Raw genomic sequence first — 125,590 nt, 5'->3', positions numbered from 1 at the left:
TGAAATCGGGTCTAGTGCTTACTGGGAACACTAACCTAGTTCAACCTCTCTTTCATGCTTTAGTCCTCTCTCCACCAGCAGATGTCAGTGTCCACTGCCCAGTAAATGATGTCTGCTGAGATGATGCATGTAGAATTAATCTCCATTATCGGTCTATTTTCACCTTGCTCGAGAGCAGGGGTTAACTATGGGCTGGGACCAAAAATGGTTTCCCTCACATTTAGGTTAGGGTACTGTTTACCAGGACAGGACACAGACTGAATTTCCCGACTTCAGATCCCAGGATGAAAAAAATTCTGTAGAATTTCACACTTACTGCTAGGCTAATTTATTTTATTTTATTAATGGGACATTTTCATGTAAATATGCCAGATTATAGCCAGAGGCTCATTTCCATCTGTAGTCCCTTTGTGGGTTGATTGTTAACAGATACAGAATAACAGAACAGACACATTATAATTTATAAATGTACACAAACTTCATAATCACAAGAACAGACAGCAGTACATGTACAGTACAAGTTACTAAACTACACAAACTTCACAACCATAAAAAAGAAAACTGACAATAAACAAAACAGACTATGACAACACAATAATGTGTGACGTGGCGAGACAAACCAAAGACATAGGAAGAGAGACTACCGTATATGAAGTGAAAAGTGCTTTAGGTACCAAGTGTTAAAGTGACTGGCGCTTGTGCCAAAGTGCTCATGGGTTCAAGCCAAGGCACATTACCCATGTAATTGAAATGTTATGATGAATTGAAAATGGGGGACCCTGATGTAAACAAGACAAAAGTCTTTCTCTGGTCTGCATCGCCTTAACAATTGTGTGTATTGAGCTGTACTGTATTGTACCCATTCTGCAATCTGTTAATAAAATGTTCAATCAATCAAACCCGTTACAGATAGGCCTAAAATTGAGAAGCATGCAGCTGCAGAGCTGCAGAGCCAGCGGCGCTCTCAGGGCCGCGCTCTGACGGCCGCGCTGTGAGGGCCGCTCAGCAGCGCCACCCACCCAATGGCTGAATTGGAGTATTGCACTGTGCAGGCACAGCTGTGAGATGAATGAATGAATGAATGAAAACTTTATTAACAGATTGCAGAATGGGTACAGGAGTGGGGGGGAGTGGGGGGGGTAGGAGGGGTGGGTGGGGGACACTGTACAACTGTACAAACAAACACTGTACATTGGATTATTGACAAGACCATACTTGGTAATTTACTGTACATTGGAGGGGGTTGTGTTCGGACATTTACAGGGGCCAGTTTCGAGTTGCAGTCTCCCTTAGGTGTTTTTTGAGAGTGTTTTTGAAAGTGGGTAGTGATTCACATTCCTTTACAGCTTTGGGTAGGGCGTTCCACATTGATGTGGCATAATTGCGAAACGTGTTTAGTCCCTTGTTTGAGCCGAATCTGGGTTTAACATGATTTGTGGAGCTCCCTCTGGTGTTGTGATCGTGGTATTCACTGACCTTTGGGAAGTATTTTGTCATGTACATGGGTACCTTGGTCGTGTAGTGTATCTTGTAGACCAGGCCCATTGCAAGTTGCTGTACTCTGTCGTCTACTCTAAGCCATCCTAGGTTGTCAAAGTGGGCAGGGGTGAGGTGGGTTCTAGGAGTAAGGTCAAGCAGTAGTCTGACCAGTTTGTTTTGAGATGTTTGTAATTTTGTTTTTAGCGCCTTTGAGGTGCTTTGGTACCATGAGGTGCAAGCATAGTCGTAGTACCCTTGAATGAGTGCTCCTGCTAGAGTCTTCAGGGTATTCTTGTTTACCAGTGAGGAGATCCGGTACAAGAATCGTGTTCGTTGGTTGACTTTTTTTATTACATTGGATGCCATTTTGTCACAGGAAAGATTTGCCTCTAGGATGGAACCCAGGTAGGTAATATCTTCTTTCCTTGTGACAATATTGTCACCCACTGTAACTGAGAAGCCGTCGGTCTTGCTGAGTTTGTTATTTGAACCGAAGAGAATGGACTCTGTTTTGCCCATGTGTAATGATAGTTTGTTATCAGCGAGCCATATGCAGATTTTGCCTAGTTCTGAGCTGAGGGTTTTTTCAACCTGTAACTTGTTCTTGTCAGAGACCAGCAGGGCTGAGTCGTCCGCAAACAGGAACAAGTTGCAGTCACAAGGCCAGAGGATGTACATACTGTATGAGTAAATTAACTATATTTTTGCTCACACAATATCTTGAATGAAAGTGTTTATTTATTTCGAATATAAATTGAAAATAAATAATAATAAAAAACAAGTAATAAACAGATTAAAAAACAAACAAACAGGAGTAGGAGGATGAAGTGTAAACGTATGTATTCCTACCCCCTTGATTGATTGATTGATTGATTGATTGATTGATTGATTGATTGATTGATTGATTGATTGAAAACTTTATTAACAGATTGCAGAATGGGTACAATATACAGTACGGCTCAATACACACAATTGTTAAGGGGATGCAGACCAGAGAAAGACTTTCGTCTTGTTTACATCAGGGTCCCCCATTTTCAATTCATCATAATGACATGATACATGACACAGATAGACAGTATTCAGTATACCTTCACACTCTATTATCTTATGCAACTCATATTCACTCCACAAACTGAAATATGAATGAACAGCCTGTTTCTTGAAGTTAGACTCTCCTCTAAATTGTAACGCCCCTCTCTATAACAGAATTTTTGGATGTTACCCGGGAGTGAATTGTTTCGTGCTTTAAACATGATTTGTGCAGTCTTAAATTCAGCCAGGTCCCTGAGTTTCATGGCATGTGATTTAAAAAATAGTGTGTTTGTGTGTTCCAGATATCCTATTGATAATCAAATCAAAATCAAATGTATTTGTAAGGCCCGACAACACACAGTAATGTCCCCATGGGCCAGGTAACGGTATACTTTTGCTATGCTATATACACTAAGCAGTGGTCACAACATAATAGTTCTACTTTGACGTTTTAATGTTGGACCAAAACATTGCATGTAATTAGAATACAGGCAAATAAAAGTCATTTAGTTTTTTTTTTTTGATCAAATTTTTTTTTTATTATTAATGACATGAAACAGGACAACACAATAACCACAGTAACAAAAAACATAACTTCACAGGAGAATAACAAACAATAATAATACAGAATAATAAATTATAAGACAAAAAGAAAAAGAAACAGCGTCCAACCTATCAAATATAGGTGGCTACTTCAATAACAAAAAGGGGTCTTCAAGACATGGCAACCTTTCCCCACCTTTACAAAGTGGAGTGACTTAAAAGATTGTTTATGAGAGTGTTGTCGCAGATTTACTGTAGATAGCCTAGGTCCCTTACACATGTTCAAGACTGCCAAACTCGCAGACGGTAAAGTGTAAGAAGAAAGAAATTCCTCTTCCAAGTTGGTTGACAGGTCAATCAGTCTGCCAATATTAGTCCCTTGGGGAGATGGCATGTGAATTGACATATAGCGCAGAATAGCTAAATACCAACCCCCCCTAAAATCCCCCCAGCCAAAGTTAAGAAGGACAAGACAAAAACCAAGACAGACAAGACATTTCCTCCTCCCCCTCCCCAGAGACCGCCGGACCCCCCCGATCAAGCGCCCCAACCCCGCTCAGCCGCACACGGCGGTCTTTACCTTCTCAGCTGCTGCGAACCACAGGTCAATGCCAGCCTGCCCCACCCCAATCACCCGAGCCGTGGATATCTCAAGATAAATCACATCCAATAGAGTTAGGGACCAGTTGATCATTGTCAGCTTCTCAGGCTCCTTCCATCTCATTGCTATAAGCTTCTTCGCTGCTGTGACACCCGCTAGGACAACCCTTTTCAGTTGTACGGACGCGGGTAGTGTCGTTATATCGTTCAGGAGTAGCGTAACAGCTGTGAATGGGATAGTTAAGCCACACAGATCTGAAAGTTTGTCCGTTATTGACCTCCAGAAACGGGCCACTGGTGGGCAATCCCAATACATATGCATATAAGTGCCAGTGGCCTTTTGAGAGCACAAAGTGCACCGAGAGTCGGTTATCAGTCCCATAGCAAATAGCTTCCTAGGTGTAAGATAGGTCCTATGAATGTAATTAAAATTAATTTGCTGGTGATTGGGGTTGCGGGAAGATAATGCCACATTTGCCCAAACATCATCCCAGTCAAACTCGGGGTCCAACTCCGGGATATCCACACGCCAGATTGTATCCAATGATAAATTTTTATACGTGGATTGAATTAAGAGCGTATAAAAGTCTGAGACAAACCCTCTGGATGTCGTTCTGTCCACTATGAGCCTGAGGAAGGGGTGTGGTTGCAAAGCTTGAGCCCACGGTACGCCATGCGCCCTCAGTGCTGACCTTAGTTGAAGGTAAAGAAAGAAGGACTCGCCGGGAAGATCATAAAATTCTCTTAAGTCCTGAAACGCACGGAGGCCGTTCTTATCATAAATATCCTCCAGAGTATGCACTCCCCTCCTTTGCCATTGAGGAATATTAACCGGCTTGTGTCCAACAAGTAATTGCTGGTTATTAAAAATTGGAGAGTCCAGGTGCCAAGGGCATTTAACCCCACACGACCTCTGTACATTACGCCACGTTTGGATCACGTGAGTTATGATCGGTCCATACCTCAGCCGGCATTTCGCAATAGAGACAGTGGAGTACACTACATCCTGCAATCTTAGCGGAGACACCGCCGCCGCTTCTAAGGAGCGCCACGATACAGCCTCTACAGGGTCTAGCCAGCACATCAGAGGTCTCAGTGAAAAGGACCAGAAATAAAGTTTAAAATCAGGGATTGCGAGGCCCCCATCTTGTTTCCTACGTTGAGTAGTAGCCCTTTTGATTCTCGGGCGTTTGTTATTCCAGACAAACTTAGATACCATCGATTGTACCTTGCGCCAGTGGTCTATTGGAGGGGGCAGGGGGAGCATTGAGCTAATAAAATTTATCCTAGGCAGGATGTTCATTTTGATTATGGAAGCCCGGGCTTGTAAGGAGTTAGGAAGGGACGACCACCTGTCTAGATCCTGGCGTATTTTATCATAAGTACCCGTGAAGTTGTACTTAGTAGTTTGGTTCAGCGTGGGGAATATCTCTATGCCCAGGTATTTAAAATGTTCTACTATGGGGATATCAGCTGGTAGTCGTACCGCCTTGGCCAGTTCATTAAGAGGTAGGCAGGCTGATTTGTTCCAGTTAATCTTAAAACCTGACAATTTACCAAAGTCGTCGATTATCCTCAATAATTTTGTGGCCGACCGGGAGGGGTCGTCCATGAAAATCAGCAGGTCATCTGCATAGAGAGCAATTTTGTGTGGAGTATTGTTGACCATTATGGGGACGATGTCCTCCGATTGCCTAATAAATTGAGCCAAAGGTTCGAGGGAAAGCGCGAACAGTCCCGGGCTCAGAGGGCAACCCTGTCTAGAAGATCTGGAGACTGGAAAGAGTGTGGAACAGTTTTTGCCTGTCAGTATCATCGCAGACGGCGAGGCATACAGGACTTTAATCATATGAATAAAACTCTTTCCAAGACCCATGACCTCCAGTACCTTCCACAGGTATGACCACTCAAGTCTGTCAAACGCCTTCATGGCATCCAAAGACAGAACTGTGGATGGAGTTGTATTGTCTTTACTGTTATCGATTACATGCAACAGCCTCCTAAGATTATCTGCAGCCAGACGCCCCTGGATAAAACCAGTTTGATCGCAGTGTACCAATACAGACATAAATCTCTGCAGGCGACGGGCCAGCACCTTGGCAAACACCTTTAAATCGGCCCCGAGAAGACTCAAGGGTCTATAGCTACCACAATCATTGGGATCTTTGTCCTTTTTGAGAAGTAAAGAAATCAACGCCATATTGACATCTCTTGAGAACTCCCCTTGTTCGATAGCGTAATTGATCATATCGAGCATCAATGGACCCAGTTGGTCCCAGAAAGCTAAATACACTTCGGGTGGAATACCATCCCAGCCTGGCGCCTTACCCCTCTGCATTTCAACAATAGTCTCCCTCAATTCTACGAGAGTAATCGGTCTCCCCAGTTCCTTGGCCTCTTCCTCAGAAATGTGGGGTATCTCAAGCCCGCCAATGAACGATTCAAATCTAGAGTCATCCAGATTACCCTCTGAGCTATATAACTGTGAGTAAAACTCTTTAAAAGTGTCATTGATCTTTTTCGAATCAGTAGTGACTGCACCCTGGCTCGTCCTAATCGAGGGGATATCTGAGAAATGATCATTTGAGCGTATTTTCATTGCCAATAGATGGCTAGGTCTGGAGCCGTGAAAATAGTAATTTTGTCTTGTCCTATGTATTAAGAACTCAGACTGTTGTTTAAGTATGGAGTTTATTTCTTTTTTGACTATCTTACGTTGTGTGTTTAGTCGTTCATTATAGTCAGTTTGCAAGGATGCGTATAGGTCCGCATATAATGATTCCAGTCCTTCTAGCTTTTTTGACCGGGATTTTCGCAAATTGGAGGCAAATAGTGTGACATGACCCCTGATGAATCCTTTCAATGCGTTCCACAGGACCCTAGGGTCTTCTACCGTGCCAACGTTGATCTGCAAAAATTCAGCTAGTTTACTCCTGAACTCAGAACAGAAGTCATCGTTCTTTAGCAAGGTCGAATTAAAACGCCATCTGGGAGCTCTTGCGGAGAGCCTGCCAAAGGTTGCCGTAAGGAAAATCCCCTTGTGGTCTGAGAGAGCCAAGGGAACCAATGAGACATCGAAACTATCAAACATATTAGGGGACGCGAATGCATAGTCAATTCGAGAGAAGCTTTTGTGTCTGGCTGACAGGTGAGAGTAATCTCTGAGGGTGGGGTTGCATAAGCGCCAGAGGTCTGAGAGCCCCGTGTCTTTGGCCCACATCCTGAGGGCCTTAGAGGCCCGTTTCTGGTCGCTCGTTTCAGAGGGCCCAGACCTATCCATCTCCGCATCCCAGCACGCATTAAAATCGCCACCCACAATGAGAGCGTATCCATTAAGTTCCAACATATTCTTCGTGATTGTATTATAGAACGCTGAATCAAATGTGTTAGGAGCATACAATGCTATTATAGCCATCTTCCTATGCAAGAATTCAACTTTTGCTATAGTAATCCTTCCCTCCGTGTCCGACCATACATCCAAGATTTTGATATCAAGGTTACGTCTTGTAACTATGACTACTCCTTTCGTCTTATCATCGGCTGAGGATGCGGAGATAACGTGATATTGCCGATTTGCCAGTCTTGACACGTCACCTACCATTAAATGCGTCTCACTAAGGAGAGCAAGGTCAATATTTCTCCTCTTCAATAGCCAAAGGACACTGGCACGCTTGTGTGGGGCGTTAAGCCCTCCTGCGTTCCAAATTAAAATATTCAATTTAGCCATGGTCGAGCTTGTATAAGTGCGTAGAGAACATACCCGTGCAGCCAGGCTGAGTACAGAGGTGCCGATCCCGGCGGGCCCGGACGGTCAATCCCAGGAGTTCAGAGGAGGAACACTTACACATATATAAGACAACAGTACATAGAACACATAAAAATACCACCCCAGCTACAGCCCCCCCCCCTTCTACTCTAAACCCTAACCCACCCGTCCTACTATAGGTTCCTCTATACCCACTCTCCAATCCCCACCCTATGCCCCACCCACTGAGGATGGTCATCTTCCTATCACTTCCCACTAGAGACATGGATCAATAAGACGCTTCCCACTCCCACCCCCCTCTAGTTAAACCCCTGAGTAAACCCCCACTAGTCCAATAAACACAAATAATAATAAAAATTAAATTCAATAAAGATATCGGTCGAAAACCACCTGAGCACTGGCCCTAACATAAGACAACCATAATGGTAAAAATAGCCATTATTAAATAATAACTCACATCAACCTGCAACCATCTATTTCCGAATCTGCGCTTCAACGTCGCAATGTTATGGCCCAAATGGGTACAGGAAAATTCAAAACAAAATTAAATTAAAGCATCCCAGCCGATAGTTTAAGGCAGGATCGGGTCACAGGTTAATTGTGCAAAATTGTGTGAACAATGTCAATTAAACAATGACAAAAATAAGAAAGGGAAAAAAGGGGTTATGGTTAAAGTGCACCCCTGAAGCAGTCCCTCTGATCAGGCACAACGGCTGACATGACATAACCTATGTAAGAATCGACAATAATAGGAAAAGGAAAAAGAGGGTTATGGCTAAAGTGCAAGCAAAGTTAAACTTGACCCAGCCTGTTATCACATATTTATGTATATTCGTTCGAGAGCCAACATGAACCTTGGCCCTAACATGACAGCTATAATGGAAAAATTAGCCATTATTATATAATTACTCAGCATCAACCCTGTGACCAACTACCTCGTAGTCTGCATATTAATGTTGCAACATTATAGTATAAATGGAAAAAGGAAAATTCAAAACAAAATCAAAGCATATCAGCAGTTAGTCTAAGGTAGGATCGAATCACAGTTAAATTGCTCATTCAAATGCCATTAAAACAGCGACAATAATAGAAAAAGGAAAAAGAGGGTTATGGCTAAAGTGCAAGCAAAGCTAAACCTAAGCCAGCCTGTTATCACATATTTTATGTATATTCGGTCGAGAGCCAACGTGAGCCTTGGCCCTAACATGACAGCTATAATGGAAAAATTAGCCATTAATATATAATTACTCAGCATCAACCTGTAACCATCTACCCTGGAGTCTGCATATTAATGTATCAACGTTATAGCATAAGTGCCTCACGGAAAATTCAAAACAAAATTAAGGCGAGTCAGTAGTTAGTCCAAGGTAGAACCGGATCACATTTAAATTGCTCATTCAAATGCCATTAAAACATATAGGAAAATTCAATACAAAATTAAATTAAAGCATCCCAGCCGATAGTCCAAGGCAGGTTCGGGTCACAGGTTAATTGCTCATTCAATTGCCCTTAAAACAGCGACACTAATTATTATATAATTACTCAGCATCAACCTGTAACCATCTACCCTGGAGTCTGCATATTAATGTATCAACGTTATAGCATAAGTGCCTCACGGAAAATTCAAAACAAAATTAAGGCGAGTCAGTAGTTAGTCCAAGGTAGAACCGGATCACATTTAAATCGCGCATATAGATGACATAAAAACAGCGACAATAGGAAAGAAAAAAAAAAAGGAAGAGAGGGTAATGGTTAGAGTGCAAGCCATATAACCATATAGCCATTAAGTGCAAGCCATACCCGACCCAACCTGTTATCAAATATTGTTTATGCATATTCAACCGACCTTGGCATCTACTTTGGATCACCAAAGCTCAAAACAACCTGGATATAAAAATAAAAAGCATACCAGAAGTTAGTTAGGGACTCGGTCACTCTTGAACTGTGCAAACCAATGTCCCTTTGAACAGCAACAGCAACCAAAATACGTAACCATTAACGAATGTCTCAGCGCAGACCATAGTCGAAGCCCGCTGGCTAGCCCGAGGCTAGCGCGTAAGCTAGTGACGAATCCGGATAGCACGTTAGCCTACTATGTACATTGTTCAGCTAGCTCGTTAGCTTCCAAAGAGGCGATACACAAGTACGACCATGAGGTCAGCTTTAGCAAGTAACAGAAGTCATTGGGAAGCCCCGCTAGTTGGATGGGCAGAGGACAGTTAGCATGTCTGGGCATGACAGCAAGTGTTTGTGAATAGTCGACCTAATCAATGTATATAGGCCCAAACCGCCAAGTCACTCACCCTCCATAGATATCAAGCAACAGACTCGGGTGTCTTCGCGAGATATTCCTTCGCTTTAGCCAACGACCAAAACAAACGCTGACCACCGACCTTCTCCAACACAGATAGTTTCGCGGGAGCGAATAACGTGGGCCTCAGGCCTAGTCTCCATAGCTTAGTCAGGACCACCTTGTACTCGGCTCTCTGAGCTTGAACCTCCGGTGTAAAGTCCTCGAAAATGGCCACTTTGTGATCGCCAAACCTCAGAGTACCCCTTCTGGTACGAGCCGACCGCATGATGATTTCTCTCTGTTGGAGTCTGTTCAGCTTGACTATGATGGGCCTCGGTTCTTTGTTCACGCCGGGAGAAAACCTGCCCGCTCTATAGGCCGACTCACAGATAGGAGGCGAGGGGAGGACGTCCGTCCCTAGTATCTTCTGCAGCAGTTCGGGCATGGTCTCAGAGAGACGGCCTTCACCGCTGGTCTCCGGTACTCCAACAATCCTGACGTTGTGGCGTCTATCCCGGGACTGCATCTCCTCCATCGCCGACTGTAGTTTGTTGACTTCAGCCTGCCTAGCCAGCAGGGCGGATTCAAGACCCGCCATCTTCTCACATTGTGATGATACCTCCGTCGTTAGCATGGCTAGTTCGTTAGCATTAGCCGATGAGGCAGCGTGAATCGTCTCCATCTTGTCTGTCAGCGGGACTACCGCCAGCCGTATTTCTTCTGATATCTCACGACGGAGGCTGATACAGAAATCCGCCAACAATTTCTTCTGTGCTTCAGCGATGCGTGCCTCAGAGTCTGCGTGTACTTTCTTCTGTGCTTCAGCGATGCGTGTCTCAGAGTCTGCGTGTAGCTTGGTCATGACCAAGAGCACAGCTTCGCTTAACTCCCCGACAGCGGGAGACGGTACGGCCATGCTCGGCGGTGTCGGTGTCGTGCCTAATTCTTTCATGGCTCTGGTTTCCACCCCCGCCATCGTAGAAAGTCGAAAAAAGTTGACGAATGTATACTAAACACGACGACCTAGTAAACAAATAAAAAACAAATAAAAATAAAATAAAGACTAATGGGGAGAAACGTATATTCAGCACGGTAGAAGGGAGCTCATGTGAAAACACGTCTACTCCATGATCGCTCAGCTCCGCCCCTCATAAAAGTCATTTAGTTTAAAGTACAATCTTGGCTGTCTTTTTCTCTCAACGCTTCAATAGGTAGATCTTGCCTTCACAAAAAAAAAAGTGATCTTGGGCTTAAAAAGGTTGGTGACCACTGCACTACAGTCTACTACTCTATGTGATGTGGGTATGATGTAATTAAGGAATGGTGAATATTATGTTTAATGTAAATATGTGTATACTGGATATGAACAGCAGTATTATAGGCATACAGCAGTATTGTACAGCAGTATTGTACAGCCAGCAATATTATACATTATTATACATGACTATGCAAGTAGGCTATGTCTAAGCTATTTTACAATATTATACATGAACTATGTGCAATTATGCATAAGACTACATAAGACACTATATGTGGGTATGTCAGGTGGTCTTGTGGTCAAAGTTATGTCTGTGGAATCATATATTTATTTTAAATTTTTTGGACTTTATGGTGTTCTTGTTTTGTTCTTGACTATTTACTTGTCATAATAGAACATTCTAGAAGGTAGGTAGGTAGGTAGGTAGGTAGGTATTTATTTAGACAACAAAACATATACAGATCATTACATCACATATTTGCTTTTGTCAAGGAGAGGAACGAAAAAGCCAATGGGTCTCATTCCCGAACGGATTTACAACCAAACTTTTCCTCTTAGGCAAATTTCTGCCCATTTAAGACATATTAGGGCTGGTAGCGCGATTCCCCAAACATTGAAGGACCTGAGTCTCCTCAGGAAGAACAGCCTGCTCTGTCCCTTCCTGTAGAGGGCCTCTGTGTTGTCCGACCAGTCCAGTTTATTGTTCAGGTGTACCCCAAGGAACTTGTATGAGTCCACCATCTCCCCATCCACCCCTCGGATGGAGATGGGAATCGGGGGGGGCCTCTTCTTGCCCCTCCGGAAGTCCACCACCAGCTCCTTGGTCTTACTGGTGTTGAGTTGGAGGTGGTTGCTGTCGCTCCACCCCACGAAGCTCTCCACCAGGGCTCTGTACTCCTCCTCATCATCGTCGGTGATGTAGCTTACGATGGAGGAGTCGTCTGAGAACTTCTGCAGGTGGCACCCGCTTGAGTTGCGGCAGAAGTCTGAGGTGTAGAGGGTGAAGAGGAAGGGTGACAGCACAGTTCCTTGGGGGGCGCCGGTGTTGCTCACCAGTACGTCAGACTGACTGTCCTTTAGTCTGACGTACTGTGGCCTCTCAGTGAGATAGTCCTTGATCCAGGCCACCAAGCCGTGCTCCAGCTGCATCGCAGAGAGCTTCTCCGCTAGCAGTGACGGCTGGATGGTGTTGAAGGCGCTGGAGAAATCAAAGAACATAATCCTCACTGAGCTGCGCGGCTTCTCCAGGTGCGTGTACGCTCTGTGGAGCATGTAGATGATGGCATCCTCCACCCCGATGTTTGCCTGGTATGCAAACTGCAGGGGGTCGAGGGAGTCACGCACCAGGGGCTTGAGGTGTTGCAGGACCAGTCTCTCAAACGTCTTCATGACATGTGACGTCAGAGCGACTGGCCTGTAGTCGTTGAGGGTGCTGGGACGTCCCTTCTTGGGCACCGGGACAATGCAGGAGGTCTTCCAGAGCTGGGGCACCCTCTCCAGCCTCAGGGAGAGGTTGAAAAGATGCTGTAGCGGTGCTGCCAGCTGCTCTGCACATACCTTGAGCACCCTGGGATTGGTGTTGTCCGGTCCTCTGGCCTTGTTTACATTAATTCTGGAGAGCTGCCTACTGACCTGACTGGTTGTGATCGTCAGGGTTGGGGGTGGTGGGCAGTCTGCTGGTGTTGGCGGTGGGGTGCCGTTGCTGATGGGTTACTTGTTTCATTAGGATTTAGTAGATACTATATATATGCTCTGCCTCTGCCCTATGTACAGTATAAGTACAGACTGTACCTATACTGTACGTAGGGCAGAGCATATAGTATCTACTAAATCCTAATGCAACAAGTCATTAATGGAATAATAAGCCTATAGTGCATTCATTCATTACGCCGTAGGCATTAATGGAATAATAAGCCTATACTGCGTTCATTCATTACGCCGTAGGCTACAGTATACTGCACGCTTGTGTGAGTGTGTGTGTGTGTGCGCGCGCTGTACTATATATGATGACAATACATTAATCTAATCTCATTTCGATGAGTCGCGCAAGACTTGCAAGGCACTTCCGCATCCATTTCCACACATGCATACAAATCCATGTTTTGTATGCAAATGACCTGAACGGGGACACACGTTCGAGTTTAAGACATAATGCCATTCCCCAAGCAGATATCAGATCATATCACAGGTGCGACCATTTGAGCCACTTAAGACATATTACCAGCACGTTGGGGACTCAGAGTGAACTTGTCATTGATTCTGTCTCAGTCGGTTCCAAGATAAGTCTTCCAAGAGAAATCTTTGGAACATTTTGGGGAATGAGACCCAATGACTTATTTACATCGTTGTCCCTGGAAGTCAAGGATGCTTGATACATACACATACAACTCATTACAGAAAATCATTCACAATTATTACATTTGAATAGCAATAATGGCACAATCCTTAATTAATACAAACATGTGCATTTGTTGAGACATGTTAAACTAGCCGTGAGTCTGTGTCTCAGAGCACCCCAAGGGGAGGGGGTGGTGGGGGGAGGGGGGACGAAGTGAAATTCCGGACTTGACTCTGACTACATTTGCCGTCAGCTAGGACCGGAGGGGGAGGAGCTGGGAGATGACTACCATTGCCGTCATAGGGGGTGATTTTTGGCGATGAGACAGTCACTTTGGCACCCCTCCAGCACTTGCGTGGGAGAGGGTATTGAGTGTAGGGATGGGGGGGGGGGGACCGCTACTAATCTTATCTTCTCCAGACAGCCCTGCTTTTCTCCGGGAGGATTCGTCCCTGGTACGCCATGTACAGCCCTTACTCCCGACTTGACCTTGATGCTTTCACTTTCTGCAGCAGACGGAGATGGGGGGGGGGGGGGGGGGGTGGGGGGCAGCAGTGACCAATTTGCTGCTCAAATGCGGCTCCAATTTTGTTTAATCACGATATATCACAACCTTAATTTCCTGCGCGATGTCCAGAATGGCCTTTGACCTCGATTGTTCATCTGAGTGGTAGGCAACGAGTCTCTCCAGAATGGCTTTTGAGCTCGATTGTTTGTCAGAGTGGTAGACCGCAATGCTCTCCAGCATGGCCTTTGAGCTCGATTGTTCTTCAGATTGATAGACAGCGAGCTTTTTATAAAGTTCCACCTGGTTGGTTTCGATCCTGGCTATTGTCACAGCCAAAGGATCTACGCCTCTCCGAATTAGGCTAAGGCAGTACCAGATCCATATGCTGATCGCGCCCATTCCGATCATCATGAATATTAGTAGATACACATCTTCAACATCTTCAATCTCCAAAGAACATTTGTGATGTCACAGTATGATGTCATAATAGAACATTCTAGAACATTTGTGATGTCACAGTATGATGTCATCATAATCAAACATTCTAGAACATTTGTGATGTCACAGTATGATGTCATAATCAAACATTCTAGAACATTTGTGTATCTATTCAACAATTCTCTCAGAAGATCTCATTGTGCAGAAACAGTACTGAACAGTACTGAACAGATAGACTAAACAACATAGATTGAAGCCTGCATTTCTCAACCAAGGTTGAGAACCGTTTTGCTGTGGAAAGAGACAATACAGAGACAATACAGGAGTTGCCCTGTACGTGGACAACAACCTCAAATATAAGGTGGTAGAAAATATGTCTATTGTTATTGATAATGTGCTAGAATGTATTACTGTTGAGATATGTAGAGAAAAACATAAAAATATAATTGTCAGCTACATTTACAGAGCTCCTGGGCCTGATATTGACATATTCACAAAAACTATGGAAAATTTGTTCTCCAAATCCCAACAGAAAGTAATTTTTGTTTGTGGCGACTATAATTTAAATTTATTCAATCCATACAAGCATAAATCTATAGATACATTTATTGATAATATGTATAGCTTTAATCTATATCCTCTAATAACCAGACCTACTAGAATCACTACAAACTCAGCAACTCTAATTGATAACATATATACAAATGAATTTGGAAATAACATAGAGAGGGGGGTATTAGTGACAGATATTGCAGATCATCTGCCAATATTTGCAATATATAAGTGTGAATATGAGAATAAAAAGATAGCAGCTATACCTACAAATGACTAATAACAGAGGAGACCACTGCATCCCTAAGGCAGGATCTGTTGGCTCAAAACTGGAACATATACAATGAAGAGGATACTAATATAGCATATAATAGATTTATTAGTATATTTGGGGAACTATATGACAAAAACTGCCCTATTCAGAGATTTAAAGAAAAGAAAACTGAGACAAAGAAACCGTGGATTACGCATAAATAAAAAAATGCCTGTAACAAAAAGAACACACTATACAAGGAATACCTAAGACATAGATTATATAAATACTGAAAGTAAATATAAAAGATATAAAAACTAATTAATTCACATGATTAGAGCTAGTAAAAAAGATTATTATAATAACTTATTAGAAAACCATAAAAAGAATATAAAGGGATTATGGAGCATTTTTAACAGAATTATAAAAAAAATGATCATTGTCCACAGATTACCCACAATGCTTCATTGACAACGGCAAAACAATAACCAATCTAAATGAAATAGCTAATGGTTCCAATGACTTCTTTGTTAATATAGGACCCACACTGGCAAATGAAATTATAACAGCAGATACAGAGGAAAATGTGCCAGCCGATGAGTGGGGTTTCTGTAACCCAAACTCTATGTTCTTGAGAGCTGTGGAGGAACAGGAAGTTATGGAAACTGTTAGCAAATGCAAAAACAAGACATCTACTGACTGTAATGACCTAAGCATGTCACATGACACCGGACACGTACACGATCCTCCGTGCCAACTGATCTGGTCTCATTGTCTTTTACATCTTCATCCAAATATTTCTGACAATAGGCTTCATCAATACACTACATATGATATAACATATTTCTCATCCCGTTAATTTAAACAAATATATATACTAATTGCATTCGATGACACTGTCCGACTGTGTCGATTGAAATATTGAAAAATTCTGGCACTGCCGCATTCTATTGCCGTTCTCTGCGACAAACTATAACCTTAACCAACTCCGAAACAGCGCCTAAACTTAACCCTTCTAACCTTAACCAACTCCGAAACAATGCCTAACCTTAACCCTAACCTTAACCAACTCCGAAACAATGCCTAAATTTAACCATAACCTTAACCAACTCCGAAAGAATATTGCCATGCTCTAAGACAAACTCTAACCTTAACCAACTCCGAAACAGCGCCTAAACGTAACCCTTCTAACCTTAACCAACTCCGAAACAATGCCTAACCTTAACCCTAACCTTAACCAACTCCGAAACAATGCCTAAACTTAACATGCCTAAACTTAACCGGCGAAAGAATGCACGTTAAAAAAAAAAAAAAAACTTGTCACCAACGCACCGCAGGATCCATAGCAAGGCGCGAACCAGTTGAGCTAGTCATCGATGTTAAAAGAGGGGGAATTACCGCTGCATAAAGGCCCTCCCATAGTCGAGCAGACTGTACACAGACCAACTCCGGGAGGTCCGCGCGGACTCAAAGCAGACCCACAGCAGAGTGCAAAGTGCGAAGCGCCTATTTTCTGACGCGTGGACGTCCGCTGAGATCAAAAGCTCAAAGAGTCCACGCGGACCTCCGCGGAGTCTGCTCTGTGTACAGTCTGCTCGACTATGGGAGGGCCTTAATGCTGCCGGGGCGTGGCTAGACGCAAGTTGGTTGCCGTTAAAATTCACGCACCCCGTCCCATGACCAACGCATGCCTCTTCGCTCACAGAGGCTACGCCCGGAGGCGTGTTGCTTAATGACAAGCATAGAGTGCAAGAATGTGACAATTTGACCATGTGACCGCGGCAACGCGGGAGAGCGGCAGTGCGGAAATAGGCTGTCTCTAAGACAAACTCTAACCTTAACCAGCTCCTTAACAGCGCCTAAACTTAACCGTTCTAACCTTAACCAACTCCGAAACAATGCCTAACCTTAACCTTAACCATGCCTAACCTTAACCTTAACCATGCCTAACCTTAACCATAGAAAGAATATTGCCATTCTCTTTGACAAACTCTAACCTTAACCAGCTCCTTAACAGCGCCTAAACTTAACCGTTCTAACCTTAACCAACTCCGAAACAATGCCTAACCTTAACCTTAACCTTAACCATGCCTAACCTTAACCGGCGAAAGAATACATGTTAAAAAAAAAATCACGTTAAAAAAAAAAAATTCATGGGATTCGAACTCGTCAACAACGAACCGCAGGACCGCTGCTCTGCCAGGTGAGCTGAAGCACCGAATGAAAATCTTGGCTGATTACTGCGGCGGTTACCTAATTCCGCTCGCGCTCTGCCGCTCCGCTCGCTCTGCCGCTCCGCTCGCTCTGCTCTGCGGTTGCCGCGCCTGCCGCGGGGCATGGCGCAGCCAATCAGGGAAAACGCGGAAGCAAAAGCAGCACTCTATGCTTGTCATTAAGCAATAGGCCGCCCGGAGAGCGCCGCTGGCTCTGCGGCTCTGCAGCTGCATACTATTGCTAAAATTGAGCAGACAGCCAAGCTCTGACTGAGCGTCTCCTATTCTATAGTGTACCTGCCTAGATTACGCATGCGTATCAGATTAAAGGGATTTAATTCTGGCACTGGCTGAATGTGAATCCGAACCCAGAGTTCAACTACAGTTTTGCACGAGTTTGGAAGGACAGTTCTACTAAGTGCCAGTTTTCGAACACGCATTTATTTCCCGTGTGCATAATACTGTAAGAACAGATTCGGCTCGGACGACACATGGGAGTCGGGACTACTACTAGATTAGGAGTTAGGACCAGTAACCAGGAGGCGCGCACAGCGAGCCGGGGGACATTGGTGACAAAAGCGCGACAGTGGCCGTGAAGCTGCTGACTCGGTATCTTCAGTTGATCATCGCGTCAGAAACCAGTGATAACTTTCAAACAAGTTCGGATGTGGCAAGCAAACTGCAGATGGATGCATAATTTAGCAGACTGGGTTTCCGGTAGGCATGATGAGGAGTGGACCTTTTTTCTTTATTTATTTAAATGTTCTACAGCATCTCAATATTTCAATCGACACAGTCGGACGGTGTCATCATCGAATGCAATTAGTATATATATTTGTTTAAATTAACGGGATAAGAAATATGTTATATCATATGTAGTGTATTGATGAAGCCTTTTGTCAGAAATATTTGGATGAAGATGTAAAAGACAATGAGACCAGATCAGTTGACACGGAGGATCGTGTACGTGTCCGGTGTCAGCTGGCCCTACACGTGACGTACAGGTTGCCTGACCATCCAGAAATGGAGAGTGCTGAGCTGTCACAATTGAACTCCTTAGATCATACATTTTATAGCATGTAGAAGACGTAATGTATAGCCTATCAGTATCACCATCACATTCATGTTGTGCAATACAATTGATAATTGTATGTGTTTGTGATTTATAATTGAATATAATTGAAATTATAAATGTGATTGTAATTGCATCGCTAATGACTTTTTTGTTGTGGTATTCAGGAGCCATCATGGGAGGCTGTGTGGGGAGGAATCGTATGGATTCACAAGCGACCACCCGGGGCTCTATGAGGGGCAGGAAGCCTGGAGGTAAGAGATGCTGGAACCTAGGGATCAGCTTTTATCCACAGGAACAAATCTCAGCCTTCCTCTTTATGGGAACCACACACACACACAAGTGTCTGAATGCATGGAGCGACTCAGAATAGCAGTGTTCATCCGAAACCAGTCAACGGGGCCTTGACCAGTGATCCTAGTGCAAGCAATCAGTGTTTCCCCATATGGGAAATATAATACCTTTTTCCATGGCAGACAGAGTTCTCATGTGTGGTGCAGACAGAGTTCTCATGTGTGGTGCAGACAGAGTTCTCATGTGTGGTGCAGACAGAGTTCTCATGTGTGGTGAGTTCTCATGTGTGGTGCAGACAGAGTTCTCATGTGTGGTGCAGACATAGTTCTCATGTGTGGTGTCTCATGTGTGGTGAGTTCTCATGTGTGGTGCAGACATAGTTCTCGCATGTGGTGGCAGACAAGGCCGGACAAGGGTCACAGAGTTCAGTATAGCAGGAGTGTGTGGATGCAATACAATAAGCACTTTTATGTTACTTGATTGGTTTGGAGAATCTATTCATGGTGGGGTCTATCTGATATTCTGGTGGGATGCCACAAAATGTATTCGATTAGATTCAAATGTATTGTCATTATACAGCACAAGTACAGTACAATGAAAATAAGTTTGGCATCCAACCAGAGTGCAAATGTAACAGTAAAGTGCAATAGTAATATACAATGTACAGGTGATTAAACTGGGTATAAAATATATTCATTAGTACTACTGGGTGTAGTGCTCAGATGTAATAATAATTTCTTGGAGTTATATAGCGCCTTTCATGAGACCCAAGGCGCTTAACCAGTGAAGGGGGCAAATTAAGGGGAAGGAGATCAGAGGAACAGAGTTGTGGTATTAATATGTACAGTGATACAGGTGTAAAGACACTATGGTAGTAAGTCATAATGGCCGGCAGCGTAACTAGTAAGTAGGTAAGGGATATGTACATAATAGATAAGAGATAGATAATTAAGTCCATGTATGTGAAACCCAATGGTCCTAGATTAGCACTAGCAAATTTACAGTATATTACAGTATATACAGTATAGTATCCCAATACTTTGCATGGCGATACTGTATCGATACAAGGACGCCAAGTATCGATATTTTATTATGCACATTTTTCTTTTGTATAAGGAAGTTGCATTGTTAATTTCAATACCTGTAATAGTGCATTCAGTTAAGTTGGAATATGACTGTAATCAGGGATGTGTTCTCCATGGGACGGGGACGGGGTTGCACTCTGTGCACCCAAAGATTTGAGCAGAAGCGCGTGCACCGGCAGGGGGCGAAATTTAAGCCCGCCACCCGCTAGGGGCGCTCAGTTTTTACCTTTGGCGCTTGCCACTGAGAGGTCTGCCCGCCGTGTGGCGTGTAGACGTGTAGTTCACAACGATACTCTTATTTTGAAAATCTGTGCGGGTCTCATTTCCGCCCTAAGCGCAGCTAGAGTCATAATATCGATGTCTCCGGCAGTTAGCAACATTCAGTTCGTATGATACTCTTATTTAAAAAAAAAAAAAAAAAACGTGGCAACGAGTCATATCCGCCCCGGCCCTGCAGCGGGATACTATTGGCTTCTGCTCGTATCAACACAGAGGCAGTCTGCTCTAGTCTAGATCGGACCTCCATGAGCTACCGTTACTGTTTAAACAATGACCCAGTCAACTATTCACTTTTAGTTTAATACATGACGAGGCATTGTCTAACGGTATCTAGCTGGCTAGCTACTGATAGCTGCTGATATCAACAAATGCTCCAGCAATAGTCGACTCGAGTGCATAATACCTCCGTTCCCTCGTTAGCTAGCTCACGTTAGCTAGCTCACGTTAGCTCTATATGTCCCAGTAAACTAAATTGTCTTAATGTTATCTAGCGGGCTAGCAGTAGCTACAGATAGCTCCTGATATCAATGTCTTATAACATTGATTCAATGCGTATTCTAGCTGAGGGCTTGATGAATGTGATTTGACCAAAGAACCGTAACATTATACACCAATAGGGTCCAGCTGGAGCGCCGGAGAATCCTTGCATGCTGAATGTAGAGTATTAGTATAGGGTCTAGCTGCATCGCCGGAGAATCCTTGCTGGAGCTGGAGGCTACTCAAGTATACACACAGACAGTGGAGCTGTTTGCAGATAGCGAGCATTTTGACTTATTGCGTGGTGGCGATGTCTCGCAGATAATACAACTACAAGTATGATTATATAATATATATTTTATTTAAAAAAATGTTTTTTATATAAAATATATATATATATTTTTTGTAATCAAAAAAAAATTTGGCAGGTAAGAAATATGCTTGGCGGGTAGATTCTTCCCATCTACCCGCCACTGGCCGGTGAGTCAAAAAGTTAATTTCGCTCCCTGCGTGCACGCACATGCACGGATGTGCACGCCACGCGCGTGCACACAGGAATGCGCTGCACTCGCCAACTCGCTATAAGTACCCACCTGGGCTATTTTGCATATCAATAGCGCCGGTCGTCAGGTGTGTTAAATACGTTCTCAGATACATTCACACCTAACTTGTGAATGAAATGTGTTACATTCCATTCGTAGAGGCAATTAGGCACTGTCTTTAGTCTGTGCTTAAGCGAGGGAACATTTATGCGCATGCGCGGGGCGTCATTAGCGTGCGTGCAATCAGAGTTGATATGAGGAACGCACCTCTGACTGTAATACAAACAGTTCAGTTTGTCAGGTACATGCAACACAGATTACAGTGTTGACATCTGTCTGCTTGAGAAAATCCCATTTGCTGCAATACAAATTATTGAAGTGAGATGGACAGACTGAAAACTTTATTTTATTAGATAAAACATGTTGATAAAGTTTTACTTTGCAGTTGAAAAAAGGTAATAAATCGCAATATATCGCAATATTAATATCGCAATATTAATATTGCAATATTAATATCGCAATATTAATATCGCAATACTCAGCATATCGCAATATATTTTGAATCGCAATACTATCGTATCATGACTGAAGTATCGTGATAATATCGTATCGTGAGGCCTCTGGTGATTCCCACCCCTAACTGTTACATGTCAGTTTCCATCTGAAAGCCTGTCGCCCGAGGTGTTGGATGTTTCAGACGGCTCAGCTTAGCCTTGCCTCTAATCCCCGCCTCACAGGGACGAGAGGATTCTGCCCTGTACAGAGTTTCATGTCAACAAGGTTACGGCATTGTCGCGTGGTGTCTTTTGTTTTCATATCCTGCTTGGCGTCACATGGACCCAAGCTGCAACGCTGGACTCTAACCCTGACCTCAGTGGCAACACGGCATTGTCAGAAAACTTACAGTAAAAAGTACTAATCCACCACAGGAAAAAAGGTACATAGTATGTATGTTGTGTTATAGCCATAAGTAATACATATATTTACATTTTGTATCAGCAAAAGTCCAATGAGTGCTCTCACCACTAGACTAAGCCACCCTGAAACAAATTCAGCAATACTATGTTAATGGTTTGTTTGAACGTTTAACAGTTATGGTTAACACTTTCTATGCCACTCACGAGTTTTCTCGGAATTATTAATATCACGTTGAAAGCCACTCACGAGATTTCTCGGATTTTTTTTCTTTTTTAGCGATCTGAAATCATATTGCATCACGCGAGCCTACCCTAGTCTACCCGAGAGCCGCCGGCGATCAGATGTGGAAAAAAGCGCCCCCTATCGTCTCCCAGATGACATAAGGGATTTTGGAATGGACTCAATGAAAATGGATGGGGGAAAAAATCCTGTACTCCACATTTTCCAGTCCACTGATGCAGCCGGGGTTACCACAGTTCATTCTGGAGCCTCTGAGCCCAGCGGAATCATGTGTTCTATAGACTGTACACACGTTGGATCTATACACTTATCGATTTTTTAGAATGGTGATCAGGAATTGGAATATACCAGTTGGATACCATCTGATGTCAGGTAAGGAATCTATGTTATCAGTGTTAGGATAATCAGACTCATTTTGATGAAGATATAAGCTGTTTTGTGAAATGTCCTCTATCGGTTTCACTGTAAAAATCCAAGAGGAAATGAACAAGGCTATTATCCGCGCGCGGCTCGAATGGGCGTGCGTGTACGTATAATATAGTCACTGTGTGTTGTTCACCAACAACCAAGTTGACGAGCGAAAACCAGAAGTGAATCACACTTCAGAATGAACGGCCGTGGATGAGGAAATGGATTTTGGAGAGCTTTTCTTTTTGTCGCCGGTTATACTCGGACGTCTCTCAAAGACCCATTTCTGAACGGATTTTTATAAAATCTTGACCTGTACTACATAAGACTTCAGGCTATGGAACCGCAGTGTTTGCCAGCTTATACCTCTATGCTGGAATATTGGAATATGGAATCTTGCAACCACTACAGAAAAATGTGAGTACACAAGTTCAAGTTCAACTCAAGTTCAGACCTCTGTTACTCTATTTCATTAGCACTAAAAGTGATTTTCCTTTTTTGCATTAGTAACTTCAGAATGTTATCTTTCAAAAGAGACCAGGCTCATGCATGTGCTATAAGTATAAAGAATAAAGCTAAGCTTTGCAAAAAAAGTATGCAGTCCTCAAATTCAAGTAAAAAAATTTACACTTTTCTGGGTGCCTGTTAACACGTTGAATGCCACTCACGGCTTTTCTCGGGTTTACCCCCCGCGGGTTGAATGCCCATCACGAGAATACTCTGTTTTTTTTAAAATTTTTTATTAGCGATCTGAAATCAAGCGAGCCTACCGTTGGAGATCCACTCACCCCAGGCGCTCAGATGTGAAAAAAGCGCCCCCTATCGTCTCCCAGATGGTAAATCACCCTTTTGGATTGGACTCAATGAAAGTGAATGGGAGAAAGGATTTCTGACTCCACATTTTACTTCTCACTGATGTAACCGGGGTCTACCAGAGTTCATTCTGGAGCCTTGGTGCCGCGGCGAATATGTGTTTTACTGTATACACGATTGATCAATCAAATGCGCGATTTTTTTTAATGGCGATCGGAAATTGGAATAAACCATTTGGATACCATCTGACCTCAGGTAAGGAATCTATGTTATCAGTCTTAGGATAATCAGACTCGTTTGGGCATTCAAGGGGGTAAAAAGGAAAACACGGACTGGCTCTCAAAGTGTTAAGAGGTTAACACAAACGTTTCTAAAGATATTAATGTTTCTCTGCATATTTTCACACCACCAACAAAGAGCAGTATCGAGAGTGCAGTAAACCCTGTTTCAGACCGAGTGTTACGTTTAAACCGCTCCGGGTGCAGTCTTTTAGTACAGGGAAGCCTAGAGATTCACTCAGTCGCATTGAAACGGGTCCGGGCCCCTCGATGCATGTGTTGTGCCGTATTATGTCGTGGACCAGATGGACATCAGATGGACCAGATGGCAATCAAACAATTGGAATATTCTTTTTGGATGACCCCCGACCTCAGGTAAGGACTATCTGACGTCAATTCCAGCTTGATCCTGCAATGTTTTCAGTGAATTATAGCCCCAGTCAGGCCACTTTCTAAGTGGGGGTCCCCCACCAGGAATTAGACTTAATTTAGACTTAATTTCCTGCATTCTGGTGCAGGAATTTTTTTAAATGTACCTTTTAAATGCCAGTGTTTGTGATGGGCATCACAAATTATTGTAAAAAAAAAAAAAGAAAAACACATATTCAATACATTTTTGAATTGTAACCCTTTAAATGCCAGTTTGTGTGATGGCATCACAAATTATTGTTAAAAAAACACACAAAAAGTACATTCTCGGGGGGATTATTACAGGCTATGTGTCAATGATTAGCAACAACACAGATTTTGATGGATTTTTAGTTTTTTGTAATGTCAGATTTAACAACAACTCTTTTCAGAATATTTCAGAGTATTTCGTTTTTTATCTGACATTACAAAAAAATCTAAAAATAAAAATGGTTATGATCAGGGCTGAAGTTGAATAAAAGATTGACTGTTTAGACTGCATTACTCTCTGTCACAGTGATCTCCTGGTTGTTCCCCACTTACCGGTAGGTTATCTAATTATCGCGCCACCGCAACTAGAAACACTGGCCTGGCCTGCTTCTAAGTTCAGTGGCCTGACTGCACAAAAAATAAATAAAAATTATTATAATTTTTTTTTATAAATCTTTTCAAGTACCACCAGCAGTACCACCAAGTACCACTAGTGGTACGCGTACCACAGGTTGAGAACCACTGAGTTACGCAATACATTAAGTGTGGGGTTCCCAAAAAAATTCCTAAATAAAATGGGGTCACGGGGTATGAAAAAGTTTGAGAACCCCTGGTCTAGTGTGTTCATTAGACGGGTGAAATCCTCTTTCAGTGGCTCTGTGCCCATTTTCTTAGGGAGTTAGCCTCGCTGGTATGCGCGCCATTAGCGTTAGCCACGCTTCTAGGCCTCTTTGCTTTTGGAAAGAATGGGGATTTTCTTTTATATATAATTAAAAAAATATATAAAAAAAAAAAAAATTGCATTTGACTAAAAGGTTGGCAGTCGACTACGGCTCCTTTCAATCGATTAGTCGACTATTCGACTAGTCGAGGTCAGCCTAACTATCTACACTGGCTCCGTCATGGAAGTGAGCAACAGCTGCCACTGAGATGTTGAGTCGAAGTGTCCCAGAAGCAGCACTGCAGGCCGGAGCACGCGCTGACCTTTGCAGCACGCTCTGACCTTTGCAGCGCAAGCCTTGCCTCGCAAACCAGAGGGCATAGATTAAGGCTGGGCGATTCATCGAGTTTCAACTTTACGATTTAGGCTTCCCACGCTCATGAAAACAAGGTAATCGAGATAAACCGATTATTATGCTGCATGCCGTGTTGCTTTCATTTAGTCTTGTGTTAATGCAGCGCACCCTTCCTTCACTGCAGTACGCTTCACTCCACCCCCCCCCCCCCACCCCCCCACCAAGCCCAAACAGTTTCAGCTCTTGTTGAGAGGGAGCCACGGCACATTTCTCCAGTTATTTTGAAATGTCTTTGGTAACTTATAGAAGATGACAGAAATCCTTTGGTCAATGAGTAATCGTGTTTAATAATCATGATTTCAATATCAATCAAAATAATCGTGATTATGATTTTCGCTGTATTCGAGCAGCCCTAGTATAGATGACAGCTGGGAGCTCTGTTCAAAATGCGAGCGCTCGACAGAACCAGCGCAGTCTCCCCTGAACCAGAGCAGTCTCCCCTGAACCAGCGCAGTCTCCCCTGAACCAGCGCAGTCTCCCCTGAACCAGAGCAGTCTCCCCTGAACCAGAGAAGTCTCCCCTGAACCAGAGCAGTCTCCCCTGAACCAGTGCAGTCTCCCCTGAAGCAGAGCAGTCTCCCCTGAACCAGCGCAGTCTCCCCTGAACCAGCGCAGTCTCCCCTGAACCAGAGCAGTCTCCCCTGAACCAGAGCAGTCTCCCCTGAACCAGAGCAGTCTCCCCTGAAGCAGCGCAGTCTCCCCTGAACCAGAGCAGTCTGCCCTGAACCAGAGCAGTCTCCCCTGAACCAGAGCAGTCTCCCCTGAACCAGAGCAGTCTCCCCTGAACCAGTGCAGTCTCCCCTGAAGCAGAGCAGTCTCCCCTGAACCAGCGCAGTCTCCCCTGAACCAGCGCAGTCTCCCCTGAACCAGAGCAGTCTCCCCTGAACCAGAGCAGTCTCCCCTGAACCAGAGCAGTCTCCCCTGAACCAGTGCAGTCTCCCCTGAAGCAGAGCAGTCTCCCCTGAAGCAGAGCAGTCTCCCCTGAACCAGAGCAGTCTCCCCTGAACCAGTGCAGTCTCCCCTGAACCAGTGCAGTCTCCCCTGAAGCAGAGCAGTCTCCCCTGAACCAGAGCAGTCTCCCCTGAACCAGAGCAGTCTCCCCTGAACCAGAGCAGTCTCCCCTGAACCAGAGCAGTCTCCCCTGAAGCAGAGCAGTCTCCCCTGAACCAGCGCAGTCTCCCCTGAACCAGCGCAGTCTCCCCTGAAGCAGAGCAGTCCCCTGAACCAGCGCAGTCTCCCCTGAAGCAGTGCAGTCTCCCCTGAACCAGAGCAGTCTCCCCTGAAGCAGTGCAGTCTCCCCTGAACCAGAGCAGTCTCCCTGAACCAGTGCAGTCTCCCCTGAAGCAGCACAGTCTCCCCTGAAGCAGAGCAGTCTCCCCTGAACCAGAGCAGTCTCCCCTGAACCAGAGCAGTCTCCCTGAACCAGTGCAGTCTCCCCTGAAGCAGCACAGTCTCCCCTGAACCAGAGCAGTCTCCCCTGAACCAGAGCAGTCTCCCCTGAAGCAGCACAGTCTCCCCTGAACCAGAGCAGTCTCCCCTGAAGCAGCACAGTCTCCCCTGAACCAGAGCAGTCTCCCCTGAACCAGCACAGTCTCCCCTGAAGCAGCACAGTCTCCCCTGAAGCAGAGCAGTCTCCCCTGAACCAGAGCAGTCTCCCCTGAACCAGAGCAGTCTCCCCTGAACTAGAGCAGTCTCCCCTGAAGCAGCACAGTCTCACCTGAAGCAGCACAGTCTCCCCTGAACCAGAGCAGTCTCCCCTGAAGCAGCACAGTCTCCCCTGAAGCAGCACAGTCTCCCTTGCAAAACTCTGGTGGAATTAAAACATGCTGCTTTCATCACGTTTTCAGTCAAGTGTCAGGGTTAATCTTAATCTCAAAAAACATTAAGATTAAAAAAGATATATATGTTGTGTCAGTGTCCTCCAAGTATGTCATAGATGTCAATCCTCTATAATCTTCTTAATTGGGCTCGTCTTACTTATATTATTGCTATAATGATGACTTATCTGTAACATGCCTCATGTCATCTATGGCTGCATGATATTGACAAGAAATCATATTATTATTATATACATTATATATATATTTATTCAACAAACATGACCATGTTCACGTCTTAAACTCATACTGAGGCCTTAGTTTTGGTTTTAAATTACATATCATCATTCATTTATTTATTGTCGCACAGAGCAGAAGAATTTGCCAAAACAAACGGCTGCTTTCACTTTATTTTTAGCGCTGTAACGTAACGTAGTGCTGTCATCAGATCAGAGAGTGAGAGCCTCGTGTCTGAGTCAAGATGGATAAGCTAACAGACAGATAAAATAGTAAAGGGAGAGCTTTTGAAAAGTTCCCAATGTGTCTGGGAAAGCTGCATTTCTTTAAGCATTTTGACCGCAGGGAGAACGCTCGAGGAGAGGGGAACAGCGCTGAAGCCACCAATGGTGGATGCAATTATTTTCATCCACAGCGCCCGCAAATGAACACCGGACCGGAGTGGTTAATTTGTTGTTTGTTCTTTGATTTAGCCGGTTGGCGAAAGTTTTTGTTTGTTCTTGGATTTAGCCGGTTGGCGAAGTTTTGTTAACGTTGTTCAACGCAAGAGGTTTTTGTTGCTGACGTGACGTTTATCAACAGCGAAGTGGTGTGTCCTGATTTACTCAAATTAATTGGCTGCTGGTTTATGAGTGTTTTCGGTATGCTTTTGTGTCATGATGACATTCATGTTTTAGTCTGTGTCGGCAGTGTGGGGGCATTTAATTGTTGCTGTTCAGCTGTTGTTAACCGCGGAGCTATGTCGTTATTCGCTTTGTGAGGATTATCGTTGGCGTGCAAATCATTACGTAAGCCGAACACTGAATGTATACTAATGTGCAAACAGGGGCTCAGGGTGAATGTGAGCCGCAGCGCTCGACTGGGGCTATTGAGCCAACAGAGGGGCTTGTCTCGCTTCGCCAGTTTCTGACAAAAATTCGTCAAATTGGTTACTAATGTGAAAGATCAGATCGGGAAAGATCGGTATCGGCAGATACTCAAAATCACATGATCGGGATCGGATCGGGAGCAAAGAAATGCGATCGGGACATCCCTATTATTTATATATATATACATACATCAGATATTTCTTTCCTCTGAATGTGGTTCTGCCAACAGGGTGACATGACAATGGCGCCCGTGGTACTACTGCGCGTGGAGAGGGTTCAGTCTTTAAATAGAGCTGAAAGGATTAGGCTTGTTGTGTAGAGAGAGAGAGAGAGAAGCAGAGGGTTGTTTTGACACAGCAGGGACTGCGCTGTCGAATAACTACCGGACTTGTGTACTTGTACTTGTACTAATGTACAAGTAACAAATCCTTTTTTATTCTTCTTTTTTTTCTGATGCTGACTTTGTAACTCTGACTCACATCAAATCTTAAGAAAGCGAAAAGCTATGGGAGTAACGACTTCAAGAGACTGCAGCTGTTATCATGCCCCAGACTCGCCTCATATCAAGGTGTTCTTTAAAAGTGAGTATGGATTGAGATAGAAAGGGGAGTGCTTCTGTTTTTGTCTCCCAGAATGTTTTCTTTATACTTGGTTTTATTATTTTGGTATTATTTTCTTTTGGCATGGGGCCTTTAATAATGCTAACATACAATTAAAGGAGCTGTGAGTGCTATTTCTTTTGTTAAAATAAGTAGCTCTGCATTCAGCCATCACTGAGTATCATGGGTCTCCCAGTCCCTCCACTCGGCAGTAAACAGCAAATACATCTTCTGGTATCCTGTTCCCACTTTATCCAATCAGGAGAGAGAACTCCGCAAAGTGGGGCATGGGGAGAAGGACATTTTTTTAAACTCTTTTTCCACCAAAATGGTTAAAAAAAATCGCCCAAAAAAACACTTTTGGCGAGAAATAGGATATGCAGTTGCTGGACCTTTGATCTGCAACACCTAGTTTGACAGGAAGTTAGTCAAAATGCTGATGTCACTTCAGTGGGGTCCGGGGACCGCCAGGGGTCCTTGATGAGGTTCCAGGGGGTCCCCAGCAAAGTTGGGAACAGTTGAATATATTATATTATAATATTTTATTCTTTTATATACTGTATATATAAGAGGTAGTAGGTTAACAGAGGAGAGAGCAGTATAGTCACTCTTATACATTCTCGATGTACTAAAAAGAATAATACACAGTATATACATATTTAAATATTTTCCACAAATTATTTTTAGTACATCGAGAGAATGTATAAGAGTGATATACTGCTCTCTCCTCTGTTAACCTATACCTCTCCATCTCTACAGTATAGACAGTTACAGAGTTCTGTAACAAGTTAACAACAAATATCCTCTCAGATGGGGGGGATAACAAAATGTTATCTAATGGGGATCCTAGGCCAGTTACAATAGTATCAATTTGGGGGTCCTTGACGTAAACGTTTGAGAACCAGTGACAGCACCTTTAAGATCATGAATACCCATGGAGATAATCATTAGTCTACAGTCAAGAGTTCAAATAGATTAGAGCGTGCGTTGTAACCAAGTTGGAGAGTGTCCAATTTAAATGGCATTCATTCATACAGTATGTTATAAGCTTTGTTTGAATAACAGCGGCTAATAACGGCTTAAAATAATTGTTTTCCCATCCTGATTGATAACTTGCTGTAGTTTTAGTCAGATTTACCATAATTCACAAGTATGTTTTAACACTTTGATCCATTGCATTAAAGGGAAAATCCACTTTGAAACAGAATTTATATCCAATGATCTTGGACAGTTAAATCAATATTGATAAACATGCACTAACTATCTCTCTAAGGTGGAAATCAGAGCAACAACACTTGAATTTATGATATCATCAAGTAATTTTTTGGAGTTGACAATGAACGTTTTTGCCTTTTTGGGTGCATACATTAAAAAAAAATTATATTAATTATTAAACCTTTTTTATTTTTTTATTTTACAGCTACTGTTTTATATATACTGTTTTTTAGTAATAACTATAAAGTAATGGTATTTATTCAACAACAGTATTAGTATTAGTATCATTAAATTACAACTATCTCAATGAGTTCACCCACTGAATGGTTGTTGGGACATTGATTCCGCACGGACGTTATATGTTGTTGCACTCCAGAAGGCTCCGGTAACTTCAGTTAGTAGTAGATTTTTGCACAATAAATATTCAACATTCTCTTTTGAGACTCCGCCTCAGACTCTTATCATTTGGCACTAAAAGCTAAACATTGTCACCGATATGGCTGTCCACAACATGTCATTAATTGTGTGCGAGAGGTAGATCAGTGACCACGTTAGCGTGAGCTAGGTTGGCATGAGCTAACGTTAGATGGAAACAAGACAATATAACGTTACTGGTGAAAAAGTGATTTACCTTGGAATACTCCTGTGCCAACTTGCTGTACTTTGCTTGCAGGTCTGCAACCATTATTGCTGGATTATGAATAGCCCCAACTTTAGCCAAGGTATACGTTAAAGCTAAAACTAGCTTTTCGGTTAGCTCTTCAGCTAATGAACACCAGCAAGCGAACCCATCAGAGCTCCCCGTCAACACCCCTCTCTCGGGTCGATGGCATTTAAGAAAGTGTCTGCTGTTAAAATGACAAACAGCATTGACACTTTAATTCACGGTTGATTAAAAACATGTTTGTTTTATAATGCTCACTCAGCAGATCGCACGTGTTGTTGATAAATTACGTCATATGGTATCGGAGCGCAGAATTAAGGCCTCTGCATGCTACAGAAACTTCAAAGCAACTGCAACACAACATCGACAAAGCAACAGTGTTGCAGACACTCTGCCTTTATGCTTCTGCAACATCGACGCGCAAAGTTAGTTTAATTAAAGTTAGTTTAGGTTCGTGTTAACGTTAGATAATGTACAAAATAAACGTATTTCCGGTGCTTTTAGACGTCGCTCTTTTATTTTGAAATCCCCCGACCGGAAGTGTTATAGTGTCTGTTGCTAGCAGCTTAACTTCTGTCGCCCGTTTCTGTGCTTTTAGCTAACGTAACCTCATTAGTTTCCAATGGAGAGGAGAGAAAGACCTCGGCTCACATGCAGCTCAAACTACCTGTTGGAATAAATTAATTGATTGATGTTTAACTTGTCCCTGTGTGTGTCCAGTCATTTCGACTAGCAAACGTTGTATTTAACGTTACCTCAGGATACCATTGTATTTAGTTGGTTAGCTATGTAGCTAATGTGGATAGCAATTTGAATATCACCAATGCTAGCTGGCTGGCTACAGCTTTATTTACTAAATTATGGAGGCTTTTTAATCGTCAAAGTAAGAGAGGATTTGTCATGATCAACTGAAGGCGTATGCTATGGAACAATATGTGCTTGGGTTTTCAGAAAAAGGCCAGCTATGTGACGCTAATTATTTAGCATCAACGCTGGCTGGCTACAACAATGGAGGATGGTATTCTCTGCGGGACCAATATTATTCTATGACAGCCCCGCCCCCATTTTGGAGACAGGTACGCAACATCCTCGCAACACAGTCTACAAGACCCTCTGCAACAACCGCGTTGAAATCGCGCTGATGTTGTGTTGAAGTTGCTTTGAAGTTGCTGTAGCATGTAGAGGCCTTTAGAGGGTACTCGCCGATACCGATACCATCATTTTTGGCAGTATCGGAGACATTTCCGATACTGGTATCGGTATCGGAACAACTCTATCGAATGGTCAACTAATTGATCGAAAGGAGCCGTAGTCGACTGCCAACCTCTTAGTCGAATGCAAAGATTTAAAAAAAGTATAATATATATTGTGACAAGCCTGGTGTTGTTCAAGCTCGACACGGACCAAAACAAACTATTTCTATAAATAAATGATATTTATTGTTTATCAGCACAAGTCCAATGGGCAATAGGGTCATCCAAAAACAGTCCAGGGTCAAAACACGTATCAGGCTCTCGTACAAAAGAAAGGATTGTTCATACTGAGGGTTGTCTTCCGGTCCAGGGTCAGTACACAAGTTTTTTTTTTAGCCAGTCTAGGGTCCAGTACACAATGAACACCTTCTCGCCTTCACCTCTCTCATTACCTCTCACCTCGCACAACTCCGTCAACAACAATCTCTCTCTCTATACCTCGCTCCTACCTCACCTCCTCTCCACTCAACTCTCTCTATCCTAGTGTATTTGTAGTGTGTGTCTGGGGTGTGCATGTGGGATGTGGGCGATCTAATGATGCACAGGTGTGTTCTATCAGTACTAATCAGCTACCTAATTGCTTCCACTCCTCCCATGGCAGTAATATCTCCCGTCCCGTTATCATTCTTTCCAAAAGCAAAGAGGCCCAGAAGCGTGGCTAACTGCCTAAGAAAACAGGCACAGAGGCACTGAAAGAGGATTTCACCTGTATAATGAACACACTAGACTAGACCAGTGGTTCTCAAACTACGAGTCGTGACCCAAAGTGGGGTCGTGGATAGGTGACAGTGGGGCATTGGCAAGTAAAAAAATAAATCTATATTTTATGTTCTGGCAACATTTTGGCTAAATATGCCTTGTTTTATAAATTTGTATTGATAACATAGTGCTGTAATAAAATGTTCTAATAAATATACATGATCAAGTTTAACAATGTGTGCTTTTATTTTGATATTCCTTAATTCCACGTTGAAATTACGTGATACATTAACACATTGACTGCCAAAAAACCCATGCGTTGAACGCCAAAAACGAGTATACTCGTTTTATGTTTTTATTTTTAATTATGATACTAGACAGTCCCGTTGACCTTCTGTATGGATTTTTTTTTTTATCAAATCCTTTTTATTTTCCTTTTTTCAACAACATGAATCAAGACAACACAATACAGTAACAACACCAGCAAACAAGACATCAAGGGACACAATAGCAATAAATAATAACAACAATAACGACAATGACAAGACCTTCAATCATATTAGACCACCTGAGCACCCATCATCTCCAGCACCGACCACCAAGGTCCCCAACCCGTGAGGACCCCGAACCCGGAGCCCCAGCGACCCAGAGCATCATGCCTCTGACCCTCCGACTCACCGAGACCCCACCGGTCTGGGCCGCAACCACAAAAAACACCTCAAGGGGCCCAAACAGCCCTCCCCAATTGAACATAGATTAGAAATAAAAGTAATAAAAATAAAATTTAAATAAAATTATACTACAAAAGACATTTACAAACCCCCCGCTGCCCGCCCCCCAAAAGTATCCCACCCCAGCCTTCAGAGCTGCTCTTGTTTGTAAATAAAATAAAAAGGAGGTTCCGGGGAGATCATATCCGTTGAAAGAACGGAGACCAGAGTTATCGAAGATATCCCCCAACGTGTGGATGCCTTTCTTTTCCCATCTAGGGTACCTAATAGGTTGTTGTCCAATAAGGAGTAAATTGTTATTAAATAGAGGGGAACGCGTGTGCCATTGATGGCGGTTAGTACACACTTTCTGGGTGTCACGCCAAGTCTGGATCACATGTGTGATAAGAGGGCCAAATCGTAATTTGCATTGCTTAATTGAAATGTTGGTATACACAATATCCTGAAGTCTATATGGGGACACCATCTTCTCCAATGGTCGCCAGGACACGGCTGCTTGAGCGTCAAACCAATGATCAGAGGTCTCAAAGAGAAAGCTTGAAAATAATATTTGAAGTCTGGAAATGCTAAGCCCCCATCGAGTTTACTCCTCTGGGCAGTGGATCTCTTTAAGCGCGGGCGTTTGTTGTTCCAGACAAATTTATATGAGGCAGAGTGCAATTTCTGCCAGTAACCAATAGGAGGAGGTAACGGGAGCATGGAACTGATCAAGTTAATTCTGGGTAAAATATTCATTTTAATTATTGACGCACGGGCCTGTAATGAATTTTTTTATTTGGACCATCTGTTGAAGTCATTCGTAATCATGTCACCCAAGCTGGAGTAATTATATCTTACCGTCTGGCTAATAGTGGGGAATATTTCAATCCCGAGACATTTAAAGTGCTCCACCATAAGTATGTTTGCAGGTAGGATGGTAGCCTTCGCAGGCTCATTAAGTGGAAGAAAAGCAGATTTTGGCCAGTTCATCTTAAAGCCGGATAGGCTGCCAAACTCATCTATCACGCTGAGAAGATGAGGTAGAGAGACGGCGGGATTCTGCATAAATAGGAGTACATCATCTTAGGGGTGGGCGATATATCGAGTATACTCGATGTATCGCGGATTGTTCTACCCGAGATGTAGTACTATACTATATCGCGAACATCGAGTATTAGTTTATATGGCGCCGCCCGCGGCCGAGAGACACTCGCAGTGCTTTCCTCGAGAAGGGACGGCGGAGCTATAGGCTAACGTTAGTGTACTGGTCCCGACTGTAGCAGGGACGGCGGAGCTAATAGGCTAACGTTAGTGTACTGGTCCCGACTGTAGCAGGGACGGCGGAGCTAATAGGCTAACGTTAGTGTATTGGTCCCGACTAGCAGGGACGGCGGAGCTAATAGGCTAACGTTAGTGTACTGGTCCCGACTGTAGAAGGGACGGCGGAGCTATAGGCTAACGTTAGTGTACTGGTCCCGACTGTAGCAGGGACGGCGGAGCTAATAGGCTAACGTTAGTGTAGTGGTCCCGACTGTAGCAGGGACGGCGGAGCTAATAGGCTAACGTTAGTGTACTGGTCCCGACTGTAGCAAGGACGGCATAGCTAATAGGCTAACGTTAGTGTAGTGGTCCCGACTCTAGCAGGGACGGCGGAGCTAATAGGCTAACGTTAGTGTAGTGGTCCCGACTGTAGCAGGGACGGCGGAGCTAATAGGCTAACGTTAGTGTACTGGTCTCGACTGTAGCAGGGACGGCGGAGCTAATAGGCTAACGTTAGTGTACTGGTCCCGACTGTAGCAGGGACGGCGGAGCTAATAGGCTAACGTTAGTGTACTGGTCTCGACTGTAGCAGGGACGGCGGAGATAATAGGCTAACGTTAGTGTACTGGTCCCGACTGTAGAATGGACGGCGGACCTATAGGCTAACGTTAGTGTACTGGTCCCGACTGTAGCAGGGACGGCGGAGCTAATAGGCTAACGTTAGTGTAGTGGTCCCGACTGTAGCAGGGACGGCGGAGCTAACAGGCTAACGTTAGTGTACTGGTCCCGACTGTAGCAGGGACGGCAGAGCTAATAGGCTAATGTTAGTGTAGTGGTCCCGACTGTAGCAGGGACGGCGGAGCTAATAGGCTAACGTTAGTGTAGTGGTCCCGACTGTAGCAGGGACGGCGGAGCTAATAAGCTAACGTTAGTGTAGTGGTCCCGACTGTAGCAGGGACGGCGGAGCTAATAGGCTAACGTTAGTGTACTGGTCCCGACTGTAGCAGGGACGGCAGAGCTAATAGGCTAACGTTAGTGTAGTGGTCCCGACTGTAGCAGGGACGGCGGAGCTAATAGGCTAACGTCAGTGTACTGGTCTCGACTGTAGCAGGGACGGCGGAGCTAATAGGCTAACGTTAGTGTACTGGTCCCGACTGTAGAATGGACGGCGGACCTATAGGCTAACGTTAGTGTACTGGTCCCGACTGTAGCAGGGACGGCGGAGCTAATAGGCTAACGTTAGTGTAGTGGTCCCGACTGTAGCAGGGACGGCGGAGCTAACAGGCTAACGTTAGTGTACTGGTCCCGACTGTAGCAGGGACGGCAGAGCTAATAGGCTAACGTTAGTGTAGTGGTCCCGACTGTAGCAGGGACGGCGGAGCTAATAGGCTAACGTTAGTGTAGTGGTCCCGACTGTAGCAGGGACGGCGGAGCTAATAAGCTAACGTTAGTGTAGTGGTCCCGACTGTAGCAGGGACGGCGGAGCTAATAGGCTAACGTTAGTGTACTGGTCCCGACTGTAGCAGGGACGGCAGAGCTAATAGGCTAACGTTAGTGTAGTGGTCCCGACTGTAGCAGGGACGGCAGAGCTAATAGGCTAACGTTAGTGTAGTGGTCCCGACTGTAGCAGGGACGGCGGAGCTAATAGGCTAACGTTAGTGTAGTGGTCCCGACTCTAGCAGGGACGGCGGAGCTAATAAGCTAACGTTAGTGTAGTGGTCCCGACTGTAGCAGGGACGGCGGAGCTAATAGGCTAACGTTAGTGTACTGGTCCCGACTGTAGCAGGGACGGCGGAGCTAATAGGCTAACGTTAGTGTACTGGTCCCGACTGTAGCAGGGACGGCGGAGCTAATAGGCTAACGTTAGTGTACTGGTCTCGACTGTAGCAGGGACGGCGGAGATAATAGGCTAACGTTAGTGTACTGGTCCCGACTGTAGAATGGACGGCGGACCTATAGGCTAACGTTAGTGTACTGGTCCCGACTGTAGCAGGGACGGCGGAGCTAATAGGCTAACGTTAGTGTAGTGGTCCCGACTGTAGCAGGGACGGCGGAGCTAACAGGCTAACGTTAGTGTACTGGTCCCGACTGTAGCAGGGACGGCAGAGCTAATAGGCTAATGTTAGTGTAGTGGTCCCGACTGTAGCAGGGACGGCGGAGCTAATAGGCTAACGTTAGTGTAGTGGTCCCGACTGTAGCAGGGACGGCGGAGCTAATAAGCTAACGTTAGTGTAGTGGTCCCGACTGTAGCAGGGACGGCGGAGCTAATAGGCTAACGTTAGTGTACTGGTCCCGACTGTAGCAGGGACGGCAGAGCTAATAGGCTAACGTTAGTGTAGTGGTCCCGACTGTAGCAGGGACGGCGGAGCTAATAGGCTAACGGCAGTGTACTGGTCTCGACTGTAGCAGGGACGGCGGAGCTAATAGGCTAACGTTAGTGTACTGGTCCCGACTGTAGAATGGACGGCGGACCTATAGGCTAACGTTAGTGTACTGGTCCCGACTGTAGCAGGGACGGCGGAGCTAATAGGCTAACGTTAGTGTAGTGGTCCCGACTGTAGCAGGGACGGCGGAGCTAACAGGCTAACGTTAGTGTACTGGTCCCGACTGTAGCAGGGACGGCAGAGCTAATAGGCTAACGTTAGTGTAGTGGTCCCGACTGTAGCAGGGACGGCGGAGCTAATAGGCTAACGTTAGTGTAGTGGTCCCGACTGTAGCAGGGACGGCGGAGCTAATAAGCTAACGTTAGTGTAGTGGTCCCGACTGTAGCAGGGACGGCGGAGCTAATAGGCTAACGTTAGTGTACTGGTCCCGACTGTAGCAGGGACGGCAGAGCTAATAGGCTAACGTTAGTGTAGTGGTCCCGACTGTAGCAGGGACGGCAGAGCTAATAGGCTAACGTTAGTGTAGTGGTCCCGACTGTAGCAGGGACGGCGGAGCTAATAGGCTAACGTTAGTGTAGTGGTCCCGACTCTAGCAGGGACGGCGGAGCTAATAAGCTAACGTTAGTGTAGTGGTCCCGACTGTAGCAGGGACGGCGGAGCTAATAGGCTAACGTTAGTGTACTGGTCCCGACTGTAGCAGGGACGGCGGAGCTAATAGGCTAACGTTAGTGTACTGGTCCCGACTGTAGCAGGGACGGTGGAGCTAATAGGCTAACGTTAGTGTACTGGTCCTGACTGTAGCAGGGACGGCAGAGCTAATAGGCTAACGTTAGTGTACTGGTCCCGACTGTAGAAGGGACGGCGGAGCTATAGGCTAATGTTAGTGTACTGGTCCCGACTGTAGCAAGGACGGCGGAGCTAATAGGCTAACGTTAGTGTACTGGTCCCGACTGTAGCAGGGACGGCGGAGCTAATAGGCTAACGTTAGTGTACTGGTCCCGACTGTAGCAGGGACGGCGGAGCTAATAGGCTAACGTTAGTGTACTGGTCCCGACTGTAGCAGGGACGGCGGAGCTAATAGGCTAACGTTAGTGTACTGGTCCCGACTATAGCAGGGACGGCGGAGCTATAGGCTAACGTTAGTGTAGTGGTCCCGACTGTAGCAGGGACGGCGGAAAAGTGGTCAAAGCGGACTAACGGGTTAAATCAAGCATTTTTAAGTGCTTTAGAGGAAATGTCAAAATATCGCGATATATATTGTGTATCGCGATATGGCCAAAAAATATCGCGATATCATTTAAAGGCCATATCGCTCAGCCCTACATCATCTGCGTATAAGCTGATATGGTGATGTGTGCCCTGAATTGAAACAGGAGATATAATTTGGGATTGTCTTATGTATTGAGCTAGAGGTTCGAGGGATAAGGCGAAAAGTCCGGGACTAAGAGGACAACCCTGTCTAGGAGAGCGCAAGACAGAGAAGAGTGGCGAGCAGAACTTTCCTGTTAAGATCATGGCCGAAGGGATATCCGCAAATTGCTCACTGGCACGTATCTTCATAGCTAGTAGGTGACTCGGCCTGGAGCCATGAAAGTAGTAGTGCTGTCTTGTTCTGTGCATTTGAAATTCAGATTGTTGTCTTAAAATGGAGTTAATCTCTTTTTTCACCACCTTAATTTGAAGCTCCAGTCGACTAGAGTAGTTGTGCTGCAAAGAAGAGATCAACGTGGCATGAAGCTTTTCCAATTCCACCAGCTTGGAGAGACGTCCCTTGCGAAGATTAGATGCAAAGAGAGTAGTTGTAACTGAGGGGTTACAAAACCCTGACTGTATTAAAGATTGTGATAGATTAAACCACTACTACATATTATTATTACTTGCCAGACAGTACAGTTAAATATGGCAGACACTCAATAGACGGCACGGTGACAAAGAGATAACGTTTACAGTATTTTATTATCAATAGCAAATATACAACTGAGAATTACTTGGTCGCTCTTTTATGGCGAATGATATTAGAATGTCAGAGTATCAAAGTCAGTGGGAATGAATAATTCCTAGGCTAAGGATACTAGACCGGAACGCTGCATGGCGTGAGATGGCGATATAGGGGGGGCAAACGAGGGTATAGCTGGAGACTGGTGATTTCCCCCACGGAGTGGTAAGCTCCAGAGGATTGAAGAATAGGCGGATACTCCGGCTGGTCACTGGAGAAAGGGGGTCTCATACGGATCCGGTCCTTGTAATCCAAGTGCTCGTTAGCAGGGTAATAGCTCTTAATCCAAAGCCCGACGGCAGTGATGATAGCTAGCCAGCTTCGTCCTCGAAGCTAGCCCGATGCAGATCTTCAGGGTAGTTAAATCCAAACGACAATGGTATTAACGATGCTCTTCTCCACGGTACTACGTTTCCACAACTCACTATAATCCACCAACAATGGTTCTACAATATCAAGGTCGTATCTAAGGAGCTACTAGTTATCCGTAACGATACACCGCGGGTAGGTTCCACTGCTCACATGTCCAATAGTTCTGCTGCTAGGTTCACCTCGTGTTCTGATACTAATTACGTTAAGTCCACACACACTTGCTAAGGTTCACACTTCACTCTGCTACTAGACGAACTTACTGCTGCATTAGATTAGGTCGAACGAACTGCACGTTACTGCTGCACACCGAACTGGGTTAACTGCTTTAGGTTGAACTGCTGCTGTTTGCGCCTTCCACAATATGCTTTCTAGGGGCGCAACCGAATCTCTTGTCCGGAATCAATGCGCTGGCCAAGGGCATGTCTCAACTTGTCCGAACTCGTCTTTGAACTTGTCTGGGGGGCGTGATTGTTGGCGCCGCCAGTGTCAAGGGCGTTGTCCAATGAGGAAAGCGAATAATGCTATGATTCAAACGGAGGCTTAAAGGGATATAGCTTATATATATAAATAATATACAAGTTATATAAAATAATAAAACGTAGATTCTCAGTGTTAATCTGGCCCTTCACAACAGTAGTGTTACTTCTAATAAAACCTTTAACTGAATCCCATAGAATTCTGGGATCCTGTACCGAGCCAGCATTAAACTGCAGGAATTCAGTGAGCTTCTCTTTAAATTGTAGGTTAAACTCTTCATTTTTCAACAGCGTTGAATTAAAGCGCCATCTAGGGGCGCGGGATGTTATTTTACTGAGAGAACCTTTGAGAAGGATACCTTTGTGGTCTGAAAGTGCAATGGGCAATAAGTCAACATCAAAGCTATCAAAGAGACGCGGGGAAGAGAAAACATAATCAATTCTGGAAAAGGTCTTATGTCTCGAGGAGAAAAAAGAGTAATCTCTCGCGGATGGGTTGAGCGAACGCCACATATCAATTACCCCATGTCCTTAGACCAGGGCCCTCATTTATCAACGTTGCGTACGCACAGATATGTGCGTAACCCGTGCGTACGATCGGTTCTAAGCAAAGTGTGGGACTTATCAATTTGAACGTGTGCTTGACTTTGTGCGTATATTTACGCACAGCGCCGGCCGTGCGTACCTGGCCCGGTGGTAGAATATGAAGACTGCAGTCTGCAACGCGGAAATAAGCTTCCGTGCATTAGTTTCAACACTGGCGTGTTCAACTTCTGTATGACCCGTAATTCATTATAGTTCATTGTAAAATAGCGACAGTAGTGTAATTATAACGTGCTCACGCGCGAACAAGAGGTTGGCCTGCTTGTTTGGCACGGGGGGCAGACGCAGAACACCCACCTCCAAACGTGATTAAATATTGTTTCAAATAAAAAGCGAAATACTATTATTTTGTGTCATGTTTCCAAATAAGATTGGTCACAACGAAATGCTTTCTACTTCAATTTGTTGGTTAGAATAGATGACCTCCGTTGAAACTTCACTGAGACTAACAGTCTATTTGTGAGCTCCCGCACAGACGTGATAATAATAATAATAACAATAATAATAGCTTCATTTTATATAGCGCCTTTCAAGAGACCCAAGGTCGCTTTACATAGATAGGGGGGGAAATAACAAAGTAACAAACATAGTGGACAGACACAACATATAAATATGATGATGGAATTCATTCAAGTCCTCTCCACCCTCGGGTCTTTGCCACCGGCACGGTCCATCATGATATTGGAGATGGATCGAGCAATAGACTTACTGTAGCTGTCAAAGCTCCATCACAAATGCAGTTATGTGAATAGAAAGGGATTCCACTCAGTCAATGTTGCGATGCGCATTTGCCTGATACATGTCGTTGCTGCATGCCGGGAGGAAAGGCATGCTGCATGTTTTCAATTCATTAAATAAAACGGATACTTTTTGCAAGGGTTTACTGACTGTCATACAAATAATCAACCAACTACATACTGTAACTTTTCAGTGCACGTTCTTATTTACATTGTGACAACAGCCTTGTGAGCTCCCGCAGTGACCCGCACACAGACATGATGGAATTCAAGTTCAAGTTTGTATTGATCACATAATAGGCAGGCTACACATGGCGTATAGGCTACATCATACATGGCACTGAGATTCATTGTTCTTGTATGCTCTCGTATTATTGTTTATATAGGCTACCCAATACCGACATCAAAATAGATTGTATGCCTCTACAAATCATATGCAGGTAGAACATTTACGGAAAATCCGTCGCGATTTGGAATAAAATTGAGGAGAACTTTAATCCCTGGGTATTAATCGAACGAAATAGAAAAAGGCAGTCATTTTCCAGCACGGTCTTTATTAGTTAATATGGTCTTTAAGTGAATAGATATCATATCCGACATCACCGTACGTGTACACGTCTCTGTCAGCCTGTCACGTATTTCTTCCATAACACGCTTCGCTCGGCTTAGTCCATTTTTCCACATTTCATGGGGGTGTTCCATTACCGTATTTGGTTAATTACGGGCGGTGCTATATGCAAATACTTACAATCGTGCACGAGCGTGGAGCATAGAACTTAATGGTATTTATCAACACGGAGTGTGCGTACAACCCGTGTACGCACGTGTGATAAATCCCGATTTTTCTGTGCGTACACACATTCTAAATTCTGTGCTTAAGAATGGAAATAGAACACTTTCTAAGAATTGTTGATAAATGAGGGCCCAGGCCTGTAGGGCTGTGGTAGCTTGTTTCTGATCAAAGGTTTCAGCGTGTTTGGATCTATCAATCAATTGATCCCATACTGCATTAAAATCAGCTCCTACTATAAACGAGTAATCAGGTAGATTCAACATAGCTGCAGTGAGTACAGCATACAAGTTAGCGTCATACAAATTAGGGGCATATGCAGAGATTAGCGCAATTTTCCGGTTAGAGTATTCTATTTTAGCAATAGTAATTCGACCATCTGCATCAGACCACACATCTAACAGTTTAATATTCAAATTTCGCTTCGCTATTATGGCTACCCCTCGGGACTTGGTGCTAAAAGAAGAAGAACTTCTGTTACGGTAAAATCTATTTGCCAGTCTTGCGTTATCAGCCAATAAAAGGTGCGTTTCACTCAGTAAAGCAAGGTCCACTTCCTTCCTTTTTAGCCACGTTAGTACACTTGTGCGTTTATGCGGTAGATTAAGACCCCCTGTATTCCAGATCAAGATATTTAAATTAGTCATAGTCTAAAAGGGCTGCCGTATGGTTGAATGTAATTCGTTTGGAGTAAAGCATTAGAACAGATACATATCCACTTGTTTTTTTATTATCTTTTCCCCCCCTCCTCTTTCCGATTTTTCTCCCATCCCACTGTTAGTCGTTATGCCAATTCCCAACCCCCTTCCTGGTTGTTGCGCACTCCTCCCTACTGTTGGTCCGGGAGGCCGGAGACTGTCACATGCTTTCCTCCGACGCATGTGCAGCCAGCCGGCAGCCAGCTTGGCAGCGCAGATTCTCATCGGGAGAGTGTAACGTGTGGAAGGTCACACTACCTCCCTCCAGATCCTACCCTCGCTGTGCAGGCGCCCCGACCGAACTGTAGGGGTCGCTGTCCACAACGCCCAGGACCCACCCATCAGCTTTCCCACCCCTAACACTGCCAATTGTGTTAGTATGAACGACCAGCCAAGCTGATAGCAACGCAGAGAGCTGGATTCGAACCCAGCGTCTCCAGCGTTGATGGCGAGCGCCTTGCCCACTACACCACCTAGCCGCCCACATATCCACTTGTTAAGGTCCTATTGAGTTCCGAGCGTGAGCGTGAAAACAAAAATAAAATAGAGCGAGTCGACTGGAAAGAAAAACTAAAAACAACGCAACCACCCATTCCCTCCCCCCCCCCTCATCAGAATACCTGTCCGATATCGATCAAACATCAGTTGGTCGGGAGCTCCAGTAGCTCACCACGTACCGCGAGTGCTATTCCAGCGCCGTGGACAACCGCGCTCGCGCGGATCTGGGGCTGAGCGCGTTCGAATCCCGGACGCGTGTAACTGTTCCGCAACAGTAAGTGACTTCCGGGGTAGGCCTGATTGGCCCAGACAGGCACGTGACGCGCAACTTTCTCTGCCGCGCGGCACGCTCCGCGGAGCCGAGCGGCAGAGCTTACGGAATTACGTAACCGTCCAAATACGCCATGACTCTCATTCGGCGCTATAGCTCACCTGGCAGAGCAGCGGTCCTGCGATCCTGCGGTCCGTTGTTGGTGAGTTCGAATCCCATCAAATCTTTTTTTTTTAACGTGATTTTTTTTTTAACGTGTATTCTTTCGCCGGTTAAGGTTAGGCATGGTTAAGGTTAAGGTTAAGGTTAAGGTTAGGCATTGTTTCGGAGTTGGTTAAGGTTAGAACGGTTAAGTTTAGGCGCTGTTAAGGAGCTGGTTAAGGTTAGAGTTTGTCTTAGAGAATGGCAATATTCTTTCTATGGTTAAGGTTAGGCATGGTTAAGGTTAAGGTTAGGCATTGTTTCGGAGTTGGTTAAGGTTAGAACGGTTAAGTTTAGGCGCTGTTAAGGAGCTGGTTAAGGTTAGAGTTTGTGTTAGAGAATGGCAATAGACAGCCTATTTCCGCGCGACAGCTCTCAGCAGCCTCGTTGCGCGTCCTGAGTTTGCCGCGTCACGTGCCTGTCGGGGCCAATCAGGCCTACCCCGGAAGTCACTTACTGTTGCGGAACAGGTACACGCATCCCGGACGGCAGCCGTGCCTTTCCCAGAGTGTCTTTCCCCCCATCTGAACCCTTTCAGCCTGCTTCTGTCGGTCGAACTTGACCAAGTATGAATGCGACGAAAAAGCGATAAACGCTAAAAAGAACCAGCTGACTGGTCAAAGTTAAAAAAAAAAAAAAAAACATCAGTTGGTCACTATGACGAGCATAGCAACCACAACAACATTATGTAACTTAACCATACCAAAAACTTGTAAGGTATATTGTAACAATTTAGAAAAAGGAACCCACTTCGCTCAACAGAGAGAAGAAATCTATGCAGAGTTCAATGCGAAGTTGAAAGTGCAGACGATAAAAAGCAGGTGCATTAAAACACAGCTCATCTGAGTTAAACTTGAAAAAAGGCAACATGTGTACCCGTCGTCGAGATAATACAGCGGAGACAAACCTTGAGCGTTATCGTTCAGCTGGAGCAAAAAGTCATGGTAGGCGCGTGGTAACGGTATTGTTAGTTAGGTGAGTTGGATAACCAGCACGCCTTGAACTTAGCTTAATCAGGCTCAGGGCCTGTTATACCCTGATTCACGTAGACAGCTCCGCCGAGAAGGGACCATCCCCCTCGGCCAGCAGATACGTTAAAACCCAGTTCGTTTGAGTGAAACTTGTGAAACACAGTTCGTCTGAGTGAAACTTGAAAAAAGACAATATGCATAACAATCTATGCGAAGTTCAATGTTCAGACGATAAAAAAGCAGATACGTTAAAAAACACATGTCGTCTGATTTACACTTGAAAATAGTCAGTATGCATACCCGTTGCTGAGATAATACAGCGTAGATAAACCTTGAGTGTTACCATTCTGTTGGTCCGAAAAAGCTGCGGTAGGCGAGTGGTAACCTTAGTGTTAGCTTGGAGAGCCGGAAAATAAGCACGCCTCGTACTTAGCACACCAAGGCTCCGGGGGCCTGTTATTCCCTGATGCCTGTAGCCTGCTCCACCGGGGCCGGCTCGCCTCCCTCGGCCGAGGGGGCCATCATGCCGCATCGAAGGAAACTCTCCGCCTCGGTCGGTGACGTGAACAGGCGGTTGCAGGAAACAACTCCGCGGCCCATCTTGACTTTCAAAGTTGCAGGGTATAGTAGGTAAACCTCGATGCCCTTCTCACGAGCGAATCCCATAGCCTTAGAGAAGGCCATGCGACGCCTGGCGGTGTAATCGCTGAAATCCATGGCGAATCTAAGGGTATGATTACCCACGGTTGGAGGGTGTTTCCTGGCCTCTTGGAGAATAGCCTGGCGTGTAGTGAACCGCAGGCAGCAGAATATAAAGGCGCATGGACGATCGCCCTTCTCCGGGGGACCGTTCCTGAAGATTCTATGCGCCCGCTCGATCTCCGGTAGGATGACGGTCGGAAACCACTGGGGGATCATCCGTTCTAGGTAATGAATTGGCGCATCATCCTCGATGTTTTCGGGCAAGCTGTATATTCTGATGTTGCACCTTCTATTCCGGTCCTCTAGGTCAGTCATCTTATGGTCATAAACAAGCAACTTATCTTCTATAGCTGAGATTTCGGTGGAGTTGGTGTCAGTGTTAGCCTTAGCCATGGCCATCTCTTAGACTCCCGAGAGCCGCGTGGTCGCGCTAGCTATTTCTTCTTGGAGCGAGTCCAGTCTATTAGTTAGCTTCAGCGTGCTAGCTTCAAGTTCAACACGGAACAGAGCCCTAATAAAATCTCTGTCCACCTCATTTAACGCTCCAATCTGGTTCGGTATTTACGATGTATACTGTGAGCATATGGCGTGAAATTAACGTCGTTATCAATATTAATGTGAAGTGGTCACGGAGCTCGAAAAGATCAAGCAGCCATCTGATCCGAGCGGAACCGGAAACTCCCCTGTATGGATTTTGTAAAACTGTGATGCCGATCAAATCCCGATAGGTGGCAGTCTCGCCTACCTTTTGAGTACGTTTTTGAGAGGGGGGACGGCACTCACGGCAGCAGCTCTTTGTCTCACCAGCAGGAACGGCAGATCAACTAGTATTTGCATTACTCATGTCCAGTCTATTCGCGCTGACCCTTTGTACACAAGACAAGAGCTACTGCACATTGTTTCACATGTCGGATTACTGGATATTTCCATATTTTTCGATGGACCGAGCGACACCGTCAGACCTCCGGGCACACCGGGTCTGTTTACAATGTCTGCCCAGACAAAGAGGCCTCGTACGCGGCGAGGGATCGAATGCAGAGGCGGGGCCGCAGAGCTGGCGAGCGACTGAGGTTAGCTCTGGCTCCTTCCCAGCCTCCTTCTTCGCTGCTGCACAAAATGGACAAGGTACGTTCATGGATTACAAATACATGGCGGGGTCTTGTCAAACTCAAAATCTCACCGCCAGGCCAAGACAGGCGCATGATTCACAAAAGACACGATAGCTCGCTTTCTAGAAAAATGTGCATGCATTTTGGGGAAATGGCCACTATTTAGGCTGGGGTTGCGCAGGAACAGAAGTTTGTAGAAACAAACGGTTTGTTCCCTGTTGGGAGTATAAATATAAGCATTTCAAATTAGCCATAGTATGTCTCCATAGCTATAATATGGAATATACGATGGGTCTACAAACATCGTTAAAATGGTCTGAAACACTGGCACCAGATATTAAAGATGGAAAAACAGCGTGGCAGTCAATGTGTTAAGTGTGGGGTCGCAAAAAAAAATCCTAAATAAAATGGGGTCATGGTATAAAAAAGTTTGAGAACCGCTGCACTAGACAAATATCAAGATGTATCCATCAGTGGACCAATTGCATGCTTTGCATTAGTTGCTTAGTTTGTCATTACAGCAGATCCATGCTGCATGTGTAAGCAGTGTTTTGCCTCCTATTTAATATGAAGGCTGGTCATCAGCTCACCCTTCTATTGGTTTCAGCTGAGAGTTGTGGTGTCACATGGTCTTAAGGTAAAGATTTTCATATCAACAGATGTCTGTTTTGCTAATCCCTATCACTGATTGATATATTATTTACATATTTTTCACATATATATTTATATATATATAGGGCGGCTACGTGGCGTAGTGGGCAAGGCGCTCGCCACAAAATCTGGAGACGCTGGGCTCGCCTGTTCGAGCCCAGCGCTCCACATTTGCTTTCAGTTTAGCTGGTCGTCCGTACTAATACACATTGGCCGTATTAGGGGGTGGGAAACTGATGGGTGGGGATCGGGCGTTGTGGACAGCGACTCCTACAGGTCGGTTGGTGCGCCTGCGCAGTAGAATCAGGAGTGTTGGGGGCAGCGTGAGCCTCCCACGCGTTACTCCTCACCACTGAGAGATCGAGCTGCGCAGGTGAAAAGATGCGACTGCTGTTACCTCAAGTACCGGAGGGGACTTGTGCTATGTATGACTTAGTCCACATTGCAGCCGGCTTGTGGGAGGCAAGAAACAGCGTTCGTGACAGGGGAGGGTTGAATTGGATGATACGAAATTGGGATGGGAGAAAATATAGAAAATGGGAGAAAAAGTGGATAAAAAAATATATATTTATATATATATTTCATCAGTGCTTTTACATTGGCTACATTTGCTCTTCTCAACATTGGTGTCTGGTAGGACTTGACTTACTTGACTTAAACCCTTTTGCTCTTTTGGGAGCATAGGTCATTCATGAAATCTCTCCAGCTGGTTCGGTGTTGGGCGATTTTCTCTGCTTCCTTCCATGATGTTCTTTCTTCCTTGAGATCCGCCTCGACAGACCTTCTCCAGCTGTTTCTGGGTCTTCCTGGCTTTCTCTTCCCCTGTGGGTTCCAGGTTAAGGCCTGCCTGGTTGTGTTGGAGGATGGTTTTCTCAGAGTGTGTCCAATCCAGCCCCATTTCCTGCGTTTGATTAGGGTTTCAAGTGGTTCTTGTTGAGTGGTTTGCCAGAGCTGTTCGTTTGTGATGGTGTTTGGCCAGTAGATTCCCAGGATCTGTCGTAAACATCTGTTTATGAAGGTTTGCAGTTTGTTTGAGGTTGCTTTTGTTGTTCTCCATGTTTCTGCTCCGTATAATAGAACTGATTTGACATTGGTGTTGAAGATGCAGAGTTTGGTCTTTGTGGAGATGTGGTTTGAATTCCATGTTTGCTTCAGTATTAAAAATGCTGTTCTTGCCTTCTTTGTCGCTACCTCCGTCCTTCCCCACGATGCTTCCCAGGTATGTGAAGGTGTCCACCTCGTCCAGTGCTTCTCCGTCCAGTTGTACGGCCTCTTCTAAATTGTGGTTCATCTTCATCTCCTTTGTTTTTGCTTTATTGATGTGTAGTCCTGTGGTAGCTGCAATTGTGGCAAGTTTTGTGAGTTTGGTCTGCATTTGTGTTTGTGTGTGTGAGAGGAGGACTATGTCGTCGGCAAAGTCTAAATCCTCTAATTGAGACCACATTGTCCACTGAATGCCCAGATTTTGTTCGGCTGTGGTTTGTTTCATGATCCAGTCGACTGCCAGAAGAAAGAGGAAAGGGGACAGTAGGCAGCCCTGTCTGACTCCTGTCTCTACTGTAAAGCTGTCTGTGAGCTGGCCGTTGTGTATTACTCTGCAGGATGATTGTAGGTACAGGTGTTGGATGATGGTTATGAACTTCGTTGGGATACCGTAATGTGCCATGAGTTTTCATATAGTGTCTCTGTCTAGACTGTCGAATGCTTTGTGGAAGTCGATGAATGTGAGGTGGAGAGATGTGTTCCATTCCAGGGTCTGTTCTATGATAATGCGGAGGGTGGCAATGTGATCTGTACATGATCTGTCCTGTCTGTCCATGTCTGGTAGGACATTCCTGGGAAATGTATCAAATGGTGATTTCAACAATGGAATAATTAGAAGACAAAAACCCAACAGTTAGCGTGACTTTTCAAAGTCTCAAGTGCAGTGCAAAAAAAACACAACGGCAATGACCGCTTGTCACCGAATTATGTCACAAATTATATATATACTGTATAAAAAATTATTACCGCTTTAATGCTTCATTTTAGATGCCTTTCCATCCTATCATGGAAAAAAATCTGAATTGAAATAAACATGTTGGCTGATAAGAAATGTTGACGGCCTGCATCTATCTGGAACATTAGGAACAGCTAGGACCGGGCTGAACCGTATCAGACGCCTGAGTCTGACTCACATATGAATCCTGTGAGCTAATAGCCAAGTGCTCACACACACATGCAATTCTCCAGCCGCCTATTAGCAACAACTACGAGGACAACTCACTGGTGCCGCATGAAAGAGAAATTGTAATATTCATGCCTTGAATATGTCGTTTATGACAGGCGCGCTAGGCGCACCTTTCTGTTTCAAGTACCCACACACAGGGTCCTACTACTCAGTTGGCTACTAGCCTACGTTAGAGTCACACTCGTATTGCTGACGTCGCAATAAAGATGCTAACGTACTCTCCTTGTCCTGAATGATTATTTATCTCAAGCATAAATACGACATAAATACGACATGGCCACCCACGGATGAATTGGGACTCTCTGGACTTGCCGGGAGAATGGAAGAAGTTCAGACAACACGCGGAGCTAATGTTTTCGGGCCCGTTAAAAAAGAAAGGAGAGGATGAAAAATGCAGCTACCTGTTACTGTGGAGTGGAGAAAAAGGGAGAGACATCTTCAACACATGGATTCTGAGTACAGAGGAAGCAAAGGTATTGAAAAGCGACTATGACAATTTCGAAGCGTACGTAATTCCAAAAAGGAACACGATTTTCTCTAGGTACAAATTCCATGAAAAAACCCAGCAACCTAGCGAGTCGTTTGACCAATTTGTCACTGCATTGAAACTGCTCGTGAAGGACTGTGCATATGTGAACATTGATGAGATGGTTAGGGACCGTATAGTGTTGGCATACACTCAGCAAAAGTACGAGAGAAACTTTTAAATGTCGGCTCAGAGTTGTCATTAGATAAAGCAATAGATGTAGCTAGAGCTCACGAGCTGCCACAAGCAGCGCGCATGAGCAGCTTGTACACGGAGTGCACACACATGAACAGAAGAATGCCGCTCAGCGGTATCGCCCCAAAACAGAGTGGACAGAGAGAGCTCACAAAGCGAGCGACACAGACACACGTAGGAACTGTGGATACTGTGGGAACAGAGCACACAAGGAAGGAGAGAACTGTTCGGCAAGAGGAAAACAATGCACGAAATGCGGAAAATGGAACCACTTTGCTAAGGTTTGCAGGGCAGGTAGCTTCCAGAAAAAGTCCTTGCACGAAGTGAGCATGCGCCCTGAGTCAGAATTTACAACAGAAGACGAAATGAGAGCAACACGGCATGCGGCACAATTATATCAATACCGACGGCTTCTCGGTTACAGTGGGTGACAATATTGTCACAAGGAAAGATGAAATTAACTACCTAGGTTCCATCCTAGAGGCTAATCTTTCCTGTGACAAAATGGCATCCAATGTAATAAAAAAAGTCAACAACGAACTCGATTCTTGTACCGGATCTCCTCTCTGGTAAACAAGAATACCCTGAAGACTCTGGCAGGAGCACTCATTCAAGGGTACTACGACTATGCTTGCACCTCATGGTACCAAAGCACCTCAAAGGCACTAAAAAACTAATTACAAACATCTCAAAACAAGCTAGTCAGACTACTGCTTGACCTGACTCCTAGAACCCACCTCACCCCGGCCCACTTTGACAACCTAGGATGGCTTAGAGTAGACGACAGAGTACAGCAACTTGCAATGGGCCTGGTCTACAAGATACACTACACGACCAAGGTACCCATGTACATGTCAAAATACTTCCCAAAGGTCAGTGAATACCACGATCACAACACCAGAGGGAGCTCCACAAATCATGTTAAACCCAGATTCGGCTCAAACAAGGGACTAAACACGTTTCGCAATTATGCCACATCAATGTGGAACGCCCTACCCAAAGCTGTAAAGGAATGTGAATCACTACCCACTTTCAAAAACACTCTCAAAGAACAAATACGGGAGACTGCAATTCGAAACTGGCCCCTACAAATGTCTTAACCCAGTTGTACAGTAAATGACCAAGTATGGCTTTGTCAGTATTCCAATGTACAGAGTACAGTGTCCGTCCCCCCCCTCCAATGTACAGCCCCCACCCACTAACCCCACCAACCCCACCCCACCCACCCAACCTCCTCCAATGTACAGTTTCTACGTCAAATGTATATACACTCTTTTTCTGGACACTTTTTGTATCACAAACAGTACTGTATTTGCAAATCTGATATGTCATAAATGTATAGATGATGTAGCAGTACTGTCTATCTGTATGTCATGTATGTCATATATGTTATGATGAATTGAATATGGGGGACCCTGATGTAAACAAGACGAAAGTCTTTCTCTGGTCTGCATCCCCTTAACAATTGTATGTATTGTACTGTACTGTACCCATTCTGCAATCTGTTAATAAACTTTTCAATCAATCAATCAATCAATCAATCAGGTTAAAGGTAAATGTCCAACCCCCCCCCCCCCCCCCCCCACCCACCCGCCAACCCCCTCCAATGTAGTTTCTTCCCCTTCGAATGTATATATTTTTTATGATCTCTTTCTCTTAAACAGTACTGTATATTTGTATGTCTTGCATGTCATAAATGTCTTGATGAAACAGTATAGGCTACTGTAGGCTATATCTGTATGTCATAAATGTCTTGATGAAACAGTATAAGCTACTGTATATCTGTATGTCATAAATGTCTTGATGAATTGAAAATGGGGGACCCTGATGTAAACAAGGCGAAAGTCTTTCTCTGGTCTGCATCCCCTTAACAATTGTGTGTATTGAGCCGTACTGTATTGTACCCATTCTGCAATCTGTTAATAAAGTTTTCAATCAATTCAATCAATCAATCAATCATTGTATCTCGATTATCTTGTTTTCATGGTTGTTGGAAGCCAAAATCGTAATTGAAATTGGAACTTGATTAATCGCCCAACCCTACAACACGGAAAACGTTACACCATATCCTGCCCAACATAGTCTATCCACTGACGGTTAGGGCATTACCTCGTCTGGCAAGAGTCACTGTGGCTGCTACTGACCCTTTTCCTTTCTCAGATATATCGCATGTTAACGTTATACATAGGGCAATTACTAAACCTAGCTGATAAGGGTGAAGCCAAGCTTTGGCAATGTGATCAACCTAGGCTGTGTGATTATTTAATTTTGGACAGATTTCTGTTTATTCAATATTTGTAACATAGGTATGAATCCTTGGACTCTCTCTCTCTCACTGCCCAGAGAACAAGAAAGGCCTCATGGGACAGAAGGAGATAAATCCTGTTATGTGGAACCTGATTACTGCCTGTAATCCACTGGTGTGTGTGTGTGCGTGTGTGTGTGTGTGTGTGTGTGTGTGTGTGTGTGTGTGTGTGTGTGTGTGTGTGTGTGTGCGCGGCGCGTGCGTGGGTGCGCGTGTGTGCACTGTGTGTGACTGCACACAGATGCTTGTTTGTAATCCAATGCCCTTTAGCTTGTATGTATACAGGGGTGTGTGTGTGTGTGCACACATGCTTGTGCACAGGGCCTCCGCTAGGGGCGTGCAAGCAGTGCAACTGCACGGGGCCTCGCGAGAAGATTATTTAATTTTTATTTTTTATAAAAATATAAATAAATATAATGTTATTTAACAATCACTTTCCATCACAGACCTAAAATCTAGTTTTGATTACATGCTTATATATTTCACATTAGACACGTTTGTAGAATAGTGTAGATATGTGAATGTGTCTGACTTGTTCCGGGCTCTGCGGCTCTGCAGATATATGCACTTCTGCGCGCTTCCCGGGTAAATTTCCATTATCTGGACTGTAAGCCTATGTAATTTTTTTTTCAAATCTGTTTCCAAGCTAGCTAGCGTTAGCTACGTTATCGAGTGCTAACGTGTGGCAGATAAACTAGGAACAGACTACCAAGTTCATCCCAACGGGGGGACGGACAATATCATGATGGGACTGGTGAACTTTTTCATCTCCACGGTAGGAAAATGCGTCGACGTCGTCAACTTTGCCAGTTGGTGTTTAGCTCAGCCAGGGCCCCAGGGGGGATGGAGACTGCCAGCTACTGCTAGCTGACGTTACTTTCTCTGTCAGACTTGTGTGTGTTGAACACTGCAAGAAAAACTCAAGAGTGAAAGAGTTTCGACCTTATCAGCCTGATATCTCAATTCAGAAACAGACAGAGGAAGACAATAATACTCTGTCGTTTTCTAGCTGGTTCGGAAGAAGTGTTGGCTAACAAGAAGCTATATGGCTAGCTGGATGCAGTCATGTAAATGCCGTATTTTGCTTTGCATTCCTGCTTTTTAAAACGACGGGGACAGATACAACATGCCCATGGACTGTTACTAGACTAATGGACATGAAACACTTCATAACATTTTTTTGGTGGATTAAGGCTTGTGGACAGCTGAATATCTCGCCCCCTTCAACTCTTGGTAAGTCTAATTTACGCAAGCCAGCCTTGGCTCTTTTAACAATATGCAGAAGTTATTCTTGGTATATACTGTATACTAGGTCTGATCTGCCTGAGAGAGAGAGAGAGAGTATAGTGGTGGTGGTTTTCCATATAGTAGAGTGGTCTTTACGTTTGAGTTGAAGATCTGTAGCAAGTGGTCAAGGTAACTGTCCTCACGACCCTGCCTGCCTGGCTAACACCGCGATACAAGCGGTCAAGGTAACTGTCCTCACGACCCTGCCCACCTGGCTAACACCGCGATACAAGCGGTCAAGGTAACTGTCCTCACGACCCTGCCCGCCTGGCTAACACCGCGATACAAGCGGTCAAGGTAACTCTCGTCACGACCCTGCCCGCCTGGCTAACACCGCGATACAAGCGGTCAAGGTAACTCTCGTCACGACCCTGCCCGCCTGGCTAACACCGCGATACAAGCGGTCAAGGTAACTTTCGTCACGACCCTGCCCGCCTGGCTAACACCGCGATACAAGCGGTCAAGATAACTCTTGTCACGACCCTGCCCGCCTGGCTAACACCGCGATACAAGCGGTCAAGATAACTCCTCACGACCCTGGCCGCCTGGCTAACACCGCGATACAAGCGGTCAAGATAACTGTCCTCACGACCCTGCCCACCTGGCTAACACCGCGATACAAGCGGTCAAGGTAACTGTCCTCACGACCCTGCCCGCCTGGCTAACACCGGGATACAAGCGGTCAAGGTAACTGTCCTCACAACCCTGCCCGCCTGGCTAACACCGCGATACAAGCGGTCAAGGTAACTCGTCATGACCCTGCCCGCCTGGCTAACACCGCGATACAAGCGGTCAAGATAACTGTCCTCACGACCCTGCCCGCCTGGCTAACACCGCGATACAATCGGTCAAGATAACTGTCCTCACGACCCTGCCCGCCTGGCTAACACCGCGATACAAGCGGTCAAGATAACTGTCCTCACGACCCTGCCCGCCTGGCTAACACCGCGATACAAGCGGTCAAGATAACTGTCCTCACGACCCTGCCCGCCTGGCTAACACCGCGATACAAGCGGTCAAGATAACTGTCGTACCCAAATAATAGAAATAGAAAATACTAACTAAAGCAAAAGTGTGCGACATGGGTTCAGAGACCCTCCTTGAACCTCTTTCCTCCTTTACCCTTCGCCCTCTTGTGTTGCATTTGTTTCTTCCTCTGTGATGTCGTTTTCGTTCCCCTTATAATCCTCCCACTTTCCCCATCTTTCCCCAAATTTCTCTTCCTGTAGCCTCAGCATGTGTGTTATCCTCTCCATATCCTGTATCTCTACTATCCCTACCCATTGTGCTATTGTCGGTGGATCTTCTTTGTACCACAGTCTCGTTGCTTTTCTGGCCGATATCAACATTATCTTTATTAAATACTTGTCCCCCCTTGTATTCCCTCGTGCGTCAGGTCCCCTAAGTAAAGCACCAGTCCCGTTTGTGGTAACCGTATCCTAATATTCTGATCATTGCCTCCCCCATCTCCTCCCAATACCCCTTCAGCTTCTGACATCCCCAGAATATGTGTGTGTGATTTGCCCCCTCCTTCCCACACATCCTCCAGCATGTCCTTTGTGTTGGTGCATACTTTCCTTTCAACTCTGGGGTTATAAAGAATCTGATTATGTTTTTCCATCCAAATTCTTTCCATACCCTTGATCCTGTTGTTGAATGCTGTACCTCGCATATGCTACCCCATTCCTTCTCTGTTATTTCTATCTCTAATTCTCCCATTTCTCCCTTATATAATCGGTCGTGTGTCCCTTGCTGTTCATTATAGCCTGGTACAGTGCCGAAATTACCCTTCCTTTCCCCCCTTCGTATGCCCACACTATCATCTCGATTATTCCACTCTGTTCTTCGTCCTTGTCTCCTCTTATTTCTTTATTGTAGTAATCTCTAACCTGTAGATATCTGAAGTGGTCCCTGTTTTCTAGTCCAAATTTCTCCTTTAATTTTGGTAGGGTTTGCATTTCCCCCTTCTCTATAATTTTGCATATCTTCTGAATCCATGGTCCAACCTCCCTGGCTTGAATCTCTTGTCATGTGCTACCCATCTCAGAACCCCTGACTGCTTCTCCAATTTGTGTCACTGCTCTCAGTTGTGCTGCATAATAATAGTCTTGTAGGCTGGGTACTGCCATCCCTCCCCTTTCCTTTGGTAGTTGTAGAGTTTTATATCTGACCCGTGGTCTTCTCCCTGCCCATATGAACCTCGATATCACAGGGCTGTACGCTGCGATGATCTCATCGCAAATTGCCCCTTTAATTGGCCGTTGCGATTGGTAAATAATATTTGGGGGCGGGCTTGCGAGTAGGGATTTCAAGCCTTGCATTCGCATTTCACTCCTAAATGATCCAAGGCGTGTGAGGACGCTGAGCACTCAGGTATGATCAGCGGGGAAAATCAACTGAGCACTCACTCTGATAGACTGGCTGATTTAGCTATGAAGAAAAGTAAAGTTAGTAGTAGGGATGGGAATCGATGGTTCCTAACTGGGTTTTGGCCATATGCTCCCGAAATTCTCCTGCTGTTTGGCTGCTTCTATGTGCAGTGAAAACTACTCGAAATGATGTCATTGATTTAGTTCAGGGTTAGCCGCGGAGCTAACGCTAGCTAACGTGAGCTAATCAAGCTCACAGAGAGAGATAAACAGCTGACAGCAGGTAGTACAGGTACAAATACAATAAAACAAGGGGTGGGGGCTGTTGTGTAAACCTTGTGTCGCGTCAATCTGGTCCACACGTTACTCGTTCATATCTCAGCCTGTGCTGAGATATGCCCATTCCGCGGTCTGTTAATAAAGTTTTCAATCAGACCGATGTATGGAAAGGCTTTTATTATAACATTCGTTGAGGTAAAATCATTATGCCTCATTTAGTCATCCTGCAGAGCACTGGTCTCCTACTCGACGGCCGCGGGGAGCTAACGTTAGTAGCTTTGTTGATGTTCAGCACACGGGGCATTCAGGAAGTCAAAAACGAATGCGCTTGCCGATTGGTGCTAAGAACAGCAGGGCGGGTGCAAGCGTTGTGCCGTAATTGGCAGACTCTACTGTCAATCAAAATTATTCTGTTTTCCGTCAGAATGAATGAATGAGAACTTTATTAACAGATTGCATAATGGGTACAATACAGTACAGGAGGATGAAGACCAGAGAAAGACTTTCGGCTTTTTTACATAAGGGTCCTCCATTTTCAATTCATCAAAACATTTAGAGACATACAAATATACAGTAGTTTCATAAAAATGCTAAAATGCTATTGATTGATTGATTTAAAACTTTATTAACATATTGCAGAATGGGTACAGTACAGCTCAATACACACAATTGTTAAGGGGATGCAGACCAGAGAAAGACTTTAGTCTTGTTTACATCAGGGTCCCCCATTTTCAATTCATCATATTTCATATCTAAATCATATAATATCTCATTGCTAAATATATGCAATATATAATCTAATAATCCAATAATCTAAATCTAATATATAATATAAAAATGCTAAATGCATGGGTATTTTATTTTGTCTTTAATGTTGGCTTGCAAACTCATACTGTCTTGGTAAGCCTCATAATGAATTGTTTGGGGTAAAAAAGAAAAACATTGTGATGTGTATCGTGTATCGCCGAAAGGTCCGAAAATATCGTGATATCATATTTAGGCCATATCGCCCAGCCCTAGTTGGTTCATTATAAAAGATACAAACCTGACAACAAAAGCACGTAAATGTTAAATAAAAGGACCACAGTAATGAGGCAGGAGGAACATATTTTTTTGCACTATAATGGTAAAATTGTTATTTAAAAATGTGCCCCTAAAACATATTTTTTGCCCCTAAATTTCTAATTTAGGGGCAAGTGTGCCCCTAGTGAAAAAGCTTAGCGTACAGCCCTGTATCAGTCTGTCCCACTCCCTGAATTGATTCTGTGGTATTTGTATCGGTAGTGACTGAAACAGGTATAGTAACCTTGATAGTATGTTCATCTTAATGACCTCTATTCTTGAATTGAAGTCCAAGGGCATTACTGTCCATCTCTCTAAGTCTCTCTTGATGTTCTGATTTATCTGTGTATAGTTCGCCTCAAACAGTTTCTCCACCCCTCTCGTGATGTTCACCCCTAGGTATTTAATCTTGTCCATGTCCCACCTTATCCCGTACTTCTCCCTAATTTCCGTCATTGGGGTAAAGTTCCATGCTAATGTCTGTGTCTTTGTCACGTTTAGTTTGTATCCTGAGTAGTGGCCGTATTCCTTCAGTAGATCCATCAGTGCCGGGAAGCTCTTGTCTGGTTGCCTCATGTATACTATCACGTCGTCCGCAAATAGGCCTAGTTTATATTCCGTTCCCTTTATCCTTACTCCCTTGATGTCCTCGGCCTGTCTGATCAGTTGTGCCAGTGGTTCTATGAAAACGGCGAAGAGCGTTGGTGAGAGACAACATCCCTGTCTGGTAGCCCTCTCTAATCTGATTCTATCCGTCAGGCTGCCATTCACCTTAATTCTCGCTGTCGGTTCCTGATATAGTGCCTTGATCATCTTCATTGCCCTCCCCGTTTAGCCCGAATTTCACCAATGCCTTATATAAAAATGCCCAACTCACACTGTCGAATGCCTTTTCTGCATCTAGGCTAATCAGTACCGCACTACCACCTTGTTTTTGTATCTCCTCCACTATGTGTAATGTCTTTCTCACGTTGTCCTGTGTCTGTCTCCCTTTATTGAATCCAGTTTGATCTTCATCTATAATGTCTGGCATAAACGTCTCGAATCTCTTTGATATTATTGATGTATACATCTTATAATCCACGTTGAGTATGGACACAGGTCTGAAACTACTACATAATTCTCTATCCTTCCCTTCCTTCGGTATCGTGGTGATTACGGCTTCCTTCCATGAGGGAGGCATTTTGCCCTCTTCCATCGTGTGCCTGAATGCCGCCCCTAACATGGGCGCTAATTCTGTTCTAAATGTCTTGTAGAATTCCGATGGGAATCCGTCGCTCCCCGGAGATTTGTTGTTTTTAGCTCTACTAATTGCCTCTTCCAGTTCCCGTTCCGTAATTATTTTATTTAATTCTTCATTCTGTTCTCTCCCTATCGATGGTAACTCCAGCTTCTCCAGAAAGGTTTCTATTTCCTCTTCTCCCGCTGCCTTTGGCTGTGTGTATAGTGTCTCATAGTATTCTCTAAATGTCCTCTCTATTTCAGCTGGGTCCCTCAATATTTCATTAGTCTTTGTATCCCTTATTGTGTGTATCGTGTTTAACTTCTGTTGCATCCTGATTCTCCTAGCCAACAGTCTGGTCGCCTTTGGTCCCCCTTCATAGTATGTCTGTTTCATAAACCTCGCTTTCTCTTCTATTTCCGTCAATATTTCCCTATTTATCCTGGCCCTTACTTCTTTGATTTCTCTGAGCGTTTCCTGTTCTTTCGATATCTGGTGTCCCCCCTCTAGCAGGGCTCGAGACTAACGATGTCCCGTCGTCCCGGGGACGATCAAATATTGATTTGGGACAAACAGAAATCTTTTTTGGGACGCAAACGGGACGAGAGGATTAAATTTTTTTCACAGGAAATGTCAATTAGCCGACTGTCAGTGCGCGCATATATATATATGAATTATTCTACGTTAATAAAACATACCTGGTGATCGGGTGCTCCAGTAGCACACCATGTTACCGCGCTCGCGCGGGACTCCGTGCTGCGTCACAGATCTGGTTGACTCCGAGTTCGATTCCCGGACTCGCCGTCATTTGCCGAATGTCTCCCCCTGCTCTCTCTCCCGTTTCACCCTGCAACTGTCGGTCATGCTTGACCAGGAAAGCGATAAACGCTAAAAAATAAAGTAAAAAAAAAAAAAAAAAAAAACATACCTGGTGATCAACTACAGTTTGCTGTAAACATTATGATATGTGTGTAGTGTTCTGATAACGACAGCTGCAGCGGGAGCTGGCTCATGCTGGATTTGCGAATAGCATGCAGCTGCAGAGCCGCAGAGCCAGGGGCGCTTTCAGGTCCGGTCACAGGCCCGCTCAACAGCGCCCCCCACACAACGGCTGAATTGCCAATGGCTGAATTGGAGTATCAGCCATTGGCAATTCAGCCGTTGGGTGGGGGGCGCTGTTGAGCGAGCCTGTGACCGGACCTGAAAGCGCCCCTGGCTCTGCGGCTCTGCAGTTGCATACTATTGGGATTCGTTGGGAACAGCAGCACGGAGTCTCGACTCGGGACTTATTTTATTTTATTTTAGCAGCAGTTATCATCAATATCGACCAGGAGGACAGCGCGATCTAAGGGACATGTTTCATTACTAGTCAAGTGTCATTACTTTAGTTATCAAAGGTGGAATCTCTGGACGCAATGACATTATATAGTTTAAAGCTAAACTATGTTTTTCTTTCTTGTTAGGAGAGGGATAACTTATTCAGTTAGATTTGATTTGATCTTTATTTATCTCTAACATTTTCAACCATAAACACACACATTTGTAATAACAAAAAAAACTAAAACGAAATAAAATACAAATACATTTAAATATATTTTCCTATGGAAGGAATAATCAACATGGCTCCAATTGGTTGACTATAACAGCACCGTGACCAAATATCCCTATACTAGCACCTTGTTAAACACTTTTTTTTTTATATATATATATTTATTTATTTTTAATCATAATTATTCTTGTGAAATCTTTCCACCTGGGAGCCTTTTGACTAAATCAATTTATTCTCCCCTTCTCTGAATGGTGTTTCTTATGGCAATAACAACTATAGACGACAAAACCAAAGTAAAGAAACGACATTTGATTTTTGGGACGGTTACATTCACTTTGGGACGGTTAAGATTGTATTTCGGGACGGTTCTGGGACGGTGGTGAAAAAAGTTAGTCTGGAGCCCTGCCCTCTAGATCCTTCAGCTTCCCTATCAGATTGTGATATGTCTCCGTTCTGGCCTTCTTCAGCAGTGCTGTTTTCTCCATCAATTTCCCCCTTATCACCACCTTCAGTGTGTCCCATAGAATGTTCGGGTTGACCTCCCCGTTGTCATTTTCCTCCTTATACCTGGCTATCTCTTCCTTAATCTGACTCACCACCCCCTTGTTATTTAATATTCCCACATTCAGTCTCCAGATCGTGTTCCTCCGTCTCCCCTCCAGATCTACTGTCAGATATATGGCACTGTGATCCGATATGTCCGCTACTCCTATTCTGCTCTCCCGCACCCTGTAACTGTCCCCCGTCGTCATCAAAAAATGTCTATTCTCGCATATGTCACGTGTGGGTGTGAGTAATGTGTGTATTCCCTGTCCAGGGCGTGCATCCCCCTCCAAACATCTGTAATTCCCATTTCCGTCATTTGTATATTCATATACCTGCTGATTTGCGGCCTTCCTTTTCTAGTACTCGTGGTGTCCAAGTCGTGATTCAATACCACATTATATCAATATCCCTTCTAGTTCCATCGCTATCATATCAAAAATGGTCTCATATAAATACCTCTCACTCTCTGGGGGTGCATAAACATTCACTAACGTAACCATTTGACCCTCCATTTTCCCCTTCACCAGAACAAATCTCCCCTCCTTGTCTCTTACTTCTTTGATCAATTCAAATTTTACTGTGTTCTTGATTAACGTGGCTACTCCTCTCCTCAGGGTCCGTTTAAAGGAACTATAGTATGCATTCTCATATCCAAATCTTTTCAGTTTCTCATGTTCCTGTGCTATCAAATGTGTCTCCTGCAAAGAAATCACTTGCATCTCACTTTTTCTACATTCCAACATCACTTTGCCCCTCTTTATCGGATTATTCATTCCATTAACGTTTAACGACATCATTTTTATACCTTTAACCTTTGTCATCTTTCTTCTTTGTTCGTCTGTCAGTCCCCCCCATGTCACACATATTTTTACCTCCGGTCGTAGCCTCCGCTCTCTTTACCGAATACATATAATGATTAACATAAATAAAAAACATAAACTCTACATAAAGTGCTCCCAAGGCGTTCGGGGGGTCCCTGTGTCCCCCCCTGTCCCCTGCTGGTGGGTGAGGAGTAATTGCTCTCCTAGTGAGATGCCTCCTCCTGACGGCATGGGGGTCTGAAACCTTTACCCCCAACCGCTCGTCATAATCGTCCAGAATTCTTGCTGTTTTTAGTGCTGTCGAGCTCCTGGTCAAAAGCGCTCTGTGTGTCCTTCTTTCTGTCCAAAGATCCCCATTTCCTAGGTCTCTCTTAATGTGGTACACATGTTCCATTGCCCCTCCTTCCTCCCAAACAAGCGTGTGGTGTCCTCTGTGTACCCCTCTGCCTATCTTTTTCTTTCTTTCCCCCCCCTTCTATTTTCTATGTGGTGCTTATTTATCCCCTTAATTACTTCCATCTGTGTTACTCGCAGTGTGTGCCTATGTATTTGTTTCAATATGCTTTGTGTTTTGTCTATTATTCTGGACATGTCTGTTCGACCCTGTTGTTTCCCACTGTGAGTGTGTGATTCTGCTGTGGTATCCCCCCCAGGCCTTCGCTGGAACGACGGCTCCCTCCACTGGCCAATGTCTGTTTATCTTCATTTCACATGTCCTCGTCTAATTATATTCCCATTTATTTCCTCCATCAGCGTTTGTAATGTGTGTTCATGCATATGTTACGTCTGTTCCTATACCTTGTCTCTAACCTGGGAGTGTGTGTTCATGTATATGTTACGTCAGTTCCTATATTTTGTCACTATTTGGGCCGTTTATTCTATCCCTTGTGCGTGTACTCATCCCGTTCGTCTCCTCTCGCCTCCTCTCCGTCTCCGTCTCTGGCCTCCTCGTCTGTCTCCGCCTTCGGTCCGTCACGTCTCACCTCTGCCCTCTTCTCTCTCCTCTCTCCTCTCCAGGGCTCCGGTCTCCTACTCTGGTCCACCCGCGTGCTTTATCAAGTCTCTGCTGCAGGCTCAGCGTCTGTTTCTCCTGTCTCCTTCCGTCTCCGTCCTCCGCCGTCTGCATCCCCTGCCGCCTCATCTCCTTCGCCGCCTCCCGCGCCGTCGCGTATGTCACAGTCCCTTCCTTCCAGTGGATCCGTAGCGAGGTCATGGGTGATTGGAATTTCATTCCGTTTTCCTTCAGAATTCTCTTCAGTCCCGCGTAAGACCTGCGTGTTATTGCCACCGCTGTCGAGTAATCGTGGTCAAACGACAGCCTTTTCCCCTCGATTTCTATCTTCTTGGTCCACGCGGTTCTAAGTATCAATTCCATAACCTCGAATCTCAGAAAGTTAATAATCACCGCCCTCGGGGGTCTGTCCGGTTGTGGTCTCGGAGCCAGCGCCCTGTGGGCCCTCTGTATCTCCATTTTTTCCAGTCTCGTCTCCTTCAATTCTTCTTTGATAAGCTTTTCCACATAGGGTCATCGATTCCCCTTCGACCCCTTCTTTCAATCCCCATAGTCTGATGTTATTTCTCCGTGACCTCCCCTCCATGTCCGACATCTTTGTCTCCATCTTTTCTTGTTGTTGAATCGCTCTTGTTAATACCTCGTGTATCTCTGTGCTCCATTCTTCAGTTTGCGCCACTCTTGTCTGTAGCTCGGCTACTCCTCTACCCTGTTCCGCCATCTTATCATCCACCATTTTGAGTTATTTATTTATTTCGCCTCTGAAATCTTCCTGTTCCTTCCTCAATTCCTCCCGTAGTTTCTCAATATCTCTCCTTATCGTGTCCGTGTTCGATTGTATGGTCGCCAATATTCCGGCCTGCATGGCTACGGCCCATCCTGGCATTTCCGTGTCTGTCTCGGCCGGTCTTCCCCCCTCTTCCGCCTGCTTTTCTTCGGCCTCGTTTCGGGGATTCTGTTCCATCAAACTCTCCTCTTCTCGTGAGTCCTCCATTTCTCTTTCTTTCACAATTGTTATTTCTTCCTTACTTCTCGTTTGCATCTTTATTTTTAAACTCTTTTCGGGTCTTTATTTATCTGTTTTTCGCTCTTTTGACCAGGAGCTCCACCGCACGTGTGTTACCCGTCTGCTCTCATACCGGAAGTCTGCTCCTAGACTTTTTATGAGCAAGCAAACAGAAGCCAGTGACTTCTTGTTACTTCATTATATAAGATGAACTATAGTTTCCAGACTTGCCAAATCACACATTGTTTGAAATGTCCTCGTTTTAACAGGAGCAGGAAATTAAACGAGAGCGACTGATGTGTGACATCATGTGATAGCCTGGGGAGGGACAGGGGTCTGGTAGAGAGAGACTGGTGTGTGACATCATGTGACAGCCTGGGGACAGGGGTCTGGTAGAGAGAGACTGGTGTGTGACATCATGTGACAGCCTGGGGACAGAGACTGGTGTGTGACATCATGTGACAGCCTGGGGACAGGGGTCTGGTAGAGAGAGACTGGTGTGTGACATCATGTGACAGCCTGGGGACAGGGGTCTGGTAGAGAGAGACTGGTGTGTGACATCATGTGACAGCCTGGGGACAGGGGTCTGGTAGAGAGAGACTGGTGTGTGACATCATGTGACAGCCTGGGGACAGGGGTCTGGTAGAGAGAGACTGGTGTGTGACATCATGTGACAGCCTGGGGACAGGGGTCTGGTAGAGAGAGACTGGTGTGTGACATCATGTGACAGCCTGGGGACAGGGGTCTGGTAGAGAGAGACTGGTGTGTGACATCATGTGACAGCCTGGGGACAGGGGTCTGGTAGAGAGAGACTGGTGTGTGACATCATGTGACAGCCTGGGGACAGGGGTCTGGTAGAGAGAGATTGACTATAGCACAAGCTGCAAATGACAACCGCAAAAAGCCAGTGCAGTATTGCATAGGTTTTTATTTTTCCCGGTTTTGTCATCGTTCAGCTCAAAACGGTCCTGCATACGTCAACGGTTAGAGCATGGCACCAACTTAGGCGGTGGATTCCCATTGGGGCCACTCGTACAAAAGAAAACATGCACAATAGTGTAAGGCATTTTGGATTACAATTAGGGATGCCCCGAACGATCGGCCACCGATCGTTATCGGCCGATAATCAGTATAAATATGCGATCGGTGATCGGTGATAATGCTTTCTTTTCGCCGATCGTCAAAACAGATCTCACTCGCTGAGTTCTGTCTCAGACACCGGGAGCTGCACACAGTGCTGCGCGTCTGCTCCTCCTCCAGCTCCTCCCGCACGCATGTAAACACGGGTCTAGTCTAGTCTAGTGGGACGGGACCTCCATGAGCTAACGTTAGCTACCGTTACAAAATGACCCAGTCAACTATTCACTTTTAGTTTAATACATGATGAGGCATTGTCTAACTGAACGGTATCTAGCCGGCTAGCTACTGATAGCTCCTGATATCAACAAATGCTCCAGCAATAGTCTAGTTATCTAGTACTAGTGTATGATACCTCTGTTAGCTCACGTTAGCTTAGCTCACTGTTCAAAACGAAATGTCCCATTCAACTAAATAGTTCACTGAGGCGTTGTCTTAACGTTATATTTCCGGCTAGCAGTAGCTACAGACAGCTCCTGATATCAATGTCTTATAACACTCATTCGATGCGGAGGGGGGCGGAGCTGAGCGATCATGGAGTAGACGTGTTTCACATGAGCTCCCTTCTACCGTGCTGAATATCTCCCCATTAGTCTTTATTTTATTTTTATTTGTTTTTTATCTGTTTGCTAGGTCGTCGTGTTTAGTATACATTCATCGACTTTTTTCGACTTTCTACGATGGCGGGGGTGGAAACCAGAGCCATGAAACCAGGCGCCACAACCAGCAAGCCGGCACCGCCGAGCCTGGCCGCACCGTCTCCCGCTGTCGGGGAGTTAAGCGAAGCTGTGCTCTTGGTCATGACCAAGCTACACGCAGACTCTGAGACACGCATCGCTGAAGCACAGAAGAAAGTGTTGGCGGATTTCTGTATCAGCCTCCGTCGTGAGATATCAGAAGAAATACGGCTGGCGGTAGTCCCGCTGACAGACAAGATGGAGACGATTCACGCTGCCTCATCGGCTAATGCTAACGAACTAGCCATGCTAACAACGGAGGTATCATCACAGTGTGAGAAGATGGCGGGTCTTGAATCCGCCCTGCTGGCTAGGCAGGCTGAAGTCAACAAACTACAGTCGGCAATGGAGGAGATGCAGTCCCGGGATAGACGCCACAACGTCAGGATTGTTGGAGTACCGGAGACCAGCGGTGAAGGCCGTCTCTCTGAGACCGTGCCCGAACTGCTGCAGAAGATACTAGGGACAGACGTCCTCCCTATGCCTCCTATCTGTGAATTGGCCTACAGAGCGGGCAGGTTTTCTCCCGGCGTGAACAAAGAGCCGAGGCCCATCATAGTCAAGCTGAACAGACTCCAGCAGAGAGAACTCATCATGCGGTCGGCTCGTACCAGAAGGGGTAATCTGAGGCTTGGCGATCACAAAGTGGCCATTTTCGAGGACTTTACACCGGAGGTTCAAGCACAGAGAGCCGAATACAAGGTGGTCCTGACTAAGCTATGGAAACTAGGCCTGAGGCCCACGTTATTCGCTCCCGTGAAATTATCTGTGTTGGAGAAGGTCGGTGGTCAGCGTTTGTTTTGGTCGTTGGCTAAAGCGAAGGAATATCTCGCGGAGACACCCGAGTCTGTTGCTTGATATCTATGGAGGGTGAGTGACTTGGCGGTTTGGGCCTATATACATTGATTAGGTAGACTATTCACAAACACTTGCTGTCATGCCCAGACATGCTAACTGTCCTCTGCCCATCCAACTAGCGGGGCTTCCCAATGACTTCTGTTACTTGCTAAAGCTGACCTCATGGTCGTACTTGTGTATCGCCTCTTTGGAAGCTAACGAGCTAGCTGAACAATGTACATAATAGGCTAACGTGCTATCCGGATTCATCACTAGCTTACGCGCTAGCCTCGGGCTGGCCAGCGGGCTTCGTCTATAGTCTGCGCTGAGACATTCGAGACCCGTTAATGGTTACGTATTTTGGTTGCTGTTGCTGTTCAAAGGGACATTGGTTTGCACAATTCAAGAGTGACCGAATCCCTAACTAACTTCTGGTATGCTTTTATTTTTATATCCAGGTTGTTTTGAGCTTTGGGATCCAAAGTAGATGCCAAGGTCGGTTGAATATGCATATACAATATATGATAACAGGTTGGGTCGGGTATGGCTTGCACTTCATGGCTATATGGTTATATGGCTTGCACTCTAGCCATTACCCTCTTTTCCTTTCTTTTTTCTTTCCTATTGTCGCTGTTTTTATGTCATCTGTATGCGTGATTTAAATGTGATCCGATTCTACCTTGGACTAACTGCTGATTCGCCTTAATTTTGTTTTGAATTTTCCGTGAGCCACTTATGCTATAACGTTGCGACATTAATATGCAGACTACAAGGTAGATGGTTACAGGGTTGATGCTGAGTAATTATATAATAATTATTGTCGCTGTTTTAATGGCATTTGAATGAGCAATTTAACTGTGATTCGATCCTACCTTGGACTAACTGCTCCGACCGATATCTTTATTGAAACAATGTATGATAACAGGTGGTGTCAGGTGTTGCCTATTACCATCCCCGGATTAATTAATGAATGTGTTTAATTCTATTCTTACATAGGTTATGTCATTTCAGCCGTTGTGCCTGATCAGAGGGACAGCTAAAGGGGTGCACTTTGATCATAACCCTTTTTTTCCCTTCCTTTTTTTTGTCATGGTTTAATTGACACTGTTCACACAATTTTGCACATTTAACCTGTGACCCGATACTGCCTTAGACTATCGGCTGGGATGCTTTAATTTAATTTCGTTTTGAATTTTCCTATACCCTTTTGGGCCATAACAATGCGACGTTGAAGCGCAGATTCGGAAATAGATGGCCGCAGGTTGATGTGGAGTTATTATTTAATAATGGCTATTTTTACCATTATGGTTATCTCATGTTGGGGCCAGGGCTCAGGTGGTTTTCGACCGATATCTTTATTGAATTTTATTTGTATTATTATTTGTGTTTATTGGACTAGTGGGGGTTTACTCAGGGGTTTATCTAGAGGGGGGTTGGAGTGGGGAGCGTCTTATTGATCCATGTCTCTAGTGGGAAGTGATAAGAAGATGACCATCCTCAGGGGATGGGGCATAGGGTGGGGATTGGAGAGTGGGTATAGGGGGCCTTATAATAGGACGGGTGGGATAGGGTTTAGAGTAGGGCTGGGCGATATGACGATATTATATAAATATCGGGTACAGTTAATTAACGATACACTTTTTAAACGTATCGTGGATATCGTGATGTTTTGCCCAAGAGGATTGTGTCGCGTCAATCTGGTCCACACGTTGACACTTTTGAACAGCGCCGCCCCACACACACACTAATGCATCAAAGTTACTACTTATGATAACAAAGGCATTCGTTTTGTGGCATTAATGTTATATAGTTACATGTTCAATAACATCAGCGTATTTACATAGCAACGTCCGAGGTCGACCTAGATATAGCAAGCATTAGTCGTTCATATCTCAGCCCGTGCTGACTCAGTTGTGCCCATTCTGCGGTCTGTTAATAAAGTTTTCAATCAGACAGATGTAAGGAAAGGCTTTTATTATAACATCCGTTGCAGTAAAATCATTATGCCTCCAGTCGTTTAGTCTTCCTGCGGAGCTAAAAGCTAAACGTCGGCCGCGGGGAGCTATTGTTGTTGTCATTGAGCTCTCCAATGGCGGAAGTAAAAAATTAATACGCGCTTGCCGATTGGTGCTAAGAACAGCAGGGCGGGTGCAAGCGGTGTGACGTAATTGGCAGACTCGACTGTCAATCAAAATGATTCTGTTTGCCGTCTGAATGAATGAAAACGTTATTAACAGATTGCAGCATGGGTACAATACAGTACAGCTCAATACAACAACAGTGGACTGGAGGATGCAGACCAGAGAAAGACTTTCGGCTTGTTTACATCAGGGTCCCCCATTTTCAATTCATCATATTTCATATCTAAATCATATAATATCTCATTGCTAAATATATGCAATATATAATCTAATAATCCAATAATCTAAATCTAATATATAATATAAAAATGCTAAATGCATGGGTATTTTATTTTGTCTTTAATGTTAGCTTGCAAACTCAAATACTCAGATACTCATGGGGATCTGAAATAAAGAAATAAAGAAATAAATACTGTCTTGGTAAGCCTCATAATGAATTGTTTGGGGAAAAATAGAAAAACATCGTGATGCGTATCGTGTATCGCCGAAAGGTCAGAAAATATCGTGATATCATATTTAGGCCATATCGCCCAGCCCTAGTTTAGAGTAGAAGGAGGGGGGGTTGTAGCTGGGGTGGTATTTTTATGTGTTTTATGTACTGTTGTCTTATATGTGTGTAATCGTTCCTCCTCAACTCCTGGGATTGACCGTCCGGGCCCGCCGGGATCAGCACCACTGTACTCAGCCTGGCTGCACTGGTATGTTCTCTACGCATTTATACAAGCTCGACCATGGCTAAATTGAATATTTTAATTTGGAACGCAGGAGGGCTTAACGCCCCACACAAGCGTGCCAGTGTCCTTTGGCTATTGAAGAGGAGAAATATTGACCTTGCTCTCCTTAGTGAAACGCATTTATTGGTAGGTGACGTGTCAAGACTGGCAAATCGGCAATATCACGTTATCTCCTCATCCTCAGCCGATGATAAGACGAAAGGAGTAGTCATAGTTACAAGACGTAACCTTGATATCAAAATCTTGGATGTATGGTCGGACACGGAGGGAAGGATTACTATAGCAAAAGTTGAATTCTTGCATAGGAAGATGGCTATAATAGCATTGTATGCTCCTAACACATTTGATTCAGCGTTCTATAATACAATCACGAAGAATATGTTGGAACTTAATGGATACGCTCTCATTGTGGGTGGCGATTTTAATGCGTGCTGGGATGCGGAGATGGATAGGTCCGGGCCCTCTGAAACGAGCGACCAAAAACGGGCCTCTAAGGCCCTTAGGATGTGGGCCAAAGACACAGGGCTCACAGACCTTTGGCGCTTATGCAACCCCACCCTCAAAGATTACTCTCACCTGTCAGCCAGACACAAAAGCTTCTCTCGAATTGACTATGCATTCGCGTCCCCTAATATGTTTGATAGTTTCGATGTCTCATTGGTTCCCTTGGCTCTCTCAGACCACAAGGGGATTTTCCTTACGGCAACCTTTGGCAGGCTCTCCGCAAGAGCTCCCAGATGGCGTTTTAATTCGACCTTGCTAAAGAACGATGACTTCTGTTCTGAGTTCAGGAGTAAACTAGCTGAATTTTTGCAGATCAACGTTGGCACAGTAGAAGACCCTAGGGTCCTGTGGAACGCATTGAAAGGATTCATCAGGGGTCATGTCACACTATTTGCCTCCAATTTGCGAAAATCCCGGTCAAAAAAGCTAGAAGGACTGGAATCATTATATGCGGACCTATACGCATCCTTGCAAACTGACTATAATGAACGACTAAACACACAACGTAAGATAGTCAAAAAAGAAATAAACTCCATACTTAAACAACAGTCTGAGTTCTTGATACATAGGACAAGACAAAATTACTATTTTCACGGCTCCAGACCTAGCCATCTATTGGCAATGAAAATACGCTCAAATGATCATTTCTCGGATATCCCCTCGATTAGGACGAGCCAGGGTGCAGTCACTACTGATTCGAAAAAGATCAATGACACTTTTAAAGAGTTTTACTCACAGTTATATAGCTCAGAGGGTAATCTGGATGACTCTAAATTTGAATCGTTCATTGGCGGGCTTGAGATACCCCACATTTCTGAGGAAGAGGCCAAGGAACTAGGGAGACCGATTACTCTCGTAGAATTGAGGGAGACGATTGTTGAAATGCAGAGGGGTAAGGCACCAGGCTGGGATGGTATTCCACCCGAAGTGTATTTAGCTTTCTGGGACCAACTGGGTCCATTGATGCTCGATATGATCAATTACGCTATCGAACAAGGGGAGTTCTCAAGAGATGTCAATATGGCGTTGATTTCTTTACTTCTCAAGAAGGACAAAGATCCCAATGATTGTGGTAGCTATAGACCCTTGAGTCTTCTCGGGGCCGATTTAAAGGTGTTTGCCAAGGTGCTGGCCCGTCGCCTGCAGAGATTTATGTCTGTATTGGTACACTGCGATCAAACTGGTTTTATCCCGGGGCGTCTGGCTGCAGATAATCTTAGGAGGCTGTTGCATGTAATCGATAACAGTAAAGACAATACAACTCCATCCACAGTTCTGTCTTTGGATGCCATGAAGGCGTTTGACAGACTTGAGTGGTCATACCTGTGGAAGGTACTTGAGGTCATGGGTCTTGGAAAGAGTTTTATTCATATGATTAAAGTCCTGTATGCCTCGCCGTCTGCGATGATACTGACAGGCAAAAACTGTTCCACACTCTTTCCAGTCTCCAGATCTTCTAGACAGGGTTGCCCTCTGAGCCCGGGACTGTTCGCGCTTTCCCTCGAACCTTTGGCCCAATTTATTAGGCAATCGGAGGACATCGTCCCCATAATGGTCAACAATACTCCACACAAAATTGCTCTCTATGCGGATGACCTGCTGATTTTCATGGACGACCCCTCCCGGTCGGCCACAAAATTATTGAGGATAATCGACGACTTTGGTAAATTGTCAGGTTTTAAGATTAACTGGAACAAATCAGCCTGCCTACCTCTTAATGAACTGGCCAAGGCGGTACGACTACCAGCTGATATCCCCATAGTAGAACATTTTAAATACTTGGGCATAGAGATATTCCCCACGCTGAACCAAACTACTAAGTACAACTTCACGGGTACTTATGATAAAATACGCCAGGATCTAGACAGGTGGTCGTCCCTTCCTAACTCCTTACAAGCCCGGGCTTCCATAATCAAAATGAACATCCTGCCTAGGATAAATTTTATTAGCTCAATGCTCCCCCTGCCCCCTCCAATAGACCACTGGCGCAAGGTACAATCGATGGTATCTAAGTTTGTCTGGAATAACAAACGCCCGAGAATCAAAAGGGCTACTACTCAACGTAGAAAACAAGATGGGGGCCTTGCAATCCCTGATTTTAAACTTTATTTCTGGTCCTTTTCACTGAGACCTCTGATGTGCTGGCTAGACCCTGTAGAGGCTGTATCGTGGCGCTCCTTAGAAGCGGCGGCGGTATCTCCGCTAAGATTGCAGGATGTAGTGTACTCCACTGTCTCTATTTCGAAATGCCGGCTGAGGTATGGACCGATCATAACTCACGTGATCCAAACGTGGCGTAATGTACAGAGGTCGTGTGGGGTTAAATGCCCTTGGCACCTGGACTCTCCAATTTTTAATAACCAGCAATTACTTGTTGGACACAAGCCGGTTAATATTCCTCAATGGCAAAGGAGGGGAGTGCATACTCTGGAGGATATTTATGATAAGAACGGCCTCCGTGCGTTTCAGGACTTAAGAGAATTTTATGATCTTCCCGGCGAGTCCTTCTTTCTTTACCTTCAACTAAGGTCAGCACTGAGGGCGCATGGCGTACCGTGGGCTCAAGCCTTGCACCCACACCCCTTCCTCAGGCTCATAGTGGACAGGACGACATCCAGAGGGTTTGTCTCTGACTTTTATACGCTCTTAATTCAATCCACGTATAAAAATGTATCATTGGATACAATCTAGCGTGTGGATATCCCGGAGTTGGACCCCGAGTTTGACTGGGATGATGTTTGGGCAAATGTGGCATTATCTTCCCGCAACCCCAATCACCAGCAAATTAATTTTAATTATATTCATAGGACCTATCTTACACCTAGGAAGCTATATGCTATGGGACTGATAACCGACTCTCGGTGCACTTTGTGCTCTCAAAAGGCCACTGGCACTTATATGCATATGTATTGGGATTGCCCACCAGTGGCCCGCTTCTGGAGGTCAATAACGGACAAACTTTCAGATCTGTGTGGCTTAACTATCCCATTCACAGCTGTTACGCTACTCCTGAACGATATAACGACACTACCCGTGTCCGTACAACTGAAAAGGGTTGTCCTAGCGGGCGTCACAGCAGCGAAGAAGCTAATAGCAATGAGATGGAAGGAGCCTGAGAAGCTTACAATGATTAACTGGTCCCTAACTCTATTGGATGTGATTTATCTTGAGATATCCACAGCCCGGGTGATTGGGGTGGGGCAGGCTGGAATTGACCTGTGGTTCGCAGCAGCTGAGAAGGTAAAGACCGCAGTGTGCGGCTGAGCGGGGTTGGGGTGCGTGTTCGGGTGAGTCCGGCGGTCTCTTGGGAGGGGGAGGAGGAAATGTTTTTGTCTGTCTTGTCTTTTGTCTTGTCATCTTGAGTTTAGCTGGGGATATTATGGGGGGGCAGCTATTTAACTATTTCTTCACTGTTTGGCCACTTTTACACGGTCTCTGTGAGTCTATGGAACACCTCTACAGGTTTTTGTTTTTTCATGAAGGTTCATTGCTCTGTTTTCGGGTCGTGTTCTCAAAAAATGGTCCTTGTGGTGGATTGGAGATGTACGTTTTATTAATATAGGGTCACACGGCCGGGAATCGGGGCTGAACACTGGGAAAGACCATTTATTAGATAGTACCCCTTGGAATTAAAATTTAGAAGGTTGAACTCTGTTTTCTTTTCTCTTGTCTGTACAATTGTTAGTCTGTATTATTAGTGTGGGTGACCTGGCGAAGCCAGGTTGCCACCCACACTATACATATCCATACTCTTTTTATTTATTTATTATTCTTTATTCCACCGATTTTGCAAACACTTTGCAACACGTAAGCGTTCGCGCCCCATACACGTGAAAGGTATCAAAACGAGCGGCTTGCCTATGGCAACACCGGTCTCCGAACTCGTAAAGTTTCACCGCACCGTCTGGCTACGAATCGACTTTAAACGGTAAAATATCGGTCCCATTGGGAATGCATTGCATTTTAGAGTGTAGCAGCTGAAATAATCTTTTTCCCCCTACCTTGGGTGAATTGCGAGTGTGATCTCAATTTTGGACGTAGAAATAAAACAAACACATCAAAACGATGACACGGCTGTCAACCCGCTCACAAAAGAAAAATAAATGGAATTGGACATTTCTATCTCAACTGACGACCATTTGTTTGAAGGTTCTCCTCCCCATTGACCGCCATGCAATCGCACTCTAGAAATCACATTTTTCACACTATTTTTTAGCCTTCTGTTCCGATCGCCGAAGGAGTGCCACAATATCGCACGAATGTCACAATATCGCGCACAACCCTTCGCCTACTCGTTGTAGTGCTCATGTGCGCGTCACAACGCTTCATCTCTTATAGTTTTCTTTTAATCAATGTGACAATGCAGTCATGCATCTGCCTCCATAGAAATGCATTAGATAGAAAATATGCAAGTCATAGTGATTGCTTCACCTGTGTGGCTCATGGCTCACTCATGATTGGTTCAGCTGTGTGGCTCGTGGCTGAGCTGCCAATGACATCATCCACTTAACCCATCATTGGCCATCACTGTGTTGCACTACTGAATTGCTGACAGCGCCCTCTGTCTTGTGGGTTGTGTCATTGTACTCAGTAGGGATATCCTCTTTCATTTTTCATTGGTCCATGTTGACCACCTTTCATTGGTCGATGTTGACCACTCCCCCGATCCTTAGACCACGCCCCCTTAGGCCACACCCCCTCAGTGTATCTCTTGAACCGTTTGTCGTAGAGACTTGCGGATTGTGCCATTGGTCGATGTTGACCACCTTTCATTGGTCGATGTTGACCACTCCCCCTGTTGACCACCTTTCATTGGTCGATGTTGACCACTCCCCCGATCCTTAGACCACGCCCCCTTAGGCCACACCCCCTCAGTGTAACTCTTGAACCGTTTGTCGTAGAGACTTGGGGATTGTGCCATTGGTCGATGTTGACCACCTTTCATTGGTCGATGTTGACCACTCCCCCGATCCTTAGACCACGCCCCCTTAGACCACACCCCCTCAGTGTATATCTTGAACCGTTTGTCGTAGAGACTTGCGGATTGTGCCATTGTACTCGGTGTAATAGTGTAATAGTGTGTAATAGTGTAATAGTGTGTAATAGTGTAATAGTGTAATAGTGTGTAATAGTGTAATAGTGTGTAATAGTGTAATAGTGTGTAATAGTGTGTAATAGTGTAATAGTGTAATAGTGTGTAATAGTGTAATATTGTGTAATAGTGTAATAGTGTAATAGTGTGTAATAGTGTAATAGTGTGTAATAGTGTAATAGTGTGTAATAGTGTGTAATAGTGTAATAGTGTGTAATAGTGTAATAGTGTAATAGTGTGTAATAGTGTAATAGTGTGTAATAGTGTGTAATAGTGTAATAGTGTGTAATAGTGTAATAGTGTGTAATAGTGTAATAGTGTAATAGTGTGTAATAGTGTAATAGTGTAATAGTGTGTAATAGTGTAATAGTGTGTAATAGTGTAATAGTGTAATAGTGTGTAATAGTGTAATAGTGTGTAATAGTGTAATAGTGTGTAATAGTGTAATAGTGTAATAGTGTGTAATAGTGTAATAGTGTGTAATAGTGTAATAGTGTGTAATAGTGTAATAGTGTGTAATAGTGTAATAGTGTAATAGTGTGTAATAGTGTAATAGTGTAATAGTGTGTAATAGTGTAATAGTGTGTAATAGTGTAATAGTGTAATAGTGTAATAGTGTGTAATAGTGTAATAGTGTGTAATAGTGTAATAGTGTGTAATAGTGTAATAGCGTAATAGTGTAATAGTGTGTAATAGTGTAATAGTGTAATAGTGTGTAATAGTGTAATAGTGTGTAATAGTGTAATAGTGTAATAGTGTGTAATAGTGTAATAGTGTGTAATAGTGTAATAGTGTAATAGTGTGTAATAGTGTGTAATAGTGTAATAGTGTAATAGTGTAATAGTGTGTAATAGTGTAATAGTGTGTAATAGTGTAATAGTGTAATAGTGTGTAATAGTGTAATAGTGTAATAGTGTGTAATAGTGTAATAGTGTGTAATAGTGTAATAGTGTAATAGTGTAATAGTGTGTAATAGTGTAATAGTGTGTAATAGTGTAATAGTGTAATAGTGTGTAATAGTGTGTAATAGTGTAATAGTGTAATAGTGTGTAATAGTGTAATAGTGTGTAATAGTGTAATAGTGTAATAGTGTGTAATAGTGTAATAGTGTGTAATAGTGTGTAATAGTGTAATAGTGTGTAATAGTGTAATAGTGTGTAATAGTGTAATAGTGTGTAATAGTGTAATAGTGTGTAATAGTGTAATAGTGTAATAGTGTGTAATAGTGTAATAGTGTAATAGTGTGTAATAGTGTAATAGTGTAATAGTGTGTAATAGTGTAATAGTGTGTAATAGTGTAATAGTGTAATAGTGTGTAATAGTGTAATAGTGTAATAGTGTGTAATAGTGTAATAGTGTAATAGTGTGTAATAGTGTAATAGTGTGTAATAGTGTGTAATAGTGTAATAGTGTGTAATAGTGTGTAATAGTGTAATAGTGTGTAATAGTGTAATAGTGTGTAATAGTGTAATAGTGTAATAGTGTGTAATAGTGTGTAATAGTGTAATAGTGTAATAGTGTGTAATAGTGTAATAGTGTAATAGTGTGTAATAGTGTGTAATAGTGTAATAGTGTGTAATAGTGTAATAGTGTAATAGTGTGTAATAGTGTAATAGTGTGTAATAGTGTAATAGTGTGTAATAGTGTAATAGTGTAATAGTGTGTAATAGTGTAATAGTGTAATAGTGTGTAATAGTGTAATAGTGTAATAGTGTGTAATAGTGTGTAATAGTGTAATAGTGTGTAATAGTGTAATAGTGTGTAATAGTGTGTAATAGTGTAATAGTGTGTAATAGTGTAATAGTGTAATAGTGTGTAATAGTGTAATAGTGTAATAGTGTGTAATAGTGTGTAATAGTGTAATAGTGTGTAATAGTGTAATAGTGTGTAATAGTGTAATAGTGTGTAATAGTGTGTAATAGTGTAATAGTGTGTAATAGTGTGTAATAGTGTAATAGTGTGTAATAGTGTAATAGTGTGTAATAGTGTAATAGTGTAATAGTGTAATAGTGTGTAATAGTGTAATAGTGTGTAATAGTATAATAGTGTGTAATAGTGTGTAATAGTGTAATAGTGTGTAATAGTGTAATAGTGTGTAATAGTGTAATAGTGTAATAGTGTGTAATATTGTAATAGTGTGTAATAGTGTAATAGTGTGTACTAGTGTAATAGTGTAATAGTGTAATAGTGTGTAATAGTGTAATAGTGTGTAATAGTGTGTAATAGTGTAATAGTGTAATAGTGTAATAGTGTGTAATAGTGTAATAGTGTGTAATAGTGTGTAATAGTGTAATAGTGTGTAATAGTGTAATAGTGTGTAATAATGTAATAGTGTAATAGTGTAATAGCGTGTAGTAGTGTAATAGTGTAATAGTGTAATAGTGTGTAATAGTGTAATAGTGTAATAGTGTGTAATAGTGTAATAGTGTGTAATAGTGTAATAGTGTGTAATAGTGTAATATTGTGTAATAGTGTAATAGTGTAATAGTGTGTAATAGTGTAATAGTGTGTAATAGTGTAATAGTGTGTAATAATGTAATAGTGTGTAATAGTGTGTAATAGTGTAATAGTGTAATAGTGTGTAATAGTGTAATAGTGTCTAATAGTGTAATAGTGTGTAATAGTGTAATAGTGTAATAGTGTGTAATAGTGTAATAGTGTAATAGTGTGTAATAGTGTAATAGTGTGTAATAGTGTAATAGTGTAATAGTGTGTAATAGTGTAATAGTGTGTAATAGTGTAATAGTGTGTAATAGTGCAATAGTGTGTAATAGTGTAATAGTGTGTAATAGTGTAATAGTGTAATAGTGTGTAATAGTGTGTAATAGTGTAATAGTGTGTAATAGTGTAATAGTGTAATAGTGTGTAATAGTGTAATAGTGTAATAGTGTGTAATAGTGTAATAGTGTAATAGTGTGTAATAGTGTAATAGTGTAATAGTGTGTAATAGTGTAATAGTGTAATAGTGTGTAATAGTGTAATAGTGTGTAATAGTGTAATAGTGTAATAGTGTGTAATAGTGTAATAGTGTGTAATAGTGTAATAGTGTGTAATAGTGTAATAGTGTAATAGTGTGTAATAGTGTAATAGTGTGTAATAGTGTAATAGTGTAATAGTGTGTAATAGTGTAATAGTGTGTAATAGTGTGTAATAGTGTAATAGTGTGTAATAGTGTAATAGTGTGTAATAGTGTAATAGTGTAATAGTGTGTAATAGTGTAATAGTGTGTAATAGTGTAATAGTGTAATAGTGTGTAATAGTGTAATAGTGTAATAGTGTGTAATAGTGTAATAGTGTGTAATAGTGTAATAGTGTGTAATGTGTTATGGGGCGACAGTGGCTCGGGAGGTAGAGCAGTCGTCTGGCAATCCGGAGGTTCCCGGTTCGATTCCCGCTCCACCCGGGCAGCGTGTCGATGTGTCCTTGAGCAAGACACTTAACCCCTAATTGCTCCCGATGAGCAGGTTGGCACCTTGCATGGTTGCCTCCGCCGTCGGTGTGTGAATGTGTGAGTGAATGTGTGAGTGAATGGGTAAAATGTGAGTAACAAATTGTAAAGCGCTTTGGATAAAAGCGCTATATAAAAAAAGCAGCCATTTACCATTTACCATAGTGTAATAGTGTAATAGTGTGTAATAGTGTAATAGTGTAATAGTGTGTAATAGTGTAATAGTGTGTAATAGTGTAATAGTGTGTAATAGTGTAATAGTGTGTAATAGTGTAATAGTGTAATAGTGTGTAATAGTGTGTAATAGTGTAATAGTGTAATAGTGTGTAATAGTGTAATAGTGTGTAATAGTGTAATAGTGTAATAGTGTGTAATAGTGTAATAGTGTGTAATAGTGTAATAGTTTAATAGTGTGTAATAGTGTAATAGTGTAATAGTGTGTAATAGTGTAATAGTGTGTAATAGTGTGTAATAGTGTAATAGTGTGTAATAGTGTGTAATAGTGTAATAGTTTGTAATAGTGTGTAATAGTGTGTAATAGTGTAATAGTGTGTAATAGTGTGTAATAGTGTAATAGTGTGTAATAGTGTAATAGTGTGTAATAGTGTAATAGTGTAATAGTGTGTAATAGTGTAATAGTGTAATAGTGTGTAATAGTGTAATAGTGTAATAGTGTGTAATAGTGTGTAATAGTGTGTAATAGTGTAATATTGTGTAATAGTGTAATAGTGTAATAGTGTTGCGGGTTGTGTCATTGCACTCAGTAGGGATATCCTCTTTGATTGGTCTATGTTGACCACTCCCCCGATCCTTAGGCTGCGCCCCCTTTTTGTATCCTTTGAACCGTTTGTCATAGAGACTCGCGAGAGACCCTCTCCCCCGTTGGCCGGCGGTGCACAGGCGTCACCCACACTTTCACAATTTCCCCCGCGCGGAATTGTCTAGTTATTATTGTTTTTGTTATTTTCTTGTGAAGTTCTATGTATTGTGATTGTGGTTAATGTGTTGTCTTGTTTCGTGTGAATAATAATAAAAAATTGGATAAAAAAAAAAAAACACTCATTCGATGCATATTCGAAGCCCGGCTTGCGTCGCAGTCACTAACGGGGATAGCTGAGGGAGTAGGGTATATCTGCAGAGCCTAGGGTAAATCTGCAGAGCCGAATGTGATTTGATCAAAGCAGAGTATGTACACACAGACAGTGGAGATAGCGAGCATTTTGACTTGTTGCGTGGTGGCGTTGTCTCGCAGATAATACAACTACAAGTACAAGTCTAATTATATAATATATATATTTTATAAAAAAATAAATAAAAAATTATATAATTTTTTATTTTTTTTTATTAATCAAAAACGATCGGTATCGGATCGGTATCGGCCGATATGGCTCAAGACGATCGGTGATCGGTATCGGTGGCAAAAAACGTGATCGGGGCATCCCTAATTACAATAGAGTTCCTACAGGCGGCTGGGTGGCGTAGCGGAGATTCCGCTCGTCACCAATGCAAGAGGCTGCGGTCTCGACTCCCGGAGTCAGCATTGCCTGCAGCTTGGACCAGTCGTCATACTAACTCAATTGGCAGAGGTAGCGGGGGAAAGTCGATTGGTGGGGATTGGACGTTGTGGACAGCGACTCCTACAGGCTACAGGTCGGTTGGGTGACGCCTGTACAGCAGAGTCAGGAAGTATCGGGGGCAGCGTGAGCCTCCCACGCGTTACTCCTCGCCACTGAGAGACCGCGCTGTTTGGTGAAAAGATGCGACAGGCTGCCTCCTCGTGTACCGGAGGGGACACGTGATGCAAGGCTTCTATCCTCACTACAGCCGACCAGTGGGAGGCATAGTCTAGCAACGTTCAAGACAGGGGAGGGGAGAATTGAAGGGGAGAATTGGTGATACGAAATTGGGATGGGAGAAAGAAATAGACAAAAAAGGATAAAAAGTGGATAAAAAAAACAATAGAGTTCCTACCAACTGGCACAGTTACTGCACCCTCGGTTCAGGGACTAATTAAACCCTGTCTTAATTCATGTTCTCAGGACGGAATGAGCATCTTAAGAATGAGCGTCCCAAATGGAAGAGCGAGTATCCTATGACGGAGGGGCAGCTGAGGAGTAAGAGGGATGAGTTTTGGGACACGGCCCCGGCCTTCGACGGAAGGAAGGAGATCTGGGATGCACTCAGAGCAGCGGCCCTGGCGGCAGAGTGCAACGACCTGGAGCTGGCATGGGCCATAGTGGACGGAGCCTGCATCACCCTGCCTCATGGTATGAAGACACACACACATGCACACACGCATCCACTTTTTATCCTCCTCTTTCTGTGTTTTTCTCCCATCCCAATTTAGTCGTGCCAATTCCCCCCTCCCCTGTCTTGACCGTTGCTCGCATGTGCCCCCCACTGGCCGGTCGTAGGGAGGGTTGATAGATACTATCACATGTCCCCTCCGATACATGCAGAGTCAGCCAGCCACATCTTTCCACCTGCCAGCGTGGACTCATTGGCGAGGTGTAACGTGTGGGAGGCTCACACTACCTTCGCCATCTCCTGTCCTTGCTGTGCAGGCGCCCTGACCGACCTGTAGCAGTCGCTGTTTTACAACGACCAGATTACCACCCATCGACTTCCCTCCCGCTGACTCTGCCAATTGAGTCAGTATGATGGCCGGCCCAAGCCGGAGGCAATGCTGACAGCCGGATTCGATACGGTGTCTCTCGCGTTGGTGACGAGCGCTTAGACCGCTGCGCCACCCAGCCGCCCAATTTCAAACCTTTATTTAAACTCGAAAGGCATCTGAGGTTTCAGTCATTTACAGTCAAATGTACATACAGAAATAAGAAAAGAAATGTAATTAAATCATAACAAAGGGACAACAAGGCAAGGCAAAAAGCAAGGATAACACATCAGTTAAAACACGTACAACTTGATTGACAAAGATTGGAGATCAAGGTTTTAAACTCTGCAACAGCGGGGAGAATCTCTACCTTTAAGGACTGTTGGAGTTAATTCGATGAGCTAGAGCGGCATCATAGCAAAATGCAGATTTACCCTGTTCCGAGACAACTCGAGGAACCTTAACTCATTGACTGCCACACAGTTTTTCCATCTTTACTCCCTGGCGCCAGCGTTATTGACCATTTTCACAATGTTTGCGGACCCATCGTATATTCTATATTATAGCTATGGAGACAATAGTATGGCTCATTTGACAGGCACTATTTATAGTCCAACAGGGACAAACCAGTTCATTTCTACATACTTTCGTTTGCGCGCTATTCCACGCTAAACATCGCCACATTTCAAAATAATCCAGTCTCGTTTTCTAGATCGTGAGATATGACGTGTTATATGCATATGCGCAAATCGTTCGGGTTGCTCGCCTGAAACCTATATTATTTCCAAATCAAAGGTATATACCATATAGATTGTTTCTTCACAAAGTCATCAAGGGGGGGGGGGGTCGTTTTACGAAGCTGCGATCGTTACCAAAATGGCATCCAATGTAATGAAAAAAGTCAACCAACAAACTCGATTCTTGTACCGGATCTTCTCTCTGGTAAACAAGAATACCCTGAAGACTCTGGCAGGAGCACTCATTCAAGGGTACTACGACTATGCTTGCACCTCATGGTACCAAAGCACCTCAAAGGCACTAAAAACCAAATTACAAACATCTCAAAACAAACTAGTTAGACTACTGCTTAACCTGACTCCTAGAACCCACCTCACCCCTGCCCACTTTGACAACCTAGGATGGCTTAGAGTAGACGACAGAGTACAGCAACTTGCAATGGGCCTGGTCTACAAGATACACTACATGACTAAGGTACCCATGTACATGTCAAAATACTTCCCAAAGGTCAGTGAATACCACGATCACAACACCAGAGGGAGCTCCACAAATCATGTTAAACCCAGATTCGGCTCAAACAAGGGACCAAACACGTTTCGCAATTATGCCACATCAATGTGGAACGCCCTACCCAAAGCTGTAAAGGAATGTGAATCACTACCCACTTTCAAAAACACTCTCAAAGAACACCTACGGGAGACTGCAATTCGAAACTGGCCCCTACAAATGTCCTAACCCAGTTGTACAGTAAATGACCAAGTATGGCTTTGTCAGTATTCCAATGTACAGTGTACAGTGTCCCCCCCCCCTACCAACCCCCCCCCCCCCCACCTCCAATGTACAGCCCCCCCCCCCCACCCACCCAACCCCACCCCACCTACCCAACCTCCTCCAATGTACAGTTTCTACGTCAAATGTATATACACATGTCTGGACACTTTTTGTATCACAAACAGTACTGTATTTGCAAATCTGGTATGTCATAAATGTATAGATGTAGCAGTACTGTCTATCTGTATGTCGTGTGTGTCATATATGTTATGATGAATTGAAAATGGGGGACCCTGATGTAAGCAAGACGAAAGTCTTTCTCTGGTCTGCATCCCCTTAACAATTGTATGTATTGAGCTGTACTGTACTGTACCCATTCTGCAATCTGTTAATAAACTTTTCAATCAATCAATCAATCAAACCAAAAGAATGTTTTAGGTTCAGTCAAATACGACGCTGTGATCAATACAAAAGCATGTTTTAGGTTAGGTAAAATAGACCTAAAATAGACCTTACCATTGTCAGAAGGTACTCCAAAATGAATAATCCCAGTAGTTCCATCGCAATCGCCATTACTGGTGTGCATTGGGCCTGGCCATAATACGGGAAACAATAGGCTTCAGGCGAGCAAATCTGCGACAGATGGCTGTGTGCTGCCTCACTTTGAGGGGGAGGGGATTCCTGCAGCCGGAGGTAATGAGGCACTGAGAGACAACTAAGAGACCCAGTTCAAAAGGTAGGCGATACTGCCACCTGTCGGGATTCGATCGTCATTGTAATTATAATGTAGGCAGCGGTGCCAGAGAGACACAGGCAGGTCTGTGCGAGTGTTTAGAATGGGAAAATCGAAAAAAAGAAAAAAGAAAATCTCGGGTTTGGCGCTCAACGCTTGGATTCGAAACACGAGAAATGGAAAGGACCAGCCAGTCACTAGAACGAGTTCCATAGGTTACAACATTCCATTCCAATAATGATGTAGTAATGATGTAGGGTGGAACATTTTCATCAATGGCCTATGTTCCGAAAGGAATAAAAAGGCCTAAATGAATAAGGAGGTAGCTTACCAGTAAGGACCTGGACGTGACAATGTGATGACGTGAGAATGTGATGACGTGAGAATGTGATAACAAGATAATGTGATGCACAATGTGAGAGGAAATCTGCATCTATCTTCTTGAGAAGACGTGAGCTCTTTTCCCATAATGTTGGCGTGTTCCTGTGTGTGCGTCATATGTTGTAAAATACTAGGGGTGCACCGATGTATCGGTCGGGTATCGGTATCGGCCGATAAGTGCCTTGTTGACTGCAATCGGCCTATCGGCCGATAAGCTCGAATGTGCCGATGGCAGTAGCCGATAAGTTCAGTCGCGTCCTGCACAACGCCGCCCCCAGTCCCCCACACACACAAGCTACTGCATCAAAGTTACTACTAAATATTCAACATTCTCTTTTGAGACTCCGCTTCAGACTCTTATCATTTGGCACTAAAAGCTAAACATTGTCACCGATATGGCTGTCCGCAACATGTCAATTAATTGTGTACGCGAGGTGGTCGCTCAGTGACGATGCTAACATGAGCTAGGTTAGCTAGCATGAGCTACCGGGAGATGAAAAGACTAAAGTTACTGGTGAAAATGTGATTTACGTTGGAATACTCCTTTGCCAACTTGCTGTACTTTGCTTGCAGGTCTGCAGCCATTATTGCTGGATTATTATGAATAGCCCCAACTTTAGCCAAGGTAACATTATGGCTAAACCTTTAACGTTAGTTAACGCTAGCTTTCGGTTAGCTGTTCAATGCTAATAACACAACCAAGCGAACCCATCACAGCTCCCCGTCAACACCCCTCTCTCGGGAAGATGGCATTTAAGAAAGTATCTGCTGTTAAAATGACACAAACATTCGTTTTGTGGCATTAACGTTATATAGTTAGTGTTACACGTTCAATAACATAAGCATAGTATTTACTAGGGATGCCCCGATCACGTTTTTTGCCACCGATACGATCACCGATCGTCGTGAGCCATATCGGCCGATACCGATCCGATACCGATCGTTTTTGATTAAAAGAAATTAAATTTTATTTTATATAATTTTTTTTATTTTATAAAATATACATATTATATAATTAGACTTGTACTTGTATTATCTGCGAGACATCGCCACCACGCAACAAGCTCCACTGTCTGTGTGTACTCCAGCTCCGGCCAGGATTCTCCGGAGCTGCAGCTGGACCTATACTCGAGTAGCCTCGAGCTACGGCCAGGATTCTCCGGCGCTGCACCTGGACCCTATTGGTATAACGTTACTTAACTGTGCTCAGCAAGCCCTCAGCTCGAATACGCATCGAATCAGTGTTATAAGACATTGATATCAGGAGCTATCTGTAGCTACTGCTAGCCGGATATATAACGTTAATACAACGCCTCAGTGAATTATTTAGTTCAATGGGACATTTCGTTTTGAACAGTGAACTAACTTGCGCTAACACGAGCTAACAGGTATCATACACGTCTCTACTATACTTGCTGGAGCGTTTGTTGATGTCAGGAGCTATCGGTAGCTGGCCGGCTAGATACCGTTCGGTTAGACAATGCCTCATCATGTATTAAACTAAAAGTGAATAGTTGACTGGGTCATTTTGTAACGGTAGCTAAGCTAACGTTAGCTCAGGGAGATGCCGTCCTCCCGTGTCCCGTCTCACTAGACTAGACCCGTGTTTACATGCGTGCGGGAGGGGCTGGAGGGATGAGCAGACGCCGCACCACCCGATGTCTGAGACAGAACTCAGCGACAGCGAGTGAGATCGGGTTTGACGATCGGCGAAAATAAAGCATTATCACCGATCACCGATCGCATATTTATACTGATTATCGGCCGATAACGATCGGTGGCCGATCGATCGGGGCATCCCTAGTATTTACCCGAACTACTAGCTCAGTTCCTTCCGTTGCTCATAGAGCCCTGAGAGTTGTACCCAATCCATTCTGCAATCTGTTAATAAAGTTTTCAATCAGACAAATGTATAGAAAGGCTTTGTTTTATTATAACATTCGTTGCAGTAAAATCATTATGTCTCGTTTGGTCATCCTGTAGAGCGCTGGTCGGCGGGCAGCTAACGTATTAGCTACGGTAAGCTTGTTGTGGTTCTCGCAAGCAGATCAATGGCGGCATGCCCGGAAGTAGAAAATGAATAAATGCTTGCCGATTGGTGGTAAGAACAGCAGGAGGTGGGTGCTAGCGGTGTAACGTAATTGGCCGAATCGACTGTCAATCAAAATTGTTCTATTGCATTGGTTGAGAGCTCTGGTTGAGACAATAGTATCCAGCTGCAGGCCGCCAGACCATACTGGGAGAGGGATAGTGCTACATGGCATGGTGGAATTAATACCATAAACATATTTCTTGATGTTTCCTTTTTTTAAGTAAGTAAAGAGGCCTACAAATACAAACATACACATACAAATATACAGTAGTTTCATTAAAAAATATATATTACAAAAAAAAATATATAAAAAAAAAAAAAAAATGCCACAAATATCGGTATCGATATCGGCCGATTGTGTTAGTTGAACAATCGGTATCGGTGGCAAATTTTCATATCGGTGCATCCCTATAAAATACGCATGTGGTTTGTTTGTGTAGTTTGTGGAGGAAAAGTAGGCTGGTCTGTCACATACTGTAGATGAAGGGCCTCCATTCACTTCACAAAGATGCAGATAAGTAAGATGTTCAATCACCATGAGGACCATGTAGACTTAACCCTGGATTAAATTAAATCAAATTACCTGCTTATTCCACGTTAATTGTACATGGTTGAGTCTACATGGTCCTCATTTCAAATGATCGAAGAAGTGCATTGTTAAATTCAGGCTGTGGATGTTTGTTCAACTATCAACTGTTTATGTTTTGAAATTATTGAAATAAAAGTGAATTGATCCCAACCCTGGCACAAACATACATGTATACATGCACATCCACGTGCATTGCATTGCATGCACAACACACACACACACACACACACACACACACACACACACACACACACACACACACACACACACACACACACACACACACACACACACACACACACACACACACACACACACACACACACACACACACACACACACAGGGCAGCGTGACAAGAGGACAGACGGATCAGCTGAGATGAAGCAGCGACGAGAGACAGAGGGGAAAGCCCCTCTCCAGCCTATGTGCTCGCATGGTGAACGACACCGAGTCGAGTAGGGTATATCTGCAGAGCCGCACGGCCAACGTCTGGGCGGGGCTTCGTGGCTTGTACTCGGTTTGAGGCGGGTCTTCGGGGCTTGTACTCGGTTTGACTGGGCGGGGCGTCAGGGCTTGTACCTTGTCTTGTTTCCTGTAAAACCCGGAAGTAGTCAGTTTGTGCTGTTTATTTTTAACCCTAACCCTAACCTTAACCTTAACCCTAACCCTAACCTTAAAGGAAAATTCCAACATTTTGGGAAAGTAGCTTATTTGCCATCTACCCTGGACTCCTGGAGTTAGACAAGAAGATACATACCCTTTTTCGTCTCTGTGCATGCAGTAGGAGTAGGAAGACACGCACCGTTAGCCTAGCTTAGCATCAGTCACTGGAAGTAGGTTCCTCCATTAGCCTAGTTCCAAACGTCTTCCTACTCCTACTGCATGCACAGAGAAGAAAAGGGTATGCATCTTCTTGTCTAACTCCAGGGTTCCCAAAATGTTGGAGTGTTAAGATACATACCTTTTTTTTCTCTGTGCATGCAGTAGGAGTAGGAAGACACGCACCGTTAGCCTAGCTTAGCGTCAGCCACTGGAAGTAGGTTCCTCCATTAGCCTATCCCAACGTCTTCCTACTCCTACTGCATGCACAGAGAAGAAAAAGGTATGTATCTTCTTGTCTAACTCCAGGGTAGATGGCAAATAAGCTAATTTCCCAAAATGTTGGAGTTTTCCTTTAACCTTGATTGATTGATTGAAAACTTTATTAACAGATTGCAGAATGGGTACAGTACAGTACAGCTCAATACATACAATTGTTAAGAGGATGCAGACCAGAGAAAGACTTTCGTCTTGTTTACATCAGGGTCCCCCATTTTCAATTCATCATAACATATATGACACACACAACATACAGATAGACAGTACTGCTACATCTATACATTTATGACATACCAGATTTGCAAATACAGTACTGTTTGTGATACAAAAAGAGACCAGAAAAGAGAGTATATACATTTTGACTGTATATTGGAGGAGGTTGGGTAGATGGGATGGGGGGGGGGGGGGTAGGGGGTGAGTGGGGGACACTGTACACTGTACATTGGAATATTGACAAAGCCATACTTGGTAATTTACTGTACATGGGAGGGGGTTGGGTTGGGACATTTGCAGGGGCCAGTTTCGAATTGCAGTCTCCCGTAGGTGTTCTTTGAGAGTGTTTTTGAAAGTGGGTAGTGATTCACATTCCTTTACAGCTTTGGGTAGGGCGTTCCACATTGATGTGGCATAATTGCAAAACATGTTTAGTCCCTTGTTTGAGCCGAATCTGGGTTTAACATGATTTGTGGAGCTCCCTCTGGTGTTGTGATCGTGGTATTCACTGACCTTTGGGAAGTATTTTGACATGTACATGGGTACCTTAGTCATGTAGTGTATCTTGTAGACCAGGCCCATTGCAAGTTGCTGTACTCTGTCGTCTACTCTAAGCCATCCTAGGTTGTCAAGGCACTGAGGCATTGATCAGCCTGGCGGCTGAGGGGAAGAAGCTCAGTCTGTGTCGAGCTTTCACAGCCAGAGGGGAGCAGGGTGAAGAGGCTGTGACCAGGGTGGGATGGGTCGGCCATGATCTTCCTCGCCCTCTTCAGCGCCCTGGAGTCGTGCAGGGACCTGAGGGAGGGCAGGGGACAGCCGATCACCCTCTCCGTGGAGCGAATCACCCGCTGCAGCTTGGCAAGATATTTTGCTGCTGCAGCGGGGAACCAGGAGATGATGGAGTGGGTGAGGATGGACTCAATGATGGCCGTGTAGAATTGGGCCATCATGGTCCTCAGCAGTTTATATTTCTTCAACTGCCGGAGGAAGAACATCCTCCCCTGGGCCTTCTTGAGCAGGCCCGTGATGTTGAGCTCCCATTTCAATTCCCGGGAGATGGTCATGCCGAGGAATCGGCATGACTCCACGGAGGTCACCTGAGTGCCTCCCAGTATGATGGGAGGGGGCAGGGCTGCTTTCTTCCTTTTTTTTTTATTTTATTTTTTTATTATTTTTTAAACACACATATAAACAAACATGACAACACACGATAAGATACACAAGCATTAATACACAGTGTATATCCAATGAAATTACCATTTATACCAATGTCTTATACAGGATATACCCCTAATACCTGTTATCTAAAAACCTACACACATATGCTCCAGCTCGAACCCCCCCCTCCCGGACCCCTCTTTGGATAGTACCTCCATTATCCCTCGCTCCTAACCAGACACTACCATTATAAGCTAGCTTTTATTCTCTCCACCACTTCTAACCACATTGTCATTTTGGATTGCTTTCTTCCTGAAGTCCACTACCATCTCCACTGTCTTTTGAGCATACTGTGACATCACAAATGTTCTAGAATGTTTGATTATGACATCATACTGTGACATCACAAATGTTCTAGAATGTTCTATTATGACAAATAAATGTAAGGTTATAAAAATGAACATAAACATTCATATAATACAATAACCTAAATACAGCTAAGTCCCATTGTATTCTGAAATGTAGACCTAAACAGTGTAGCCAACTAAGCCAATAGAAATAAGGTATAACTCATGAGTGCTTTGGCTCCTATATTACATTTACATTTAGTCATTTAGCTGACGCTTTTATCCAAAGCGACTTACAAGTTCTGTACGAAGTCATCAGGAAGGGCACAACTCTATCAGCTGAGTAACAATGTTCATCAAATATTGAGTGCTACAGTGTAGGTTAGTTTTATTAGGACAAGTGCATGACAGTAAGGTTAGTTAGGGTTAGGTTATTTTTTCTTTTTTTTTTCAATTCAGATAATGGTTGAAGAAGTGCGTCTTTAGTCTACGGCGATATTAACCCTAACCTTAACCCTAACCCTAACCTTAACCCTAACCTTAACCCTAACCCTAACCTGCAACACGGAACACAGAAATGCAAATGCTGTCGAGTCCTCACTGCTTGTAAAAATAAACAGCACAAACTGACTACTGCACAGTCAAACCGAGTACAAGCCCGAATGCACAGTCAAACCGAGTACAAGCCCCGAAGTCCCGCCTCAATCCGAGTATAAGCCACGAAGCCCCCCCCAGACGTTGGGCTTGCGGCTCTGCAGATATCCCCTATTGGCCGAGTCTGACATCTCTGGTGTCGGAGGAAAGTCTACCTCTAGGAGGACTCTCACGCTAGCTTGATCCTGACTAGTGATGGGATGGGGTCATGAACCATGGTTAAGAGATGGTTGGTTCCTTTTTTTGTAAAGAGGCAGTCGCTGTTTGAATTGAGTTTTTTTTTTTTTTTTTTTTTTTTTATTATTGCAAAACAAAAAATTATTAAAAGTCAGTACTCAACACACAATGCATAATGAAACTTTCAGTAAAGGTGGTTATAATATATGCAAGTACAGAAACAGGATAAAACAAAAATAGTCTATAATAACATTTTAGCCGTATACAGTGTATATCCAGCGAAATTACAATTATATAAATGTTAGTATATAATATACCCCTAATACCTATTTTCTAAAACCCTACACACATATGCTCCAGCTCAAACCCCCCCCCTCCCAGACCCCCTCTTGGATAGTACCTCCATTATCCCTCACTCCTAACCAGACACCACCATTATAAGCTAGCTTTTATTCTCTCCACCACTTCTAACCACATTGACATTTTGGATTCATTGAGCCCCAGAATTCTTGCTGTAGATATTTCTTGATATATCACATCAAGATATGTAAGAAACCACACTTTTCGGCAAATTTTTTCCGGTTGAAACCAACGTGATGCGATCAGTTTTTTAGCTACTGTGATACCCGATAAAACCAATCTTTTTAGTTGTGGATTCACTGCAAACTCAAAAACATCATTCAATAGTAATACCGCGGGGTGTACAGGTATATTCCAAAATACGAGTGTTGATAATTGTTGGGATACATCTTTCCAGAATGCCTTAACTGGTGGGCAGTCCCAATACATGTGCATAAATGTTCCTTCGTCCCCATTTGTACATTGGGAGCATTTGGAGTCTTGTATAAGCCCCATTTTGCACAGCCTTATAGGAGTCAAGTATGTCCTGTGAATATAGTTCAGATTGATTTGTTGATGATCCGGGTTCCTTGATGTAAGTCGGACATTTGCCCAGGCTCCTTGCCAATCAAAGTCATATTCCAGGTCTGGTATATCCCTCCTCCAGACAGTGTCTATTTGAAGGGTTTCATACGAGGACGTTAGTAATTGATAATAAAAACTTGATACAAAACCTCCCAATGTATCTCTTTCATAGAAAAATTTGTGGTATCTGTGGTGTTCAATTGGTACGAGTAATGGAACACCGTGAGATCTCATACAAAGTCGTAACTGTATGTAAAAAAGCCATGTGGACTCGGTGAGGTTAAACTTTATACATATTTCGACATAACTACAGAGGCCCTTGTTATTAAAAATATCCCCTAATGTGTGTATGCCTTTCTCTTCCCATATAGGGAATCTTATAGGTCGTTTTCCCATTAAGAGTGCATTGTTATTGAATATGGGAGTGTGATTATGCCATTCTTGAGGGTTAGGATATTTCTTTTGTGTTTCCCGCCATGTTCTGATTGCATGGGTAATTATTGGGCCAAATTCTCGCTCACAATGCTTGATTGAAAGTTTAGTGTGTGCTATGTCTTCCAGTCTCTGTGGGGCTACCATGTTTTCTTCTAATTCTCTCCAAGATACCAAAGCCTGGGGATCAGACCATATCTTCACTGGTCTTAAAGTGAAGGCCTTAAAATATTGTAAAAAATCTGGGACTGCCATGCCACCGTCTGCTTTATTTCTCTGTGCGGTGGATCTTTTTATGCGAGGTGGTTTGTTATTCCAAATAAATTTGTATGTGGAGGTTTGTAATCTTTTCCAGTAGCCCTCTGGAGGAGGTAACGGAAGCATTGAGCTGAAGAAATTGATTCTTGGTAATACATCCATCTTCTTAACTATTGATACCCTTGCCTGTACTGAGTTTTTAAGTTTTGCCCACCTGTCCAGGTCGTCTTTGATTTTGTTCTGTATTTTTGTGTAATTGTGCTTCACCGTTTGTCTTATGGTGGGAAATATTTCCACACCCAAGCATCTGAAATGTTTGACCATGGGTATCGCACCTGGGAGGGTTGTGTCTTTTTTTGCACTGGTGTTAAGAGGAAGAAACGCCGACTTAGGCCAATTTATTTTAAATCCCGATAAATCACCAAAGTTTTCTATCAACTTGAGTATATGCGGCAATGTGTTGTTGGGGTTTTGCATGAACAATATTACGTCGTCCGCATATAAACTAATTTTAAGATGTGTGCCCTTGATTACTATTGGTTCTATGTGTTGGGATTGTCTTATAAATTGTGCTAAAGGTTCTAATGATAGATCGAATAGTCCGGGACTAAGAGGGCAACCCTGTCTGGCTGAGCGTGATACCGGAAAGATATCGGAGATGAATGTGCCTGTTGTAATCCTGGCCGATGGGTCCTTGTATAGTACTTTAATCATATCAATTAATCCTTTTCCTAACCCCATCCTTTCTAATACTGCCCATAGAAACGACCATTCTAACCTGTCAAATGCTTTCATAGCATCCAGGGATAGTATCGCCTTAGGTGTGTTGTCCTCTTTGTCAGCATCTAGTACGTGCAGTATTCGCCTTATGTTATCATTGATCAGACGACCTTTTATGAAGCCTGTTTGGTCCGGATGGACTAAAGACGTCATATGCTTTTGCAATCTGATGGCTAATATCTTAGAGTACAGTTTGACATCGGTTCCAAGGAGGCTTAAAGGACGGTAACTACCGCACTCAGTGGGGTCTTTGTCTTTTTTGTGAAGAACTGAAATGAGTGCGGTATTTTGGTGTTTATGGAAACTTCCCTCTTTGACTGAGTATAAGATCATATTTAGTAATAAGGGTCCAAATATGTCCCAGCAAGAAATGTACATTTCTGATGGGATACCGTCAATTCCCGGAGCCTTGCCGTTTTTCATTCCGGATATGGCCTCCTTGAGTTCTTCTAATGTGATCGGTACTTCTAACTGTTTAGCGTCTTCCTCCGTTATTTTAGGGAGAGTAATTTGATTAAGATATGTGTCTAATTTGTCTTGATCAAAGGTCGTTTCTGAATTATATAAATCGGAGTAGAATTCTTTGAATGTATCGTTTATTATTTTGGGTTCTGTTACTAGAGCTTGTTGTTTCCTAATGGCAGTTATATCTGCAAATTTTGCATTAATTCTTAGTCGCATGGCTAATAGGTGACTAGGTTTAGAGCCTTGGAAGTACTGCTGTTGTCTTGTGCTGCGTATTTGCAATTCCGATTTTTGTCTGTATATTGCTTTGATCTCTGTCTTTAGAATGTTTACTTGGTTTTCTAGTCTAGTAGAGTTGTTGTATTTTAAAGAATTAAAAAGCGTTGAGTAAAGCGTTTCCATTTCAGATAGTTTTGTGTTTTGATTTTTGCGCAATATGGAGGAAAATCTATCCGAGAAATCCTTAATCATAGTCTTTACCGACATCCATAATATTCTGGGATCTTGCACCGAGTTAGCATTATCCCGTAGGAATATTGTGAGGGCTTCTTTAATTTGTGTAATGAATTCATTGTTGTTAAGCAGCATAGAATTAAAACGCCATCTTGGGGCCCGGGAAGATAGTGTACCAAATGTTGCTTTCAGGATTAAGTAGCAGTGGTCTGATAGCGCATTGGGTGTCATTTCCACTTCATATTTATCAAATATTCTCGGGGATGCAAAGACGTAATCAATTCTGGATAGTGTGTTGTGTCTCGACGAACGACAGGAGTACTTGCGGGTCATGGGGTTAAGTGAACGCCATAAATCAGTTACCCCTGTTGATTTCGACCAATCTTTTAATGCTTTAGATGAATTTTTTTGTTCGCTGGAAAAGGTAAGGTAAGTTTTGTCCATCCTTGGGTTCCAAATGGCATTAAAATCCGCACCTATTATATATGAGTATTCGGGATGGTTTAACATTTCTCCGGTTAGTGAAGTGAAGAAACCCACTTCGTACAAATTTGGGGCATATACCGCTGCTAATGCAATTTTCCTGTTATTGTGTATAATCCTAGCTATAGTTATGCGCCCCTCAGCATCCGACCATACCCCTTTCAATTCGATATTTAATTTGCGTCTGACGACTATGGCTACCCCTCTAGTTCTCGTAACAAAAGAAGAGTGACTAATATTATGGTATATGTTATCCGCTAACGTATTTATGTCTTCCTCTAAAATGTGCGTTTCGCTTAATAAAGCCACGTCCACATGTTCTTTTTTCATCAGTGTGAGCACGCTTTTGCGTTTGTGTTGTTTGTTTATCCCTCCGGTGTTCCATACCATTATATTCAAACTAGCCATAATCTATGCATGTTTTTGTGTAGTTTTTGGTAATGTTTCTGGAGTGTGAAGCTACAATAGATGTACATCCAATTAATGAGGTCCCGTTGAGAGCTGAGCTTAAAAACATATATATATACAAATAAAAATCCCCTAATTTCCCTTCACCCAGAAAGTCGTACAGGCCTGTGTTCCAAGAACACATCCTCCGCGATTGACTTTCTCCCCTAGTCCACCGGATTGCCCAAACTGAGCATTGTAATCTTAATCTACCTATGCTAATTGCCATAGGATCTAACATTTCCATTCTATTGCAATAGAATGTCGCTTTTGGTCTTGCACCTTCCCTTACTGTAATGAAGTGTTGTGATAAATGACAGAAAAAATAAAATAAACAATAAAAAAAGAGAATAAACTATTATCGACATATTCATTTGAACCCTCTACTAACGTGTGGAAAATAGGAAAAAAGGAAAAGATTGTAGAGCAATATTGACACCTTAATGTGAAGAACATTGGAAAAGAACAATGTAAGTTAAAATATATTTTAAAAAATATAGAGTAATGAGAAGAAAAAATTAAATAAAATAAAAATCAATGGAAAGATATAGATAAGGAATGAGAGATAGAATAATTATCAACGTGGAGAAGCCACTAGTCTCGAATTAACATATTAGATAAGATAGAAAAGCAGCGCCTTTTAGAGCTTCAATGTGCCTTCAATGGAGTGATTACTTAAATTGTTAGAATAACCTTGTAGTGTTCATACGTTTAAGTGTGGTTAATTTTTAAAATATTATTAAAGACTGATAGAACTTCATTTAATTTGTTATCTGCTATGTGTATACACACCGGATGTTTATTGTTAGAGTTGTAGGCTTCGTTGTCATGGTGCCTTATATTCTAGAAGGTTGTAGAGTATGCTAGTGCCTAGACTATTTTATGTTCCAGAATGATCTAAGAGACCCAGGGCATTTGAGCGATAAACCCAGAATATTCCAGATAGATCTTTTTGCAAAGATATGTATTTGTCTCCTCCGAGACCAGAGTCTGAAATTATAATGTATTATGAATCGTATTATACACAATACACATTGTTATAGACGGCTTGCATATCGTCTGCTACCTTGATGAACACAATAAAGTCATTCTAACACTGGTATACAATGAGAAAGAGGCTTATATGTTTCCGACATTTTCGCCCTGCCTTGGGTTATTTGCTCCAATTCGATTCAGAAAATCCTCAGCTTCCATAGGTGTGTGTATATCTGACCTGCGACCGTCACTGCCCACGAATGATAACAGCGCTGGGTATGATAGCCTTGGCTTGTAACCGGCTTTGAACAGCTTTTGCATCACAACTTTGTATGGTAGACGTCGGTTGATGGCATCTTTGCTCAAATCTTCGTAGATAAATATTGGTTTACCATCATAACTCAGATTCCCACGTTGGTTGCGAGCATATTTGATGATGTCATCCCTTGTTGTAGTCTTCCGCAGGGTGACAATGATGACTCTTGGCCCGTTGATTCTTTGCCCCCGAGAACCGATTCTGTAAACTTGTTCCACTTCTGGCACTTTGTTTGGATCGATGTTATTCAAAATCGTTGATAACACTGTTGGAAAGTTGGGATCTTCGCAGTTTACTGCTTCTTCAAGCCCTACAATGCGGATGTTATTTCGCCTGTGGTAGCGTTGGGTTTCTAGTTGCCTCTCCGCCGCTTCGTTTTTAAGCCCTTGTATTTCCCTCCGATATTCTTCTTTCACTCTTTCCATCTCATTCCCCATCTCTGTCATGCCACCCTCGTTCGCCTTGACTGCCTTTGTGATTTCTGTCACCGAATTCTCCACTGTCGTGATTCGCATGGACTGTAAAGCGACCGCTCTCATAACCTCTTCGAATTTAGTATCGATGTGTTCAACGTGTGCTTTGAAAGCGACCATCTGTTCTTTTATCAGGATAGTCAGAGAGTTGAAGTCGGGTTGTGTAATTGAACTGCTTGTGTCAGTTGATGTTGTTGGAGCAGTGAGGGCTCCGATGGATGATTTTGCTATTATCTTCTCAAAATCGCCTGCTTTTTCCTTCACGGTATTTTTTTCTGATGTTCCTGTTATGTTGTCATCTGTTGTCTCCCTCTCGGGGACAGTTGTCTTTGTTCCCTGTGTATTCTCCTCTATATTCCCCGCGCCGGGGCTCACCAACGGCTCTGCCACCGCGTCGCTTGTCTTTGACCGAGTTTCAATCTGCGCCGTTAGATTTGCCGTTTCTTGTTTCTTTCCCGTCCTTTCCTTATCCCTAACCATGTTGTCTTTTGATATAGTTAGTAGAAGGTCTTATCAATACATACGATGTGGTCTAATCTCTTTTGGTACTGTCCAAATAAGGTTTTTAAACGAAATTAACGATAACGGGAGCGGAGCTGTAACCAATTGCGTGCGCTACATATTGCAGCTAAACCGGAAGTCCTTGAATTGAGGTTTTCAAGGGAAAGGCTGTGAGATTTTACTCAGATTCAGATTCTGATTATTTTATTGACCCAGCTTTTTTTAAATGTACATACACCCAGAAAGACGCAAGATTCTTGTTTTTCCTGGCTCCTCGACCTTAGTATTGTAAACACAATACACAACAATCTATACAAACTATACAATAGAAGGTATGTGTTTTTTACAAAGTAAAAGCGGATAAATATATATTTTTTTTATTATTCTGCAGTGTGTGTGTGTGTGTGTGTGTGTGTGTGTGTGTGTGTGTGTGTGTGTGCGTGCGTGTAATACGAGTGCTTGTGTGGTGTGTAAATCACTGAGGTCGCCAAACCCGTAGGCGGGTTTACAATTATCACAAAATAGCTCAGACCTCAGAGGGTTTTAAGGTGCTTTGTGTGTAAGGGGACCTTTTAAGTGAAATGTCACAAGATTGAGAAGAAAGTGCAATCCCATGATGTCATGAAAATGATATTGCCTGCCCTGAGATGATTAGAAGTTGATTGAAGGATTTTTTTTTATCCACTTTTTCTCCCATTTTCTATATTTTCTCCCATCCCAATTTCGTATCATCCAATTCAACCCTCCCCTGTCACGAACGCTGTTTCTTGCCTCCCACAAGCCGGCTGCAATGTGGACTAAGTCATACATAGCACAAGTCCCCTCCGGTACTTGAGGTAACAGCAGTCGCATATTTTCACCTGCGAAGCTCGATCTCTCAGTGGCGAGGAGTAACGCGTGGGAGGCTCACGCTGCCCCCGACACTTTCTGATTCTACTGCGCAGGCGCACCAACCGACCTGTAGGAGTCGCTGTCCACAACGCCCGATCCCCACCCATCAGTTTCCCACCCTCTAATACTGCCAATTGTATTAGTACGGACGACCAGCCAAACTGAAAACAATGTGGAGAGCTGGATTCGAACACGCGAACCCAGCGTCTCCACATTGGTGGCGAGTGCCTTGCCCACTACACCACCTAGCCGCCCTGATTGAAGGAATTTGTATGGAGAGTCAATTTCTTGTCCCTTTATTAATGATCTAAATACGTGACAAAAGAAAACAACACAGATAACAGCAACAACAAAAAGTGTGGGACATTTCAGGACATGTCTCGTGGAAAAACAAGATAAGATATTCCTTTGTTGATCCCCTTGGGGAAATTCAGGAAATGTGCAGGATAACAACAGAAATCTCAGTGGCATTTCCCCTTCAGAGTGACGGAGGCAGATTGTCGTTATGCAATCTCTCTTCCTCTCTCCCCAGGGTCTCTGACAGAGTGTTACGACGAGCTGGGCAACCGCTACCAGCTTCCAGCCTACACGCTGTCCCCGCCCCTCAACATCATCACCGAGACCACCAATGAAAACGAAGCCACCGAACATTCAGAGAAACAAGCTCCGCCCCCTCCACCCAAGCAGCAGTTCCAGCTGCGAGTGCGCTTGTCGTCAGGTAAGAAGGCCCTGATAGCTGGCCTCTGAAACCCCAAGATATCAGATAATCCATATCTCCACACCATATCTCCCTAGATGTCGAGCGTGTTAACACTTCCTGTAACTGAGGGGTACAATTCCCTGACTGTATTGTTAGATATGATATTTAATACCACTACCTCATGTACTTTAACTTCTGGCCACCCAGTACAAGATATAAGTATGATGAACACTTTCCCACCTGATGAAACGAACCAACACAAATGTACCAAATCGAAGGTTTAATACAGCAAAGGGTGTATACAACGATCACTTAATTACATTTATGATTTGAAATATGGAATATGCACTTTTATGGCAAATGAGTATTCGTAGGTAAATCAACATTGAATGTCCAATCTCTGGTTGCGCAGGGAGTAAGTATACAACCTGGAATATTTAGGAAACGATAGCGATGGTACTTAGATGATTATAGCTGGATACACTAAGGGGGGGGGGGGGTCCCGCTGGTTGTAAGACAGTAGGAGGGGGGGGTTAGAGAAGCCGCTGGCGGTATCCCATCTGGCCGACGGTGTCTTGGGAGAATCCAAAGTCTTGGACACGGTGCCCACAGAACCTCGGACCGCAGACGAATACAGCTGGACCCTCTGTGGAACGGTATCTGCCGGTCCACAACGGAGAGACGTGAGGCGACCTCACGTGTAGAGCGCCGTCTCACCTGGAGTCCTCTCCGGGGGGTAATTCCAACACTCAGCAGTGTTGGCCTTTATCCATGGAATAATCAAAGCACACAAAGCATAATCCAAGCCGTGGAAGGCTCGCCGTCGTCTGGGTAGAGTAATCCAATATACAGGTCCAGTCGCTCTTGGCCCGGAGCTCCTCGGATGCAATCACCACTAGGGGTCTGACCAGCCTGGTTAAGCGTCCAGATAACGTCAGGAACGATGGGGGTACAGATAACTGTAGAACTCTAACCGAACGATGCACCATACATAAATAGACTATTATTAGCTTAAAGGGGTTATGCACTGCTATTCCTAGCACTATTTGGGCAACTTTACACACTTCCTGTGAGTCTATGTAACACATCTGTAATTTTTATTCCAAAAATAATCATTGTTTTATATTTCTAATCTTGTACTCAAAACCAGCATTTTTCAGCCTCATGAAAGCAGGCTATTATTGGCTTGGCTCCACCCATTCTGGCAGAATGCTTTGAGTGACAGCCACCCACCAAATAGCTCCGCCCATCTCCCCGTCAGAGATTAGGTTTCAGGTTACATACAAATATGGTATGTCATAAATATAGAGATGTAGCAGTACTGTCTATCTATATATATATAATATGTTACCATGAATTGAAATTGGGGGACCCTGATGTAAACAAGACGAAAGTCTTTCTCTGGTCTCCATCATAGCAGTACTGAGCAGTACTGTAGCAATACAAATATGGTATGTCATAAATATAGAGATGTAGCAGTACTGTCTATCTATATATATGTTACCACTATTTGTAAAAGCCACAACCACGTTACCATATTTGTAATAATGTAAATCATTGTGTCGTTGTACATATTGTGTATACACCGTTAGAAGCTAACATAGCTTAGCTTGGTAGCTATTGTGCTAACAACATATCCCGACGTCCGGCTCGCTGGCCGGCATGCACGCCCGACACAAAATGGTTCTCTCCTCTCTGTACACCCCCGTCCCCACGGGTACCCTGCCGGGGAGCCCATGGACGCGACAACGGCAGCAGCCGTAGGGTGCTCGAGCCCGCCGTAACGCTAGTGGTACACAATAGCTATGAGCTAACTAACGCTACGGCCGCCGCTGTTGTCGCGTCCACAAGCTCCCCGGCAGGACACCCGCGAGAACGGGGGCACACAAGGAGGAGAGAACCACCCCAAATCGAGCACTCATGCCGGCCGACAAGCCGGACACCGCGGTTGTTGTTAGCACAATAGTAGCCCACTGTGATGCACCGAGTGGGCCACCATTGATCAACATGCAGCGATGTGTAGCTTGCATGATGCGTGTGCAGTGCTTTGCCACACAGGTCTGAGAAGAGGACCTGCACATGATAGCAACCGGGAGCGTCGCGGAGCATTCAGCCTGCTGGCTACCTAGATCCACTTCAACCAGCCGAGCGTCGGGAGCTCCAGCAGCTTGTCGATGTGCTAATAGCCTGGAGCCAGCTACCGTTAGCTTGCAGAGGCTATTAGCACACCGACAAGCTGTGTAGCCAGCAGGCTGAATGCTCCGCGACGCTGGTTGAAGTGGATATAGGTAGCCAGCAGGCTGAATGCTCAACGACGCTCCCGGTTGCTAACGCCGGCCCCGGCTGGTGCTAAGTAGCTAGCGATCGCTCCCGAGTCCCGAGAGCTAACGCCGGTCTGTCTGTCGAAGACCGAGGGAACCGCATCAGGCTTCAGCTGATTAGTGATCTTCTGGACAAACCTTCCACCCTGCAGGTAGCAAGAATGGAGGCGGGCATTACTAAAACCACAGAGCCAATCACATCACCGTGCGCTATAAACAGCGCCCTGTGACGTGCACCAGGTCGTCAAATCAACATGACCTGATTTACTAGAGGCAAAGAGGGGATGGGCTGTAGCTGAGGAATTCGCCAATATAGTATTTAGGCCCAAAAACACATTGATACGAACTCCTATTACTATAATACAATGCTAGAGACTGAAAAATGACATTTATAATGCATAGCACCTTTAATAGAATACGTCCAACTCGACGGTATGGTGCCAAACTATGACCATTCAACTATTAATCTACACGATATCTCAATGCCTATTCTGGGCCAAGTAGGCCTTACTACACCGCACGTGCGTCGTGGGGAGGCTTTTGCGTCTGTCACTCTGTTGGAGGGTAAAGAACTGGACTAAAAGAAAGTTCTACTTTACTGGCGCCATATATATATGCGCTATGAACAAATAGTACCATACGTATTTCGCCCGACATATTACTGCGCGGAACCGGGGGTTTGCCTCGACATGTTAGGCGGCACGATTGAACTTGGACCTAGGGGTATGGCAACCTGGCGCCAGGTTCTCGTCCAATGGTAGAATGAAACTATTATGGGCTGTTTAGTAGAAACGGGGATATTCAATGCATATTGTACAAGGAATATACAGGGGATATCAAACGATATACAAATACAATTAAATATATATATATAAATAAATATACATATTCGGTTTAATCTGATCCTTCACAACAGCCGCCCCCTAATTAGTCCCACCTAATTAGCTAAGCAGAGACAGATTAACCGCACTGTCTACCACTCAAGGTCCGCTGTAAGGGTCAGTCAACTCACAAAGTCATAGGGTCATGGTCATCATCGATAGTATCTGGGAGTCGGGGCAGTTCTATTAGCCTCGCCACGGGACGTGTGTAAGTGCGCCCTTGGACGAGTACTTCAGCTGCTCGGACCTTGCCATCGGCACCGGTGATCACTTTGCTTACGCGGCCAGCCGGCCACATAGCTCTGGGTAGTGACTGGTCAATAATCATGACGACTGTTCCTTCTGTCAAATTGTCTCTCTCTTTTACCCACTTCTGGCGGGTCTGTAGAGACGGTAGGTAGTGAAGTAGGAAGCTGCTCCAAAACTTGTCAGCTAGTACTTGGCTGTACCTCCACATTCTTCGGCCGTTCGCTTCTTCAGGCCTGTACATTGTCTGGGGTAGCGCGGGATCCAGCCGCCCCATCAGGAGTGTGTTGGGGGTGACTGGGTCGACATCTGCTACATCACTGGAGACGTAACCGAGGGGATTTGAGTTCAATACTCCCTCGATCTCCGTGAGGACTGTCATTAGGACTTCCTCTGCCACAGTCTGGGCTCCGAGTACGGCGTACAGGGCTGTCTTTATAGAACGTACTTCTCGTTCCCAGGTTCCACCGAAGTGGGGTGCGTTCGGGGGATTAAACTGGAAGTCAATCTGGGCTGGAGCGAGGTGGGTCTTAAGTTCTGGGCCCATAGCTTGGAAGCTCTCTCTCAGCTCTCTTTCTCCGCCTTTGAAGTTGGTCCCGTGATCAGACAACAATGTAGACGGTTTTCCTTTCCGTGAGGTGAATCTCCGGAAGGCCATAAGGAATGAGTCTGTGCTCATGGTCGGAAGGAGCTCGATATGTATCGCTCTGGTGGTCATGCATTTGAATACAATACCCCACCGCTTCTCGGTGCCTCTTCCTCTCTTTATATACAACGGGCCAAAGCAGTCCATGCCTGTGGAGTGGAATGGCTTGTCGCCGATTCGGAGGCGACAGGGGGGTAAGTCAGCCATCCGTGGTATGCTGGGCTGCGCGCGCCACTTACGGCAGTCTAGACAGGTTCGCTGGAAGCGCCGTACTGCTTCTCTCCCTTGCAATATCCAATAACGACGTCTGATCTCCGCGAAGACTCTCTCTGCTCCTGCGTGGTGTACATCCTCGTCGTATTTCTTTATGATCAGCTCTGTGACCTTGTGTCGGCTGTTCAAGACGATCGGGTACTTAATGTCATATGGTAGATCGGGGGCTCTCCGCAGGCGACCACCCACTCTGATGAGATTATGTGCGTCACTCTCTGGTGCCAGGTGAATCAGTCTGCTGTCTGATGGGACGGGGTTTCCTCCCTGTAGACAGTCTAGTTCATCGGGGAACGAGTCTCTCTGGGCTCGTTGTAGTAGAAGAAGCTCTGCTTCTTCGTAGTCAGCTGCTGACATGTCAGTGGGGGACTGAATCCCTGGGTGGTGCCGCAGGAATGTTCTTTGTTGCGCACTCTCTAGGGTAATGCAGTCATCTATGTTGGGGTCTGTGGAGGCGACAGTGCTCAGTCCACAGAACATAGGTTTCTTGTTCTCGGCCTCCTCGTTACTTGCTTCCCTCGGGGTGGGCGTAGGCCAATCTCCTTCCGGGAGCTTGAGGAATGCTGGTCCGTCACTGTAGATGTTGCGACTGGTTAGGTCATCTAGGGACATTCCCCGGGTGATGACGTCAGCTGGGTTGTGTTTGGTGTCCACATACCGCCAGCTTGCTTCTTCTGTTAATTCTTGAATCTCGGTGACTCTGACTCCCACGAAGACCTTGTATCTGCATGAATCAGACTTGATCCATGTGAGTACTGTCGTGGAATCTGACCACAAGATTGTTCTATGCACCGGAATGGTGAGTTCACGTTGGATTAACGTGGCTAGATGTGCTCCTGCGAGGGCTGCGCAGAGCTCTAGACGTGGGATAGATTGTTGCTTACGTGGGGCTATTCTTGAGCGGGCCAGGATGAAAGCAGTGTGTATCTTTCCTCCCATCTCTTGGGCACGCAAATAGGCCACCGATCCGTAGGCTACTTCGGAGGCGTCGCTGAAGACGTGTAGCTCAATCTCGCATGTCTCTGGCCTCACTGTGGATGGGAAGTAGCTGCGGCGTATATTGACACCTGGGAGTGAGCGGAGTTCCGTCTCCCACTCTCTCCATGTTGAGGCAAGGTGTGCGGGTATTGGGTCGTCCCAGCCCTGGTCCTTGTCCCATAGTGCTCGTACAATCATCTTTGCCCTGGTGGTGTAAGGTAGAATACATCCCAACGGGTCATATTGTCTGGCGAGTGTTCTGTACACACTCCGTCTGGTGGTCGGTATCGCCGCCGACCTTCCCTGCTCTGGAGCCAAGGGTTTGTGTCTATAGTGGAGCGAGTCTGCTCCGAAGCGCCAGACCAATCCTAGTGTCATTTCTTGGGCTTCTCCTGGGATTGTCGCCATCCAGGTCTCGCTGCTGGCAGCCTTGTCCGCGGAGGAGAGGCTGCGCAATACTTGCGGGTCGCTGCTGGCCCACTGCCTGAGATCAAAGCCGCCTTTGATTAGGGAGGCGCGTAACTTGATTAGGAGAGCCTCGGCTTCTTCTTGAGTCGAGACGCTTTGTAAACAGTTGTCCACGTAGAAACTGTTCTTCACACTGTGTTGGACCTCTTCATCTGCTGTTGGGTCCTCTGCGTCTCTCTGTGGGCTGGTACCGGCAGGGCACCATAGCCAGCTGGTCCAGGTGCTATTCCTCGGGGCTGGTCGTGCGTCGTGCTCACCCGTGAGTAGAGTCGGGGGGCTGTAGCGCAGCGCCGCGGGGGTATAGCCTGGGCTGCACTGGACCTCCTGGTCCGGTGGAGTACTGTGCTGTCGTCGGGCTTGGTTCTCCTCCTCTCCCTCTTCTTCCTCTATCAGATCTTCCAGATCCTGTAGTGGTTTATCTTGCTTCTCCGCAGTGTATGCCGCTCCTTCCTTGTAGCTGGGTCTCGCTTGGACCGGTATGGGAAGGGGGTCTGCGGGGGGTCTAGACTCGGTCTGTTGGTCAAGTTCAGGGTCGCTTGCTCGTTGCGGTGACGCTGCTCTTGACTGTTGTCTCGACGAGTTCCTTGAGCCCCTGGCGGAGGGAGAGGGAGTTGTCCTTTTGATCAGCTGCTCTATTAGTTGCGCTTGTAGTCTGTCGCGCTCTGCGTCTCTTTGGGCACCGGCAGCGGCGCGCTGGGCGTCGGCCCGGTCTCTTGCCATATTCTCTTCCATCTGGAAGCGTCTCATCTCCAGACGTGTGCGCTGTTCTTCGCTCCGTTGCTGTGCTTGGAGGTGTTCGCGCTCGCTGGTCGCCTGCGCTTGGAGACGTTCGCGCTCGCTAAGCGTCTGTGCTTGGAGCCGATCGCGTTCGGTAGAGGCTGTCAGGCTGACGAGGAACGCCTGTTGTAGTGTCCTCTCCGCTTCGCTGGGGGAAGGCGGTAGTGGAGGTGAGCCGCTCCTGCGTGAGCCGCTCCTGGGGGTACTCGTTGGGGAGTCCTGGAGCTCTAGTTCCTCGGCGCTCTCCTCCTCTTCTTCCGTGCAGAGTTCTCTCTCTGTAGGGTTGTCTTCCTCCCGGGGCTGTTCGGGGACTACTTCTTGAGTAGTGGCGGGGGGTAAAGGCATGTCAATTCCCTCCTGGTCCCCACCGTGAGCTTGGTCAGTTGCATTAGGACCTACTAGGGGCTCTGTGGTCGGGGAAACCTGGTCGTTAAGGTCAGACATAATTTTACTTTCTACTTTTACCGCGTTTACTGTTTGTCGAAGGCTAGGTAGTTGACTGACAGTGTAAGCCTCTAAGTACTGAGGTGTCTGTCGTCTGCGCCGCGGGCGTTCTAGGTTAGGAGGATCGTTTCGTGGAGTGTTCATCATAGGCCATTTCGATATTAATAACACTATATTAATATTACACTAGTTACCCTCCGGCTCGAAGGACCAATTGTAACTGAGGGGTACAATTCCCTGACTGTATTGTTAGATATGATATTTAATACCACTACCTCATGTACTTTAACTTCTGGCCACCCAGTACAAGATATAAGTATGATGAACACTTTCCCACCTGATGAAACGAACCAACACAAATGTACCAAATCGAAGGTTTAATACAGCAAAGGGTGTATACAACGATCACTTAATTACATTTATGATTTGAAATATGGAATATGCACTTTTATGGCAAATGAGTATTCGTAGGTAAATCAACATTGAATGTCCAATCTCTGGTTGCGCAGGGAGTAAGTATACAACCTGGAATATTTAGGAAACGATAGCGATGGTACTTAGATGATTATAGCTGGATACACTAAGGGGGGGGGGGGGGGGGTCCCGCTGGTTGTAAGACAGTAGGAGGGGGGGGTTAGAGAAGCCGCTGGCGGTATCCCATCTGGCCGACGGTGTCTTGGGAGAATCCAAAGTCTTGGACACGGTGCCCACAGAACCTCGGACCGCAGACGAATACAGCTGGACCCTCTGTGGAACGGTATCTGCCGGTCCACAACGGAGAGACGTGAGGCGACCTCACGTGTAGAGCGCCGTCTCACCTGGAGTCCTCTCCGGGGGGTAATTCCAACACTCAGCAGTGTTGGCCTTTATCCATGGAATAATCAAAGCACACAAAGCATAATCCAAGCCGTGGAAGGCTCGCCGTCGTCTGGGTAGAGTAATCCAATATACAGGTCCAGTCGCTCTTGGCCCGGAGCTCCTCGGATGCAATCACCACTAGGGGTCTGACCAGCCTGGTTAAGCGTCCAGATAACGTCAGGAACGATGGGGGTACTGATAACTGTAGAACTCTAACCGAACGATGCACCATACATAAATAGACTATTATTAGCTTAATAGAATACGTCCAACTCGACGGTATGGTGCCAAACTATGACCATTCAACTATTAATCTACACGATATCTCAATGCCTATTCTGGGCCAAGTAGGCCTTACTACACCGCACATGCGTCGTGGGGAGGCTTTTGCGTCTGTCACTCTGTTGGAGGGTAAAGAACTGGACTAAAAGAAAGTTCTACTTTACTGGCGCCATATATATATGCGCTATGAACAAATAGTACCATACGTATTTCGCCCGACATATTACTGCGCGGAACCGGGGGTTTGCCTCGACATGTTAGGCGGCACGATTGAACTTGGACCTAGGGGTATGGCAACCTGGCGCCAGGTTCTCGTCCAATGGTAGAATGAAACTATTATGGGCTGTTTAGTAGAAACGGGGATATTCAATGCATATTGTACAAGGAATATACAGGGGATATCAAACGATATACAAATACAATTAAATATATATATGTAAATAAATATACATATTCGGTTTAATCTGATCCTTCACAACACTTCCTTTGTTCAATTCTCCTTCGAAGTTGCTGCTCCCTGCAGTTGGAACGAGATGCAAAATTGTTTGAAAATGGACACATTGGGTCTCATTCCCGAAATTTTTTCAAAGATATATTCTGGAAGACTTATCTTGGAACCACTGAGACATAATCTATGACAAGTACACTCTGAGTCCTGAACGTGCTGGTAATATGTCTTAAGTGGCTGAAACGGTCGCAGAAATTATATGATCTGATATCTGCTTGGAGAATGGCATTCTGTCTTAAACTCCAAAGCGCGTTCCCGTTCAGCTCATTTGCATACAAAACAACGCCTCCATATCTCCTTATAAGGCAACTGGTGACGCAGCTGTGTGAAATGGAATGGCGGAAGTGCTTTGCGAGCCGCGTGATTACGAAACCTAGCGTCAGTCAGTGCCAATCAGAGAGCGTCTCCGAGAAATGCGGCTAGGTTTCGTAATCACGCTTGCGCCCATCAAAACTAGATTAGATTAATGTATTGGCATCATATACAGCTCGCGGCACACACCTGCCGCAGCGCGCGCGCACACACACACACACACACGCGCGCACGCGCAGTACTGTATATGAATGAATGAATGACATATAATATATATAGCCTACGGCGGGCGTAATGAATGAACGCAGTATGCAGCTTATTATTCCATAATTAAGCCCATAGGCTACTGTTCATTCGTAGGTGCACACAAGACTTGTTATGGAATATTAATGCATTATTTATTTATCCACTGTCATTTCAGTGTTGGTGTATAGGCTATATAGTGTATTTCAATATAAGTTTAATTGATTAATGATATATTCGAAGGAATGCAGGTTTATAGTTATATCAACCCCCTCCAATGTACAGTAAATGACCAAGTATGGTTTTGTCAATATTCCAATGTACAGTTTTGCTTGTACAGTGTAAGTCTATCCCCCACCCACCCCTCCTACCCAACCTCCTCCAACAGTTTCTACGTCAAATGTACTCTCTTTTCTGGACTCTTTTTGTATCACAAACAGTACTGTATTTGCAAATCTGGTATGTCATAAATGTATAGATGTAGCAGTACTGTCTATCTGTGTCGTGTGTGTCATATATGTTATGATGAATTGAAAATGGGGGACCCTGATGTAAACAAGACGAAATTCTTTCTCTGGTCTGCATCCCCTTATGTAATTGAGCTGTACTGTACTGTACCCATTCTGCAATCTGTTAATAAAGTTTTCAATCAATAAATCAAACAAAGGTCTGTCCCATTGTATACCAATCAATGGGATACATTGCATGTTGACCTGCATTCTTTCAAATGTATATAATTAATCATTAAAACAGATGTGTAACAAATAAGAAATACAAATTCCACAGAAGGCATTAAATTATTATTATTTTCAATCATTTCACAATAATTGCATAATTGTGTTTGAATATCTGAGTAATTAAAGTAATTATACATTTGTCCAAAATAGCTGGTTCAGATATGGTTAAGCAGCTGCCCTGTGATCAGATGAATCCATATTATTTATTTTTCCGACATCAAATGCGTAATTTCTTATCGTACAAATATTGTCATATTTATTTTAATTATGATTAAGTAATTAATTCCAAGGAGGCCTGTAGCGTTGACGTGAAGGAATCACTATGAGAACACAGTCTGTCAAGTTATAATAACATTTTAAATTAGTCAATCAATCATGAGATTTGATCGTGGGCTGAGAGCATATTTAAGTGTGCTCCTCAGCACTCTTAAATCTGCTCTCAGCCACGATCAAATAAGATCTCAGGAAAGTTTGGGGACTCCCACTCCCAGACCTAATATGTCTTAAATGGGCCGAAATCTGGCTAAGACGAAATATTTTGTCGTAACTTCATTCGGGAATGAGACCCATTGATCCTATCTTTTGAGGACTCTATCACAGAGTTGTTTACACACATCTGCAAGTTGCAACTGTCACTCAGCCTTTTAACTAATTTGTCTATTCTGCTTCATGTATTACATACCTTGTAATTTTATCTGGTTGTTTGTTTGATGTGTGTTTTAATTATTTCCCTTATCTCTGTGATGTATGTATCGTCTGTCTCTTTTATATTTTATTTTAAAAATGGTTGCCCCCTGCCTGGTTAAATACACGTTAAATTTTTTTTTTTTAAGAAATCCACAAGGTATTAACGTCTCATCTACCTCTAAAGGAGTGTTTCTAAAACTTTGGATCATGATGATGCATTCTGGCCACAAACAAACTTTTTTTAAATTCTTTATTAAAGAGCAAATGGGTCCAAGAGCAAATGTTTGTTCCTGGTCTGAAAATGTTTCCTGGGCTGAAATCCCTCCTTTAACACTTTCCGTGCCAGCCATGCGGTGCCCCGGAACCCTGTTGCGTGCCACCACCCACTTCAATGATAGAGCTCTCATATTTGCGAATGCATAAACTATATCTTAAATTATGGCTATGTGTCTAATATGGCTGTCACTTGTTTGCAGTCAACATTGTCGAAACGGATTGTTTTTTTAATCGGTTCATTTCCGTTTTATACCATTTTGAAAAACTTGTTTTTTGAAAGTTTCAGGAAAATATAAAGATTCTGTGATAATCGCCCTTTAGTGGAATACACTGGAATACACAAAAAACGTTGTCATTTTTTGGCCTATTTATGAATCGTTTTCAAATAAACGCTAGATTATCGATAGTATATGTGTACTTATGCACGCTATAGAAGCGGGCTGAAAATCGATTATCCATTTCCTGATCAGCACACACACACACGCACACACACATAGGGCCCACGTTGATATACTGTATCTGTGAAAAAAGCTCTGATTATTCCAAGACTGGTAAAATAGATTCCTTACCTCAGACCAGATGTTCTCCAAAAAGATTATTCCAATTCCTGATCGCCATTCCAAATATCGATCGCGTTTATTGATCCAACGCTGGGTACTGGAAACACACATTATCCGCTGTTCTGGTGGTCGGCAATGACTTCGATCGTCTCGGGTTACTTGTCTGACAAGTAAAATGTGGAAGCAGGATTTTTTTTCCCCATGCGTTTCATTCAATCCAATCCAAAGGGGTGCAGTGCCATCCGGAGAGACGATAGGGGGCGGTATTTTCCCAATGGAGCTCAGAGAGAGTTCCAGTGGTAACGTGAGGCTAGATTGATGAAATATGAATGGAAATTATTATTATCGCTAATAAAAATAAAAAAAAACGACATCTCTCGTCATTGGCACTGAACGGTTGGCATGAACTAACGAGAAATCTTGTTGTTGGCACTCAAAATTGGTTTCTGTGATCCTGCTGTTTTCTTATAGCATCAGTTTGGGAGTTTGTGTTCAGAAGAAATCTGCAACAAATGTATTTGTATGTTATGTCTTTAGCAGATCAGGATATGCATCACAGCTACGTCCAGTAGGGGAATGATTTTGGATTCACGACTATCGAGTCGAGTCGTGTTCGAAAATGAATGTATCCACAACAAATGTTTTTGACTTGTGTTTTGGGCAGGCAAGGACCTGCGTCTGACCGCCAGCATGGCCGACTCCATCTTCCAGCTGAAGAAGCAGCTGGAGATCCAGGAGGACATCGCCGTGAACCAGCAGAGGTGGTTCTTCTCTGGGAAGCTCCTCACTGACAAGACCCGGCTCCAAGACACCAAGATCCAGAAAGCCTTTGTCATCCAGGTCATCATCAACCCCGAACCTCCAGTCATAATAAACTGAAGAGAGAGAGAGAGAGAGAGAGAGAGAGAGAGAGAGAGAGAGATTGGTAGCTACTGCACTGCGTGGAAACTTGTATCTTTTCTTTTTTGTAAAAAGTTTTGTTTGCTTTTGTATCGCTCCTTTTTTTGTATTTTTCCTTTTTTCTTAATGAAGTGAAAGAACAATCATTGCAAAACACTGAATCACTGTAGGTAGAAAGTAGAATCCTAGGATGCTGTCCGCCTGTCTTTCTGTCTTTCTGTCTGTCTTTCTTCCTGTCTGTCTTTCTGTCTGTCTGTCTTCCTGTCTGTCTTTTTGGTCAGTAACTAAATTCACCCGCCGCTTCTTCACCTCTGTATTCGTGCTCGTGCTCCATTGTAAACCACGAATACATTCTGCCTGGGAATCCAGACGAATCCAGATAAGGAATAAGCCATTCTCCTTTTGAGATTTCTGCCCTCTGATTTAAAAGACAGATGTCAGAAACCTACATTGGAAACGTGTAAATATTTGTTTCAATGTGCATCTGATCATGTAAATATGTACATAATATATCTAATTAATGCACAATGTATTTTCGAATCACAATTGTATTATGCACAATAGTATGGGAATTTTAATTGGATGATCAAGGGACATAATACCTTTTTACAAGAATGTAGTGTTGTTTCATCCTCCCAATCAAGTGTGGATGAAATGCTGGTAGTTTTGTATGCGCAATATGATGCTCACTGTACTTAACCAAATTGTGAATAAATATTGTTCATGTAAATCAAATATTTTCAGAGTAAGGGTCTTTAATTTAAAAACTACCAGTGGAAAAGGTGCCAAATATGTCCCACTATTTGAATTATTAATTACTTTTATGAAAGAAATGCTACAGTAGCCTATGTATCCATTTTAGGAAAAATAAAACATTACCTGTCATTCATTACTCTGTACTCAAATACAGACATCTACACCCACAAACATACTGTCTTGCAAAGGAAAGTAATAACGGCTAAGTGACTTCAGTAGAGTAAAACAGCAAGCACTGTCTCAGTCAGTAAAGATTTTATTAGAGTCGTATCTTATCAAATGATACACATCTCCTTTTGGATCAAACCCCTTCAACTAAGCTCTTTGGAGTCGAACACTAATTTGCTTGAATGTACAGTGCAGTAAGGTTTAACTTCCAAGTGTTGGGTAAGTTACTTTTAAAAAGTAACTAGTTACAGTTACTACTTCCAAAAAGTTACTAAATTACTTACTCAGTTACAAATTATAAAAGTAACTAGTTACTTCAGAAAGTAACTATTGCGTTACTCAAGATTTTTTTTTACATAAACAACATACACAAATCTAAACTATTTGAATGTTGCTGTGGGACAAAGTGAGACTAGCCTCCAATCAAATGCCATGTATGTAGATATTATAATTACTATGTTTATATATTGGACCATACAAATACAAACACAATAGATGTTTTGGAACTTTTGATATGTATTGCCCCTCAACAGGGCAACATTAAATTACGCTTGTTAAGCACTGTTGAAGTGCCACAAACTTCAAACTAGTGACACTTTTTATATTGACATCCTGTTACCTCTCTGTCTTATGTCACTTGTATGATGTACTATTATGATTATAATTATGATGCACTTGTATGATGTATTATGGACCATGTATACAGCCATTGTTCCGTTTTTTGTTAGAGTGTGGGCTGCTGGAATGTGGCTACAGTGTGCCGACCTTGAACGTCTGTGAGGAGAAAGTGGACCACTTCTGCATGGTTTTAACCCTTTCCTATCACACTATCATACTTTTTGACTACATTTAAACTACATGTGTAATGTATAAACATATAAACCAATGATTAATGTAACGCGACTATTTTAAAGTGACAAGTAAAAAGCCGCTGAGAGGGCTTGGGCAGGGAGATCTGTCCGACACGCGAGTCCAATGAATGAGCCTGAGTCAGTAGCTGCAATTCAAGGGTGTTTATTTCAGCCTTCGGTTACATGCTCTTGCAGATGTTATATGGATTTCGATGGTAACTGGGTAACGTAATGCGGTCAACAGAAATATAGGCACCCTGCCTCACCCTCTCTCTGTAACAAACAAACACTGAGTGGTTCCCAGACACAGGTGATATTAATTACCCTTCTTCCCACACCTCCAGACAGACACACCCACCACCACTGGTGACAAAGTGACATGCACCTCCCTGCTCCCACAATTAAGTATATGTTTACTGTATTGTACATGTATATATATATCTATATCTATATCTGTAAACTTAGACCAGTGCAAAATGCACAGTCATGACATTGATGTATGTTGTAGGGGTTTTCCACAACACAAAGTAATCTGTTACTTTCCTAGTTACAGTAATGACTGGAAGAGGGAGGAGTGGTTATCCTTACTGATCGTGTGTTTGGCTGATAGAATGACATCAATGTTTTCAAAACCAATAAGTAAGAAGTTTTGCTATGATGCAGACTGGGGTAGGCATGTAATTCCAGCCATGCACGCTGATTGGTATTGTACTATCGAAAGAAGGAGTGTTTTATCTTTGCTTGCAATATGAGCTACAGGACTGTGTATATAAGGTACTGCTCGCTCGGCTTGCGAGAGAGAGATTTTTTTAGCACCAGACCTGGTTGAGCGGTGTATTGGAACCTGGTCTGGCCGTTGCGCAGAGTATTTCTCCCTATGAGAAATACTCTATACTCTAGATTATACTATTTTTACTGTTTTAGATTTGAAGAGCTGTGCTAGGCTATTAGCTCAATCTTCAGTGATGATTTTCAAACCAGAGAGTTTTTATTGTTCTTTTTGAGAATGATGTTGTTGTTTTATATTCCTGGATTGGATTTTTCCAAGACAGTATTTTTGTAACTACTTTTTCTAATTAAACCAACTTTGTTAAAATACTTTTATCCAACTCGTGGTCTGCGTTCCTTTATCACCCCATCACAATCTTTCAGGGCGCTGGCAAACGCCTTGCTTTCATCTGAGGTAATTATGTTCTGGTAGCCTGAAATACAGATTAAATCAATTGCTGGTTACTGCTTATAGCTAAAGTTATATCAATGACTATTCAGTAATTCTTACAGTACGTCTGTACCCGGGTTGGAGTAAAAAAATATGGCTTTGACGCGGATACCTTTGTATTGAGTGTGTTTTCAACCTGGCTTAATGGAAATGATTATTAATATTATACGCTAATATTACACCATTATTAATAGTACTATTACATAGTAGTGCTGTGAATATGACTATTCAATGAAAGGAGTTTTCCCACACAGACATTCAGTTTATTACAAACGATGAAGAGGTTAACAACTCTTCTACGCTTATATTTCATAGTCACTAGATAAAACTAACCAGTGACTATGAAATAAGCGTGATTAGGATTAGTAATTGACTCGAGAACTTGGTGAGTTTAGCACCTCGCTGGGGGATATCGAGCGGCCACAGGGTTTTATCTCGAATCGGTGTTGAGATAAGATAGATTTTTTATTTCTCCACGTGGTGAATACACAGGTCACAACATGTTTACATAAACGTTTTGGAGTTGTACTTGGAGTGTATTCTGCAATCTGTTAATAAACTTTTCAATCAATCAATCAAACTATACACTGTAAGGGAACGCCAGGCTCCGGCCCCGCCTCACTTCCAGTGATGAAGCTAAGCTATGCTAACGGAGCGACTGTTCCCTAAGCCTAATGCATGCACAGAGACAAAAAAGGTATGTATCTTCTTGTCTAACTCCAGGGAAGATGTTAAATAAGCTAATTTCCCAAAATGTTGGAGTTTTCCTTTAACAAGCACTATACCAAAAATAAATAACAAATATATACTGATTGATTGAACATTTTAATTAACAGAATTGCAGAATGGGTACAGTACAGTACAGCTCAATAAGACCAGAGAAAGACTTTCGTCTTGTTTACATCAGGGTCCCCCATTTTCAATTGCTTTAGACACCCGCCCACCTCTACCTCTGATTGGCTTACCATGACATCTTACTCAACCTCAGCCAATCGCGCACTGCCCACTAACCAGGAAGAACAGTATGCCTCTCAGCGCAGAGATCTGTCTGATGAAAGAAACAGGTTCAATCATAGTAACGCGCCGCATTTTTTGGCAGTAACGGTAACAGCGTTATTAAGATTGGAAGAGTAACTCGTTACTGAAAAAACTAACGCCGTTAATAACGCTGTTACTTATAACGCCGTTATTCCCATCACATAATACATGTACACTGCATCTTTATTGATAATCTGCTTGATCTGTTTTACTATTTCTTTCACTATTTGGGCACTTTTACACAATTCCTGTGAGTCTGGAACACCTCTGTAATTTTTTTTTTTAATTCATTGTTTTGTATTTCTAATCAACTACTCAAAAACAGCATTTTTCTACCTCAAGATCTTAAGCCGTTTTGAGCCTGGGAGGCCACAATGGTGCTGCAAGGGGCCAACCGTGCACATTATTATGCAGCTGAGACATCTCTGACATCACAGATCAGCACATTTTCAGATGACTCAGTTCAGTGAGGGTGAATATTGTGAGAGGAGAATTGGAAGAATGCGCCAATATGAGAATTAGAGACATAGATCATATTAATATAAGTCCACATAGCTATGAAACAATGCTAAACACTGAAAAAGGCCATTTATAAGATAGTTCCCCTTTAAGACTTATTATGGATTATTGTATATTTGTACAGAGTAGACTTAGGTTAGCTATATATATTTGTACCTGGGGTTGACTATATAGAGTATGTATATTATACCAGGGTGGGCTGTATGAATATAGTGATAAGATTGATATACATATGTATACTGTGCATATGTCTCACCTGTTCAGAGATCCAGTGCAGATCAGACCTTTATCATTATTTTTAATTTGTCTATTCTATATTTTGTATTCTTTATATTATATTGTATTCTTATTATCCTACAATGATATCCTCACTGCACATAATATAATATTATTATGTAACATTATTCTGATGGACATCATCTGGAAGGATTAGCCAGATTGGTGCCTGCCCACTGAAAGTCAAAAGGGTATTTTAGGAAGTTGGATGATAGGAAAAATAAAGCATTACATAGAAGTCTTTGATGTTTTAAGTGACCTGTCAAAATTAAAGTTGATGCTGGTTCTCATGGATGCCTTCCAATTGAACCATACCAACTGATGATCTTTATTTATGACCAAGGCTTATTTCATGATTGATTGATTGCAAACTTTAATGAACAGATTGCATAATGGGTACAGTACAGTACAGCTCAATACACACAATTGTTAAGGGGATGCAGACCAGAGAAAGACTTTCGTGTTGTTTACATCAGGGTCCCCCATTTTCAATTCATATATATAATTTCCTGGCTTTAGTTATAGTAATCCTGCTTTTCTATAAATCCCAGGTATGATGATTTGACAAATACTGTGACATCAATCTACAGACTTTAACAGGATGTATGGGTTGTGGAGGGTTAGATTTAGAGTCTAAACTAAGTAATCCTATCAAAAATATGGAGGCAGCTATTCTGTTTGGTGTTCATTGCAGAAAGTATTGCTAATTTCATAATGCATATATCATATATCATATAGACCTTTCATATCATGTGCGATTTGCAAAAACTGATGCAATTATTTAGTTTTTAGTTAAGTTGACAAGGGCCATAGAGTAAACAGGATGTATTTAAAAAGGACTTATTGTTTAGCGGACAGCGCCCTCTGCTGGTTAGTAAATAAGAAGCAAAAGCAGACGTGTGAATTTAACCGTGACGTCATATGCTGAGCGACAGGGCATCTGGAGCAGATGCCGAGGAGGTGGTGTGTGTGAGCGTGACTACTTTCAACAACACACAAACATGGGGAAATCAGGGAAATTAAAATCCGGGACAGCGTCGAAACTCAAGCGGTGGAAGAAAGGACATAGTAGCGATTCAAACCCCGAAACGAGTCGCTTCCGTCAGGCCGCTAAAAGTCGTTTTTTCAGCCGTCCCTCTGGTAAGTAGTAGTGTTCTACTCGGCCTCCTGCTCTGATACACGTGGGTCTGTCCGGCCGCCGCTGGTCGCAGTGAGGCGCTGCGCATTATTACAGTGGAAAAAAGTTCCAAACGAAATAATCTCTTCTTGGGGTTACAAATGAAGTGTCTAGCAACCTCGGTCATATCTTATTTTCGTTTACACCATGTGTTAGCTCCTCAAATAGCAACATAACTACTAACCCTAACCTACCCCACCCACCCCACTTACCCAACCTCCTCCAAAGTACAGTTTCCTCGTCAAATGTATATACTCTCTTTTTGAGACTATTTTTGTACTCACAAACTACTGTATTTGTAAATCTGATATGTCATACATGTATAGATGTAGCAGTACTGTCTATTCTGTATGATCATCATGTTATGGTGAATTGAAAATGGGGGACCCTGATGACGTAAACAAGACTAAAGTCTTTCTCTGGTCTGCATCCCCTTAACAATTGTGTGTATTGAGCCATACTGTACTGTACCCATTCTGCAATCTGTTAATACAATTTTCAATCAATCAATTACATTTTCAATCCCTAGTAGCTACTTAACATAATAAAACTCGCCAATAGAGCCAGCAGCTACTGCAGTAAGCATCGTTTTGTGTGTGAGAGGAATCATTGCTGATTTAGTTTTTGATCATATTGTGGCAATTATATCCTCTCATTACATTTGAAAGCCCACTAGACTGTAGGTATGTTTTGTTAGATTATATTACATTTATTATCATTATTGCACACGTACAAGTACAGAGTACAACTAAATGAAGTTGGCATCTAACCATAATTGCAAAGGAGCAGTAAAGTGCATTGCAGTATACAGTATAACATGTATGAAGCTACGGAGTAAATGGTAAGCAAATGGATGTACAGTAACTATTATTTACAGTGATATGAATACAATCTAGCCAGTGGTTTAACTAATGTTTTCACCCCACGGTGATGTGAAATTTCCCATGATGAATAAACTCATGATTAAACCCTGCAGCGACTCTACTGGAGAGGAGCTCAGAGGATCAGTCCAGACCAGCTGTTGTGATGTACTAAATAAGGCTGCCGCTACATTGATCCGTCAATTAAAGAACATTGACGGAAGGTATTACTGTCTGTTGGTTTATTTTTAAATTAGAACATAACGTCAACTTTGTCTGTCCAACAAATTGATACTAAAACAAAACAGACCCAGATACAGTGCAGTGGATCAATGTAGCCGCATAACGTTAACGCTTAAAGTAAGCGCTCTACAGATATTGAGCGTCATTTTGTAAAATGTCTGGTGTCATGTCACTTGTAATACCGGTGTCGTCAACCCTTGTTTGTGTGTTTCCATTTATCCCTCCATCAAGATATCTTTGCTACCCAACCCCACCCACCCCTCCTACCCAACCCCCCCCCCCCCACTCCTACCCAACCCCCCCCCCCCCCACTCCTAACCAACCCCCCCCCCCCCCCACCCACCCAACCACCTCCAATGTACAGTCCCCCCCCACCCCCACCTACCCAATCCAATGTACAGTTTCCACGCCTAATGTATATACTCTTTTCTTTCTGGACTCTTTTTGTATCACAAACAGTACTGTAATTGCAAATCTGGTATGTCATAAATGTATAGATGGAGCAGTACTGTCTATCTGTATGTCATGTATGTCATATATGTTACGATGAATTGAAAATGGGGGACCCTGATGTAAACAAGACGAAAGTCTTTCTCTGGTCTGCATCCCCTTAACAATTGTATGTATTGAGCTGTACTGTACTGTACCCATTCTGCAATCTGTTAATAAAGTTTTCATTCATTCATTCATTCATTCAAAGACATTCATACGGATTACCTTTATTAAAAAGCCTTAATTAGTTGGGTTTAAACATTAAAATAGCTGCTGACCTATGTGTTTCTGTCACATAGGGCTGTATGTAGTCACAACAACCTGTAGATCACCAGCTATTTTAATGTTCAGCCTAGCCCAACTAAATAAAGGCTTATTCTTTTGTGGATTCTGATCCTTATTGTCACCAGGGAGAACCAGTGGAAGTTACTTGACAGCCAATAATCCACTCCTCACTTTCTGGTCATAATTCAAGACGCAGCCATCAACAAAAAACCCACATTGAGCCATAATTGAGTCGACTAAAAACACACCGGTCTCTTCAAACAATATCTGACCTCCTTACTGTCATTTTACTATTTCGGACCTACTGTCAGTGTCTACTACTACTGCTGCTACTACTACTTATCATGCTAATATATCTAGTCTATACTAGTATGCACTCAAGCTCGATTTGACTATTTGACGAACAATGCCATCTGACCCTTAGCTGCCAGAGTTGTACCCTTCCTTCGGACTTGTTCACAATATGTAAGTCGCTTTGGATAAAAGCGTCGGCTAATTTGGGCTAAATGACTAAATGTAAATGATAGACGCATGTGGGATGTTGCAGTTGTCTGTCTGCCATATTTATGACCATGTCTTCTTTCTCCATTTCGTCCTCTCCACAGCTAAGAGTAATCTCACCCTTGATGCTCTCAAACTGCACAATGACCTGCAGTCAGGACCCCTGGAGTGTGGCGTGCGTGGCCAGGGAGATGCCCGCATGGAAGAGGAGGCCGATCATGGGGTGTCAGAGAGGACCTCGGGGACCTTTCTCAGTGGCCTGTCGGACTGTTCCAACCTCACCTTCAGAAAGGTGCAGCGCTTCTGGGAGTCCAACTCAGCCGCTCACAAAGAGGTGGGTGTGATAGCTTCATCTTGTCTAATAGTTTTCATTACATTTCAAACCTTTATTTAAAGGGGAACTATCTTACTATTTCGTTCTTACTATTTTCTGCACTTCCAGATTCCAAGCTGTTTTTGGCTGGGCTCCGCCCAAATGCGCTTTGAGTGACAGTCACCCACAGTCTGCACTGGCAGATAGAGAGGGAGACGGGGGCAGTGTTCTCACTCACCCCTTTTGGGGTGCGAGTCGGCGCTGAATCGTTTCACCCCCCGCTGAACGGGACCAGCTGGCAGAGGTGGTCTCGGGGTCGGTCCCGGGAGAACGGGGGGTGTGGCTTTGCGAGCTTGTACCTTTTCACGGGCGTGGCGCCTGGTGCTGACATAACGTCATACATTTTGTTTGCCATTGCTACGTCTATAACATTGTTCGAATGCATTTATTTCTATTAGACCAGTGGTGCCCAACAAGTCGGCCGTGGTCGACCAGTAGATCGCTCAAAACGCTCAAAAGCGGACTCTACAACACCATCCATTCGTGATAAAATATAACTTCATATTTATTGGCAATTTGTTCATTTTATATCAACATCCAGAGTCCGCAGTCGTGTTAAGACATTACCGTTTACATTTTCGGTCGACCAGTAGATCAATGACATTCAATATAATCAATGCGAGCAATGTTACTAGTATGTTGCAGTAACGTTAGCGTTAGCCGTTAGCTTAGCGTTATTGTTAACGCTGCAAAACGATCAAAAGCGGGCTCTACAACAGAGTTCCATTCGTGAGAAAAGGGGGGTGGGTTATATTGACAAGGCTTGACAACAGAGGTTCAAATATAACTTCATATTTATTAGTTATTTGTATCTTTATATCAACATCCATTCTCCAGTCTCCGTGTGAACACTTCCTGTGTTTACATTTCGAGCGTGACATCATCGACTACGGCAAGCTTACAAGCTCAAAACGCAAACCGTAAACAAAACCCAGAGCGCACCCAGAATGAAGTGTGTACACAAACTAGAGGGGGGAGAGGGTGGGGGGGAGTTCGGATCAGATCTCGGTACGGGAAGAACGGAACGAAATAGAAACGAATAGAGTGAGTGAGAAAGGGCCCTAATTAATTTCGCCGCGGGGGGGCATAATCCCACGGGACAATGCATTGGTAACTTGTTTCAAATGACAATATATACCCCTGTGAATATTATTGCACGGATCGGAATACGCGTGGGAGTGTGCGCTATGATATTTTGCAACAGGTTGACGTGACGCGAGTGCTGATAGAGGGAGAGAGAGAGAGAGGAGAGATGCTCCGAGAGCATGCATGTGTTTCCCCCCACACACACGTAGTCCGGAGTGTGTGTAAATGCTCCGAGACGAGTTGCACCGTATGAGAGCCTCTCTCTGTCTGTCTGTCTGTCTCTCCCTCTCTCTCTCTCTCGCTCGTTCTCTCTCTCTCTCTATCAGCACTCACGTCACGTCAACCTGTTTGAGGACGTGTCAGTGACAGGGAAACCGCTTTCGCATTATTTCCACTCGCTCCGTTGTTGAGCGAATTGTTGATTGTGGGCGGTGGCTACAACCACAGAGGGGGGGCTGAGATATGCACAGTGGGTGCAGTGGTGATTTCATAAGGGGTTGCACTGTGTTTTAATGATGTCCCGGGCGCGTGCACATGCTCACGTGCATGCGCATAAATGTTCCCTCGCGTGTGCACAGGATGTAGCCTTCAATATATAAAGACATTTCAATTGCCTTATTTATTAGATTAGATTAAATACAAATGTATCGTCAGTACAGTATAGCGAAAATAAGTTTGTCATCTAACCAGAGTGCAAATGTAACCGTAAAGTGCAAACAATACAGTACTGAAAGCATGATTATGTGCATAAATAGTAGGAAACATGTTTGTATAGGAAATTACTAGTTTTAGTTTAGTTTTTGTAAATATTGTCTTGAAATAGAGAAGCTGAAAAAGGTTAGAAGTGAGAGTAGACGAAACAAACGGTAGAAAGACCACAGATAAAGAGGAACAAGGCAGCACACAGCGAGAGACACTTCAGTGCTATTCTTATGCAAAGTAGCCAGGTGGGTACTTAAGTTGGCGCACAAGTCGAGTTGAACGCATTCTTGTGTGCACGTTTACATCCGTGCATGCTTCTGCTCAGAAAGGAGGTGGAACGGCATGCTACCGTGTCCCATGAGCACTGCACCACTGGATATGCAGATCAGCGCCTTGCTACGTAGAATAGTGAGTCAATTCTGAATGGCTTGGTTCAGTGGGGGAGGTTCTTGTCTGAGCTGAACTGAAGAAACGGGAGTAGCTAGAGATTTCACATCTAGTCAGTGTTGGTACAACCCCATATTGCTAGAAAACAATGCAAACCACAGGGAAAGGCCGTTTATAAGATAGTTTCCCTTATTTACAGTCACGTCAAGTGTACATACAGAGTTAAACAAAAAAAAAAAGCATATTAAAGCACACAGCAAAAAAAAAAGCATTCCATTCCATTCAACCATCCATTAAAACAGTGGTTCACAAACTTTTTCAATCAAGCCCCACTTGGGTAGTTGGAAATATTTTAGAGTCCTACCTAATCTGGTCCCCACCTAGATGTAGGCTAGAATAAATTCTAGGCTACAAACATGCAATTTCCTCTACTACTAACTAGGGATGCACGATATTGATTTTGACACCGATACCGATAACTTTATGCTCCTCAAGCCGATACCGATAACCGATATTTATTGTATTATAATTTTTTTTTTTAAATGTATATATATATATATTCTTTTTTGATCAACATTTTTTTTTTAGTATTTATAAGCGCCGACGTCATCGGTACTGCTATCGGTACTCGAGAAATTATGGGGGAAAAAAATTCACTTTTTTTTTTACCTGCAACTGCTATCGGTACTCGAGAAATTATGGGGGAAAAAAATTCACTTTTTTTTTACCTGCAACAGGGCCGTTTTAAAACCAGAGACAGTGGACAGACTTGTCTTTCTTGCCTGCAACTTGTCCAAATGACAATACTGACCAAATTGAGATTTATTTTTCTCTTGTCCATTTATTTTGTTTGCTTTCTAATTTAAAATACAGTTTGAAACCGTCTGTACACAGTAGGCTATGTGTGCTAGCAGAGCTAGTCTCCAGTTACGAGTCACAGTGCACATGTGCTGTGGTTTGTCCACCAAAAAAGCGCCAGAAAGATAGAAGAAACTAGCAGAGCCAGAACTGTTCAACTCCCCTGGAGCCACAGCCAGCAGAGAAGCTTGTTTACTTTCGCTTTCAAACCAGCTGCAGCCTGAGAACTGGAGTGTGAGGGGCTGTAACACTAAAGATGGCGGCAATGACAAAGAATTGCTGCAAAATAAACATACATCTGTTTAAAAAAGAAAATGTAAAAAAAAAATATATATATATATATATATATTTTTTATACTTATAACAACATCGATAATTATCGATATCGAGTGATATGATAACATTATCATATCGTTATCGCGATATCATTTTTGGTCATATCGCCCAGCCCTACTTACTTTTTTACTGTATGAAGCACACTCTGAGGGGCTCATGCAGAACCAAGCATTTCACCGTAAAGTAGGGCTGGGCCGAGCTGCCGCGGTATCGGTATTACCGCGGTATCGCTGTTACATCATGCCCACCGCAGCGTTGGGCTGAATACCGGCATCACCGCTGTTTTTTATTATATTATTATTATTATTACGCTCTCGTTGGGCTTGCGGCTCTGCAGATATACCCTACTTCTCTGTCGAGATTCCAAGCGACCCTATTGGGTACCAGAAAAGTCACATGAAACACTGCAGACCACTGATTGGTCAGAAGAGATACGCGTCACATGCTTGGAGCATCTTGCAGTGCTTTTATTTCCTGAATCTCAGCCATCACAACACGGCTAATAGTACGTTAGCTCCCACCGGAGACCCGAGTGGATTACCGACGCCGTCGCTCCTCAGGGAACGAGGCATAATGATTTTACTGCAACGAAATGTTATAATAAAAGCCCTTCGTTCTATACACTTGTCTGATTGAAAACTTTATTAACAGACCGCAGAATGGGTACAACTCGGCACGCTCTGAGCAAAGAAAGGAACTTGGATATTAATTGAGTAACGCTTGCCTTGATATGGTCCGGTAAATACGAACGTGTAACTATACTAACGTTAATGCCACAAATCGAATGCCTTTGTAATCATAAGTAGTAACGTTATAATAATAAGAAGAAGAAAGGGTCGGGGGGGTACCGACACAAAGTGAACGGCGCACGACCAGAGGGGAGATTTCGAATCCGTGTTTCACTTTTAATAACGAATGCGTGCATGCCGAATCCCAAACAATATTCATGCTGCAAAGTCATCCTCTAAAGATAGACATTTAGACTAGAGGCAGGCTATATGCTATATAAAGAGTAGACTACAAAAAAAATGCATTCAAACTTTTTTTTTTGTGTGTGTGTGTGTGTGCGGTAATACCGCTGCGGTAGGAAATATTCTGCAAATGTGTGCGGTAAGGAAAACATCAATACCGCGGCAGCTCTAGCTGGGCGATATGGCCTCTAAATGATATCGCGATATTTTTTGGCCATATCACGATACACGATATATATCGCAATATTTTGACATTTCCTCTAAAGCACTTAAAAATGCTTGATTTAACCCTTTGATGCATACAGTCATGCCAATATGATGATTATAATAAGTCCCTGCAAAATATGTTTCCATTATTAAACCATGAAGATGCTTTAAAAAATAATTAAATGAAAATGTACTAAGAGTACCAACACACTAATAAAAAAATTTATTTACATCTAAGACAATTTATATAAAAATTATTGGGTGCCAAAGACTTTTGCACAGTACTGTGTTTTCTATCCACTTTAGCCAAACACACACACATATATATATATACACACTACTGTGAGAAAATAATAATCACACACAAAGCCTTACAAAGGGATAATGGCTTATAGCAGACTTAATGATTTTAGAATATTTCAGGTATTACATCAATGCCTACTGAGATAACCTAACATCTCGGGTCCAGAGAGAGAGAGAGAGAGAGAGAGAGAGGATGATGAGTATCTTTAAACCTCTGTTGTCAAGCGTCGTCAATATAACCCACCCCCTTTTCTCACTAATGGAACTAGTGTCGTGGAGTCCGCTTTGAGCTAACGCTAGCAGCTAAGAGCTAGCAGCTAAGAGCTAACGCTAGTTAGCTTAGCCTATTATGGTTTAACTTATCAGCTAACGTTAGCCCATTGCATGTCATTGAAGCTCAGCGCTGGTCTGTGTAATGAAATTACAATTGCATATCATTTAAGGTCCGCGCTGGTCTGTCTATAATGAAATGAGAGGAACGATCTGCACTAAAGCAAGTCTCATATCAGCCGCGACATGACAACATATACTCGATGTTCACGATATAGTAATTTACTACATCTCACGTAGAACAAGCCGCGATACATCAAGTATACCAGCGTTTCCGTTAGCCGGTAATTACCGGTATTTGACCGGCAAAATCTGTTGAAGTCCGACATATTTAATCTCTCCGGTCTTAATGTCCGGTGAAAATAATTCCCTGAGTCTAAGCACAATTTGATTATTTGAATTGTATTAAAATAGGCTAAAATTAAATAGCCTATGCGATGAACGAAACAATCATTACATTTGTTTCATCGTTGCTTCACCAAGCAGGTATAATAATGTTGTCAGCAAGAGCTTAGTGCTGGGTTTTGCGAGTGCATGTGTAGCTGCAGAGCCGGAGCAGCAGCGGCCATTACAGCGGCCATTGCAGTACTCCAATTCAGCCATTGGCAATTCAATGTTGGGTGGAGGGCGCTGCTGTGCGGTCCCCAGATAGAGCCAGAAAAGAGCCAATAACAGCTGAATCTGCTGCTCTGCATCGACATACTCTCGCAAATAAGTCGTTGGGAGGTGGAGAGAGAGAGAGTCGTCACGCAAACCCACGATAATGTTGCCGTCTCTCTCTGCCAAATTTCTCAGTTCTTCGCTTGATATAATTAATACAAATGTCCAATATAACGGAATTCGTTAGCTCATAAAAATGTGATTATAACAGACTGCTGTTTATTATTGTCGGGCCCACAGACACCTATTTGATTTAAAGTTGGTAGCAGCACGAGTCTCGGACTTATTTTATTTGGAATATAATGGCTTTATACGCAAAAGTAGCCTAGTTTTAAGTAAAAATATTATAAATCTACATGCCTTGATGATGTCATTCTTTTGTTTTGTTGTCATTCTTTTGCCTATCAATTGTTTTTAAGCTCAATAAACTCTGACCGGAATTTCTCTCATTTGACCGGTAGATTGAAATCTACCGGACACTGAGGCCGGCAACAATTTTTTCTAACGGAAACCCTGGAGTATACTCGATATATCGCCCAGCCCTACCGTAAAGTACGTGTATTTTATTGTGACAAATAATAAACAAACTTGAACATGAACCCTGGTGTTAACACATTCGGGGCCATTGGGATTTGACGGGGCCCACTCTATACGGTCAGCATATCAACACAAACTTTCATTGTGCGTGAGGCTGTTTGTAGAGCTAAATCTATACTTTATATTATTGCTATCTGTCCATTC

At 43.7% G+C, this 125,590-nt stretch overlaps 2 protein-coding genes across 2 annotated transcripts in view; both read left to right on the top strand.

The window, feature by feature from the left end:
* Positions 1–17,833: 17,833 nt before the first annotated feature.
* On the top strand, positions 17,834–112,899 carry ubtd1a (ubiquitin domain containing 1a). Its single transcript, XM_084322208.1, has 5 exons — positions 17,834–17,990; positions 18,513–18,599; positions 80,233–80,460; positions 97,690–97,875; positions 110,016–112,899. The coding sequence occupies exons 1-5, from the start codon at positions 17,939–17,941 to the stop codon at positions 110,228–110,230; spliced, it is 768 nt and encodes a 255-aa protein (XP_084178334.1). The 5' UTR covers positions 17,834–17,938; the 3' UTR covers positions 110,231–112,899.
* Positions 112,900–116,035: 3,136 nt separating this feature from the next.
* rrp12 (ribosomal RNA processing 12 homolog) overlaps positions 116,036–125,590 on the top strand; it is a 60,753-nt gene continuing 51,198 nt past the window's right edge. Inside the window, exons 1-2 of the mRNA XM_084322207.1 lie at positions 116,036–116,218; positions 118,741–118,970. Coding sequence (XP_084178333.1) covers positions 116,080–116,218; positions 118,741–118,970 — 369 coding nt within the window. The 5' untranslated portion in view covers positions 116,036–116,079. The remainder of the gene's footprint in view (positions 116,219–118,740; positions 118,971–125,590) is intronic.

The sequence above is a fragment of the Notolepis coatsorum genome, assembly GCF_963971535.1.
Source record: "Notolepis coatsorum genome assembly, chromosome: 9".
Lineage (NCBI taxonomy): Eukaryota > Metazoa > Chordata > Actinopteri > Aulopiformes > Paralepididae > Notolepis > Notolepis coatsorum.
The sequence above is the reverse complement of the archived record's forward strand: the minus strand, read 5'-3'. Positions and strand labels throughout refer to the sequence as shown.

Bases quoted from the DNA above. Each gene is read 5' to 3' on its own strand.
- ubtd1a (XM_084322208.1), top strand. From the start codon at position 17,939: ATGTGGCAAGCAAACTGCAGATGGATGCATAATTTAGCAGACTGGGTT. The intron at 17,991-18,512 runs GTAGGCATGATG...TGTGGTATTCAG, and splicing joins TTTAGCAGACTGGGTTTCCG to GAGCCATCATGGGAGGCTGT. The intron at 97,876-110,015 runs GTAAGAAGGCCC...TGTTTTGGGCAG, and splicing joins GCGAGTGCGCTTGTCGTCAG to GCAAGGACCTGCGTCTGACC.